Source organism: Lissotriton helveticus, chromosome 3_2, assembly GCF_964261635.1.
Source record: "Lissotriton helveticus chromosome 3_2, aLisHel1.1, whole genome shotgun sequence".
NCBI lineage: Eukaryota > Metazoa > Chordata > Amphibia > Caudata > Salamandridae > Lissotriton > Lissotriton helveticus.
Window position 1 is genome coordinate 242,917,615 of NC_136062.1, and position 144,179 is coordinate 243,061,793.

Here is a 144,179-nt window from a genome sequence, read left to right on the forward strand (position 1 = left end):
TCCTTTGTGCATTAAGTGTAATAACTTGACAAGTAGACCACCATATCTGTGATGGCTTTTTGATGCAGCCGTTTTCCTTAAAGGAAAAAGGGATGCATTTCGAAAAGAAAAATGAAAAGTTTTCTTTTCATTTTTTATGGAGTAGGCAGTGGTCCGTGGTACCACTGCCTGCTCGTAAAAAATGTTGTAACACATACTCACCGAGGGGAAGGGGTCCCAGGGGACCCCGTCCCACTTGCGAATGGGTTACAACCTACTTGAAGTAGGCAGTAAAATGCAAATGTTTTGCACCTGTATTTCGGTCGCAAAACATTCACACATTGTACTGTGATTCGATATTAGGAATGAACACCATAAACAAGCCCCTGTCTAATAGCAAATCGCGAACCCAATTTGCAGTTCAGTAATAGGTTACCAAATCATAAATAGAGATTTGTACATTTCAAAAAGCCTTTTTGCATTCGCACACTAGCCGACTACTAACTTGTCTGGAAATCAGATAACTCACCCTTTCTGTTTATCATTTTGATATGGCTCATGGTCGATTTCACTCACCCAATACATGATATTCCTAGCGCCATGATACCATTCACTGACAGCTTGACTTTATTAGTAAATAGATACATACATATTCCTAGTAATAAGGTTTTGCCATTCAATAGTCTCCTGTTTGATGCCAAAGAACACATTACATAATGATGCATATGGTAATGACCAACAGAAACAATGATTCCATTGGTTCTTCCCCAAAATACCAAGCCATAGCTATACAAAAGGGAGGTTAAGTGGTAAACAATTTTGTATCTATTCCTTTAACTTTTGGAGCCATTTTTTCTGTTGTCTGGTGATAAAGTAAATTGTTATAATTCATGACCAAGGTATTACATTGCAATGCACAGAGTATTCAAAATGGGTGCCATTTTGAAATCTGCACCCTCGTTCTAAATGTAAATGTAAATGTTGGATACTTGTAAAGCGCACTGTTACTCTACCCGAGTGTCCTGGCGCTGTAGACCGCTGGAGAACCCGTCCTGGTTTTCCCTGTGAGATGGTCCCTTCTGGGTATCTCCAGGGTGAAACCAGGCATCCCCGGCATCTGTGGGGGGCCGTTGTAGAGATGAGGCAAGCTTAATGCCCAGAGTTACCGAGTGTGTTCCCTGGTTGGAGTAGGCACTGAGGCGAGAATTATCGAGTCCGTTGACCCTGGTCCAAGACCCTGCCGCGTCGGGAATTGAACCCTGGTCCCGGGCCGTTCTCTGCTTCCAGGTCTGCCGCCTCTAACCAGTGAGCCACACCTCTCCACATGTGCCTCTCTCTAAGGGCCCCATTACGATGGCGGGCGGACTTTGTCCACCCGCCACAGTAACGGTAAATGGGACCGTCCCACTATGCCGATTAGGATGCTACCGCCACCCTGGCAGTCGCATCCTACATGTTTTACATTGCGGCGGGCTGTGCTGTTAGCAGCACCTGCCGCAATGCAAAATATACATGTTGTGCATTTGCATGCACAACGTGACAGGCACCGCGTGGTGCCTGCCACCTTGTGCATGCCAATGAAGGGGGGTACTCCCCAAGTGCAGGCATCTACCCCATCACCCCCCAAGGGCCCGCGATGGGCCCCCAAAGGCATTCTCTGCATGCCTTTCCATCCTAATATGGATGCACCGCCACCATATTGTGGGCCTTTTCCGCCCTGCAGGCAATCGCGACAATTGCCTGCCAGCGGAAAAGCGGTGGAAAAGTGGTGGACATCTTTCCATCCGCTGCGGGACCCCCTGCCATGCTAATGTGGCGGGGGTAAATGGCCGTTGGGCAGGGAGTTATGGCCGGCGGATCGCCACCGGTGATGATCCACCCGCGATCATAATAGGCCCCTTAGTATTTGATCTCCAGCTCTTCTACATGCCACATGTGCATCTGGATTTCTTACTGGTAGCCACCCATGCCTGTCTCTACAGTATAGCTTGCATAGGAACGAAAAATTATGGAATTGAATAATGTTTTCAGTAGTGTTGTTCAAGCACCAAGGAGCAGCAAAGAGTTTTTTAATTTTTATTGTAGCATGTGTATCAAAAACCTGAAGTTCTGCACATCGTGGGGTATGATGAGTAGGCTATAATCAAAACCGTATTGGAAAAAACCAGGATGCAATGGGGAAGGGATGGGAACACATAGATAATTAGATAATTGTTATTGCACAATTAATTCAAATCATTGCAATTTAACTTGGTTAAGTTCAGGGCAAATGCATAAATTCCCATAATAAAAATGGAATGTGACAGTATGGCATCTGATTAATCTAAGAATTTTAACATTTGAACATCACAATGTCGGCAATAGAAGCACAAAGGTTAAAACAATTAACACAGCGTTGAACGTTATGGTTCTATAGGATTATCAGAGTTCGGCGTAAGTTTTACGGCCGTCAGGAATGTCATGAAGTGTGCCGCCGGCTGAGCAGAGTCCCCTTTCATGCACTCTACCATGGCAGCCTGACATGTACGAATGTTTAAAATATGCCAGATGGGGCAAAGCCAATAAATTCTCAAGGGGTGTAATTTCTCACAGATACACAATATGTGAGTTAACGATTCCTGTTCTCCTCAAAATGCTTGGCACTGTGTAACTACAATTTCTTTGTACTCTTGGCCGTACTTATATGCCAATAGTGGAACCAAGCCAAACCGTAGCCTCATTATTTGATGCTTCATTATTGGTTTTAAGGGAGAGGACAAGTAATGTGGCAGGCCCCCCTGTTATATATATTTGATGCCCACCTTCCGTGCTTTCGTTTTTCCAAGGTTGTTGCATCACTATCTGCCAAAATTATTTTTGCTCGTTTTGTTAAGAATTTTGCTGACGCCGTTATGGATATAGGGGCAGACCATATTTCTCGAGCTTCCAGTATTTCAACAGAGTATTTAAAAAAGTCATACCAGGTTGACCCAGGGTTGTTTATCATTAACCAGATGTACTTCTTTACCACATTTTCCTGTGCTTGTTTGACTTTTAGGCAGTATGCTATAAGCCTGGCTTTCAGTAGCCACTTTTGAGATGTCAAATTGAATTCCAAGCAAATCTGCACATGGGGAGTAGAGGTAGGTAAGAAAAAAGCTTTACGAAAGCAGGCTGACTGAGCTCTGACCAGCCACAGTGACATCTTATCTTTGAAGGCTATTGCACCATGGGCCACTGATGGTAGAAATGTTGCCTCTATTCTTGAATTAGGGGGGTAAGTTCAGGTGAGCTCATGGCTTTCCTTGCTCTACAGAAGGCCTCCTCCAACGATTGTGCCAAACCTTACATTGCGGTGATGTGAGTGGACTGCCTTCCTTTATGATCGATCCATACTTCTAGGTACTTGTATCCTTTGACTATCTCGATGGGCTTATCGTCAACATACCATGAGCCTCTCCTCTTCATTTGTCCAGAGATTATCATCACCTTTGTTTTTGCTGTGTTTATTTTTAGGTTATTTGATTTACAATAGGATGACAATGCAGTTAAGAGCCGCAACAGCACGATCAGAGTTTGGTCGAGCAGTATGATATCATCTGGGTATTGCAGCAATTGAATTTTGGTTCCAGGGAATGTGGGAAGGAAAACTCAGATGTCAGCCAGATAATCGGGTAAATCCGCCAAGGATCTGTTAAATATCATTGGGGCCAGTATGTATCCTTGCTCTAGTCCTTTGTTGGTTTTTATTTTTTTGGTCATGAACCAGTCAGTGGACACTCTGATCTTGACTCAGGTTTCTGACTATAGGGCTACCAATGCATTTAGTAGCATGTTGTTGATGCCCCAATTTGTTAGTTTCGTCCACCATCTCGGGCGGGCCACGCTACCAAAGGCTGTTTGGAAATTGGTTAATGCAAGATACAAAGCCCTTCCTTTTCTTGCAAGTGTTGTTTCAATCAGATAGGACATACAGACCAAGTTGTCTTTAATGTTTGATCCCTTTTGGGAGCTTGTTTGTGTATACGGGATCAGATTGCAGCCATCAGTTCTTGTAGTAGTATGCTGGCATAGCACTTCCCATCTACGTCTAAGAGAGTGATCATTTGGTAGTTTTCTGAGTTGGACCGCAAGCCTTTTTTATGCATTGGGACTAAGAGGGAGCCCCTCCATGACTCAGGGATGTTTCTTCCCGACCTGTACTCCCAAAATAATCGTGCCATGATTGTGGCCCGTTTGTGAGCCGTCCCTTTGTACACCATAAGAGGAATACCATTTGGGCCATAGGCACCTTCGGATTGCATTTTATTGATGAAGTGGATAACCACATCAGGTGTTATTTCTTTTTGGTCATGTGGTCAGGATTGTAACTCCATGCACCAAGATACATTGTTGATGGCCCTCATTTCAGGGTTTATGCTATTATCACTCGGTGACTCCACATAGAGAGCTTCTATGTGAGTTTTCCATGCTGTGGGTGAGATATTTGTGGTTGTGGGTCGCTGATTTGATTTAAGGCAATAAGTCATCCACTTCCAGAATCGCTTCTAATTTCATGACCTTATTATTTCATGTGCTTTATTTCAGTGGTTTTATTCAATCATTCTTCGGTAGGAGAATCTAGCTTTCCTGTAGTTCTGGCAAATTATTGCAACCTTTGCCTGGACTAATCTGTGCTCAGTGTTGTCATTGGTGGTTTTTTCGCATAGTTTTTATTAATTTGCGTTTTATTACCACTAATAATTGTTTTTGTTTTAGGAGGCGATCATCTTTTGAGGGTGATTTATTAGACATTGGCTTCATCTCGATGGTTAATTTATCCCTTATCTCTTCCAAACGGTGTTCCCAAGATTTTGTCAGGATTAAATCGCTATTATCCTGGTTTGCTTGATCAAGGATGATTCCACTTCTTCGTTGATTTTATCGCTGTGTTCTATTGACCACTTTATTTATTTTGTTATTGGCTCCAGATTTTCCTCCTCACTTATCAGTTTGATTTTTGGCCGATGACATTGCGGTGATAGTATGTCACAGGCGATAATTGTTTGGTTGCTTGCCACTGAGGGAATTACAACAAAATCTTGTATTGCATGAAAATGGGCGATCGAAATCCAAATGTAGTCCAGTGTGGCCAATCTGGAGTGAAAGAAATGGTGAATCAGTGGCTGATCGTCCATTTATAATTCAAAGGCCCAGGTGGTTAAGATAGGCTGACAGTTTAAGTCCATGATTTTCTTTTCGTTGGTACTGACTGACTGCTTATTTCTGTAGTAGACCAAGTGAGGTCACCATCCAAGGCTACCAGGGAGGAGTTTAGGTCTGCTTCCATTAGGTTAGCATTAAAATCTCCCATTATAATCCATAGGTCATCTGGACCTTCAGAGTGAAGATCACTAATTACTGTAAACATTCTTCTTAACTTTGTTTCTCTTTTAGGCTTAGATGGGTGAAGATAGATGCAGCCAAGGATCACGGAGTGCTGATCCTGGCTGGGTATGCCAGTTTTTAAGAGCCTTGCCTTAAGAAATATGTAATCACTGTTTCCCTCACATAGTAGGGATGCCTGGACAGTCAAGTTGTTTTTGATGTAGATTGCCACTCCTCCTGAGGCCTGGCCCCCTGCTTGCTAGGGTGTTGCGGAGGATTCATAGCGGTATAATCCAGCCATGGGGTTGAACGCAGAGCCCAGGTTTCCTGTCCTGCTATGATGTTGTAGCCCTTCACAAATTGTAATGCATCCCTTTTCTCTTCATCATTAGTCACGCCCCGAATATTCCAAGAGAAGATTTTTAGCTTAGAGACAGGATTTTTCTTGTTGGAAGTGGGCCCCAGGTTGTTAGGGACAGGAATTTAGGGCACGGGGTACCCAGGACCAGTCTTTGGTGTTCTTCCTTTTAGCCTCGCATGTGCGTTTTCCCCCTTCTGGGTCCATTGTGATTTGTATTACACCTTCACTCCACAGTCTACTTCTTGGTCCAACTTTGGTGCCATACAAAATGGAGCCAGTTCCAGGATTTGTCACGTTCTTACTATTCTCCCTGCCTTGTAATATTCTTTCTTTTTTTTGGAGTGCACTGTAGTGGCTCCTTTTTTCAGGATCGCCGGATATTTCATTATTACTGGGTTTCTAACCTGAATCCCCCAGTTTTCCAAACAATTTTTGTTTTCCCTTAGGGCTCTTGCCGTGGCTTGGTTAGAGAAAATTACTTCTGTTACCTCATTTGTGTTGCCGGGGTCTGGGGCAAGGAATGCCTGTAGTTGTTATATTCTCTAAACCCGGCATGTTTGAACAGAGTCTCAGGATGTTTCCTCTATTTAGAATGTCACACTTTCCTTGCGTAGTGTAATCAGGGTATCACCTCAACTTTAGATTTTGTGGGTTTTTGAATTAATCCGAGATGGATGTTTTTTGCGAGCGGCTTACAACTGAATAATCCGGATCCTCCGTTGCATTTAGAGTTGGGCTCCTCCTGATGTTCACTTCTTCCAGAGAGTGAATTTTCTCTACTACCTGTTCTTGTTCATCATTCCTTTTTCTATTGTGTGGTGTTAGGGTCATCACAATTTATTCTACGGGCATTTGTTTCCCTGTCATCTATGTTTGTGGCCATCAGGGCTCTTTGATTTACTTGAGCTGAAGTGCCTTTGGTGTTTAATTTTGATTTATAGTTGTATCTTTTTATAGAGCTCAATGTGGATTTTCCTTGATATACAATGAAGCCATAGTTGCTGCTTTTTAAACATTTCTTTTATGCAACTAACATCCATTGACAAAGCCAATAGTCATGCCTTGTTGTAGGTCTAATATTACTGGATGCAATGATAGAAACATCAAAATACCAGTCGGGCTGCACATTATGCTCAGCACATATTTTTAGCTTAGATGCTCAGACACGTCCCTTGGAGAGACCCCCAGTTTTTTCATCTCACTGTAAGCCCTGGAAACAACACGATGTCACAGTCACCTCATGTCCTGGCACTGTGCATCATGCATGACTCATGACCTCCAAGTTTTCAGATTGCCTATGTGCAGGGGCATAGTGAACCCTCCATCACCCCAACCCCTACTCCTTGCTTTAGGAACTACAACAAGGGTGAGGTTCTTTAAGGGCCTTTTCTGTCTGCAACTCAATAGACAAAGTCTCAGCTTGCCTATGTGTTACTATTCTGTATTTGCTGTGTGCTGATGTGTAGGATCTATACATATGCATATGACATGTTGAGTGACACCAAACTGCTACTTGAATGTTACACTAGTAATTGTAAATGTTTGCATGTTTTGTTTTAGGTGTAAAGTTTTAGGGAGACCCTCATAGTGCCATGAGCTGTACTCGAGATGCATATTGTGTTTGTAGCAATAGGCAAGGCGTCAAAAAGAAACTATGTAATAGTGTATCGACAGTGCCTTCTTTAAGAGAGCTGCAGGGAAAAGCACCTTTATGACTTCCGTCAGCTAGTGCAACTCTCTGCGAAGGCCCCGTAAGCAAAGTCAGAATCCATATTTTAAGTTCCACTTGCTAAAACACCCATAATGCGTTCCCTATAGTGGGTTCATTACAGCAACCCTCCATTTAGTTTACCTATGCGTGCCGCTTTACATCTCACAATGGCACTCAGATATCAGATGCTAGTAACAAAGTCTATCCAAGCAGATCTTCCTGACCACTTCTCTCACCAAACATGCCTGCTCAGGACCATGAGTTGTAAACAAAATATCAGACTGGACAACCCAGTGCAGTAACCATATTAGATTATTATTGTATGAAATACCACAAAAAAGACCTGCACAGTTGCTCAAAGCTGCGGGCATACCAAGAAAACATGAAGTGCACGATTGTCTCAACCTAATATAAACTTATTTTGACTTGTACTTAAGTGGTTGTCTATTTATTTGCTTTTATACTATCATGCAATTTCCTCTGATGTGTCTGTAAAACTTACCTTTTGTCCCGAAGTTTTGTCCTGAATTTTGACCTTCTGTCCTGAATTTTTGTCCTGAATTTTGACCCTTTGTCCTGAATTTTTACACTTACCGTCGTGAATTTGCACCCATGCCAGTTAGTCACCCTAGTTATCGTCCAGCTCGTGCCATTGGCTTGGTCTCATCCGTTATGACGGTTGGAGCTCGGCCGATGAGAGAGACCCAGGCCGGCATAGGGGTAGATTGCTTTCGTGCCGCTCTCCCTGAGGCTAATTTAAGAAATAAACTTTTTACCTTTACCTCGTTCGTTCTGTTTTTCATTGCGGCAGTACGCAATTAAAATTTATTATGAAATCAACATTAACTATTTACATTAGATCTGTCATACTCAAAAACAGAACAGAATGGCATTGATTTTGTGCCTACCCGTTAAATCCCTGTCAGCTCCAGGCAGGGAAGGTGTATCTACCCGCTATTACATGCAGTCCGGAGAGAAGAAGGATATTATGTCGGATAACTCCACCAACCCCCACCCCCACCCCACCCATCCCCCCATATTGTCCCAGAAGACGAGCCAACATTGGGATGGAAAATCAACCTGGTAAGAAAATAAATGAATGGTTATTGGTGTGCTCTCATCACCTTACCCCCATGTTGGCATACCCAAAAGATATCAGGACTTGTGTATTAGAGGCTTTCAACCCATGCCAACCTTGTGCAGAATCTTTGCAGTAGAACAGTAGCAATTACCGCAAATATATTGGCATTAGCACACATAAAAATAGTATAAAGAATGAAAATAACAAGCTTTATGTAGGCATAGATGTATTCCCTACACGACGAAGCCCAAATGATTGGAAGCAAGTAACTCGGATGTTAGGGCAGATGACACACAGCAATCACACACTGATGCCAAGGCTAAGCATATATATCCCATGCTGACACAACCCATAGATCATTAGAAAGACATGTCTAGGGATAGTACCATATGTCCTTGGAAATGTTCCTTCCACTGGTAAATCAGAGCTCTCTGGCCCAAAACAGAGCATGGTGCCCTATTTGTATCGATTCACACAAGGATTTCTGAGAGGGTTTTCCCATGATGATGGCATGGGTTAAGAGTCACGTTAGGGGCACTTTGACTTTCTATATACCTAATAGATAACTGCATACAGAGAAGGGCACACTATCTTAGTATTTATTATTGGCTGAGAATAATTTGAGCATTCTACTCATCACTTTTGTGTACACATCATTGCAACACCCTAAATGAAATGGGTATACCCAGTTGTGGATACTATTCTCACTGTGCCACTGGAACCAAGCTACACCTGACTGGAGAGCCCCACTTAGGACGAAACCGGTTTTGGGTTGCTTGTGTTCCAGATCAGAGAAGACCTGGCCTGGAAGTTCAGGCTGGATGTTACTAATGGAGCAGGGTCAAGACTGATTTGCAGAAGGCAGAGTGTAGTGTTGTGCTTAGAAACGGCGGGCCCGATTCACAGAACTAACAAGACAAAATCCTAAACTTACTACTTTTGGTATTCACAGAAGTCATTTAGTAGCAGTAAAGTTAGGATTTTGTCCTAAGTCTGTCTTAAGTCTGTCTTAAGTCCATCCTAAGTTTGTCTTAAGTTTGTCTTAAGTCTGTCTTAGGTCTGTCTTAAGTTTGTCTTAGGTTTGTCTTAAGTCTGTCTTAAGTCTGTCTTAAGTCTGTCCTAAGTTTGTCTTAAGTCTGTCTTAACTCTGTCTTAAGTCTGTCTTAAGACTGTCTTAAGTCTGTCCTACTACTTTTGGTATTCACAGAAGGCATTTAGTAGTAGTAAAGTTAGGATTTTGTCTTAAGTTTGACTTAAGACAGACTTAAGACAGTTCTAAGACAAACTTAAGACAAACAAGACAAACTTAGGACAGACTTAAGACAGACATAAAACAGATTGAAGAGAGACTTAAGACAAACTTAGGACAGACTTATACCAAAAGTAGTAAGTTTAGGATTTTGTCTTAAGTCAGTTCTGTGAATCGGGCCCTATATATATTAGTGGAATGAGTGAAAAGTGTGGATGTTGTAGTTGTGAACGTTAGGGGTGGACAGTTGGAAGGCGGAGAGCAGATTGGCTGTGTCTCACAGGTGCTCTGCCTAGTCGTAAATAAAGTCACTTATACTTTATTTAAAGTGTAGCGTACTTACCGCACTGTGTTGGTGACGATCGTGAAAAGGCATTCAGAGTCTTCCAGTGTGGTTTCTCATTGGAGGTTGTGAATGGTGGCGATGTGTCAGGAAATCCCTGCACCATCGGGGAAAAGTCATCCGCGACTTCAACGGACTACAACTCCCAGAAGGCAAAGCGGGAGGAGCGTTATGCAACTCTGAGTAGTGGTTGCATAACGCAATTACAAAACGCCTATATAGGCGGTACTTGGTGAAGGAACGGTGTCGGATATTCTAGTATCCACACGACCTTCCACCAAGCTGTTCCTGAGCACACGCAGAGAGAAGACTTCCCAGCAGGATTCAAAGACAAAGACGGAGGTTGGTCGAGAGATTCTCCCCAGGCCGTTCTTTGTTAGTCCGCCCTGTTTCTTCTAAGTGAGCCGCCAGGAACGCTTCCTTGCCGCTTCTGACTCGGACGAGTCGGGAAGCCTGCCAGTGACATCGGACGCGGAAAACATTGCCGCCGCTGACTCAGAGGAGTCAGGAATCCAACACCTGGGCAGACGCTGGTTTGAGCGGAGTGTGGTTCTGAAATTCTGGACCCTGCTGTTATCCCGGTATCGAGATCCAATACCCGTGCCACAAAATATCAACATACCAGGACGAATTTGGTGTCGACGGACCGATAATGATTAGGACATCATCCCTATGCATTTGCGTCATGATTGGGGGATGCCAACACCCCTAAACCATAGTTTCCGTTCCGACCCCTTAGACTCCATTTTGTAAAACGGCATCCATCTTGCGTCTTGCCCTCATGATAAGTCAATTGAGTAAGGTCGAGCTTGATCTAAAAGGACACGTCCACCTTCTCTGACTCCCCCCTGACCTGTCCCAACTGACTCCATTGCCTCCAGCCAAACCTGTTTGGGCAGCTCCTCACCCAGTGGCCGAATAAGATAGCATCAATACATAACATGCCACAAACCATTCACTACGTACAGCACATGTTTTCATCACACACACACCTGTCCATGTTCCTTGTTTATGGCCAGTTTTATGACTAGGAGGTGCCCTGCTTTATTGAGGTTTCATCGATATCTGATGGGAGTTCCGGGCCTGGCCGGGTAATCTATCACGAACTGGACGTCTAAAATATGGGTTGGCCTACATGACTTCGCTCTTTGTATTATTGTAGAAATATGTGTATAACCATATCGTAAACTTAAGAATTCATGCCTGCAGCTATTATTTCTGTATATAAGGAGAAAGCTGGTTCTGTAAAAACGAACAGTCTCCTGAGAAATACACGCCCCGGGTTGTCGTGTTTCTAGGACACATGTTACTTGGTAGCTGCCAATAAAACTCGATCTCTGACTTCAACTAGAAGACTCCGTGTTTCTGTGGTCCGGAACATTGAGAACTCAGAGGTCTTCGGGTGTTATCCCCTGGCACCACCGGGTTCCTAAAAACCCGTTACCTCAGTTGGCGCCCAACTCGGGGCGGTATCAAGCGGCGACGGTCCAAGCCAGATGTTCGTGAGGAGCTTTGTGTGAAAATTCCAGAGGACGGCCAGCCACTTCAGCGACCCCTGTATGTCGACGTGGTTCCGAAGGTCTTTGCTGCGAGGTTCCCCGCGTCCCGACGGCTACGAGGGACTGCTGCCCTGACTATCGCCCTGTTTTGGACCCAGTGATCCTTGGTAGAGCGAAACGATAGACGAGTCTTCTAGTGACGTCATCGATCTTCAAATACTTCAGTTAAGTATAAGTGGAGCGTCTCCAAGTCCTTAGTTTGATCCTTAGTTTTTGGTATCCTTGAGATACGTTTTGATTTGGTACTTGCAAGCCCCAAAGCCGAAGGACTCGTGTATTCACGAGAAATATCGTAATTGATAATCCTTTGAAGTTTGAAGCTAAACTAGTGAGCAAAGATGCCTTGTTTTAGCAGATTTGGAAACTTGTTTTGTCTTGGTTGTAGTGAGGACTCCCGATTAGAGGATTCTTGTCCGGTTCCTCCGATCGGAACTCCAACATATGAGTTATATATAAAACACGGCGTAGGTCCTATAACATACAATGAAGTGTGGATAAAATACATCCGCAAGGATGGTGTTTTAAAATGGCCCCAATATGGTAGTTTTGACTCAGAAATATTAGATAACCTCGAGGTCAAATTGTTCAAGAAAAAAGCCCGGCCGGCGATGTTTGACTCTTTTCGCTTGTGGCGCAAAGAAGCCAAACAGAAAGAAATAAAATTAGCAAAAAGGAATAAAAGAGGTATGTCGATGGTGCAAGCTGCCGTCGCATACAGGGATAACGAGGAAGAGCAAGAGAGCGAACAAATGCTTAGGAGCAAGAAACTAGCAGTAGATAAATGCTACCCAATGTTACCACATAAGGGACAAGGTCAAGAGGAAACATCCGAGAAAGATCCATTAATGTCCCACTTATTAAGCTCACCGCCACCGTATGCGTTAGACGCTACCGCAACCCCAAAGCGTTTTATTATACCGCGCCCCGGCGCACGAAACACGGCTCTTGCACAAACGCCAGCTACTCTTCAGCTGGTTCCTACTTCTCCGGCGCAGCCTTCTCAAGGGCCGCCACCTCTGCTACATACTCCATCTACTTCTACGACTTTGCCTACCGCTCCAACTGTTCCCTATGATACTACATCTGCCACTGCTTCAACTTCCTCTGCTATTGCTTCGACTTCTTCTTTGCATCAGCCTGTCTTTTCTGACGCATCTGCACCCCCGCAAGCTTCTCCTTCGATTAGTCAGAGAATGGCAAGTACTGTCACTGGTCTGTTTTCAACTTTCTTTGGGTCGCCTAGAACGACCGCTAAAACGGAACGTAGACAGTTACGTAGTCAGCTGCCTGATTACGAGGAAAGAGAAGTGCTAAATGAGCTAGCACGCCAATGGATTACGGACACTGTTAGATATGATGTTCAGTCTGTTATGGAAGTTTTCCGTCAATGGGATGCACCCACTCAGAGATATGTATTCGAAGAGATGTGTGTATATCTGTGTGAAGATTTGGAGACAAATGATCCCAAACGCAAAATGAACGAACTATGGCGTACGCGTTTTAAGTTCCTTGAAGGTATGATTATAGGCGCCGATGTTGAGAAAGCGATAGATTTATTGTTTTCTTATAGGAGTAAGGGAAATACTTCTAGATCATTGTACGAAGACGACGTATCAGGTAGGAAAAAAGCAAGACAGTACCCCATGAGAGAGGTTCCTCCGGTTTGGAGGGAAGGTGATGCGAATGTAAATCCACCAATTCTGCCACATTTCCAGCGTGTGTGGGTACATGTCCCCTGGAAAAGATCCGAAGTTTTAGCACTCAAGCAGACATTACCCGATCCCCGTAAAAACCCGACTGGGTATTATAAGGAGTTATCGCAGACTGCCAGCTCATGTATAATGAATTTAGCGGATGTAGACATGTTGTTTGGGAATGTTGTTCCACATCCTTTATGGAGTAAAATTCGTCATACGGATCATGATCAAGAACTAGGTGACTCATGGGCTAATATTGCAGGTATAGATGCTAGACAAATCGGTGGTTCTAAACCTGAGCCGTTGATAGCCGAACTTCCTGGTAGGATTATCGCGTACATGAAAACATTAATGCCTGAATTACGCGTAAATTGGGACAAGCTGTCTGCATGCAAGCAGAAGAAAGATGAGAATGTGTCTGACTTTTTCACGAGATTTGAGGAGACTTTCACAGATCATAGTGGTCAGGATATGGCTACCGAGGGTGGTCAAAGACTGTTTGTAGACAAATTTGTACATAATCTGCTTCCTGAACTGTGTAATAAGCTGAAAGATTCAGAGAGTGCTTGGGCTGTCTCCACGTCAGCACAGATTTTAGCTACAGCCCAGTACTATGAAAATAGGCGCAAAGACGAGCTAGATAAAATAGACAAAAAAACGAAAGATTTAAAAACTAAAGTTCTTCTCCAGCAGGCCTATCCGCCTCATACGGCTAGTCAGCCTAATTATCAACAACCACAGCAGTATTCGAGAAACGCGCAAGGAAACGAGTTTTCCCATCAGCGTATTCCGTATGGCCCGAATCAATGCGCATATTGCAAGGAAGAGGGTCACTTTAAAGGTAATTGTCCGGCTCTTGCGCGACGTTTAAACGGTGTTTCAGATATAAGGGGTAGAGGTGTTCAACATGCTCCTAGGGGTAGGGGCCGTGGAAATGTCCCCCGGAATCCAACTTCTTTTCCGCCTCAGAATTCCTTGAACAGTTTTGACCAACAGAATAATGCATCGTCCAGGTCAGCCCAGTACTATGCTGACGACTATTGCGTGATGCATTGTGCTCGGCTCCTGTGTTGGGATACCCCAACTACAGTAAGCCTTTTACATTATATGTCCATGAGAAGGAAGGTTGTGCATTATCAGTCCTAACACAATACTTTGGGGATAAACAGCGCCCATGCGCGTATTTTTCGGCAACTCTAGATCCCGTGGCTAAGGCACTACCAAGTTGTCTGAGGGCCACCGCCGCAGCGGCTGTCTGCATTCGACAGTCCGCTGGGCTAGTCATGAATAATACTCTGATCGTTATGGTCCCACATGCAGTAGACATTTTGCTAAATAGGACGAAGACACAACATCTTACTAGCGCTCGACTATCCAGTTACGAACTAACACTGTTAGCGAGTCACATTCACATAAAGAGGTGTGATGCAAAAGGAAAGCGAGTGAATGTGTACACTGACAGCCAATACGCCTCTGGCGTGGCTCACAGTTTTGGGAGATTGTGGCGTGAACGTGGGTTCCTGACGTCGCATGGTGCAAAGATACAACATGGTCAGCTAGTTAATGAGCTCCTCGAGTCACTGACGTTGCCACTACAAGTTGCAATCGTAAAATGCAGTGCACACAGAAAAATTCAAGACGATGTTGGCCACGGGAATGCATTTGCAGACGAGGTTGTGAAAGAGACTGCAAGGAACACAATGAGTCGGATGTATGTTGTAGGTCCCGCTAGATGGATTACTGATGTGGGGATGTGTGAGGACACCATTGAAAGCGTGAAAACTATACAAGCTGAGGCCACTGAGAAAGAGGTGAATGAATGGAGAGAAAACAAGGGTAGATTAGATGCGAATGGTTGTTGGGTCGAATTGTCAGAACACCAGCGATGGCTATTACCTAACGCATATGTACTTGCAGTAGTAACAATGGCCCATGGAATTGCACACATCAGTGCGAAAGGAATCTGTAAACTATTGGCCCCAGTATGGCAGAACAGTAATATCCCAAAATATGCAGAGAATGTGGTCAGAAACTGTATGGTATGTTTGAAGCACAATCCCGGTAGGGGAACCCCAACTCCAGCTGGTCATTTTGCGCCTCCAAAGTATCCGTTCGAGGTTTTGCAGCTCGATTTCATCCACATGGAGAGGTGCAACAATCTGAAGTATGTGCTCGTTGTTGTTTGCGCTTTCTCCAGGTGGGTGGAAGCGTACCCCCTTAAGGACAACACCGCCTTGTCAACTGCCAAAGCCCTTGTCAAGGAATTTTTCCCTAGATTCGGTATGCCTAGAATCGTTTGGAGTGATAATGGAAGTGAATTCGTGGGACGTGTGATGAGGGGAGTGTGTGAGTGTCTAGGCATACACCAGAAATTCCACGCTGCAAATCACCCCCAATCAGCTGGATTAGTGGAGTGCTACAATGGCACGTTAAAACTCAAATTAGCCAAGATCCAAGCCAGTACAGGTCTTAAATGGCCTGACGCCTTGCCTCTAGCACTCCTGTCGACCAGAATGACCGTCCATTCCAGATTAGGACTTAGCCCTCATGAAATAGTGTTTGGCCGCCCAGCCAACGTCTGGGGCGTGCCCAGGCCAAAGAAACTCAGCGAAATAGAGTACCCCGTACTGCTTGATTATTTGTGCGAATTAACAACTAAATTGCGTGTTTTACACCAACAGGTTCACAGTTCCTCTCCGCCAGCCTCTGATGATCCAGGTCACTCCATCGAACCCGGCACCTGGGTGCTGGTGCGGAATTTTCAGCGCACGAACAATGAACAGCCCAGGTGGACCGGACCATACCTTGTTCTTCTGTCCACGAGATCAGCCGTTCGGGTGGAAGGAAAGAAGAACTGGATCCACGGGACCCATTGTAAACGGGTCCCTCTGCCCCTTCCCTACGACCGGTGGGTCAAGGAAGGAATTGCCGACTCCGAGACAGAGTCCATACCTCGCTTCATCCCTTTCAGTGATGCACGTTTGAAAGGAACTGGTACCGAAAAGGAGAGTGATTATATTTTACAAGGACTTGTGTCACCGTCAATGCAGTTGGACACTACGGAACCTGAGACATTGTTTGAAGACCACACCGTACCTGGGAAACAACGATATAATCTAAGGTCGAGACAAAGAGACTAATAAAAAAAAAAGAGGCAAATTAATGTGATTTTCCTTTCCCCCAAGAACTATTTTTGATTTTTCAGCTCTCTCGCCCAGGGAACTTGCTCATTTTTGATTTTCGAACCGCCATCCGGTTCTGCTGCTAGGGTCGCGGTTGAAGTCTGGGGAGTGCAGCTGGGGACGTTTAGGTCTACGGTTCTGGTTGGTCCAAGGGAGTTACCCCGGACTGAACAGAGCGCATTCCCTGGCAGAATCAATCTACCACCGCGGGCAGCAACTAGAGGATGGGGTTTCCGAGGGTTGAGAGACCTGCCAGATTCACAAACTTTGAAAGACAATTATGCACAGTGCTGGCCAGAAAAAGGTTTTTGATAATATGTATTTTAATGTTGTGCAGCATAACGATGTTCTTGATTGGCTATACTCTATTCACATTTCAAGTCACCTTTGCAAATGACACTCTGCCAACACCTCCTCCTACTATCTCTCCACACTCCTTTCACCCTCTATCTGAACACGAGTCTGCCAGAAGACTCGTATTTATAAATAACTCATTCGTCCAACTCCTACACCAACACCAGTCCATAATGAACACATCGAACTGTTGGATATGCGGACTCATGCCGCACACAACTGATAAGGGTATCCCATACTTCATCCTGCCATTCAGTTATTATGGTTCTCTGTGGGCTTTTCAGACGATGTTCGCCCTGGAACCATACCCGCCCCGTTCCACTGAGAGCGATTCCAGCAACAAAGCACTAGTGGCAGGGATAAGAAATATGAGTAGGGATATTGACACATATCGAGCGATTCCCAAAGATGAACTCACTCCATACAGTCGCTGGAACGTAACCAAATATGGAGTTTCCTTGAGTAAGGGCCAGACAGCAAAGAAATCCCGCCCAGTTTGGATAGTGCCACACCGAGGTCACTTATGTCTGCAAGGTATCGGCAGGGATCCCAAAGCACAATTGGGAAAGAGCATATGCACGGAAACATATGTATTCGCTTCCCGAACTTCCCCTCTATTCTTGGCAGCTAAAGGTACATATTTCGTCTGCCATGACCAAGCCTATACATGGTTGCCCCCTGACTTCTCGGGCACGTGTTTTATCTCATTTCTGCTGCCACCCACCTATACGGCCAGGGCAGATTACCATCGGACCAGAACAGCTAGGGGTGTCGTGAGTAAAGACGACACTGCGGGTCAGGAATTTGCCGACTTCGCAAAGGGTTTTCTGCCATTTTGGGGGCCTATGGTGAACAGCAGGAACATTCGCCAGTTATCGAGGATAGTTGAATCCGCCGTGACGGAAACGGCCGGAGCCCTTGGCAACTTAACATCTGAGCTTCAGTCGGATCGACTTATGACCCATCAGAACCGGGTTGCCCTAGATATCATACTTGCAGACCGTGGTGGTGTATGTAGAGTGATCCAATCCAGTTGCTGCATTTTCATCCCTGATAATGCACCGACAGTGTACCAGGCCATCTCTAAGCTACACGAAATATCTGGTTCCCTTCACGTAGAAAAAGGGGATTGGTCCCTGCTAGGGTGGTTCTGGGAACTAATCACTGCCTGGGGATGGAAAACACTGATCTTCGTTGGAATGATCTTGGCGCTTCTGTTTATGTTCTGCCTGTGTGTACAGTGTGCTCCTGCACTATGTGGCCTCTGCGCTACATCATGTGTAAGGAAGCCTGTGTCCAGGGACGAACTGAGCAACAGAATGATGCTACAGAAGCATCTCCACGAATACCTTCATACCGATTTGGATTCAGATTAACATGAATTATTGCCTTATATGAGGGCAAAAGGAGGGTCTGTGGTTCTGAAATTCTGGACCCTGCTGTTATCCCGGTATCGAGATCCAATACCCGTGCCACAAAATATCAACATACCAGGACGAATTTGGTGTCGACGGACCGATAATGATTAGGACATCATCCCTATGCATTTGCGTCATGATTGAGGGATGCCAACACCCCTAAACCATAGTTTCCGTTCCGACCCCTTAGACTCCATTTTGTAAAACGGCATCCATCTTGCGTCTTGCCCTCATGATAAGTCAATTGAGTAAGGTCGAGCTTGATCTAAAAGGACACGTCCACCTTCTCTGACTCCCCCCTGACCTGTCCCAACTGACTCCATTGCCTCCAGCCAAACCTGTTTGGGCTGCTCCTCACCCAGTGGCCGAATAAGATAGCATCAATACATAACATGCCACAAACCATTCACTACGTACAGAACATGTTTTCATCACACACACTCCTGTCCATGTTCCTTGTTTATGGCCAGTTTTATGACTAGGAGGTGCCCTGCTTTATTGGGGTTTCATCGATATCTGATGAGAGTTCCGGGCCTGGCCGGGTAATCTATCACGAACTGGACGTCTAAAATATGGGTTGGCCTACATGACTTCGCTCTTTGTATTATTGTAGAAATATGTGTATAACCATATCGTAAACTTAAGAATTCATGCCTGCAGCTATTATTTCTGTATATAAGGAGAAAGCTGGTTCTGTAAAAACGAACAGTCTCCTGAGAAATACACGCCCCGGGTTGTCGTGTTTCTAGGACACATGTTACTTGGTAGCTGCCAATAAAACTCGATCTCTGACTTCAACTAGAAGACTCCGTGTTTCTGTGGTCCGGAACAGGGAGAACTCAGAGGTCTTCGGGTGTTATCCCCTGGCACCACCGGGTTCCTAAAAACCCGTTACCTCAGGAGGCTCCCAGCAGCCAAGTTTGTTTCATTGAAACTGTGAGGCAAATTCACCACGCAGCTGCACAAGTTAGCGAGACTTTGTTTTGCCTATACGAGGACTGGTTGGTGTGAGCCGAAGCTCCCAGCCTGTCCCCTATCTACGGGAAACTCCAGCGGTGACGCACACCAGGAGGTGTTTGCAGCGTACCGGCTGTAGAGTGTTTCCGAGGACGATAGAGCGGCTGCTCTCGTCACCGGCATCTGGCATTGTTTGGACAACTGTGACGCATCACCAGGAGGTGAAGCAGCGTCCCGTTGTAAAAGAGGAAGAGGTCGAGCGGCTGCTCCCTACAGGTCGAGACCCCGGCTGGGTGTCTCCCTGACTCCTCTGTGAGAAGCTGCTGTTTCCACGTACCCCTCGAGACACATCGAGTGGCATTGCCGGCTACTGTGTTTCTGCCCTCTGTTGGCATACGTCGGGACCGGCGTATTTGCAGAGGACAGGGTAACGTATACCGGCTGGAGGTTACCAGTAACTATTTACATTATTGTTTCCTGTATATTGTATTTACTACAATAAATAACCAAACCTAGAGCCTTGTCGTGTCCTGCTTTGCTGTGTCTGTGTCGACCCCGAGACCCCCAGGTGTTACATGATGTACTTTTTACCATGTATTGAAGTCCTTAGGACTGTGTCAGCTGCAGGTTTGACTGCCCTGGGCCCCTCCTGGCCCCAATCGAACCCGGGGAGGCAATCTGTTTGGCCATAAGTGGACTCCTGATTTGTGGTAAATGTGGTGGCAATGGGAGAGGGAGCACGCTCTTCATCTTCGTCGTTGAGCGAGTGTGCATCAGTATCCGCCACTGTCTCTGACCCTTGTATGCTGCTCTCTGGCACAAGCAGGACTCTGCGCACCCGAAAAAACATGCCGGCCAGCGCATAGAAGTGTACTGCTTATTGTCAATACTTTTTAATGAGGCGGAGTTTTTTTGCCTTGCAGGTTTCTTACTGCTGCTCTTCCTGATTGTTTGCAAGCTACAATTGATTAAGACTGTGTTATGTCTTAACCATCTTTAATCATCTTTACCAAGGGCAGGGGGCTCATGGTCAACAAGCTCTTGGTGCTCTCATCTGTGGGCAGGTGGATCTGTGGGCACGAGGTGAGGGAAGATTCTACTGGACTGAGCAGGATGGTTGGTGCCTGTAAGCCAGAAGACTTTTGAGGTGCCTCTGGGTGGCTGCCCGTAATCTTATACTTAGTAAAATACACTTGAACCTACTTCAAGAAGCGCATGTGCATGATCCTACTTTATCGATGCAACACTGGCGACGATTGGTAAATCCATGTCTGCAGCGTCATTGACTAGAGCAGATAGGATGAACGGCAGGAGGCAATCCAGTCAACGAGGATTGATGGCGGGAGGCAGTCCAATCAAGTCCAGTCAACTGTGTTTTACAAGGTTAGAAGTGCAAGTGGAACCTTGTTACGGGCAGCTGTGCACTGTGGGCGTCCATACTGCTATGCTTTACAAACTATAGCAAACATAGTATCAAGGAGCACACTTATATCTAAAGCAATTCAAATGTCAAGTACAATATAATCTTTAAAAATCATGGCATTAATGAAACATATGTAGACAGGAGTCTTGACAGTTCTTGAATTCAGATATGTTGCTTTTACTGTCACAATTAGAAGAATGAATACATGCATCGGCCCAGCCAACACGTTTCGTCCGTAAAAGGATTTCATCAGGGTTAAAATATGACGTGGTAGAAATACCAATGGAGCAGGCCTTCTGATGGAGAATAGATTTATTTTGTGTTGTGAATCCCCCGTAGCGTGCTCTCAATCACCCAAATTAAAGCCTCGGTTCTTCGGTTGAGATAAGAATTTCCAAGAATGGAGTGATTCTCTATTAATAAATAGATGCAGTTGAATCTTATCTGAAAAAATCCTTCTTGATTAATATATAATCACTGGGATTCCCCATAGCGTAAAGAAGGTAAGGTCCCCAGAGTAAATATCCTCTGTCTTCTTGCCAGTCGTCTATCTGTGAATCTTTACAAACTATGATCAGTTACTGCGCGTGTGCGCAACATTCATTTTCTTTCTGTGCCAGGAGATCTATGTCAAGATCAGGCACGTACTACAAGCCCCACTGCCTCTAGAAATAGAATGCTTTGCTACAGCAGGCATTTTCAGCATTTCCGTCCCGTTTTATTTTACGGCTAAACTCAAGTGATTCCTAGTAACACAAAAATTTGACAGGCACACCATTTTATTCAGGTTGCCATTGATATTGTACCTTGTATCACCTCAAATTATGCCACAAGTTCTACAGTAACCAGTGAAGATGTTTTAAAGTAACAAGTATACCACACCATATTATTCAGCCTGTTATTGATATGAGCAAAGCTTCTGCTTATGTTACGGTAATAGGCACACCTACATCAGTTTTCTCGGATAGTCTCAAACATTTGGGTATTTTTCAGTGACTGTGTATTTAATTTGCATACACCATGCAGTCTTTTAATCCTCTTCCACCCTTTCTACAGTCACCTGGAGAACCCACTGTGCCTTGAAACGAATGGTTTCAAATGTTCAATGAATGTCTCTGGGCAATTGATGGGTTCAGGTTTAAACCTGAGATGAGGTTAGAATGCTCACTAGGTATGGACGGTCAGGAAATATTCACACATTTGCCAGTCTACACACCTCTGGATGTTGAAGAATTGGATGAATATGGAGAAGCTGTTAAGACATTGGAGAAGGTTTTCAAAACCTCTAAACTTATTAGTAAGAAGGCACACATTTTTTTCCTGCGAACAGACGGCCACTGAATCTGTTGATACGTATGTTGCCTCTTTACGTGAACTAGCAGCCAAATGTGAGCTTGCTAATTTCACAGATCAATTAATCAGAGACCAACTAGTTACTAGGGGCTTTAATAAAAAGATCCAAGAGAGACTGCTTACATGCAAGAATCCACCCATAGATGAGGCTGTTGAAATTGCCAATGATATCCAAGAGTCGAAGCATTCGGTTAAAGAACTTAATAAAGTTGATGATACAGTACTTGATACAGTACATGTAGTAAAGGGCATCAAGTCTTTAGCAAACAAGACAGTTGACAAACCTAAAACAATGGAATGGAAAAGGCCACCAACCAGTGGCAGTGTTTGTTATGTTGTGGATCCAAATTTCCCTTAGCTTCCTATAAACAATGTCCATCTATTTCTAGAGAATGCAACAAGTGTGGTATTACGGGTCACTTTGGAAAAATGTGCAGAGCTAGAAGAGGAAAAGTGAATGTAGTCATGGAAGAGTGTGACCAAAGCATAACCAATGATATGAATAATGTATTAATAGATGTGTCAGTGTATGTTCAAGTTGAGTGTAATAATACCAGTACTACAGCTTCAGCTTATGAACCTGGGGGCAGCAACGATACCTGTTATGATAGGATTCAGTTTGTTAGAATTAATAACAAAATAATTTTCCTTTGTCCAAAGATCCTATTGAGATATTTTAGGTGGGAAGCTTGATGTTGGACCCGGTCCTTTGGGCAGGTCTACCCCGTGACTTTTTGCTTTTTCCTAGCCTGTTTTTGGAACCTGGATTGGTGATTGTAGGCCTCTGCGCACTTTTTCACTGTGGTACAGTGTAAAGTGCGTGTGCTTTCTGTGTATGGATGGTGAGTGACCTGCCCTCCCATAGGAATGACTGGGAATATGTATGCCCATGGTAGATTCCTGATGCATGGGGAGTGCAGGGTCGAGTTTGATATGTGTGAACTCGTGAGAATGAATGCTGCAAAATGATGTATGCAGCATGACTGTGTCTAGTCTAGAAGTACCACTTTTGGAAGTTGGCATAATTGTGTAAGTTGGTGCTAGCGTGTGATTGGCTGGTGAGTCTGCCCAGGCATGCCTGGGCCTGTTGGTAGATGGACTGTCTGGTTTGAGTAGAACAGGGTCTGCAGGGTCCGCAAGGCCCCGGAGGAGGGGGTAGATGAAAGGCCCCTCTGCTGTCAGGGATGGGAGGAAAGAGCATCTGGTGGTGCCGGGCTGTGCCTGTCGCCCACCCTGCTGGCTCTCCATCCGGGCGGCCTACTGTCACCTCTGGCCCTGAAGCTGTCAGGGAGACGTAAACCAGAAACATTCCAGTACTCAGGGCCCCTTGCACGAAAGCTTCAAAGTACTTCAAAGGCATTTCTGTGTATAAGAAGGGACGGTGTCTCCTTCCAAAATGTTCTTGTGCTAGCTCTTGTGGCTGACGTGGATCTACCAGGGGTGGGCGCTGCCCAGCCCCTGGGTGCCTGGATTCCTGGACTCCTGGGGGACCCTTCTGCCCTGCCTGGGCTGAAGGGGGGACTTTGCTTAGCCCCCTGGGACTCTCTGGGACCTTTGTGCAGCATGGTGGAGCTGCATTGCTGAAGGACTTGGCTGGACTTGTCCCGGTAGCGCTGAGGGAGCGCTTCATCTGCATCTAGCGCTGAGAGAGCGCTTTATTGCCTTCCAGCGCTGGGAGCGCTGGACTTGTCCTTCATAGCGCTGAGAGCGCTTTATTTCCTGCCCATGGCGCTTTGGTTGCACTTCTAGTGCTGGAGCGCTTTGTGTGCCTCTATAGCGCTTGGAAGCGCGTTGCTGCTGGAGGCCGGCGGCGGATCGGCGCGGGAGCCCACTCCGCTTATTTTTCCGACTTGGATTTGCCCAGGTTTATGTGAGTTACGAGTGCCCACCTCGCGATTGCTGCCCGCCTGCCTGCCTAGCGAGGGCCGCCGCGCTGCCCGCGGCGACCCGGAAGTACCTGGCCGGCCGGCCAATCCCTGCGCGGCCGGCCGAAAGTCCCGCCCCGCAGCCTGTGAGGCGGGAGGAAGAGGAGGAAGGCGCGAGGGAGATGGCGGCCGATGCCGAGAGGGGAGAGCCTGGGGGCCCGAGGCGCATTGTCGGCGCCTGCCCCAGGAAGACGGAGGAGCCGCCCCGTGAGCCCCGGTGAGTCTGGGCTGAGGGCGGGCCGAGTGGGAGGTCCCCCTTCGTCAGAGCGGCCCCGTATGGCAGCGGGCCGCTCCAACGGTGTGTAGAGCCTGGGAAGGCTCGAGGGGCCAGTCTTGGTGTTGAGCTCTGCAAGGCTCCAACGCGGGGGGCAGAAGAGAGGAGGGGCGCCGGGACACGTTGTCGGTGTCCGCCCCCCCCGCAGTGGCGCGAGCTCGCGCCTAGTGCCAGTAGGAAGCCGTGAAGGCTTCCTGGGCGGCCCCGGTTGGCAGTGGGTCGCCCCAACGTGCACAGAGCCCGGAGGGGCTCTGGGGGCATTTTTAGAAGTTAGAGTTCCCCGTGGGGGACTCCACCGCGACGAGGGCTTCAAGGGCGGCCCCAGTTGGCAGTGGGTCGCCCCAACGCGCCTGAGCCTAGAGAGGCTCAGAGGGGCCGCATTATGTTTACGAGCCCGTTTGGCTCCCGAGAGGGCCATATTCGAGAGGGGGGCTTCGGGGCATATTTTCGGTGCTCGTCCCCTCCTGCCCCTGAGTGTGAGGGCTAGAGTCCGGTGAGGCTCATGGGGGCATCTGTGTTTTAAGAGCCTGTGTGGCTCCAACGGTTGGCATCATTGCTTTAGAGCCTTTGAGAATCCAACATCTGGGGCATGTGTGTTATGCCCAGAGCCTGTGTGGCTCCAGCAGTGGCGCAGTTGGCGCCGAAGGGCCAGTGAGGGCCCTGGCTCAGTTCTGTTGTTCTCCAGGTGCCCAGCACTTAGTGGGCACCTGCTACGTTTAGGCTTTTTGGTACTTTGAGACTGGCGCTGCATGGCAGCGCACCCTGACACTGAGACTCAGGGCGTCTGAGCCCCAACAAGGCCATTGGCCTAGGGACTGCCACAGGTGGTGGCTTATGTGAGTTTGTGCGCAATCATATGGTTATTGCACCTCTGAATGTGATTTCTTGCATCATGTGTTATTCCTGCACCTCTGAAGGTTTTTAGGCCTCATGTGATTTTTGCGCTATTGTATTACTTTGACACCCCTGAATGTTTCATGCATTATGTGTCTTTCTCTTCTTGCGCTACACCTCTGAATGTTTAGTCATCATGTGTCTTCTTGCGCTGCACCCCTGACTGTATTTTAATTGCATCATGTGCTCTGTCCTGAACACCGCTGAATGTGTAGGTCTATACATCATGTGTTTTCTTTCTTTACTACTCCTCTGAATGTATATTCATGCATCATGGGTAGTGTGTTTTGAGCTATACCCCTAAGTGGATTTCATCCTTAGGTGGTTGTTCTTTCTAGTACAGGTGGTCCTAGTGAGGTCCTGGGTACCTGCGTGACATGCTCCTAAGGTGTTTAGGGTTGCGTAGTATGTACTTACCTGTTCCCAGTAGTTACTGGGTGTGATCTATAACTGTTACTTTGTGTTACAGTGAAGCTTATATACTTTTATTCTAATTTCTGACAAGTATTTCTATATCTGCAAAGTGTTGATTCAGACAGTGGCCCCTGTGGCCCTGTCTTGTAAATAATCCCTTGTGAATATTGCCGTGCCAGTTGGCACAATGTACATGTGTGATTTCTATCTGATATGTTTTGACAATACAAAAGTTATTTTAATATAACCTTGTGTGGAGTCTCTTTTGTGGTGTACCTAGTATGTTGTTGCTGTTGTGCGCTGACGCAAATGCTTTACACATCGCCTCCGAGTTTAGCCTAGACTGCCCGCGCCATGCTACCTAGAGGGCGAGCAGGGGTTATCTTGGCGTGTGACTTCCTTGCCCTGACTGGAATGATGGTTTCTGCCTGGCTTTGGCATAAGCCTTAGCCTACCAGAAATAGCCGGTTTCCAACATTGGTGTTTCAGCGGTGCGGATTTGGACTTGCATTTGCCCAGTGCCATAGCGACAACTGGCTACATTACAAAAACTCTGCGTTTTTCAGATAGTCACGTATTTGGGATTATTGTTTTTGATTTTATTTTTCCTCAAAAGTGTCATTTTCAGATGGTGTTCCTGCGCTTTATGTTTAGTGGCAGATGAGAGAAAATGACAGGGCGGGACGCCAGTAGATAGGGGAGGTTCCCATAGGTTAGGAATCCCTTGCTGGGTCCAGTGTCCAATTCCCGTTCCTGTCCCTGTGCGGGTAGATGGAAGAGAGGGAGGGTGGAGGAGAAATTGCTTGCTCAGGAGGGTGGTTATTCCCTGAGTGTAGTGTGTGTGTCTGGATTCCCCAGTATGGTAGGATCCAGTGGTGGCAGCTTAAATGTGTCCAGTGCATGAAGTCCCATTCCCAGTTCCCAGAGTATGGTGCCTGGTGCTCAGTAAGAGAGTGACAGGTTGAGAGTCAGAGGCAGTGAGGAACTGTCTCACCAGTCTGGAGGGGGAGTGTGTGGATGAGTGGTGTCTTGAACTGGAGGAGTTTGTGTGAGGTTTTTTTAAGGAGCTTGCACGTGAGGTGTACCTCTGGTGGTGTGCAGGACGTCCTGCAGAGGCATTGGACAAGAAGGTGGATGTCTGGCGGTGTGCTGGATGTCGTGCAGAGACATTAGAAAGTGATTCTAAAAGTAGTGGCTTGTGTATCTGATGATCCTGTGTAGGTGAAGAGGTTCATGTGTAGCCCAGCTATGTCCCATTAGGATGATAGGGGTGTAGGGGCTCACGTCCTGTCTCAGTGGAGGCGGAGTGAGTGTGGGACGGTGTGTCCCACGTTAGCCCGAAACCTTGTCTCAGGGCCTGGAGGGTTCCCTAAGGGAGCGCCAGGTCAGGGGGCCTAGGCTGTACTTACAAGTCATTTGAAGAGGATCTTCATGTGTCAAGAGGACGGGGAGTTTCTGTAACCAGAACTCCGGCGGTCCTAGTGTTGGGCAGTACCGCTCCTAAGTGGAGGGTGCAGAAGTCCTGGCTCGCTGAGCATTTGACCGTCTAGAGTGCTTGACCATTTGTGGGGCCTCTGGAGGTTATTCCCCGAGGAGGGGGGAGGCCAGGTTCAGGTTCAGCCTGACCTGGAAGGAAGGGCATCTGTAGTCAGTGTCCTGACCGGTTGTTGGCTTCCAGGGGTACCGCTCCCAGGTGGGAGGGTGCAGAACTCTGGAGGGGGGTGCAGAGGGACGGTGTCCTTACTTCTGACCCCGGTGGGAGGAAAGTGTGTTGCTGATACGCCGCTGGCGTGTGCTCTGTCTAGCCTGGAACATACTGAGAATCACTCTGTGATAGGGAGTACTGGAGGAAAGTGTGTTGCTGATACGCTGCTGGCGTGTGCTCTGTCTAGCCTGGAACATACTGAGAGTCACCCTGTGATAGGGAGTACTGGAGGAGAGTGTGTCGCTGCTACGCCGCTGGCGTGTGCTCTGTCTAGCCTGAGACATACTGTGCCTGTGATAGTGGAACTGGAAGGGGGTGCAGAAGGACGGTGTACTTCTGACCCCGGTGCAACTTAAGGGTGTAAATCCTAGGTTGGGAGATTAGGAAACTTCTAGGTCAAGAGGAGTCTCTACTAAGGTGGATCAACTGAAGAGACTGAGGAGGCGGCCCTTGCTGTGTGTTCTGGGGCCCACCTGCAGTTTGTTGTTTCCACTAAGGTAGAGGAAAGGGGGCTTTGCTGTGTGCTGTGCCCCCACCTGCTTGAAGAGGGACTGTGCTGTGTGCTTTGTACCTCAGAAGTGGAATCGTTTCCAGGTGATAGACCCGTGACGGAGTGAGGTCCTGATCTGGTAGGAGAGTTGTGTTCTGGTGAGTGCTTCGCTGTGAGGGCTATTCCTTCACCCTGACTGGAAGCAAGGGTCCCTACTTGGTTTAAGGTACTTACCTCTGCCAACTAGAGACCCCCAGTTCTAACATTGATGGAGTAGAGGTAGGGTGGGGCATGCTTGCCCGTGACCTCTAGTCAGCCTGGGGTGTGGTCCCTAGGTTGTAGGATCAGTGGTGGTGTAGCTACCCTGAGAGAGAGAGAGTGGAGATTGGCTATTGTGTGCCAGGGGCTTCTGCCCCCACTCTGTGGATTGGTTAGGACCTGTGATCTTTGGATGGCCTAGGGCCTGGTCCTGGCTGTGGATGACTAGTGTGTACCAGTGGGGTATCCTAGTTGTGTCAGAGAGTTTTTTTTTTGAGGGAAATCCCTGTGGGTTCCGAGTGGCGAAAAACTGTAAGGTGGCCCTGCCCTGCAGGCCCGTCTCCGTGGTTTTGTCGCCCAAAGCATTGAAGACCATCAGTGTATTGATTGGTCTACCCTGCGTTTTGGCTGGAAGGGGGATGTGTTGGACCCGGTCCTTTGGGCAGGTCTACCCCGTGACTTTTTGCTTTTTCCTAGCCTGTTTTTGGAACCTGGATTGGTGATTGTAGGCCTCTGCGCACTTTTTCACTGTGGTACAGTGTAAAGTGCGTGTGCTTTCTGTGTATGGATGGTGAGTGACCTGCCCTCCCATAGGAATGACTGGGAATATGTATGCCCATGGTAGATTCCTGATGCATGGGGAGTGCAGGGTCGAGTTTGATATGTGTGAACTCGTGAGAATGAATGCTGCAAAATGATGTATGCAGCATGACTGTGTCTAGTCTAGAAGTACCACTTTTGGAAGTTGGCATAATTGTGTAAGTTGGTGCTAGCGTGTGATTGGCTGGTGAGTCTGCCCAGGCATGCCTGGGCCTGTTGGTAGATGGACTGTCTGGTTTGAGTAGAACAGGGTCTGCAGGGTCCGCAAGGCCCCGGAGGAGGGGGTAGATGAAAGGCCCCTCTGCTGTCAGGGATGGGAGGAAAGAGCATCTGGTGGTGCCGGGCTGTGCCTGTCGCCCACCCTGCCGGCTCTCCATCCGGGCGGCCTACTGTCACCTCTGGCCCTGAAGCTGTCAGGGAGACGTAAACCAGAAACATTCCAGTACTCAGGGCCCCTTGCACGAAAGCTTCAAAGTACTTCAAAGGCATTTCTGTGTATAAGAAGGGACGGTGTCTCCTTCCAAAATGTTCTTGTGCTAGCTCTTGTGGCTGACGTGGATCTACCAGGGGTGGGCGCTGCCCAGCCCCTGGGTGCCTGGATTCCTGGACTCCTGGGGGACCCTTCTGCCCTGCCTGGGCTGAAGGGGGGACTTTGCTTAGCCCCCTGGGACTCTCTGGGACCTTTGTGCAGCATGGTGGAGCTGCATTGCTGAAGGACTTGGCTGGACTTGTCCCGGTAGCGCTGAGGGAGCGCTTCATCTGCATCTAGCGCTGAGAGAGCGCTTTATTGCCTTCCAGCGCTGGGAGCGCTGGACTTGTCCTTCATAGCGCTGAGAGCGCTTTATTTCCTGCCCATGGCGCTTTGGTTGCACTTCTAGTGCTGGAGCGCTTTGTGTGCCTCTATAGCGCTTGGAAGCGCGTTGCTGCTGGAGGCCGGCGGCGGATCGGCGCGGGAGCCCACTCCGCTTATTTTTCCGACTTGGATTTGCCCAGGTTTATGTGAGTTACGAGTGCCCACCTCGCGATTGCTGCCCGCCTGCCTGCCTAGCGAGGGCCGCCGCGCTGCCCGCGGCGACCCGGAAGTACCTGGCCGGCCGGCCAATCCCTGCGCGGCCGGCCGGAAGTCCCGCCCCGCAGCCTGTGAGGCGGGAGGAAGAGGAGGAAGGCGCGAGGGAGATGGCGGCCGATGCCGAGAGGGGAGAGCCTGGGGGCCCGAGGCGCATTGTCGGCGCCTGCCCCAGGAAGACGGAGGAGCCGCCCCGTGAGCCCCGGTGAGTCTGGGCTGAGGGCGGGCCGAGTGGGAGGTCCCCCTTCGTCAGAGCGGCCCCGTATGGCAGCGGGCCGCTCCAACGGTGTGTAGAGCCTGGGAAGGCTCGAGGGGCCAGTCTTGGTGTTGAGCTCTGCAAGGCTCCAACGCGGGGGGCAGAAGAGAGGAGGGGCGCCGGGACACGTTGTCGGTGTCCGCCCCCCCCGCAGTGGCGCGAGCTCGCGCCTAGTGCCAGTAGGAAGCCGTGAAGGCTTCCTGGGCGGCCCCGGTTGGCAGTGGGTCGCCCCAACGTGCACAGAGCCCGGAGGGGCTCTGGGGGCATTTTTAGAAGTTAGAGTTCCCCGTGGGGGACTCCACCGCGACGAGGGCTTCAAGGGCGGCCCCAGTTGGCAGTGGGTCGCCCCAACGCGCCTGAGCCTAGAGAGGCTCAGAGGGGCCGCATTATGTTTACGAGCCCGTTTGGCTCCCGAGAGGGCCATATTCGAGAGGGGGGCTTCGGGGCATATTTTCGGTGCTCGTCCCCTCCTGCCCCTGAGTGTGAGGGCTAGAGTCCGGTGAGGCTCATGGGGGCATCTGTGTTTTAAGAGCCTGTGTGGCTCCAACGGTTGGCATCATTGCTTTAGAGCCTTTGAGAATCCAACGTCTGGGGCATGTGTGTTATGCCCAGAGCCTGTGTGGCTCCAGCAGTGGCGCAGTTGGCGCCGAAGGGCCAGTGAGGGCCCTGGCTCAGTTCTGTTGTTCTCCAGGTGCCCAGCACTTAGTGGGCACCTGCTACGTTTAGGCTTTTTGGTACTTTGAGACTGGCGCTGCATGGCAGCGCACCCTGACACTGAGACTCAGGGCGTCTGAGCCCCAACAAGGCCATTGGCCTAGGGACTGCCACAGGTGGTGGCTTATGTGAGTTTGTGCGCAATCATATGGTTATTGCACCTCTGAATGTGATTTCTTGCATCATGTGTTATTCCTGCACCTCTGAAGGTTTTTAGGCCTCATGTGATTTTTGCGCTATTGTATTACTTTGACACCCCTGAATGTTTCATGCATTATGTGTCTTTCTCTTCTTGCGCTACACCTCTGAATGTTTAGTCATCATGTGTCTTCTTGCGCTGCACCCCTGACTGTATTTTAATTGCATCATGTGCTCTGTCCTGAACACCGCTGAATGTGTAGGTCTATACATCATGTGTTTTCTTTCTTTACTACTCCTCTGAATGTATATTCATGCATCATGGGTAGTGTGTTTTGAGCTATACCCCTAAGTGGATTTCATCCTTAGGTGGTTGTTCTTTCTAGTACAGGTGGTCCTAGTGAGGTCCTGGGTACCTGCGTGACATGCTCCTAAGGTGTTTAGGGTTGCGTAGTATGTACTTACCTGTTCCCAGTAGTTACTGGGTGTGATCTATAACTGTTACTTTGTGTTACAGTGAAGCTTATATACTTTTATTCTAATTTCTGACAAGTATTTCTATATCTGCAAAGTGTTGATTCAGACAGTGGCCCCTGTGGCCCTGTCTTGTAAATAATCCCTTGTGAATATTGCCGTGCCAGTTGGCACAATGTACATGTGTGATTTCTATCTGATATATTTTGACAATACAAAAGTTATTTTAATATAACCTTGTGTGGAGTCTCTTTTGTGGTGTACCTAGTATGTTGTTGCTGTTGTGCGCTGACGCAAATGCTTTACACATCGCCTCCGAGTTTAGCCTAGACTGCCCGCGCCATGCTACCTAGAGGGCGAGCAGGGGTTATCTTGGCGTGTGACTTCCTTGCCCTGACTGGAATGATGGTTTCTGCCTGGCTTTGGCATAAGCCTTAGCCTACCAGAAATAGCCGGTTTCCAACACTTGATGATACCTTTGCTTACTGATTCAGATTCTAAGATCACTATTATATCCAAAGACACTGTCACTAAATATAATGTGGAGGAAACATTATTGCCACCTGATGTGTTTCCTCCTGGGTATGATGGCACCAGGATTGACCTTCTGGGGTTTTCTGAAACAGTCAGTCGTTTAGAGGGTCACGAGGGTCAGGGGAGGTCTATATGTCATGCACTGGATCAGTTATTCTTGGGTGGCATCACAAAGCCTAACTGGGTATTGTTCTAAAGCCGGGTGGTGTGCATCAAGTTTTTTCGATTGTTGATGATGAATCAAATGGACATGGAGACAACATACATGCTTTGCTAGAGAGTCATAGCAACATATTTAGTGTACAATTGGGTATGGTGAAACGGTTTGAGCATGTCATCAAGGTATGGGAGGGGTGTATTCCTGTTAAGCACAAACTGAGAGGTGTGCCCTTGAGTGTAAGGGATAATTTGAAGAGTATGCTTGACAATTTACATAGGGAAGGCATCTTTGAACCAATTGAGTCTTCCTTATGGCTTTTGCCCATTATGGTAGCGAGGAAGAAGAAGAATGAGATCAGAAAGTCTATTGATTTGAGGAGCGTGAATCAAGCAATCTGGGTGGATGGTTATCCTCCACCCAAAATTTAAGAAATTATGTGCATATTATCAGGAGCCAATGTATTTTCTAAGCTTGACCTACGTTCTGCCTATCATCAGGTTGTTCCGCCTGAACAGTCAAGACATCTCACCAGTGGCGTCACTAGGGGTGTGCGGGGGGTGCGGACGGCACCGGGTGACACTATCACATGGGGTGACACCAAAATGCAATACTGTCTGTCGATGAGATGTTTCAAAGAAGGGTGTGGTATTTTACTTGTAGAAAGTGAGACCTTAGGGCAGCCAGTTGTTATTTGTTTCCCCGGCTATTCAACAATTCGTCATAGCGCGGCTATTAATACACGCCTCAAGCAACACGCATTGCGGAGTTTTCAAACACCGAAACTGGAAGGGAAGTCCCGCTCGTTCTTAAATTTGGTCTCGGAAACTGGCCTCTAGAGGGCGCTATTGGCCTAACCAGTGCAGATCAGCCGTTCAGGGTTGGAAGCTTCCCTCTGCATTACCATCAAGCCTGGCTTCCTGACCAGCGAAACTATTTATTATGTACCCAGCCACAAAATAATCTTCTGGGGTTGGAATGGAGTTTAGCAGTTCAAAGGCATTTACAGGCACATGCATCAACGATAATTGCATTCGCAAACGGTGCGAATCGCATTTTTCGGCCGTTTGCGAATGCAATTATCAAAATTGGGATGCATCATGTATTTTGCAATTTTAGGAATCGCAATCATGTTGCGATTTCTAAAATTGCAATTGCATTTAAGAAATCGCAATTTCAGATTCCTTAAATGCAATGCATGATTATTTTTAATTTGCGAATTGTCAATTTGGAAGTGGTAAATTAGCACGAGGTTGAACCTCATGCTAATTTACCGAAAACCTTCAAACATGCACAAAAATGCATTTTTGAAAGTTGCATTTTACACACACACATGTCCCTGGGACATGTGTGTGTGTAAATTGCACTTAAGTTTAATTTCAGGGGTGCAGGGAGGGGTTCTTTGGCCCCCCCCCTGCACCCTTGAAATTGCATTTTCAATTTGCGATTCGCAAATTGAAAATCGCAAATTGTAAATGCCTTCCTATTGATTCCTATGGGCCTCTTGGCCCATAGGAATCAATGGGAAGGGTTTTCCTTAATTGCGATTCGCAATTTGTGAATCGCAATTAAGGAAAAATAGGAAATCGCTAAAATAAATGCGATTTTTTAATGCATACCAATTTGCGATTTCTTAATTGCGATACCTTAATTTTCGCAATTAAGAAATCGCAAATGGGCACTTTGATGCATGTGGCCGATAGTCTGTTTTGGCATCTAGCTGGCAATAAGAAAATTGAAATGTTAACAGGACTCAAAAAAGTTACTTTCTAAGCTATAGTTTGAAAACACAATCTACAAAGGACCTTCGGAGCGTACATTTGCATCAAACATTTGCTGAAAAAACCACAATTGCTGCGAACAACAGCTGCTTGTGCTCTGGTTCGCCACTGTATCGATAGGAAAGGGGAGCCAATGCCTAAGAAAAGAACTTACCTTCCATAGGTACAGTCGTGAGGGGGTGACACCATGAGTTTTACCCGCACTGGGTGACACCAACCCTAGTGACGCCACTGTATCTCACTGCCTTAATAACACCTCATGGTACGTACCAATTCTGAAGGATGCCTTTCGGTCTCGCTTCCGCTGCTGCGGTTTTTCAAAGGGTCTTCACTGAAGTTGTGAAGGGTTTGGATGGTGTTTTAGCATTTCAGGACAGTGTTTTCGTTTTTGGCAAAGATGATCTTGAACACCTCAAGAGGCTGAATGCAGTTTTGAACGCTATGAATATGATAGGTCTTAAACTCAGGAAGGATAAGTGTGAGTTTGGTGTGAGTCAGGTTGAATATTTGGGTCATGTGATATTGGGCAAAGGTTTTGGTCCCAGGCCAGGATTATTAGAAGCCATTGAAAAAGTACCTGTTCCCACAGATAAAGAACAGTTGAGAGCATGTTTAGGAAGTTGCATGTACTATTCACAGTTTGTTCAAAAATGTTCACCCATTGTTGAACCTCTGTTGGCCATGCTAAAGAAAAATGTCAAGTTTGTGTGGCGTGAGATACAAATGTTTGCCTTTAACAAGGTCAAAGAAAGTTTAGCCAAGGCTCCCTTGTTGAGTCCATTTAGTCCTGGTGAAATGCTAACTATAACTGTGGATGCAAGTTCAGTTGGCCTCAGGCTGTGCTGTCTCAGGGTATGGGTGATTGTGCCTACACTGTGGCTTTGCCTCTCGCACACTTGAGCCTACAGTACCCTGTCATTGACCGTGAGATGCTTGCTTGTATCTGGGCAGTTGAGCATTTTAAAGCCTACATTTGGGGCACTAGATTTAAATTAATATCACATCACAAACCATTGATTCCTATTTTAAATTGTACAAATGTTCCCTCTTCGAAGGCTACTCCTAGATTGGTACGGTTGAACGTCAAGCTGTTGAAATATAATTTTTTGGTAGAATACATTGCGGGAGTTAAGAATAAGAGAGCAAATTGCTTATCTAGACTGCATATCGCAGGTGAGAAAGAAGTGCTGGAAGATCAAGAGGATGCTGAGTGTTTAGTGGCCATAGTTCTTTCTTTGCAGGTCAAGCGTATTAGTGAGAGAGAGTGGAGATCTGCCGTGGGTCAAGACTTGGTATTGGGGCAAGTTCTGGAGTACACTACAAATGGGTGGCCAAGGGAAGGTTGCCTGACTATTGATCTCCAACCTTTTATAAGATCCAATCTGAACTTTCTTTGGAAGATGGATTGCTGTTTAGAATGGACACATTGCTACCCCTATGTGTTGTCAGGGAACAGCTTATTAACCTCAGCCACGAAGGTCATCTGGTATGACAATGACGAAGGAGAGGTTGAGAGAAACATTCTGGTGGTCCAGGATAAATCAAAAGGTGGAAGAAAAAGTTGGAAAATGTCCTAATTGTGTGAAAAATGACAAAGGACTAAGGTGTGTCACTCTGCCTATGAGAATTCCTGAGTTTCCTCGGAAGGTGTGGGAGAGAGTGAGCATTGATTTTCTTGGACTGTTTCAAATTCTTCCACCAGCTCAAAGGTTTGCCATAGAATTAGTTGATCATTTGTCTAAATGGCTTGAAGTAAAGTTTATTGGTGAGCCTAATACTAAGAATGTTATCAGTTTTCTCACTGATGTTTTTGCAAGGGAGGGGTTTCCGTCTTGTTGTCTGACAATGGGGTACAATTTGTTTCTTCAGACATGGAGGAGTTTTTGGAAGGGGCAGGAATCGAACACAAAAGTTTTAGTCTTTACCATCCCCAGGGGAATATTCAAGTTGAGAGAGCTTATAGAAAGATTTTAGATTGTTTGAGAGGGGCTGCACTTGAAGGTGTCAAAGTGGGTGATGCCTGTGCGTGCCATGCTTTGGTCATATCGTAGTACCCCCCATAGTGTGACTGGGATTCCACCTTTTACCGGGTTGAGGGGCAGGGGCTCTCAGGATTTGTTAAGGCCTGCCTGGTTGAACAACCTACCTAAAGTAAAATCTGCAGGACATGAGATTGAGTTCACAAGGAACAGAATCAAGAGTAGTCAGATCAAGGAACAATACAATGTCATGAAAGGGACAAAAAGGGTGTTTTTGGAGAAGGGTGATTCTGTGCGAATGAAACTACCCGAAGGAAGGGTGTTCAAAGGGAAATTGGGATATGGTCCTGCATATTGTGTAGAACAAGTGAGCTAGGACGGGTGTGTTGTGAAGCTGCAAAATGGCCAGTGGTGGAATTGTGCCAGAGTTGCCAAAGTAAAGGGGTTTGAGACGGTGTGTAGAGAACCGGTGGGAAGTGAAGTTATCAATCACCCCATTCCGTCTTATGTTAAATAGATGGGTGTGCAAAGTTCCTGGTAGATTCAAGGATTATCTAATGTTGTAACATTACTTGTTTCCTTTTGACCGTGTATTGTTTTAAAATGCTCTGTTTTTTTTGTTTTTCAGGTGTTATCATTATAATATTTTTGAAAGGGGGGATAATTGTTATTGTTATGGTTATTGTTTCCTTTTTGTATATTGTAAAAGGGGGAGGTGTGTTATGTCTTAACCATCTTTAACCATCTTTACCAAGGGCAGGGGGCTCGTGGTCAACCGGTCATGGTGCTCTCATCTGTGGGCACGCTGATCTGTTAGCACGATGTGAGGGAAGGTTCTTTGGACTGAGGATGACGGTTGGTGCCTGCGAGCCGGAACACTTTTGTAGTGCCTCTGGGTGGCTGCCCGTAATCTTGTACTTAGTAAAATAAACCTCCTTCAAGATGCGCGTGTGCATTATCCTCCTTTATCGATGCAACATACTGCCACCTTGCATTGCTGCGTCTTGATCATCCTACCAGCCATACTTACCATCCTACTGGTCATACTTACAATGCTGCGTCCTGCTCACTCCTCATTCTCAGTCTTTTGTTGGCTGATGTGTTTTTTCGGTCCTTTCTATACCTTCAAGTATTACTCCACTGCGTTAACGTTTGGTGGAATCCTTAAAGCTGCTACGTGTTCTACGTGTTTGTTGCAGTCACAGTGAATTCCACTTTTATAACTAAATATATCTTCTGAGTGATGAAGAGTTGACTATTTATTTATTTATTTATGTGTTTTTATATAGCACAAACTTTACCCAAAGGTGTCAGAGCCCTTCAGAATAGAATCAGTTACATTACACAAGGACTTCAGAGTACATGAATTACAAAAAAGATATGAAACAGATAAACTCTGAACTCACAAAAAATGATAGTAAGTACATATGTCTACTACAGTTACTCGTGGTTAGAGTTACATATATACAAGTTGCAAATTCACTCAAGATTACATTTTAAGAAAATTTGAAGTAATTATGGTTGGACAAATATATATTACATATTTACAGAGCATGATCTTCTCGCCATTGCTGGGGTTCTTGCGGTGCTCGTCTAGCCAGGCCTTTAGGATGTTGTTGCACCAACAGGCGATGATCTTCGGCCTGGAGGGATCCCCGAGCTGGTGATGGCCAGTTGTCCTCCACATTTGTTGTCCCGGTTGCCTCAACATCTCCAGGGCAACAGCAGAGATCCGTGGGGGCCTGCTGGGTTTCGATGGGGGTACCGGAGTTCGCCTGTGTGTTGCTCAACCCAGCACATGGACCGGGGATCGAGATGGTGGTCGGGGGCGGCAGAGTGGGACAATCTGAGGAAATGTCCAAGTCAGAGGGGGACTCAAACTCACCTTTGGCACTGAGTTGGTGCCTCCATGTTGGCTGCCCTAGTCTCCCTGCTACCAGATCACTGGGCACATTGGGGTACCAGCAGTGGACCAGGGGCCACACAGCAGAAGATTAGCGCCAGTCTCCCAAACACCAGATGGCTGTGCACAGCTGAGCAGCACTAGCTGCGAACCTAGCACCAACACGTCGGATGAGAGGGGGTTGGATTGTAGAGCGACATCGCCCTCACCCCAGAGCTCGCCTCGTTGCCAAAAAAGCGCTCTCCGGGAATAAACCCACAACCCCCAGGCAACCTGGCCATCCATCTGGACAGCCCACGACAGATGGGGCTGATGGAGCGAGATACAAAATATTTTATGTGTACCTCATTCAGATCAATCATCTCCAGAATAAAGTGATTGCTGTGTATTAACCAAAACACACACATTACATGTGGGAAATGCTTTGCCCTAACAGGTTTAAATAACATATTAATTGGTGATGTAAAACGCATGTTTAATCTATTTTGTGCATTTAAGTGGTGTAATAATGCATGTTTGTGTCATAATGTGCATTGCGCATTGTATGTTGCTTTCTGCTTTATTTTAATGGCTTGAAGTGTGGTGCTTTTCTGCTAGGTAACAGTTTTAAAGGGTAAATATTAGCACAGGTGGTTGGGGGGACAGAAAACACATATATTCTGTGTATTTATTTATTTATTTATTTATTTCAAGGGTTTTATATAGCGCTGCTGGACCCTGGAGTATCAGAGCGCTTTGCAACAGAGGTAGAACAACAAAATATAGGATAACAATAGGTGCAAAATTAGCAACGTGATACAGTATTGCAATACGTCTTTTAAAAGGGGGGAATAAAAGGAAGGTAAACTTACAAAAAGGCGAAAACAGTTAAAAGGGATATAAAGTTGCATTCAGAATGGAAGAGGGGGTAAGAGAGGAGAGAAGAGTGGACAAGCTCAGTGACAGTATTGTTATATTCACATTATTGTATTCACATTTTCTTTTTCTGTTTATCGTAGTTTTGGTGGGTTGCCAATTCCAAAATGGCTTCGCTTTTCCCGGTTCTGCGCAGTAGAAAGGCTTAAAATCATTTTGCTGAAAGAAACTCGTCCATGCTCTGTGCTACACTGACAACTTCGCAACCTCAGCTAACTATGATTCGAGGCCACTTGATAATGAATGCTTGTGAAGTGGCTGCAGGCCAAAGTGATAAACACGAGAACAGTTGAATGTCTGCCAAGGACAAAAGCAGAGTGTCTTTCAAAAATGACCACATGGAAACAGCTGAATCACTGATAATGAACATTTAAAAAGGCCTGACGAGGAACAGGAACTGTGGAACGTGTATTTAACAGTTTGCAAACAAAGTAGGTCACGGACATCCTGGAAGTTAAGAAAAGCATTGACGAATTTGTATCTGTCAGCTTTTAATCAGCAAGTTATTCATGGACATCCTGAAAATTAACAAATACATTGTCGATTAACGAACATCCTGAAAGCTAATAATTGCAATGTCATGACCAATCAGAGAAAGGAAACCGGAAAGTGTTGAAACATTTGAGGGTAGAGAACCAGAAAATTCAGTATAAATGTCAGAGCAAAATTGGGGTTTGATGTCATTGGAGCTGATCGCAGAGGGAGATGCTCTTTGCACTGCAGCTGTTTGCAGAGATGCTGGGAGCCTGAAACTATGCCAGACTGCTCACTGATAAACCCCTGTAGGTTGGAGATTCGTGGCTGGATACGAAACCTGGGTGAGAGACTGCGTCCGAGGAGACTTGGATTAGTGAATATAGTTTTGGGGTTTAGTGCCAGGTAGGCAGGTTTTAGTGTAGAAATCTTTAGAATTAAATGCATGTTTAACTATGGTTTCTCTGATCTTTTCATGCAGAATTTCACTTTCAGTTGCATTGACCAAGGTTTGATGTTTTATTTTAGAGAATAATGGAATTAATGTGAACCTGAATTTTCTCTTCATGATTTTTACTAAACAGTTTTCTTGATTTATTTCCTGAATAAATAGCAATGCTCAGTGAGAATTAATAATGACAGAATAAATGCTAATTCTCTTTTATGCAAATTAATTACATAAAATCTTTTAAATGATTTCAGGTGTTTGTGATTCTTTAGAGTCAATTATTTATGCAAATCAATGTATTGTTGTAGTGAGGTTAAGCTGGTCTTGACAATCACCATCAACTTACTCAACTAATTGGTCCATCGACCTAATTGGCGGGGTACATTGATGCATAGATTAGTTTAGTGGGATTATTGATGAAAACAAATGTTGGTGTTAAAAATCTGTGCTTAGAGGTATCCTGTCATAGAAAAGAATACACTCAACCCATATTGTGTATACATATTTGCAAGGGTCTGGGGTAAAGTGTGTGTGTGAGACTAGGTGTGTTGTACTTCGGTGTTATGGGCCCCACCGGAGTGACCTGGACCCTGGGTTGGTGATATTTCTGGGTGAGCGCTGCACCAGATTACTTGGTAGCAGAGTAAAGATTATTATTGACTAGTGTGGTGATTAGTAATGGTTATTATTACTAGCTTTGTGTATATAGAAGAATTTGATGTACAGAATTATGACTAACATCTCTTGAGTTTGTATTACATTATATGTAGTCCTGAAAAGGCTTCTAAGTGTTGCGTGAAGCCAGTGCCTCTGTCTGCAGGCGGAGGAAGTGTGGCAAGGTAAAGTCGCACAGTGCATTAGTCTGTTTCAAAAAAGGAGTATTGCCGAATACTGCGTGGTATTGTCGCATATCACTGTTTAGGGACAATAGGTGTGAAAGGATAAATGTATAGTGAGGACAGTCTATGAAATTTCAGCCTTCAAGCACAGGGATCATTGCGTATCCTGATTAAAACTTACTGCTGGGAGACTAATAGGTCTCAAACCGAGCTTGGAAGAAGGGTAAAGGAGCGGCGTCTACTTTACTAACGATAGAGGAATTCTGTGGTGGGTTAGATGGATGCGCTGCCTACTAGTGATACAGAGGTCATGTGTATATGAATGGGGTTTTCTGTATGAACGTGTGTAAATGAAATTGCAATACGCGTTCTGGTGAAACTCTGGGATTGTCTCTAAAGAGGTGGAAAAGATCTCTGTATGTGCTTTCCTGGAGAAACGAGTTTGTTATTGCCTGATAGAAGGGTAAGGCCAGTAGTGTTGCTTTATCAACGAGTCTAAAAATTCTGAGGAGATAAGCGTAGTCTACTCCGGTTACAGAACACTTGTGCGATTGAAAATTCTATCGCTTTATTAGCGAAACAGATTAGTGGAATTGTTTTGTGTAAGTTACTTACTGATTTTGTAAAATATCTTGTAAATACGGCTTCTTGAAAAAACCCTGTAAAAGAGGGGTCAGTTGGCGCTGCAGAAGCCGGAGCGCTGGTGACGTCAAAAGTGTCGCGAAGGGATTGGTCCTCGTGACCAAGGCAGAGTAAGGGCTGATTGGTGCATCAGTAAAGCAGCAAAAACTATTGGTTAAGCACTAAGGAGACGTATCTTGTTCTAATTGGTACGCTAGTGTAAACCGTGCTGTGATAGGCTGGTGTTACGGAGTAGCAACAGAAGAGTGCGCAATCTTTTGAAAGACAGGAAATTATCGGAAAAATGTATTATATTGGTAAAGAGAGGAAAGTTTCACTGTTTGCAAAGGTAAAAACATTGTTTGTGAAAGACAAGCCTGCAGAAAAACCGCAATTTAGATTAAAGTTTTCCCTGGGAACGCCTGTATCTCACATGCTAGGAAAGTATGGCCTTCACACTTGTGTGTGGTTCGAGAATTGGGTGCAATATACAAAAGGTGATGGTGAGCTTGCATTTCCTCAAGAAGGTTCCTTTAACATAGAGGTTTTGCGAAATTTGAGAGAAACAATGATCAAACTTAGGCCTACACCTAGACCTACACAATTTGAAGCATTAATGGATTGGGAAGATGAGGCATTTCAGAAAGAAAAACACAAATCAGAAAAAGGTTATGATTTTGGTTTGAATAAATATCAGAATAAGAATATTGAGAATAACATATGTAGATGGGAACAGGTAGATGTACCAAATGATTTGTTTCCTGTCAGGAGTATGGGAGGATCTACAGGAGATAAAAAGAAAGAGGAAGAGAAGCATGTTCAAATTTTAGACTGTAGATACAGTGGCACAAAAGATGAATTGCTAGATGACATTCTGGATAACAGATCACCTCCATATCTAGGGGAGTCTGCAACAGTGGTGCCAAAGGGACCGCCAGCAGAAACTACAGAAGTTTTCCAAACTATTCCAGTCCCCATAGAGAGTAATGCAATAAATAGACAGGAACCTGTTCAAATTAATAGTACAGTAACAAAGTCAGAACTCCTTCCAATGAGTAGTTGGCAAGAAATACAAGTGATAAATAGGTCAAATAATAAAGAAGAAGAAAATGAATTAGCAGTCAAAACACGAGAATTGTCTGGAAGTTTAAAAGAACTACCTATGAATGTGGAAGCTTTAACAGTCCCAATGAATATAGATTCTGAAATTTCTGTTTGCAAAAGTGAGGTAGAGGAAGAACATTCACTGGCCATACCGTTAAATGAGGTAAAACCAGATCTTAAAAGAGAGTTATTATCTGAAAGTGTCAGGAATAAACTGCCTAGTGTGTACGAATTAGATACAATGACAGATCTGACAAAAGCTCTGACTTACGCGAATGGAACTGAGATACTAGCTGAAAAACAGACTGGATGGTTGCAGGAAGCGAAACCTAGAGAAAGAGTAAATGAAGCCTCTTTGGGTCTGACGAATGAGGAGTTGGGAGAGTGGGTACAAAGTGCCTATAGAAAAGATGCAGAATGCCAACAGATAAATATTGCTGAATTAAAGGTAGACATGGAGGAATTACATTCTGGAATGGTAAGTATGAACAGATTAAAATGTTACCAGGATGAAGAGATACTCTTTATGAGTAAAAACATTACCTGGAAAAATAAAAATTTGCAGGGAAATCTTGAAGAAACTACCAGCGAGACAGGAGAAGATATTTCCAAATGTAGGGATTTGCAAAAACCATATAGATCAAACTTCACAGAGAAGGGCATAGTAAATGTAAACAAAGCTGGAAGAAAAGCTAAAATTAAAGAATTGCTGAGAAAAAGAAAGAAAGTTGAAAAATGGAGAAGCAGGTGGAGAAAGAAGAAAAAACGAATAGCTGATAGGGGATTATTAGCAGTTCCTGCTACTCACAAATGTGAAACTGACTACATTACCGGAGGGAATTGGTTTGCAGATGAATTGGCAAAATATTGCACAAAACAAGATTGTTCTTTGAATCAGACATGGGTGAAGAAAGACACTTTTTCCCAATATCACATGCTTACTAACACAGTAGAAACATGGGAAGAAGTGAGGAAAGTGCAGGATCAGGCAAGTGATGAGGAAAAGGTAACATGGGTGAGAGAAGGTTGTACAGAAAAAGAAGAGAATGATGTTTGGGCCTATCAAAATGAAAGAGCTGTTATGCCCAATAGTATGTTTGCCCATTTTGCACACATGTATTATGGACAGGCACACACAGATAGGGAAACTGATCTTGCCAACAAAGTTATCAGTCTGATTTGTGAAATACTGAGCACTAAAAAGAAACTGCTTTGTGCCTATTGTCCAGAAGCTTCTAGAATTGGTGAACAGGTGAATGGCACAATGAAAAACAAATTAGCAAAAACGTGTGATTCCACTGTTTTGAACTGGCTAGATGTTTTGCCCCTAGTTCTAGTGACCATGAGAAATACAAATGATAGAAGGATAGATTTAAATCTGTACAAGGTACTAATGGGACAGGGAATGAGAAAAGCACATATACCTGATCAGCAAGACAGGTCACTGAGAAATAGACTGCAGATTTTGGATACATGTTCAGAATCAGGTGCTAAGCAACCAGAAGCTGGTAACACAAGTGAAACAGACTGTAAAACTGGTGATTAAAGACCAACAGACTGTGAGAGTGTACAGCATGGTGTAAGACTTAATGATTTTTCACCTGACAATTATTTAGAAAGTACTACAGAACTAAGACAACAGACACAGAGACCAAATCTGAAGTACAAGTCACTGAAATGGACATATATGGCACTTCCTGATATACAAGAGGAAGCGGATAGCCTGGAAAGTCTGAGAGTGACTGTACGAGAGGTGGTCAAGGAAGAACAAAATTCAGAAATACTGAGAGTTATCTTATCTGACACTAGAGGAGGCAAGGATGATCAGGAAAATCCAAACAAAGACTGTGAACCTATAGATAGGGATGATTTACACATGAATTCAGGGATTACTTGAAGTGACCATAGCAGTATTACAGAAACATTTCTGGGTTTTAGCACACAAGGCAAAGACGATTTTCGATGAACAATTTCTAAGTAGTTAAAAAAAAAAAGAAGGGGCAAAGGACTGAAAGTCATTCAAGTGTGGAAACACATTTTGTACAGACAGTACATATTTAGTAGATTAGATTTATAGGATAACTTAGATACCATAGTAAATATAATATGTTTTGCTGTAGGTATAAGATGTTTTTATGCTGTATCATTTTTTTTCCTCTAATGAGACTGTTAACAATGTACCAATAGTTGCCACCAGTAGATAGAATTGCACTTCATAAGGATAAGTACATTTCAGATTTAGAACTAAAGATAAATTTTTTTGTAAAGAACAAGGAAAATGAGAAAGAATTTGCTGAATTAACAAAAAATGATTGAGAAGAAGTGTCTGATTGAATAAAATTTAGTGGAAAATATGGGTGGTTTTGGGTTTTTGGTGATGATTTACAAATCGTTCAAGATATTCAGGATTTGTAATCATCAAAGGAAGGAATTGATGGAGCGAGATACAGAAGATTTTATGTGTACCACTTTCAGATCAATCATCTCCATAATAAAGTAATTTATTAGTTTTGATTGCTGTGTATTAACCAAAACGCACACATTACATGTGGGAAATGCTTTGCACTAATAGTTTTAAATAACATATTAATTGGTGATGTAAAACGCATGTTTAATCTATTTTGTTCATTTAAGTGGTGTAATAATGCATTTCTGTGTCATAATGTGCATTGTGCATTTGTATGTTGCTTTCTGCTTTATTTTAATGGCTTGCAGTGTGATGCTTTTCTGCTAGGTAACAGTTTTAAAGTGTAAATATTAGCACAGGTGGTTGGGGGGACAGAAAACACACATATTCTGTGTATTCACATTTTCTTTTTCTGTTTATTGTAGTTTTGGTGGGTTGCCAATTCCAAAATGACTTCGCTTTTCCAGGTTTTGCACAGTAGAAAGGCTTATAATCATTTTGCTGAAAGAAAATCGTCCATGCTCTGTGCTACACTGACAACTCCGCAACCTCAGCTAACTATGATTCGAGGCCACTTGATAATGAATGCTGGTGAAGTAGCTGCAGGCCAAAGTGATAAACACGAGAACAGTTGAATGTCTGCCAAGGACAAAAGCAGAGTGTCTTTCAAAAATGACCACATGGAAACAGCTGAATCACTGAAAATGAACATTTAAAAAGGCCTGACGAGGAACAGGAACTGTGGAACGTGTATTTATCAGTTTGCAAACAAAGTAGTTCACGGACATCCTGGAAGTTAAGAAATGCATGGACGAATTTGTATCTGTCAGCTTTTAATCAGCAAGTTATTCATTGACATCCTGAAAATGAACAAATACATTGTCGATTAACGAACATCCTGAAAGCTAATAATTGCAATGTCATGACCAATCAGAGAAAGGAAACCGGAAAGTGTTGAAACATTTGAGGGTAGAGAGACAGAAAATTCAGTATAAATATCGGAGCAAAATTGGGGTTTGATGTCATTGGAGCCGATCAAAGAGGGAGATGCTCTTTGCACTGCAGCTGTTTGCAGAGATGCTGGGAGCCTGAAACTATGCCAGCCTGCTCACTGATAAACCCCTGTAGGTTGGAGATTCGTGGCGGGATACGAAGCCTGGGTGAGAGACTGCGTCCGAGGAGACTTGGATTAGTGAGTATAGTTTTGGGGTTTAGTGCTGGGTAGGCAGGTTTTAGTGTAGAAATCTTTAGAATTAAATGCATGTTTAACTATGGTTTCTCTGGTCTTTTCATGCAGAATTTCACTTTCAGTTGCATTGACCAAGGTTTGATGTTTTATTTTAGAGAATAATGGAATTAATGTGAACCTGAATTTTCTCTTCATGATTTTTATTAAACAGTTTTCTTGATTTATTTCCTGAATAAATAGCAATGCTCAGTGAGAATTAATAATGACAGAATAAATGCTAATTCTCTTTTATGCAAATTAATTACATAAAATCTTTTAAATGATTCCAGGTGTTTGTGATTCTTTAGAGTCAATTATTTATGCAAATCAATGTATTGTTGTAGTGAGGTTAAGCTGGTCTTGACAATCACGATCAACTTACTCAACTAATTGGTCCATCGACCTAATTGGCGGGGTACATTGATGCATAGATTAGTTTAGTAGGATTATTGATGAAAACAAATGTTGGTGTTAAAAATCTGTGCTTAGAGGTATCCTGTCATAGGAAAGAATACACTCAACCCATTTTGTGTATATATATTTGCAAGGGTCTGGGGTAAAGTGTGTGTGTGAGACTAGGTGTGTTGTACTTCGGTGTTATGGGCCCCACCGGAGTGACCTGGACCCTGGGTTGGTAATATGTCTGAGTGAGCGCTGCACTAGGGCATGGCATTCTCCTGACCACAGGCCACAGGGCATGGCAGAGCACATCTGTGGGCCCATGAACACACGTCGGGCATGCCTGGGCGGGGCACACTACTGGAGTGAGCCTCACCACCAAGATGGTGGTCCCTCTTATTTCCCTTCTTTGTTGTTGCTGTGCGGTCCGCCGTGTGTCGCCTTGCTAAGGTCTTCCTTGGAACTAATCCACTTCAAGATGGCTACAATTGCTCCCAATATCACAGTGAATCCACCTAAGGAGTTTTTGTGTGTGCCACAACCACCAGCACCATGGTTACAATGGAAATAATATATTTTGAAATTTTATTCCCACCATTGACCATGATGTCAAATTATCGGCACCAAGGAGGAAGGGGTTGTTATTATGCTCTTTAAGTCTGGAGGGACAGGGTATTTATAATCAGTTGTCTAAAGGTAAAAATGTGGAAGATGAAATGCATTTAATGAAGTTATTGCACAGTTGGATTTATATTTCTCTCTGAAGGTGTGCATACGTATAATTTGTTACACATTTTTCCATAGAAAACAGGAAAAAAGTGAATCAATAGATCAATATGTAACAGCTTTGAAAAAGCTAGCATTGGATTGTAGGTTTGGGGGTTACAAGACGAGTTGATAAGAGATCATGTTGTGATCCATGCTCAAGACCCAGCCATCCAAGAAAGACTATGGATTAATGGTGATGCTAACTTGAAAGATGTAATGGCAATTGCAAGAAAAGTGGAATTATCAGGAAGGTGTGCCAAAAAACGTAAAAATAGTTGAAGTTGAACGGGAGGCTGTAGCTAAGCTTATGGTGAACAAATCCAATGTGAAGGTGTTTAATTCCAGTGAAAAAAGTCAAGGTAAAGAGGTCAGAAAGATGATTCAGAGTAAAGATGTTAAATGTTATAGGTGTGATAATAAAAGTTACTTAGCTAATAATAAGAACTGTCCTGCCATAAAATAAAAATGTAGATCTTGTGGTAAGGTAGGACAATTCACGCAAATGTGTGTAAGATGAAGATGGGTAAGAATGACAGGGTTAAGTGCTTTGCGCAAGGAGAGAAGGACAGTTCTAGTGAAGAAGAGGAAAGTGATAATGACTACTTTGATGAATTGCACATGAAGGAGAAAGTAGTGTTAAACATTGATTGCATGAATGAAAAAAATAAGCCAATAAGTTTTATGAAAATTGGGAGTGTAGCGATTCACATAGCAACAGATTCTGGATCTCCATTCACCATTCTAAATGAAAGTATGTGGAAGGAAAAGTTTGGGAAAAAAGGGTGCTGCACTAAGTGAGGCAGACATTTCTCAGGAACGTTATACTGGAGAAATCATCAACATGCTTGGATATAGGAGCCTTGTATTTAGAATCTAAGAATAGGAATTTCCCTGGGCAAATTGTATATTGCGAAAAAAGGACCTTCTATATTAGAATGTAAGAATTAAAGAAGTTAGAAAATTGTGTTAGTTCATAATAGTGAGGAGCACGTTTTGGTGGCTGCTACTGTAATCTGCTAACTGTTTTTTGTTTTTTCTTCCCCTCTGTTCTGCTGTGTACTCTATTTTTGTTGTTCTCTTTTGTGGCTGTACTGTATTTTGTGGCGCTCCTTTTGCGCCCCGGCCCTCTGTGACCCCCCCGCTCCCCGCTTCCCGCCACTGCTCCCCCGCGGCCCCGCCCCCTTTTTCCTTTTGTTCCCCCTGCCCTCGCCCATTGGCCGCCCCGCTCCCGCCTCCCAGCTGCTCCTCCCTCCCACTTGGCCTCTTATGGAGGCCGCGTGGCCTGGTGAGTGTGACCTGACCCCAGGTCACTCCCCACGCCGCATGGCTCCTGCTGATCACCGAGTCTCTGCCCCTCTGCTCCGCCGCTGCTGAGGGTTCGCCCCGGTGGCTGCTACTGTAATCTTCTAACTGTTTTTTGTTTTTTCTTCCCCTCTGTTCTGCTGTGTACTCTATTTTTGTTTTTCTCTTTTGTGGCTGTACTGTATTTTGTGGCGCTCCTTTTGCGCCCCGGCCCTCTGTGACCCCCCCGCTCCCCGCTTCCCACCGCTGCTCCCCCGCGGCCCTGCCCCCTTTTCCCTTTTGTTCCCCCTGCCCTCGCCCATTGGCCGCCCCGCTCCCGCCTCCCAGCTGCTCCTCCTTCCCACTTCGCCTCTTATGGTGGACGCGCGGCAGCCTCGCGCAGCGGGCGTGCCGAAGGCGCGCCAAAGACAAGCCCGTCTTAGCCCGTCCGCGCCTGGACCGTGCCCAGCGCCACAATCCCTGGCCCCCGTCGTCTCCAGGGAACCCGACTGAGGTATGACACCGCCACCCTCATCGCACTCTACACAGGACGACCTGCCGCCTGCCACCGAGCCACCCCGAAGCGCAGCCATGGACCCTTCACCTGCCAAGCATGCAAATTCTCCTGCCTCCAGACCCGCACCCCGCCCACCGAACACAGCAACGACAACAACAACCACCTCAAGTGCATCCTCCTCAACACCCACTCCGTCCAAAAACACGCCGTCGAACTCCTTGATACAACAGCACCAGATGTCACCTTCCTCACGGAAACCTGGATGAACACCTCCTCGGCCCCTGACATCGCCATAGCCATCCCGGACGGCTACAAAATCACCCGGAAGGACCGCGTCAACAAAACTGGAGGAGGACTCGCCATCATCTACAGGAACACCATCAGCGTCATGACCAACGCCGAAGACACACTCACCGCCGCCGAATACCTACACTTCCAGATCCACAACGACCCCCAGACCAGCCTCAGAGGAACGCTCATCTACAGACCCCCGGGCCCACTGACACAATTCAGCAAAACCATCGCCGACTTCATCAGCCCGCACACCCTAGCCTCACCAGAGTACATCCTCCTACGGGACCTTAACTTCCACCTGGAGAAAAACTACGACTACATCACCACCACCCTGCTCGAAACCTCACCAACCTCGGACTCAAGCAACTGGTGAACACCCCCACCCACTACGCCGGCCACACGCTCGACCCCATCTTCTCTGACAGCAGCCACGTTGCCTTCAGCCACTCCACCGGACTACACTGGACCGACCACAGCTGCATCCACGTCAACTTCAAGAAGACCACATCCCACCACCACACACTACAGACCCCCCGCAGATGCTGGAGCAAAGTCACCACAGACCAGCTGACCACATCGCTGAGCCAGAACCCACCTGCCAACACCCCTGACACCAACGACGCAGCAGACAATCTCGCACAGTGGATCACCAACTGCGCCGACGACCTCGCTCCACTGAAGAAACCTCCAGGCAAGACTAGCAACAGAAAAACCTCTTGGTTCACAGACACCCTCAAAATCGCAAAGAAAGCATGCCTCGAAAAAGCTTGGCACCACAAGCGGACATCAGAAAACATGACAGCCCTCAAGAGCGCCACCTGCGAATACCACCAGATGATCCGCACCACCAAACGGACATTGTTCAAAGAACGGCTGGACAACTCCCACAACAGCAAGGAATTCTTCAGCATCGTCAAAGAGCTCTCCAACCCCAGCACCAGCAACAACGACATCACACCGTCACAAGACCTCTGCAACTCCCTCGCCACATACTTCCACCGCAAGATCGCAGACATACACGACAGCTTCGGACCCCAGACCCCGCCTCCAGTCACCGAACCAACGACCCCCACCACCACCCTCAGCACCTGGACCGCCATCAACACGGAAGACACCACCCACGTCATGAAAACCATCCACTCCGGCACCCCCTCCGACCCATGCCCCCCTCATATCTTCAAAGCCGACACCATCATCGCACCCCACCTACGGAACATCATTAACAGTTCCTTCATTATTTATTTGAAACATTTGTAAAGCGCGAACGAAGGCCCGAGGGCATCTCGGCGCTAAAGTCAGCCACCTTCCCTGGAAGCTGGAAACACGCAGAAATCAACGCCCTTCTGAAGAAACCAACAGCGCACCCCAAAGACCTCAAGAACTTTTGCCCCTTCTCTCTTCTCCCCTTCCTGGCTAAAGTCATCGAGACGAGCGTCAACAAACAGCTGACTGCATTCCTCGAAGAAAACAACTCGCTCGACCCATCCCAGTCCGGATTCCGAGCCAACCACAGCACCGAGACCGCCCTCATCGCAGCCACCGATGACATCAGGACCCTGATGGACAACGGAGAGACAGCTACTCTCATCCTCCTGGACCTCTCGGCAGCCTTTGACACCGTCTGCCACCGCGCTTTAATAACCTGCCTCTACAACTCTGGGATCCAAGGAACAGCCCTGGACTGGATCACTTCGTTCCTCTCCGACAGAACCCAGAGAGTCCGCCTCCCTCCCTTCCGCTCCGAGGCCACCAAGATCATCTGCGGCGTACCCCAGGGCTCCTCATTCAGCCCAACCCTCTTCAATATCTACATGAGCCCCCTCGCCGCCATCGCATGCAAACACAACATCAACATCATCTCCTACGCCGACGACACCCAACTGATACTCCCCCTCACCAAAGACCCTCGCACCGCCAAAGTCAACTTCCAGGACGGAATGAAAGATGTCACAGAATGGATGAAGCACAGCCGTCTGAAGCTCAACTCGGACAAGACGGACATCCTCGGACAATCCCCATCTGCCTGGGACGACTCCTGGTGGCCCACGACACTGGGCACCGCACCGACACTCACGGACCACGCTCGCAACCGGGATTCATCCTGGACTCCTCCCTCATGATGACCAAGCAAGTCAACGCAGTCTCGTCCTCATGCTTCAACACCCTGCGCATGCTCCGAAAGATATTCCGGTGGATCCCCACCGAAACCAGAAAGACGGTCACCCAAGCCCCCGTCACCAGCCGACTGGTCTACGGGAACGCCCTCTACGCAGGAACCACAGCCAAACTTCCGAAACGGCTTCAGCGCATACAGAACGCCTCCGCATGACTCATCCTCGACATCCCTCGCCACAACCACATATCCACCCACCTGAGAAACCTGCACTGGCTCCCCGTCAGCAAGAGGATCACGTTCAGGCTGCTCACCCACGCACACAAAGCACTCCACAACATGGATCCCGAATACCTCAACAACCGCCTCTCGTTCTACACCCCCACCCGCCAGCTCCGCTCCACCAGCCTCGTCCTCGCCACCGTCCCACAGATTCACAGAGCCACCACCGGAGGAAGATCATTCTCCTACCTGGCAGCCAAGACATGGAACTCCCTCCCCGCACACCTACGACTGACCCAGGACCATCTCACCTTCAGGAGACACCTCAAGACCTGGTTATTCGAGCAGTAATGGCTCCCCCCTCCCTTCAGCGCCTTGATACCCTCGCGGGTGAGTAGCGCGCTTTACAAATGTATTGATTGATTGATTGATAGATTGATTCTTGATGATGGAGAAGTAGTGGTCAAAATAATGTGGATGAGTTCCCCAAAGTATTTGGTGGGGGGATTGGATAATTTGATGGATTTGAACGTAAGATTGTACTTGGCTATACCCATGGTGCATAAGCTGAGGAAGGTACCTTTGTCAGTAAGGGAGGAAGTTGAGGCAGAACTAGAACATCTGGTTAACGATGACATCATAGCACCCATAGAATCTTCGGAGTGGTTGGGTCGGTTAGTAGTGGCTAGGAAGGCTAGTGGAAACATCATGTTGTGTGTAAGCATGGGCGTAAAATCCGTTACGCTCGCGGATTTTTCGTATTTTCGGGGAATCCGCAATCCGCGAACTCTCGCGGATGCGGCGAGAATACGCTAAATCCGCGCGAAGCGGATTTTTTGTTTGTGTTCGCACTGCTCGCGCTGCTCGCGGTCCGCGGCGCGGGCAGGAACAATCTCGCACTAGCGAAAGTACAAAAATTACTTAGTAAAGGAAGTGGCCCAGTCTCCAACTTCCTGTTCCTGTCCAGCAAGCTCCTCCCATAGGGGTGGGGTGAAGGAAGTGCCCCAGTCTCCAACTTCCTGTTCCTGTCCAGCAAGCTCCTCCATTTCCTGGCCACTTTTCGATCATTCTTGACTGGGAAGGATTACTTTTTGTGGTTGCTGCTGGATATTTGGATTTGAGGCTTTTTGGATTAATTTTGGATTCGAATTTTGATTTCACAAAGAAGTAAGTTGATGTTGTTTGTTTGTGGTGATTTTTGTGTGTGTTTTTTTTTTCGACTTTTTGGGGGGAAAATCTGCAAGTTCGCGAGCTGAGGATGTTTTTGCTTGTGTTCGCACTGCTCGTGTCCCGCGCAGCAACAATCTCGCACTCGCGAAATTGTAAAAATTACAATTCTGCTGCACATGAATTGAAAACCACCAGGCTTATTTATGGGTGCATGGATGATACAACTGTTTTGTTAAAATTATTTTTGTTAACATGATTCTGTGCTCTGATGTCATCCATTATGCCCAGGGGGGCCCAGAATCGGTCTGTTCGCGGATTTTGTGGGTTTTTGCCACGTTCGCGCCGTGAAGCAACAATCTCGCACTCGCGAAATTGTAAAAAATGCAATTTTGCACCGGAAAACCACCAGCAGGCAGCATAAGCCTTCTGAAAATGGATGGATGGCATTGGATTGTGGTGATTTGATTTGTGTTGTGTGTTTTCACTTTTTGGAGTAGGGGTTGGGTGCTGGCTATGTTGGTGGTGGCCATTTTGAGGCATGGTCCTGGCCATGTGGATGGGGGGGTCAAGCGGCCATTTTGAAGGCAGGCAGTGAGCTATGAGACATAGGCCTACACCCATTGTGCCTTGCTTTCACCATGGTGCCCAGGCGGAGTCAGGGGTACATGAAAGCACAACCCTCTGTGTGTGTGCTCTCTTGGATCATTGTTAAATTCCTGTTTCCCAAAAATGTAGCAAATCCTAATTATGAAAATTCCATATTGTGTGGTGTGCACGTGTGTATTCATAAATGCCTACTTGCTAACTGTTTATTCAAGCGCTAGATATGCAACATTTATATTTACTGATGTTCCTCTGTCTTCATTTGCGTTTAGGTGCACAAAACTACGCATCATCGTTGAGCATCAGTGCCAGGAAGAAGTGCTGCTGCGGCCTGTTGTTAAGACATCTGAAGAAGATGGCTCCAAAAAGAGGTGCCCGTAGGTCCTCTTCCAAGAAAGATGTCTCTACTAAGGAGAAGAAGAAGCAAGTGGCACCACTTACCAAGGCGACTGGTTGCTCAACCAAGACATTTTTTGGGCAACAACAACCAAAAAAACAAAGGCCCACCATGAGTGCTGCACAGGTAGCCTGTTTAGTTGTTGAATCACCAACGACCAGTGATGTTGGATCATCGCAAGAAAGTAGCAGCACGCCATCAACACAGGTTTTAACTCATCTCACAAGTACTATTCAACAACCAAAGCCGCAACAACAACTGCATGGGCTACTAGTACAAGCAGAAGTACATGCGCAAGGAGCTGTCCGAGAAGGAGCTGTCCGAGAAGGAGCTGTCCGAGAAGGAGAAGGCCGAGAAGGAGAAGGCCGAGAAGGAGAAGGCCGAGAAGGAGAAGGCCGAGAAGGAGAAGGCCGAGAAGGAGAAGGCCGAGAAGGAGAAGGCCGAGAAAGAGAAGACCGAGAAGGAGAAGGCCGAGAAGGAGAAGGCCGAGAAGGAGAAGGCCGAGAAGGAGAAGGCCGAGAAGGAGAAGGCCGAGAAGGAGAAGGCCGAGAAGGAGAAGGCCGAGAAGGAGAAGGCCGAGAAGGAGAAGGCCGAGAAGGAGAAGGCCGAGAAGGAGAGGTCCATGGAGACTTGCAAGTAGAGGTCAGTGAAGATGGCCATGGAGCGGTGCAAGTTCCCACAATGGTTGTTCTTCCAGAAGTAGGGGCACAGGAGGAAATTGACTTTGGAGCCGGGGTATCATGTCAGGAAGACGAAGCCACTCCTCCTGATGATTCATTTTCTCCCAGCTCCCCAGCAAGGAAAAGATCAAGGAGGATGTGTAGAAGTTCCTCTTCAAGCCCCGCTCCATCAGACGATGATCTGGATCTGGATTGGCAACCATCTCCGATGTCTGAGAGGGAGGCACACCATGAGCTGCGAAAGGTATCAAATGTTAAAAGGAAGGGCCCCGGAAAGCTTATACTTATGGATCCGAACGTCGGACTTGATGAAGTGGTGCATTCTGATGTTGTTGAAGAGGATGACAGCAATGACCTAGTCATCACACATGTCAGTCCAGCCACACCGGCCATGCAGCAGACAGACATTTACACCCTATCCCGACGTCATGCTGAGCGTGACCCTGGCGACGTGCCACTGGTAGCACCACCAACGCAGTCAAGTAGTACCACAAGTTCAACAAAACCTACAGCTCCCATATTTTCTCCCCGGAGGGGGACTCCATCCCGCTCGACTCCCTCAAGTAAGGTTGCTGCAATAATTGCACAACCCAGTAGATGTCTGCAAGGCTCATCCACCACTGCTTCATCTGGCATTGGCACCAGTATCACCTCGTGCGGCAAAACCAGAAGTTTCCAGTCCCCAGTTTGGAACTTTTTTAGTGTCCATGAAAAATATGATAACATAGCCGTTTGTTGCATTTGTAAGACTAGAGTTAGCCGTGGTAAGACTGGTACCAACTATGGAACCGGAGGCCAGATAGGTCATCTTGAAAGAAAGCACGCTGTCGAATGGTTTCCGCACCTAGCAAAAGTCAAGGGAAAGCGATCCCAAAGGGCAAGTGGCCAAAATATACCCATAGTAGGTGTTTCATCTGAAGATGATGGGGAGGTAGAAGAAGCGTCAGACATGTGTCCGGTTGCACCCAGTACCCCTTGCAGCATCACACCCTCCGTAACACATAGCAGGCACACTGAGAGTCTGGGAGACACACCAATGCGGAAAATGTCAACACTGATCAGAAGTGGGTCGAAGAAGGCATCCGCATCATCCCGTAAATTTGTCCAGCGCACCATTTCAGGCATGTTCTCCTCAGATGCGCAATTTCAACGCAACCACCCAACTGTACGCCTCTATAACACTAAGCTGGCAAAAATGCTAGCGGTGGACCTTCTCCCTTTTTCGTTTGTCGAATGTGTGGGTTTCCTTGAACTCGTGGCAACATTGGCCCCTAAATGGAAGGTTCCTAGCCGGTACTATTTTGCCAGGGTTGCTGTTCCAGCACTACACAAAGAGGTGCTTGAGTTGGTGGGGGCAGCTTTGCAGAAGAGTGCTGTTCACACTATACACCTGACAACAGACATGTGGACCAGTTGCCAAGCCCTTGATTACATGTGCATCACTGCACACTGGGTCTCTTTTTCAGGGGTTATTAAACAGATAAATGCAGGTGGTGATTTGGTCGAGATTTTTAAGGGTGCTCGTAAACATGCAACATTAGCCATGTTTGGCATGGAGAAAAGTCATACTGCAGTCAACATTTTGGCTGACTTTAACAAAAAGGTCTTGAAATGGCTGCGCCCAAGAAATTGCAAGGTTGGTTATGTTTCTACAGATAATGGCAGGAATGTAGTTAAGGCCATGGAGGACGGTTTCTATATCAGAGTGCCGTGTTTGGCGCACTGTATCAACCTTGTTGTGCAAAATTTTTTGAAAAAAGAACTTGCAGTCGACAAAACACTGACCATCTGCAGAAGAATATGCACACATTTCAACCATTCTTTTAAGGCCCGGAAGGAGCTGAGGCGCAAGCAAAATGAACGTAGAATGCCAGTGAAAGCACTTATCCAGGAGGTAGCAACACGTTGGAACTCAACCTTCTACATGCTTGAGCGTCTGCATGAGCTGTTTCCAGTAGTCAATGAGTATTTCTACAACCTGGGTGGTGATACGACAGGAATGATGCTAGCGGTGGAGCAATGGCAGCTAGTTAAAAGCCTGACAGACATGCTTCGGCCTTTTGAGGTCTTCACGCGTGACGTGAGCAGGGAGGACTGTTCTTTGAGCAAAGCTATCCCACTGTTGCTGAAGCTCGAGCACCAAGTCAAGGTGGTGTCTTCACAATTAAAGGACGTTGGAAAGAACGAAGCACATGAGTTGGCGCAGAGATTATTACAACGCCTAGTTAGCAATGAACGGCTTGTAAATATCAAGAAACAACAGCACTACATTTGTGCTACTATTCTGGATCCACGTTACAAAAAGCCATTGTTTGGCAAAGTAATAATTCCTTTTGAAACATCGGATGTTACAGAGTACAAAGGTTGGCTAGCTCAGTCAGCCATTCGTTTTGAAATAGAACGGAAGGAAACTGTAGGAGAAGACAGTACTACTAGTCAATCAGCAGGCGATCAGGCGTCCCAAAAAAGCACTTCACCATCTGTGCCTGTGGCAGAAGTGAGTGACTTTCCCTCTGAGCCGTTAACCACACCAGCAACCGTATCATCTGCACCAGGCACATGCGATATGTCTGAAGCGAGTTGGCTAACTCAGCTAGGGTTTCCTGGTCCTAGAAAGGACACAGAAGTGCAAAGTACAGGAATCCGGGAGGACATTCTTTCAATGGTGCAGGCCTATCTGGATGACTCAACAGAGGTCAATATTACTGAGGACCCATTGGCGTATTGGCATGGGAAAAGAAAAATATGGCGAGAGCTCACCAACCTGGCTATCAATTACTTGTCTTGCCCACTCGCAAGCGTGTCTTCAGAACGTGTTTTTAGTTCTGCTGGTGGCATTGTGACTTCCAAAAGGTCCCGCCTCTTGCCCGCAAATGTGGAGCGGCTCACCTTGATAAAGATGAACCAGCACTTCATACCACCAGATTACAGAGTACGAGAATGCACGCAGGAAGAAGAGGACACCGCCCTACCCGAGGAAAGTTCTCCTCAGTTACCAGAAGTAACCCCGACTGATGATTTAGCAGAGTATGAGGACGAGTTCTGCTTCCCTGACAGCGAGTTCTGAAAATGACTCAATCAATCATTCATTAATTGTAAATAGTCCTCCTTATTCACTTTTATTCCTGTATGTCTGTCTTTCTTTAGCAAGTGCTTCATCACATTCCCAACAAAACTGTAATCACCCAATCAAACAACAAGCACATCAGCAGAACTGTCTTGATTTTGATGCAGCAGCATTCCACCGGTTCACAACAGTTAGTTGACAAGAACTCAGTCCTGGTCGTCTATCCTGAGTCCTCCTCCTCCAGACTCACCCTATCCATTACCCATAATGCTGATGCCTGGATTCTGCACAATGAAGAAATGAAGAAATGAAGGAGCCAGCCCTCAAACACAAATTACAGGTAAGATAAGCTTTTGGATGGGAGGTAGTATAAAGGAGTATTCGGAGAGGCGAGAGAGTGACAGTGGTACTAGCAGCAAAGTCCTAGGGCTCTTGAATTAACAAAGTCTGTGACAGGCATTTACTTAGGAAAAAATGTGGCCTATTGCACGTGAACGTGTAGGCGTTCTATTGCTCGCTTGCCTGTCTCAGGGGTGCTGTCTCTGGGGTTTCTAGGTTTTAGGGTTGTGTCAGCACCGCTACCACATTTCTAATGTTGATTGCTTTTGATTTGCAGAAAATCCACGCCGGGAAACTCCAGTTGTGGCCCTGCTGCAGAACGCGTTAGGACTCTGTGAATTCCAGGTGGAGCCAGCCCTCAAACACAAATTACAGGTAAGATAAGCTTTTGGATGGGAGGTAGTATAATGGAGTATTCGGAGAGGCGAGAGAGTGACAGTGGTACTAGCAGCAAAGTCCTAGGGCTCTTGAATTAACAAAGTCTGTGACAGGCATTTACTTAGGAAAAAATGTGGCCTATTGCACGTGAACGTGTAGGCGTTCTATTGCTCGCTTGCCTGTCTCAGGGGTGCTGTCTCTGGGGTTTCTAGGTTTTAGGGTTGTGTCAGCACCGCTACCACATTTCTAATGTTGATTGCTTTTGATTTGCAGAAAATCCACGCCGGGAAACTCCAGTTGTGGCCCTGCTGCAGAACGCGTTAGGACTCTGTGAATTCCAGGTGGAGCCAGCCCTCAAACACAAATTACAGGTAAGATAAGCTTTTGGATGGGAGGTAGTATAATGGAGTATTCGGAGAGGCGAGAGAGTGACAGTGGTACTAGCAGCAAAGTCCTAGGGCTCTTGAATTGACAAAGTCTGTGACAGGCATTTACTTAGGAAAACATTTGGCCTATTGCACGTGAACCAACACGATGACAGTGTTCTGTTAAATGAAATTACTGCAAAACCACCACCCACCCAGCTCAAAAGTAGTAAAAAAACAGGTATGCTCAGATAAAGTTTGAAAAAGTATATTTATATCCCTAACAAAATAATCTCCCGCAAGACCCTCCCTAACCCCAACAAATAGTCCTCAAAAGTCCCCAAAAAACCCAACTCCCAATTCCCACCCCCCAACAGTCTCAAAAAAAGGGGCAAGGGACACTCTATGGATGCAAGCTGGTAAGTTTGGCCTCCAGGGCATCATGCTTTAGGGCCAGGGCATCATATTTTTCTTGGAGGATGGCTTGCTCTAGGCGGAGGCCCTCCACCACATTTTGAAATTTGTGCCATTTCTGGACCTCCGCCTCTAGGTCTGACACTCTGCGGAGTGCACGGCGCAAGCGACCTTTAACAGTGCTGCGAGGTGCAGCTTTTGCTGCTCTGCGGTGGCGTCTTCCGGCACGGCTCCGGTTCGCTGGAGCACTGTGCTTACCGGCAGAACGTGGGGTAACAGAGGAGGATGACGATGTTAAGTTGGATGCACTGGAGTGCGTGTCATCCCCCTCGAGGTCCACCAGTCGCCGATATTCCGCAACAGTTGCTTCCAGCCTCCGTTGCCGGGCCAGTACAGCCAGCATACTCCTCGTTGGTTTGGAGGTTTTAGTATTGCCAACTATATGAAGAAAGAAAGACATAATCTGTAAGCAATGCTCTTTAGGAATATGATTAACACAAAATGATTCAGCAGGAAGTTGTGTCACAGTACAACTAGCAACTAGCCAGGGCAGTACAAAACTATTCAGGCCAGTATCATGGGCGTCCGCAGGGAGGGGCGCTTGAATCACCATTTCCCTTCCCACAACTCTCTTGTATCCTTGGTTTGGTGCTCTTTCATATGAAAGAGATCTGGCAGAAGTGAGTGATTTTTCCTCTGAGCCGTTAACCACACCAGCAACCGTATCATCTGCACCAGGCCCAGGCGATATGTCTGTTTCCCTCCCTCTCTCTCTCTCTCTCTCTCTCTCTCTCTGTCTCACTCTTTCTGTCTCCCTTTGTCTCCCTCTACCTCGCTGTCTCTCTCTCTCTGTCTCCCTCCCTCACCCTCCCTCTGGCTCCCTCCCTCTCTATCTCTCCTTCTGTCTTCCTCTCTCTCTGTCTCTGCCTCTATCTGTCTTTCGGTCCCAGCCTGCTGTAATTACCATATTGTAATTTGTCACTGGGCCACCACTGGATACACATCATATCCTATCTAAGAGTCAGATAGTACCATGATCCAGCTTACCTGTACTCGCCACCGCCACTGTCTCCTGCCTCACAGTCTGTACTTGTTCTTGGTCCGACTCCTCCCCAGATTGACCCTCGGACTCCGAGTCAATGATGACCACATCCGAGCTGGCCCCGCCACCAGATGTTCCACCTACAAAATAGATTTAAGAATGTTAGATTACACCACTCCACTAGTATTTGGACTATGAATGAAAAAATGTGAAAACAACTGAAAAAGTAATTGACTGTCTACTGTAGTCTAAAGTAAATGTCCCTCCTTCCAGGGAAAGCTGTTGTCTTGCTTAATTTTTTTGTCACAATTGTTGAATGCTTGCTTAATTTTTTAACACACATTATTTTTCTCTGAACAGACAGAAACTGGACTTCTAATGACAAGAGAGGAACATCAACTTGAAACCAGGTGAAAGCTCGGCTCGACCACAAGAAATGTGTACCATTCCAGAACTCATCAAATCAGCACCAAGCACTTTTCCATTTCCAACTAACTTTATTTTAATATATGTGTTTACTTAAACTTTTAATAAAGCTTTCAAACTTGAATTGACTCTGTAGTTTTTCCTCTAGAGAGTCCGGACTAGAGTGACTGAGCGAAAAGTTTTGCAATTTTTGGAAGGAGAAATCTGTGCTGCTGACACTACCAGGTTTATTTATACAGTGTGCCAAACACGCCCCTCTGAAATATTATTACTCTGGTCTTTGGTGTCCATAGTTCGGTTTGTGGAGAATTGTCCCTGCAACAGTAGGATTATTGATTTTGCTCCTATCTAAACACTATTTCAAAACAATTAAATTAGGAATGCTTGGACAACAATAGGTCCTCTATATTTAAAAGAAAACTTACTGGGGCCAGCAAAGGAGCACTCGCCGCCCTGGCCTGCATCCTCCTCCTTTGGAGCCACTGCTGCAGCAGATTTGCCCCTGGGCGGACCTAACGTACAACATGAAAGAAATAACAGAAAACATTGATGATTGCTGCTTGCCGATGTCCTTGTCAACCAAATCAAACATTTAGAAAGAACAAGAACCTACTATTTCATCCAAAAAGAGGGCTACAAAGGAAGGACTGCACCTGAGCCTCTACTCTAGGGGCAGATTTACAAGCCCCTTGCAGCTCTTCTGCTCCATTCTTGCGTCAATTTTGTGACGCAGCGCCACAAGAGAGGCGCCATGGTGTGGCGTATATTAACACCCACCCCCCACTCCCCCCCTGCGTGGGAACGCACCCATTGAGGCGCAGGCCCAGGCATTCACGTGGCGCATCTCCTTAGATGCATCACGTTGTGCATGACTCGCAGGGATGCGCCACGTTTACGTCGCTGTGCATCAGGTAAGGCAGTGTAAACGTGGAACAAGGGGCTTGTAAATCTGCCCCTTTGTGTCTAGCATTACGCAGTTCTGTAACATACACTCATACTCAGCCCAATTAAATGAACACAAAATAGATAACAAATAAGCAGTGGCACCGGCACAGAGAAGGAGAACAGTGCACATGAAATGCACAGAAGATTTTGAAATATTAATGAAAAAATTGCTACTACTACTCACCAAGACCGGGGACCTCCACTCCCAGCACGTCTAGCAGGTCACGCTCTCGGTCAAGGATGTCGGTCCAGCGGTGGGTGACCTGATTGTAGGTGCGCTGGACCCCCGTGATCTTAAAAAGGGCCCGGCACACCTGCGCCCACCGCTTCCGTCGCTCCTGGCTGTTGGTGTAACCAGCAGCAATCCTGCCGCCTGCCGCGATGGTCCTGGGGAGACGGCGCTGCACGTAAAAAACAAGTGCGCCCACCTCCTCAGGGCTGAAAATCTCCCGAGGCACCACCATTTCCGCCCTCAATCGACCACACGGGAGCCGGGCACGGGCTGCGGTGCCCGTCTTGGGCAGCTTCACAGCTGTCTTGACCATGTTCTTGTTCTGGGCAGGTGTGAGCAGTAAAGAAGAGACAAAATGAAAAAAAATAAGAGTAGGGAAGAAGGAAAGTAAAAGTTTAAAAAAGTAGTTCAAAAGTAAACAAAAATAGCCTAAAACACAAAAATATAGATCTAGAAAAATACAGGGATAGAAAATAAGTTAAATAGATCAAAAAAATAGTAAAACAAGCAAAGGATGGCAGAGATATAGAGAGGATAGAAACACCATACCCAGACACATAGGAATGAATGAAAAACAAGATGGCGGCCCGATCACGCGCGAGTAAGTAAGTTCGCACGCGATTTCTCTCGCGAACTCGTGCGAACTTGTATTCGCAAGGCGCGAGTCGGGCGAGATTACACTTAGCGGGCGGAAACGGAAATACGTCACGCAAACAAAATGGCGGCGCCCATACTCAACCTTGAGGTAACTCGCACGAGTTCGCGGCTTCCACGGGCGAGTTCGCACTACGACGCGCCCCGCGAATAGGGCGAAATTACCGAAAAACGAGTTTTGCAAAAGCAAAACGAACGAGCAGGTGCAAAAGTTCGAGCTATTCATTTGTAACCATTTACCTGTAGTGCTTCCTGAAGGGGCCCTCCAGAATCCGGTTGCCTACTTGCAACTATTGTGTGACCCTGCTCTATCAGTCACAGAATAGTTACAAGTATGCCATTGCATCCTGTTAAAAAAAATTATTTACTTTGCATTTGCAACAAAAAGGAAAGGGAGCAGACAAGCAGGTGCCAGCCTTCATTAATGTCAGTTGGGGCAGGGCAGGTGTTGTTGTTTGCAAAACTTAAGGCACTTAGCAGGTGTTTGTTCACTCAGTGGTCAATCAGAGGGTGTTGTGATGACACTGAGGGTGGCATGGGTGTGCCAGCCAGAGGGTGGCATGGGTGAACCAGAGTGCCAGTGTTGACAGAGGATGGCAGTGCTTTGCTTTGCCCCAATAATGTACACTGGTGAACTAGAGGGTGATGTGATGACACAGAGGGTGACATGGGTGAGCCAGAGGGTGGCATGGGTGACCAAAGAGAGTGCCAGTGGTGACAGAGAGTGGCAGTGATGAAGAAAGCTTAGCAAACAGACTGGGCACGTACAAACAACAAGTTCGCTAAACTGGCGACCCGACAAGTAAGTTCGCAATTTGCGAAATAGTACAAAACCCTCGCGAACTTGCAGAAACCCGTGCGAACACACACACCCCCAAAAAATCCGCTAATCCGCGAGAATTCGCGGATTTCGCGTATTTTCGCAATCCGCGAATACGCAAATCCGCAAATTCGCGGATCGCGAATCCGCAAAATCCGCCCATGCTTAGTTGTGTGTTAACCTGCATCATCTTAATGGACATATTTTAATAGACCAGTTTCCTTTACAAAGAATTAACAAAATGTTGACCAAAACTAGGAGCATGCGGTTTTTAGGTCTCGCGCCTGCGATGCATATGGCGAAGCCATATGCCATCGCGCAGGCGCGATACTATTGTTGCCTGGTCTGCTTCCCAGGAGACAGGAGACTGTCACGCACACGCTCAGAAAAGCGATCGGAGCCGGCCGCGCGCGCGCGTTCCCAATCTCCTGTCTCTCTGGGAAGCACACAAGCAAGCTGTCCCGGGGTGGCTGAGGATTCGAGGGGTTGGCTGCCCTCCTCAGGGGGAACCTGCTCTGTGGCGGAAGGAGAGGCGGAGACCCGAAATAAGGTTCTTAAAGAAGGCTTTATTTTAGTATAAGTCTTTCTGTTCCTGCTGGTGATGCGCTCTCTGGCGAACGCTGCCGGGTCGTAAGTAGGCTGGCGAAGCGGGTCCAGGATGGCTCTTGCTTCCGTTCTCCCCGTCGACCCCTCGGGCTCCGCATAGGAGGAAAGAAGACAGGAAAAGTATCAGGGCTGTATTCCCCTTTGATATCAAAGGGACCGGGTGTGAGGGAAACCACTGACAGGTGAAATTAACACACTCTTTAGAAGGGGGGAAGTGCTCGTGAGAGGGAGGGGTCGGGGTGGCTTCTACACTCGTGGCACTTCACTCGGTGCTTGTAGGGACGTGACCGCCCATCCACCCTGCCATACGCCCCCGTACCTGCTGTAGCCATGTTCCTCCCATGGGACCGTGGTGGGGCGGGTCGCCTAACCGTTCGCCTCCTGGCTTCTTCGGCACCTCTGTTCTCCTGGGCTGCTCGTCCTCTTCTTCCTCCGTACTGCTCCTGGTTCTCCTCTTCTCTCCTGGGCTTGCCGCTAGGGAAACGCCGTCCGTCGCTTCCTTGATCCGGGGTTCTTTTGACCTCGACGCGTCACACCCTGGGGGCGTGGTCTCGCTTCCCTGGTCCGTATCCTTAATGGGGTAGATGTCCTCTTCGTCCGTGGTCGGCCACCAATAGTCCGGGTCGCCTCCTCGCCAGTCGGCTTCTGCTTCTGGGTCCATGGGCTGAGGAGAAGAAACGGAGGTATGTGAAAATGCGGGGCCGGACCACCAGTCGGTGGCCGGGCCCCCACCCATGGTCCCCCGGGAACCCGCCCCGTCACACTTCTCCACCCCTGGACTCTCCCGATTGGGGAGAGGAAAGACCCGGGAAAGGAAGTCCGCGTTCCCGTTCTCTTTTCCTTTCTTGTGCACCACTGTAAAAGAAAAGGGCTGCAGAGAAAGGAACCATCGGAGTACTCTGGGATTGTGTCCACTGTTCTGGTGCATCCACCTCAATGGGGCGTGGTCGGTATGGAGAATGAATGGCTGTCCCTCCAGGTAATAACGCAGCCTTTCTACTGCCCACTTGATGGCCAAGCCCTCCCGTTCTATGGTGGAATATCGGGCCTCTCTCGGAAAGAGTTTCCGACTTATGTATAACAGGGGATGTTCTACTCCGTCTGGGCCTGTTTGTGATAGGACCGCCCCCACCCCCAGGTTGGAAGCGTCAGTGGCCAGTATGAAAGGTTTGGAGAAGTTAGGGGACGCCAGCACAGGGGCCGTGGTCATCGAGACCTTCAGGTGGTTGAAGGCCTCGAGGGCATCCTGAGAGGGGTGTTGCAATTCCCGTGGCCTCACGTCATTCCTCAACAGATCTGTAAGGGGAGAGGCAACTGCTGCAAAGTTAGGGATAAATCGCCTGTAGTACCCAATTAACCCTAAAAAGGCCCTTAGTTCTTTTTTTGTGGAGGGAAAAGGCACTGCAGCAATGGCTCTCACCTTCTCGGTTTGTGGGGCTATGTGTCCCTCCCCCAGCACGTACCCCAGGTAGTTCACTTTCGAAAACGCAGCCCGTGACTTCTTGGCGTTGATGTGCAGGCCCGCCCGCCGGAGAGCGTTCAGGATGGTCCTTATGTGTATTAGGTGTTCGGCCCAACTCCCACTGAAGATGACGATGTCGTCTAGATATGCCGAACTAAAGGAGAGAAAAGGTCATAATACGTGGTTCATGAGGCGTTGGAAGGTGGCCGGAGCCCCATGAAGTCCAAAAGGAAGGACGGTGAACTCGTAGAGGCCTTCATCCGTCACGAAGGCTGTTTTCTTTCGGTCTTCCTCACGAAGAGGCACCTGCCAATACCCCTTTGTGAGGTCAAGGGTGGTGATGTACTGCGCCTCGCCGATCTTTTCTATCAGTTCGTCCACCCTGGGTTTCGGGAATGTGTCAAGGGTGGAAACAGCGTTCAGTGCGCGGTAGTCCATACAGAACCTTTTGGACCCGTCGGGTTTCGGGATCAGCACGATCGGGGACGACCATTCGCTGTTCGAGGGTCTGATTACCCCCAGGTCTAACATCTCCCTGACCTCCTTCTGCACGACAGCCCGACGAGCCGCAGGGATCCGGTATGGCCTCTGTTTCACCACTTTACCCTCAGGAGTGTTGATGCGATGTTCCACTAGACGAGTGTGTCCGGGTAGATCGGAGAAGATGGAGGCATACGGTTGCAAGACACCTCGCAGGGCCTCCACCTCAATAGGGGACAGGTCGGGGCTCACCACGAGCTTACTTACGGTGGAAGGGGCTTCTGGTCTCGGGGAGGCACTGTTGACGCTGCGAGGGGAGGGGCCCAACCATTCCTTCAAAAGGTTGATGTGGTAACTTTGGGTTTTACGGGCTGACATGCGTAACCGGTAGGTGGTGTCCCCAATTGTATCCACGACTTGATATGGCCCCTGCCATTCATTCTTGTTTTTGCCACCTACTGAAGGGAGTAGTACCAGGGCCCACTTCCCTATGGAGAGGCGCCGCAGCCGCTTTCCTTGGTCATAACGTTTCTTCTGTGCCGCCTGTTTCCCATCCAAGTTGGAGTAGGCCAGGTTCCTCAACTTGCCCAGCTTCCCTTTTAATTGTTTGGTATAGTCCAACACTGTTTTCTGGTCGTATATCTCCTCGTTTTCCCGTAGGTCTTTTGTGATGTCTAACAGTGAGCGTGGCATGCGTCCGTACAAGAGCTCGAAAGACGAGCACCCCAGGCTGCTTTGTTTTTGCGCTCGCAGTACGTACAGGGCCAAGGGCAACAATCGATCCCATTCCGGGCCTTCGGATGTCAGCATCTTCTTGAGGACCGCCTTCAGAGACTGGTTGTACCTCTCCACCAAGCCGTCGGTCTGGGGATGGTATACCGAGGTTCTCAAGTGTTTGATGTTCAATGTCTTGCAGATTTCTTTCATCAGTCTGGACGTAAATGGTGTCCCTTGGTCCGTCAACACCTCCTTAGGGAACCCGACTCTAGCAAACAGCTCCACAAACCGGTCGGAGATGGCCGCGGTGGTAGGGGCCCTCAAAGGAAATGCCTCAATGAACCGGGTGGCGTAGTCCACTAAAACCAGCACATATACATGTCCCTTGGCGGTTCTGGGCAAGGGGCCGATCAGATCCATCCCCACTCGCTCAAAAGGGACACCTATGATGGGTAAGGGGTATAAAGGAGCTGCACTCGGGCGATGCGTGTTCCTTCGTTGGCAGACTTCACACCGGGCGCAGTACTCCTGTACCTCTTTATAAATGCCCGGCCAGAAGAAACTCCTCAGGATGACATCCGTGGTTTTTTCTTTTCCTGCGTGGCCGGCGGTGAGGTGGGTATGCGCATAGAACAGAACCTGCTCCCTAAAGGCCTTTGGCACCACCAGTTGAAGCGGGCTGTCTTTCGAGGCTAGCCGGTATAAGAGCCCGTTCTTAATGTGAAACGTCGGGTAAACCATGGTTTGCGCTCCCTGTTGGGCGTGTGCTGTTTCCCAGGCGTTGAACAGGGTTCTGTCCTCTGTCTGTGCGAACCTGAAGCTCTGGTCCGTAACCCACGGCTCCGGTGTGATATAAGCAGGCCGTGGTCGGTTACTGTTCTGGGAGGGTTTATGCAGCATGTCCCTAAACAGGGTAAGGAATTCGGGATTATCTACACCCAAAATGACGTCTTCGGGTAAGGTGTCCACCACCCCAACCCGAACGGTACACGGCCCTCTAGATTTGTGCTTCAGTGTGACTGAGGCCAACGGGTAGGACTTCACGTCCCCATGGACGCATCTGATGTGTACTAAGGTCCTAGGCACGTACTGGGTCGGGAACACATAGCGTTTCTGCACTACTGACTGGCGACAGCCTGAATCAAGGAGTACCCTAACTTGATAGCCATTCATCCCCATACTTACATAAAAGGATGCTCCCATTTCCGCGGAATATAGGACAGTCCGGGGCAGATACCCGACTTCCATAGGTTCTTCGGGGGGGGGTCGTTTCCTCGGACACATCCGCGCGATGTGCCCCCAGTCCCCACACTCGTAGCATTGAGGTCCTCGCCCCATGGGTGATACCATTCCCGGTGGTTTGGGGCGGGGTGGTTCCAGGAGGGGTTTGGGTTTTCGTTCCGACTTGAGGGGTATGGGATGCTTCGAGGTCTTCTCACAGTCCCTGGGGAGGGCCTTCGGTTGCGCTCTCGCAAAATTTGCCGCCATCTCGATAGCCTGCTCAATCCCTAATCCTGAATGCTGTCTTAACCACCGTTGACTGGCATAGGGGAGGGCTTCCATGAACTGTTCCAAATAGACCTTTTTAAGTATCTCCTCTTTGGAGCAGGATTCTGGGGTCAGCCATTTGTCAGCCATCATTTTGAGTCTGAAAAATAACGTTTTCGGGTTCTCTCCAGGGATGCCTCTCTCCTTCCGGAACCTGACTCAGTAGGCTTCTTGATCTAGGCCCAAGTGATCCAAGATCACTCCCTTAATGGTGGCATAAGGAGTGTTGCCCAAGGGGTTGGCCGCTTGATAGGCCGATTGGGCCTCTCCGGTGAGCAACGGGGCGAGGAAGAAAGGCCACTTCTCTTCGGGCCATCCTAGGGCTCTGGCGGCTCTCTCGAAGTTCATCAGGAAGGCGTCAGGGTCTTCCCCGGGGAGGTATTTCTGGAGGGCAATGCCTGATGGATTAGGGGTATGCACACGAAGGTCCCCTAGGGGGGTTGCTGCAGCGGACGGCATCATCTTCAAGCTTTCAATTTGGGCGGTGAAGGTGGCTTTAAAGAGCTCCCGGTCTGCCTGTGCCGACGTGAGTTGCCGTTCCACGGCCCACTCCAGGTTCTCCTGCCCTTTGATCATGTGCTGGATCAGGGCGTCCATCTCGGGGTTACAGATGGACTGATCTTCTGATCCCACTTCTGACACCAGTTGTCCCGGGGTGGCTGGGGATTCGAGGGGTTGGCTGCCCTCCTCAAGGGGAACCTGCTCTGTGGCGGAAGGAGAGGCGGAGACCCGAAATAAGGTTCTTAAAGAAGGCTTTATTTTAGTATAAGTCTTTCTGTTCCTGCTGGTGATGCGCTCTCTGGCGAACGCTGCCGGGTCGTAAGTAGGCTGGCGAAGCGGGTCCAGGATGGCTCTTGCTTCCGTTCTCCCCGTCGACCCCTCGGGCTCCGCATACGAGGAAAGAAGACAGGAAAAGTATCAGGGCTGTATTCCCCTTTGATATCAAAGGGACCGGGTGTGAGGGAAACCACTGACAGGTGAAAGTAACACACTCTTTAGAAGGGGGGAAGTGCTCGTGAGAGGGAGGGGTCGGGGTGGCTTCTACACTCGTGGCACTTCACTCGGTGCTTGTAGGGACGTGACCGCCCATCCACCCTGCCATACGCCCCGTACCTGCTGTAGCCACGTTCCTCCCGTGGGACCGTGGCGGGGCGGGTCGCCTAACCGTTGGCCTCCTGGCTTCTTCGGCACCTCTGTTCTCCTGGGCTGCTCGTCCTCTTCTTCCTCCATACTGCTCCTGGTTCTCCTCTCCTCTCCTGGGCTTGCCGCTAGGGAAACGCCGTCCGTCGCTTCCTTGATCCGGGGTTCTTTTGACCTCGACGCGTCACACCCTGGGGGCGTGGTCTCGTTTCCCTGGTCCGTATCCTTAAAGGGGTAGATGTCCTCTTCGTCCGTGGTCGGCCACCAATAGTCCGGGTCGCCTCCTCGCCAGTCGGCTTCTGCTTCTGGGTCCATGGGCTGAGGAGAAGAAACGGAGGTATGTGAAAATGCGGGGCCGGACCACCAGTCGGTGGCCGGGCCCCCACCCATGGTCCCCCGGGAACCCGCCCCGTCACAAAAGCCCAGCAAGCCCCGCCAAGGCATCACGAGCACGTCCCACGTGGGCGCCTACCACGAGGACAACCGCAGCAGCAGGGCAGCCCCGCCGGAGAGCGCGCGGCCCCGTGCAGCCCGCAAACTGCAAGCGGAAGCCGGGACAATTATTTGAGGCGTTTCTGGCGAGAATGTGGAAGAAGGGCCTGCATCATCTATGTTACAAGGTACAAAATAGCGTCCTTGCAAAACCGCGTTTCCTCCACACCTGCTGCGTGCGTGAGGGGTCATTCAGTCGTTCAATGTGGCCCTGGCTGTTGCGGCATGTTGGCGCACATACTGCCATACTGTGAATGCTTTTGCTGGGTGTGGCTTACACTCCGAACCGAGACTTCCGTCTCTGGGGACCTGGTGACTCTTTACTATGCTGTGTTAAAAAAATAGTGCAAGTGCAAAACTCCCTGCAATCCTAATTTGGAGGATTAGCTGTTTGTAGACAACCCCTTTGTGTGAGGTTTGAGATTAACAATACGACTCCTAGAAATCTGTGAAAGTCATAGAAAGTCAAAGGGTCCATGACGTATGCCTGGACCCTTTGTGATCAGGGGTACATAGTGTGGAATCCCAGCAGGAGTAGGCGTAAGCACACTTCTGGGATTTAAGACTGCTTTGTGAATCAAGTCCTTTGTTAACAGAATACCTGGCATTTAGATGATATGGAAAAACCCACACATGTATCCAATCCTGAAGTGCTTATAGCAGCCTACTCAGAACTAAGATTCCCTAATTTGGACTGAACAGTATCCAATTTACATTTCTGTGATCTAACTCTGAGGGGTCTCTGAAAAGAAGAATTGGCAGCTCAGCAGCGCAATTTGATCAGCAAGAGAATACATTGTGTATAACAGGGATGCCTTTAGTTCAAACATAACTTCTGATTATTTGCTGATTGTATCATGTATGTTAGCATAGAAGGTAGAATCCAGGATATCTGGTAGCATCATGGAAAGTGCGGGGGGCTATAGTCTGCTGTTTTTCCAAGTTATCTCTTCATGTCTAACAATTGATGGTAGTGCTACCTGCACTGGGAATTGTGGTATGTGGTCTTTATATATGCCTACCAGGTGAGCAGAAGTTCTGGCAAACGTCTGCCGATTTATATTTGATATAACGCCTTCTGTGTGCTTCATATGGATTGATACCGAAATCCGTTGCTTAATGCAGAAGGTTTATACAAGAAGGGTTGCATAATTTCTAGTTAGGGCTCGCTGTGAAAAGCACGCGAAAGCGCGCTCTCGCAGAGAGCACTATAGCTGTCGGGTCAGCCGACAAACGAGGGGGGACAAGAGCAGGCCACATGCACATTGAGATGCATGGCGTCGGAATCAGACTCTGCCATGCGCCTTGGAAACCGAACCCTAAGAGCCGCGCGACGTGAGCTGTCTCCGGTAGAAGCTCACGCGCGCGGCTCTTAGGTTTCGTTTTGACTTGTGTTACACTTGCATGCGAGTTTTACGGAGGCTCTGCGGTTAGATCTTGGTTAAGCATCGTGCTGGAGCAGTGCATTCTGAAGTTGGTGCATTAACTTACTCAATTAAGAACCTCGTACAGTCCCACTTATTTGGACTCTGGTTCCGAATACGCCGCCCTGTATTTTTCGCTAAGTTTATATTTGCCATGTAGAACACTTTGGACTTTTGTGGAAACGGAATGTCTACCGGTCCAAGCTGCTGAAGTGTATGTAATGCATGGGGATCTACAGAATTCGAAATATAAATGATTGTTGCTATGTTGAAGGTTAGAAGTGTGTAATAACTTTTTTTTGTTGTTACTTATGTGCCAACAGAAACGAAACTGTAGACTATTATCTGTTATGTTAAGCTGGAAGGTAAATTCATATTGGAATATTACTAAAGCAGGTTTATATGCTGTAATATTTAACTATATTTTTACATTTTTTGCTGTATACATACATATATAAGCAGTTAACAAAATATTTTGACTTCTGCGGACTAAATGCCCCGCCCCACTCCGTTTCACTCCTTGGTAAAAGGGGCCCTGGTTTAAGTACTTTCTTTGGTTTGATCCTCAAAACAATACAGAGAAAACAGCCAAACAAGAACACATCAAACAAAATCTTTTAAATACATTAATGAAGGAAAGGCAAACCAATAGCACAGGTGGGGGGGAGTAGAGGGAGTCGAAGATTGAGAGAGAATGTGGAATGAGAGGGCTAGAGGAGAGGCCGAAGTCTAGAAATCAGTGCATCGGAACGCGGGGAATAAATTGACGCGGCAGCTGAGTGGTTTATCAGCGCATGGTCCTCTGGGACCTGAGTCCCCTACTAAGGGCCCAGTTGACGCTTTCCGCACCGGGCAGCATTGTTGGGCTCGCGCCGCTGACAGGTTGCTGGTCACGCGCTGCAGCCGTTGGACAGCTGCGGAGGGAGGACGCGCGCCCCGCAGAGGTGGCAATAGGTTTGTGCCCAGGCCCTGTGGAAGGAGGCGGGCGGCGACTGGAGTGGTTTGTGCATCTCTGACGTCGGTGGTGGAAAGGCTGCACCTGCTGGACCAGACGGGTGAGTGTCTGACGGGATCTGTGCTAGTATACAAAAAGAAGGGTCCCAGTGTACCGTTATAAATTAATCACATTTAATCACAATAAACATTAGATACATATACTCATCAGAGCGCATTGCTAATCAATCACAATGAGCTGAATCCACAATACATTAGAAAACAATAATGGCGACATATTCATCATAGTGCCCCATGGAGAGGAAAAAAAGAGTAGCGTGAAAAAGGGAAAGGGAATGTGCAAAAAAATAATAATTAATGTGACCACAAGTTATTTCAAAATTGACATACAAAATAAATTGGCTTCAGAGCCCTGAGCCAAGAATTGGGATAACTAATTTCCAAAAGTTCATCAGAAATCATGTATGTGATGCTGGTAATCAATATCCAACATAGGGGTGGCGTCAACTGATGTATGAGAAGGTAGCCGTAGCAATAGGTCACGCATTTGCGAGAGATTAAGCTATTGGCATTGTAAATGACAATGCCATTTATTTATCTGTTTTCAAAACTAATACATAAATAAAAAATGTGTCATTTACAATGCCCATAGCTCTAACTTTTGCAAAGGCGAGACGGTTGCATTGTAAATGCTTGTTTTCGACAGTTGACGTGGGAACAAAGAAGTGATGAGCAAGGAACTGACGGAGATACGTTGTCTTACGAAGGATAGAAGAATGTGGATCCAGGAAAGGATGCAGAAAAAACAGTTTCAAGCAAAGCTGTGGAGGAAAGACCAAACAGAATTACAGAACATCCTAAAGCGTTAAATGACTATCTGTGTATATAGATTTTGTTGTCACGCTACATTGATATTGTGCTTTGCTGTAGTAACTATTTAGAAAGTTTATGTTTTTTATTAAAAAGTGTGTGTAAGGGGGAGGTGTGTAGTGTTGTGCTTTGTTGTATGGATGCCATAGTTATGAACGTTAGAGGTGCACCGTTGGAAGAGGGAGAGCAGATCGGCTGTGTCTCATATGTGCTCTGCCTAGTTGTAAATAAAGTTACTTCTACTTTATTTAAAGTGTAGAGTACTTGCTACACTGGGTCTAATCTGAGGTGGCATAGTGTGCAAAATATTGATGAACTGGGATGCAGCCCGAGTAATTACCAGTGGCTGAGATTAATGCAAGCATTCCACCCATCACTTTTTTGTATACTTAAATAATAAAATAAAGGCATATTTCATAGATTAATAAGTACAAAACAAGGGTAAAACATCTCCGATTGTAGTCAGAGGCCATACATCAGAGGGCACAAAATTTAAAATATGTGTTCAAGTAACACTGTCTTGAGGCCCCTTGTTTTTCTTCCGGGAAACTGTCAGTTGAAGGTACATTCACCTCTCATTTTTTGTCTAAGGCACATTGGTATTTCAATGCCACCTGAAACTTTCATGGTCCATGTTTCATCTTCAGTTCTTGAACATTATTTGGGGTAGTAAGGTGCACACCAGCGTACTTCCAATCTTGTTGTATATTCTTGCCAACTTCAGAACTGTAAAGGCGTGCATGCTAGATTCGCGCTTCGCCCAATTGCGCAACAATTTAAGCGAACATGAAGGAGCCTATTAACGTTCCAATTCCAGCTGCACAGCCATGTTGCTGAATGAATCAAATGAATCAAATTCATATCTCTTATTTTTCAGCTTATCCATGTTTTACTTTATTCCTTTTTCACCCTTTTTTTTCAATTCCTTCAATTCGTCTTACTCATTCAATGTGAAGATATTCACACAAGCACAGGAGAAGATATAGTTTCCACATGTCATGACTTTATTGAAAGTTACCCAATGCATTTCGGGATTGTTCCCTTCTTCAGAGGTATCTACAAAACAAAAAAATTCCATACATGTCACCATCAACATTGTTGTTATTCTCACTCATTAAACTTCCTCAAATCTATTGTGTTCAGTATTTATATTATTTGTAAACTGCACGTAAACCACTGTATATTTATTGCCAACTGCTTATGAATTGCTTAAATCATTCACTGAACTAAAACAAGAGCTAACTCAACTATTTATCACCCCTCCCCAACTGCCCACAGGTGATGTACAACATCTAAGGGATTTGACATAAGGCATTCTGGGAAATGTAGTATGCACCCATGGATGGCGGGATTGAAGGTGACACGCTACATTTGAAGTTTGCTGGTAGTAGTTTTCTTAGCTTTCTCGCATATATATACATGATACATCACCTGTGGGCTGTTGGGGAGGGGTGATAAATAGTTGAGTTAGCTCTTAGCAGTTAATCCAGTTCAGACTGAGAGGGATATGTGTGCCTCGGCACTCCATTAAACACTGAGATGACGATTCGGAATTCAAGATGTTCGTTTTAAAAGGAGTTTGCATTTAGCGAGCTTGGACTTGTTATGGCAGTAATCCAAACCATGTCACGGTAAGCTCTTTAAAAACCAGCGTTGTTTAAAAGATTCAAGAAGCGGTCGCTCCCCACGCTCCCTGCCTGGATATCGTAGCGCTTTGCTTGCACTGCCTGCTAAGAAATGGTGCCTGGGTATCGTAGCGCTTTGTTCGCTTTACTTGTCAAGAATTGCTGCCTGCTATTGCTCACTGCTGCTGCTCGCATTTTAATCTGTGCAAATTCATTTATTATTGGAGCGCTCGCATTGCCTGATTTTCAAATGACCAATTATTGCCTGATTGTGCCGGTGCCACTGCCCATAGCGACATCCAACTTTCTGCCCCCAATCTCGTCCTGTTTCGGTTTTGCTTTCGCTGCCATCTTGTTGTTGTGCCTCGTAGCCAGCCTCTCCACCCCGCTCCCGCCTCCCAGCTGCTCCTCCCTCCCACTGACTGATAAGGCTTGTCCCGTGGCAGTAGCGCTGTGACCGCTCTGTCTCTCTGAGAAGCGGTCGCTCCCCACGCTCCCTGCCTGGATATCGAAGCGCTTTTCTTGCACTGCCTGCTAAGAATTGGTGCCTGGGTATCGTAGCGCTTTGTTCGCTTTACTTGTCAAGAATTGCTGCCTGCTATTGTTCACTGCTGCTGGTCGCATTTTAATATGTGCAAATTCCTTTATTATTGGAGCGCTCGCATTGCCTGATTTTCAAATTACCAATTATTGCCTGATTGTGCCGGTGCCACTGCGCATAGCGACATCCAACTTTCTGCCCCCAATCTCGTCCTGTTTCGGTTTTGCTTTCGCTGCCATCTTGTTGTTGTGCCTCGTAGCCAGCCTCTCCACCCCGCTCTCGCCTCCCAGCTGCTCCTCCTTCCCACTGACTGATAAGGCTCGTCCCGGTGGCAGTAGCGCTGTGACCGCTCTGTCTCTCTGAGAAGCGGTCGCTCCCCACGCTCCCTGCCTGGATATCGAAGCGCTTTGCTTGCACTGCCTGCTAAGAATTGGTGCTTGGGTATCGTAGCGCTTTGTTCGCTTTACTTGTCAAGAATTGCTGCCTGCTATTGCTCACTGCTGCTGCTCGCATTTTAATCTGTGCAAATTCATTTATTATTGGAGCGCTCGCATTGCCTGATTTTCAAATGACCAATTATTGCCTGATTGTGCCGGTGCCACTGCCCATAGCGACATCCAACTTTCTGCCCCCAATCTCGTCCTGTTTCGGTTTTGCTTTCGCTGCCATCTTGTTGGTGTGCCTCGTAGCCAGCCTCTCCACCCCGCTCCCGCCTCCCAGCTGCTCCTCCCTCCCACTGACTGATAAGGCTCGTCCCGGTGGCAGTAGCGCTGTGACCGCTCTGTCTCCCTGAGAAGCGGTCGCTCCCCACGCTCCCTGCCTGGATATCGAAGCGCTTTGCTTGCACTGCTTGCTAAGAATTGGTGCCTGGGTATCGTAGCGCTTTGTTCGCTTTACTTGTCAAGCATTGCTGCCTGCTATTGCTCACTGCTGCTGCTTGCATTTTAATCTGTGCAAATTCATTTATTATTGGAGCGCTCGCATTGCCTGATTTTCAAATGACCAATTATTGCCTGATTGTGCCGGTGCCACTGCCCATAGCGACATCCAACTTTCTGCCCCCAATCTCGTTCTGTTTCGGTTTTGCTTTCGCTGCCATCTTGTTGTTGTGCCTCGTAGCCAGCCTCTCCACCCCGCTCCCACCTCCCAGCTGCTCCTCCCTCGCTCCGCCCCCTCCACTATCTACATATGTCAATGCAACAGACGCGCAGCGGACGCGCCCCATGTGCGCCGAAGGCGCGCCAAAGGTAAGCCCGTCTACGCCCGTCCATGCCTGGACCGCGCCCAGCACCAGACCCCCTGGTCCCCGCAAAATCCACTCCACCCGCATTACGTACGACGCTGCAACCCTCTCAGCCCTCAACCCCGGTTGACCACCAAACTGCCACCAAGCCGCCCCAGGACACACCCATGGACCCTTCACCTGCCACTCCTGCAAGTTCGACTGCTTCAAGACCAACGCTAAATCCACAAACTCCAAACAGAGCTACGACACTAACCACCTGAAGTGCATCCTGCTCAACACTCGCTCGGTCCACAGACACGCCATTGAACTCTGGAACCTACTCGACACCACATTACCGGACGTCGCCTTCCTTACAGAAACCTGTATGAACGCCTCATCAGCACCCGACATCGCCATAGCCATCCCGGACGGCTACAAGATAATCCGAAAGGACCGCACCAACCAAACAGGAGGAGGCATCGCCATCGTCCATAAGAACACCATCCGCATCACGACCAGTTCCGACGATAACCTCGCTACCGCCGAACACATTCACTTCCAGATCCACACCGACCCCAAGACCACACTCAGAGGCACCCTCATCTACAGGCCACCAGGACCCCGCACACAATTCAGCGAAGACATCACTGACTTCATCAGCCCACACGCCCTCCCCTCCGAGGACTACATTCTACTGGGAGACCTCAACTTCCACCTGGAAAAAAACAACGACAGCAACACCACCACCCTTCTCGACAACCTCGCCAATCTCGGACTCAAACAACTTGTTAACACCCCCACCCAATATGCCGGACACGCGCTCGACCCAATCTTCACCTCCAGCAAGCACATCTCCTTCAATCCCACCACAGCTCTCCTTTGGACGGACCACAGTTGCGTTCACTTCAACTACAAAAAGACTATGACCCACAACCACCCACTACGAATTACCCGCCGAAACTGGAACAAAATTACCACCGACCAACTCCTCACATCGCTTCACCATAGCCCTCCTGCACTATCATGGGACCCAAACCTTGCAGCCACCAACCTCACACAATGGATCTCCCACAGCGCTGATGAATTAGCACCCTTGAAAAAACATCAAATCAAGCAAGTTAGCAAAAAAGCCCCCTGGTTTAACGAGGACCTTCAGAAATCCAAGAAGTTCTGTCGCACCCTCGAGAAAGCCTGGAGAAAAAACCCAACCACTGACAACCTGGTCACCTTCAAGAACGCCATCCGCAAACACCACCAACTGATCCGATCCACCAAGAAATCAGCATTCAAGGATCGACTTGATAACAACGCCCACAACAGCAAGGAACTATTCAACATCGTCAAAGAATTTACCAACCCCACCGCCGGCACCAATGACATCACTCCCTCCCAAGACCTCTGCGACTCCCTAGCCTCATTCTTCCACAACAAAATCGCTGACATACATACCAGCTTTGAAAACCAGTCCGGAGACCAGTCCACTCCACCCACCTCCGAAATAAAAGCCCCTTCTCAAAACCTTTGCGCCTGGAACCCAATCACCACTGAAGACACCATCCGCCTGATGAACTCCATCCACTCAGGATCGCCAACCGACCCATGTCCCCACCACATTTTCAACAAAGCAGACTCAATTATCGCTCCCCATCTCCGAGACGTCATCAACTGCTCCCTCAACTCCGCTACCTTCCCGGAAAGCTGGAAACATGCCGAACTCAGCGCCCTGCTGAAGAAACCCACAGCAGACCCCACTGAACTTAAGAACTACCGCCCCATCTCGCTCCTCCTATTCCCTGCCAAAGTCATTGAGAAAGCCATCAACAATCAGCTCGCCGCCTTCCTCGAATCCAACAAATCTCTCAACCCCTCACAGTCCGGCTTTCGAGCCAAACACAACACCGAGACCGCCCTCATCGCAGCAACAGACGACATTCAAACACTACTGGACAACGGAGAAACAGTTGCCCTCATCCTACTTGACCTCTCCGCAGCCTTCGACACAGTCTGTCATAGCACCCTTATACAATGCCTCAGCAACGTCGGAATACAAGGAAAAGCATTGGACTGGATCATCTCGTTCCTCGCCGGAAGAACCCAAAGAGTCCGCCTCCCCCCTTTTAGATCAGAGGCCACCGAAGTCATCTGCGGCGTACCACAAGGATCATCACTCAGTCCCACCCTCTTCAATGTATACATGAGACCCCACGCATCCATCGCGCGCCAACACAACCTCAACATCATCTCCTACGCAGACGACACCCACCTGATCCTCTCCCTCACCAAAGACCCAAACACCGCCAAAACCAACTTACACGAAGGAATGAAAGAAGTAGCCGAGTGGATGAAGAACAGCCGTTTAAAACTGAACTCGGACAAAACGGAAGTCCTCATCTTAGGTTCATCCCCCTCTGCCTGGGACGACTCATGGTGGCCACCGGCCCTGGGAACTGCACCCATACCTACGGACCACGCACGTAACCTGGGCTTCATCCTGGACTCCTCCCTCTCGATGACCAGACAAGTCAACGCCGTCTCATCATCATGCTTCAACATCCTGCGCATGCTCAAAAAAATCTTCCGTTGGATCCCCACCGAAACAAGAAAGACGGTCACCCACGCACCTGTCACAAGCCGACTGGACTACGGAAACACCCTTCACGCCGGAACCACAGCCAAGCTACAGAAAAAACTCCAACGCATCCAAAACGCCTCAGCCAGACTCATACTAGACATCCCCCGCCAAGCTCACATTTCCGGTCACCTGAAAGACCTCCACTGGCTCCCCGTCAACAAGAGAATAATGTTCCGTCTCCTCACCCACGCACACAAAGCCCTCGACGACCTAGGACCCGAATGCCTCAACACGCGCCTGTCCTTTTACACCCCCACCCGCCAACTACGATCATCCAATCAAGCCCTCGCCGCAATTCCGCGCATCCATAGATCCACCATGGGGGAAGATCCTTCTCCTACTTCGCGGCCAAGACCTGGAATTCTCTCCCCACCCACCTCCGCCTTACACAGAACCACCTCTCCTTCAGAAAACAACTAAAAACTTGGATATTCGATAAGTAAAGTACCCCCCTCCCTCAAGCGCCTTGAGACCCTCTGGGTGAATAGTGCGCTATACAAATGATAAACTTGAAACTTGAACTTGAACATGAATGAATATGGGAGAGGTGTTAGTTTAACACGGGAGGTTTGACTCAAGAGATGTGGCATTTGATAACGTTGCAGGTGCTTGAAAGGGGATTGTTGTTTTAGTTCAGTGAATGATTAAAGCAATTCATAAGCAGTTGGCAATAAATATACAGTGTTGTACTTGCAGTTTACAAATAGTATAAATCCTGAACACAATAGATTTGAGGAAGTTTGTTATCGAGTGAGAACAAGAACAATGTTGATCGTGATGTGTAATGATTTTGTTTGTATTGTAGATACCCCTAAAGAAGGGAACAATCCCGAAATACATTGGGTAACTTTCAATAAAGTCGTGACATGTGGAAACTATATCTTCTCCTGTGCTTGTGTGAATATCTTTGCATTGAATGAGTAAGACAAATTGAAAAAAGGGTGAAAAAGGAACAGAGTAAAACATGGATAAACTGAAAAATAAAGATATGAATTTGATTCATTTGATTCATTCAGCACCGTTTCTGTGCCGCTGGAATTGGAACCTTAATAGGCCCCTCCGTGTTCGTTCGTCTTCAATTCTCCCATGCTGCAGACCTTGTGCTTGCAGTATGTTGACTTCAGTGGATCTACTTTCCCAGATCATAATGTTGGCTGAGATGGTCCTTCACTTTCAAGTTTGCTTACCAGGTGACATTTGTGACTAGAAATGGCATTCGGGCATTGTAAAACTCATCCATTTTTTGCTTTAACTCCATTAATCTGTCCCTCTCCTGTTTTAGGATATACACTTGGTCTTCCTGTGGGGTTGTTCATATACCTCACATCACATTGACATCCTCTTACTGTATCTAGTCTCAATGAGAAGGCATTTCTCTTACACACATCCTTTCACCAAGTCCTTATAACATACTTTGATTCCTCCCAACATACACTGATCCTGTCATTGGCACAGTGAGGTTCTGAAAAATTGCAACTCTGAGCAACTAGTTCCTGCTAAATTCTTAGTCTCCTGGCTTCTTGTGTCAAGCAGATCTCTGTAGGAATAAAATGAGAACCTTCTCTGTGGCGTTAATTCCTACAGAAGATGCATCTCACAAACATGAGAATGCTTTACCAAGTGCAGCTGCTTTTGAGACCTTCAGTGGTCTCTGAACCTACACTGCGTTTGGCAATAGGGTACTCTGTAACCTTCCACTGTGCACTCCCTTTACCTTAATCCACTGATCCACCGGCCTCCCTGCCATCAGCCACCAATCAGCAAAGGGGGGGTCCCTTGAGATCGTGCCAGCTATTACGATCCTGTTGGTCCACCCAGAGGCCTATGCTTCTAGGATCCACTTTTCACAAACATTAATTCACTACCGCCAGGGTTTGCTCTAACAGCTGAAGCCTGATACCAGGAGTCTGGGACTGCTCATATAAAAAAGGGCGTCCTGGTAGTGCTTTATGGCAAGAGCTACTCTCAGCTTTGTTCTTAAAGGAAGGTCTTTTCGAGCATTTTTGACAGGCCAATCAGTCCTATTACCCTACTTCGTTCCCTTGCTTAATCCAGTTTACCTCTCCTCAGTAATTACCAGCTCACTCCATCTGTCAGCTAGGCTGCATGATCAGTTACTGTACCGAAGCACTGTGGGGCATATTAGCAAGAAATAGCGATATTTGATACTTGAGGTTTGACTCAAGAGATGTGGCATTTGATAACGTTGCAGGTGCTTGACTAGCCTATCGCTGGATATGTTTGCGGGGAAAACCTGCTCTTAGCAATGTTTTTCTCCATTGTGCTAAAATATCCAGCGATAGTGGCGAAATGCTTGAATATCGCTGGAAATCCAGCGATATTCACGCATTAACGCCAATGGGGACTTAACCTGAAAATCCACCTCCCATTGGATAAACAGGTAAGTCATGTTTTTAGCAGGCGTTAGATTATAGCGAAAATCACAATTTTTATCGCTATGCCTGCCTTGCTAATAGGCGATAGCTGTGTTAGCGACTGCTTTCAGTCGCTAACAATTTGGGTACGCCCACTTTGCATGTCATTAGCGATAAATATCGCTGACATGCAAAGCGGGCCCCAAACCGGTCGCTTTCGCCCAAAAGCTGTCGCTAACTGCTGTTAGCGACAGCTTGCTAATAGGGCGATAAAAATATCGCCACTTTAGCAGCAAAAAGTGCCACTAAATCGGCGATATGGCCCTTGCTAATATGCCCCTGTATGTCTGACCACTCACCAACAGGTGTACATCCATCCAAATGAAAATATAAAATAGCCTCTAGTCCCAGAACAGATGTACTATCATACTGGTTGTTAGATAAGTGCCATACAAAGCACTTACATCTTACTATAGTGAGAAGAAGCAGTTTACCGAAGTCAGGACAGGATGTTTAACTTCATTGGTTTGAGTTCTTTACAGCTGGGCAGTGTGAGATGTCTTACTAAGGCTGGATTAGTATACAGTGCACACTTATTTAAGTGAAGCACCTTGCACTAATCCAGACAACCCTTATGGTGATTTTAGTGGTCTTAGACAACCTTATAAAGCTCTCTAAGTGGTAGCTGGGGAGAGCAGCTTTCAGGCTTATCCAGAAGGAGTGTTAAGCAGCTTGTTTTCCCAGATCTAATCATGTAGTGAAGGTTAAACAAAAAAGAACTCACAGTGTATATATAAAAATATGTCTATTTATTACACAACACTCACTAACACATTGGTATATCTCCTACCCAGAGATATACCAATGTACAAATACACACAATACTTCAATTGCAAATGGGTAAGTAAGAACAATACACAGTAGTCTACAGAGGGAGACCAAACCATATACTAATAATGCGGAATGCGAACTGCGACCAAAGTCGGGACTTGGACCAGGAGACTCAGAAGAGCTGGGGATACAGGAAACCAGCCAAGGTTAGTACCCATGAATCCTACGGAGGTTGTGTGCAGAGTGGAAACACAGCTGCGTTCTCAAAGTAGTCGACAGGAAAGTCACGGTTGCAGTTTTGAAGAAGAAGAACCCTTCCCAGTGGACCCTGATGAAACCTAGTGGAAGATAGAAGGTTGGAGAGTCACCCTGCCCTTGGATACCTCTACACCAGGGAAGCTGGGTGCATAGGTGCGAAGTGACGTCGGGAACCACCGTAGACCACAATAGAGGACTTCAGTAAAGATGCCGCTGCTGAAGACTGTGCAGGAGTCCGGTGAAATCCATGTGTATTCTTAAAGAGAAGAATCTGCAAGCAGAGGAGAAATAGTCTCTGTCTCTCGGAGGTGACCAGGAGGCACGGAAGAGCAATGCCCACCAATGTCGCACAATGCAGAAGTGATGACGGTGATCTTGTCACTGCAGCTGTGAGGACAGGCGATGCTGAGAAAGATCAAGTTCTGTGCATGTGCTGTTCCACGTCAGAAGTCGAGAACCAGGTGGTTGATGTCTGGCGGGATCACAAACAAGCCTTGGCAGCTGAAACAGCCAAGGAAAGAGAAGAAAGAGCAACGTTGGGACCAGCAAGGTCCACGGGGCTCACCACATACAGGAGAGTCAGAGCCAGCCCAAGCAAGCAGAGGAGCCCACGGAAGTAGCAGAAGAACCTCGAGAGGATCCACAAGCCATAGGCACAGGAGTCACAAGAGGAACTCGAGCAGTTCACCATAGAGTAAGGCCCATGGTACAGAGGATGTGGTGAGGATACTGATCTTGGCAGGAAGTGATGCTTGAGGCTGGAGCTTCTTGTAGACTGAAGATCTCTGGAGTGCAGAGCCAACAAGCCCTGGCAACGGTAAGTCGACACGGTGCACAGGGATTTGGTCTCAGCGGTTCAGGCGAGGGACACTGGCCTCAAAATTACAGAGAGGACAGGTCAGGCCTCGAGGGAGTTGCAGAACCATGACCTATGTTGCTGAGCCTTTCAAAGTCCTTGGGACATCAGGGGCAGCAGACCGGTTAGCTTTATTGTGGTGCCTGCAGATGTAGGGGAGTGATTCCTTCACTCCAAGGGAGATCACTTTGAGTGTCCTTAATTCCCACAGGTCTGTTGAAGACCCTGGAAGAAGCACAGACACAGGCAATGAAGCAGACTTGCAAAACAGCGAAACCAGGAGCAGCAGGAGTCTTCTGTGATGCAGTTTCTGTTCCAGGCGAAGTCCAAGTGTCCAGACGGTCAAAGAGTGACGTGTTTTCAGGCTGGAGTCTTGTCCCGTGACAAATTTGAGGACCCAACCACAGGTAGCCCTTTAATACCCTAGAAAATGGTTAGGACGACTCAGGGGTCCCTCCCAGAGGAGCTGCTGCACAGAGGGGCGGATACTCTCATGCTCTTTGTGCAGTTTTGCACCAGAGCTGGAGCCAAGGGCTCCCAGAACTGGTTCCAACTGGAGCATACAAGGAGGGCACCAAATCTGCCTTTCATAGCAGTCTAGTGGTGCTGGCAAGCGCCCCCAGCCCAGCTCAATACACTAGGTCCTGTCTGGGAGGTGGTCACACCTCCCTGTGACAGGAAACCTATTGTTCTACGTTCCCCCACTCAAGCCCAGCTCAGCAGCAGGACGGTAGAATCGTGTCTGGGTCGGCAGCAGCACTAGCTTGCTGGCGGACCCTGGAAGGTTGTTACCGGGAGAAATGGGGCCTCCCAGAGGAGCCCCCCAGGGGATAGAATCATACCTCCAACACCAGTAATGGTGTTGGGGTATGACTCCAACATGTTTGATACCAAAATGCCCAGGTTCAGCACATCCACTATATTGTAAGCCATTGTATAATGACGTATGGCCACTATATGCATCACAATTATTTACCACATGTACAAAGCCTGGAGAATCAGCTCCAGGGTTTGTAGGGGTATCCTGCTCATGCACCGGCACCCTCACACTTATAACCCAAAACCCTGCCTTCAGGATAGAAAGCCAGCCTTAGGGGTGACTTATAGATTTTAAGTGTAGTAACTACAGATATAAGAAAATGTATATCTGTCATAAGTGGTGTTAGAACCAGCTTACACAGGTTGAAATAACAGGCCAGTAGTCACAATTTGAGCTGTCTCTCATGGGTGGCATAATACATGCTGCAGCCCATGGGAGACCCCAGTGTACCTTTGCCTTGGGTATCTCAGTTCTGTATACTAGGGAACTACAGTGGTACACTAGTAGCCAATTGTAGAGGTACAGAAGTACTTAGCATGTCAAGTTTAGAGAGGAAGCACTGTGACTGGGGTCCTGAGTAGCAGGATCCCAGTCAGATCTAGTCAAAAAAACATACTGACACCAGCAAAAAGTCAGGGTAACCATGAAAGCAGATCCTACTGTCCCACAAAACCCCCAACCAAATAAAAGGAGATTAGACTAACCTTGCCCAGTTAAGTCTTCATTTTCTAACTGGAAATAGCTAGAGAGTCCAACGGTATTGGCATGGTTACTCCCAGATCTATGTTCCACAGAAAAGTACATCCCCTGTAGGGAAATAGACCACCTCAAAAGTTTGGGATTTTCACCTTTCATTTGTTTTAGCAATAAGAGGGGCTTATGGTCTGTCTGAACAATGAAGTGAGTACCAAATTGGTATGGCCTCAACTTCTTCAAGGACCAGACCACATCAAAGTGCTCCCTCTCAATAACTGACCAATGCTTCTCCTTAGGGGTCAACCTTCTGCTTATAAAAGCTACTGGTTGGTCCTGGCCACCTCTGTTAAGTTGTGATAATACTGCACCTACCCGTATCTCAGATGTATCTTTCTGGACAATGAAAGTTTTGGAGTAATCAAGTCTTTGCAGGATGTGAGCAGAGCATATGGTCTGCTTTAGGTCATCAAATGCCTTCTGACAGCTAACAGTCCACTCAACTTTCTTTTTTTTTTTTTTTTTTTTTTTTTTTTTTTTTTTTTTTTTAAACCTTTATTTGAGCAAGCAGAAACGTACAAGGATGGGCCTACAACCACACGGGCCAGCCGCTAAAAAGGAGTAGACACATATCACATAAGCCCGCAGAGGTAACCGTCAATCAACAATGCAATATTCCACATTAAATACAGGACCAAAACAGGTTTTATATATATGAAAGAACAAACATACAAAAAGGCGAGAGTGTATCACTGAAGGTCAGCCCAAGGGACGCAAGGGGGGGACAGCAGCGGAGGTGCAGTAATAATATCCTAAGCACTAAGGAGTATGGAGCGGGGGGGGGGGGAGGGGGGCAGAGATCAGGAAGAAGAAGGGGGGGAAGAGCCGGTGACACCAGCTCAGTCCCTATATGAAGATTCCGGGAACGCTAGCCTAGGGAGATAGGGTAATCTCGATAGTGTCCACAAGGGGAGGAGTACAAATGTCGCCACGGTATTCGTTCCATTGACCCCACACCTTCACCCATGCCCTGGGTCTACCCCTGGCCACATAAACAGTTTTCTCACGGAACATGGACCAATCCATATTATCCTCCCATTGCGCGAGGGCAGGGGGCCTGGAGGCCCCCCAGAGTTGGGCAATATCTCGCTTCGCAATCATATAGCCCAGGGTGGCCCATCTAGTCTGTGCCACCGAATAGTCCGTGGGCTCCCAAACATTCAAAAGACAGCGACGAGGTTCCGGTCGCAAGGATATCCCCGTCACCTCAGTCATCAGATCAAGCACGGCCACCCAATAAGCAGCCACCATCGGGCACTCCCAAAGAATATGCAGGAAAGTAGCACGCAAACCACATCCACGCTTACACAGTCCATCAGAGGAAAAGCCCATCACCATCAGTCGCGGTCCCGTCACGTACACCCGATGAAGGATCTTCAATTGGACCAGACGGAGTCGAGCCGGTATAGCCACCTCCTTCGGAGAGGAGAGGGCCGATTGCCAATCCTCATCATCAAGTTCCAACCCATCTCCCATCCACTGTTCCCGAAGTCGGGCCAATAAGTCAGTCCGATTGTTGATCAACTTTTTATAGATCAGGGAGATAGTGCTATCAGGAAGATGTCCGTCAAGGATACGGTCTTCAAGTGGGGAAGAGTCAGGCGGAATCTCACCAGGAGCAAACACCGAAACCAAAGCGTGCCTGATCTGTAAATAACGAAAGAATTCCCGACTACTCAGGCCATAGTCAGCCTGGAGGGCCTGAAACGGGCGCACAGAACCCTTAGAATATACATCCCCCACTTTAGAGATCCCAATCAAGTCCCAACGGTCAAAACCCTTGGAAGACCAAAGACCGCCCAGACGTTCTGAAGCATAAAGAGGCGTCGCCAACGTCAAGCGATCCTCCCAGCCCAGGCTCACATTCGCAGCACGCCACACTGTCAAAGCAGTCAAAGTAGGTCCCACAAGATGGCGCCCAGCGGAGCGAGAATAGAGCACTCTATTAAAGTCACCTCCCGGAAGCTGAAGTTTATCCATCTCAAACGCCGGATTACGACCCGGAGAGAACATAGCGTGATTAATAGCGGACAGATGGGAAGCCCAGTAGTATCTCTTAATATCGGGGAGCGCCATGCCCCCATCGTACCACGGGATAGAAAGTTTCGCGAGAGCAATGCGCGGTCGCCCATCCCAAATAAGTTGCCTCTGAAGGCTCTCAATCTCCCGAAAATAGGTCTTGGGGATAGGATCATAATAATTCTGGAGAGCGTAGAGAAACCGCGGTAGTGACATCATCTTAAACAGGGCCGCCCGACCCAGTGGAGACAGGGGAAGTTTGCGCCAGCGGGCAACGTCCAAACGGAGCCTAAGCAACGGGGGAAGGAGATTACGATCAAAACGAAGGGACGGATCCAAGGTAACGAAAACCCCCAAGTATTTGAAACCATCCCGGACCACCTGAAGAGGAAGTCTACTCGGCAACGGAGGCAAGATACCAGATAAAACGTATACACAGGATTTAGACCAGTTGATGACGAGGCCTGAGTTAGCACCAAAGGACGCAAGAACGTCAAATAAAACAGATAAAGACTTGCGAGGGGAAGTAAGATACAAGAGGATGTCGAAGTCCGGGGCCCATCGAATACCTTTAAGGGACGGTTCCCAACGGAGCCAGGCCGCCAACGGTTCAAGAGCGAGCGCGAACAACAGAGGGGACAAGGGGCAACCCTGACGGGTACCCCTGCCCAAGGAGAAGGGGGTCGACACTCTACCGTTCACTACAACTTGCGCCAGAGGTTCCGCGTACAACAGTCTAACCCAGCTAATAAACTCGCACCCGAATCCAAATTTCTCAAGTGTCGCCCATAAATAGGGCCACTCCACAGTATCAAAGGCCATGGAGGCATCCAGGGACGCCAAAATGGCCGGTTCAGTCAAAAGCCCCGCCCTCGCCAGCGCGCCGTGGAGGCGACGTAAATTCAGAGCAGTGTTGCGATGCGGGATAAAGCCAGACTGATCCGGATGGACCAACTCCCCAAGAACCGAAAGGAGACGGGTCGCCAAAAGTTTAGCCAACACCTTAGGTTCAACATTTAATAGGGATATGGGCCTATACGAGGAACAGAGGTCACGCGGTTTACCCTCTTTGGGAATGACGACGATTGTCGCCAGACGCTGATCATAGGGAAGCATGTTCCGCTCACGAGATTCTAGAAACATGGCGCGGAGATACGGCGCCACCTTATCGGGGCATAATTTGTACAACTCAATAGGCAAACCGTTCGGGCCCAGTACTTTGCCCGAACGGAGCGATCGAACTGCATTGGCTATCTCATCATTCGTAAAAGGGGAGTCCAAAGCAATACGGTCCAAGTCGGTGACACAGGGCAAAGTGATATCACGCAGAAGAAGGCGGGAGTCGGCAACATCCCTCACAGACACGGGAGCATATACCACACGGAAATATTCTGCAAAACGATCAACAATGGCGGTCGGATCAATCACATTCTCACCACTCGCAGACTGAATCACGGGCACCACACGATTAACTCTTTCTTTCTTGTCCAACCACGCTAGGAGTTTGCCCGCCTTGTCACCCACATCGTACAATCTGCCCTGCTGCTCACGAAACATCACCTTTGCAGCGTCAGTGACCAGAGATTTATATGCAAACTGTTTTAGACCCAGGGCATGGAGTTTGTCAGGCGTGACACCAGATTCCAACTCGTCCTCCAAAGCAGAGATCTCCCCCTCAAGGTCCACCACCTCCTTCCTCCCTGCCCTCTTAGCTTCAACAATCAAGGAAAGGGCCTGTCCACGAATCACAGTTTTAAAAGCTTCCCACAGGGACACAGCCGAAGAGACCGACCCCTCATTTTCCAGGAAATATGCATCCATGGACTTGAGCAAGAGGGTACGAGTCTCAGGGGAGGAAAGATACCAAGGGTTAATGGGAGCCACTCGGCCCGCCGCCTCTACCCCAACCTCGAAACGAAGCCAGAGCGGCGAGTGATCAGAAATACCCCTCGGCAAGTGTAAAATCTCACGAACCGCCGATGATTGGGCTGCGGGCATCAGGAAATAATCCAGCCGGGACAGACTGCCATGGGCCCCAGAATGAAAGGTGTATTGGAGTTGAGTAGGATGCAACAGTCGCCAGCAGTCCACAAGGCCAAAGGTATCTAAAAACCCACCCAACCACTGCTGAGCCTGCGGGGTATCTCTAGGGGGATGGCGATCGTGAAGGCCGGAAAGCACCGAATTAAAATCACCGGCAAGAAAGAGAGTGCTATCAGGGAGATCCAACAGAACACGGCCCAAGTCAGTAAAAGTAGAGGCCTGCAAACCCGGGGGAACATAAACATTGAAGAGAGATAGGGTGCGGCCTTCATATCTACCCACCAGGACAGTATATCTCCCACGGTCATCATGAATCACCTCATCGATAGCCAGGGGGAGGGAGGTTCGAACAAGAATACCCACACCCCTAGATCCGGAGGTAAACCCTGAGTGCGCCACAAGGCGGTAGCCCCATCTATTCATCGCATAACAAACATTACCAATCAAATGGGTTTCTTGCATGAAAACAATGTCCGGTGACAAACGTCGTATACATTTTAAGACCACACTGCGCTTAATACGATCTCCCAGGCCATTAACGTTCCAGGAAAGAAATTTCAACCCTCTACCCCCCATCCCAACCACCCGAGCCAAGACCCCTCGTCCATGAGCTAGACATCAGAAACAGCAGCAAACACAGGAGCAACTCGCCTTGAAAACAACACACAGAAAAAAAAAAACTTCCCAACCCCCCTCCCCCAAACTGAAGAGAAACACCCCCCACCCTGCACCCCTGCAAAAAGCTAAAGAGCCACCCCAACCTGCAGTGTGCCTGTCGCCCAAGAACCCCTATTCTACACAAAGACCCCGGAGGAGGAAAGGTCTCCGTTCCATCCACCCCCCGACCTCAGCAAGAACAAAAATAACAAACGAAAAGACAGAATGATCACAATGTAGAGGGACGCCGGCCAACACTCCTGAGAATGTATTCAAAATAAGACATAAGAGCCGAACAGTTAGATCTCCACACCACCTTCGGCACCGCCAGGGTGAGCGGCGGAGTCTGTCTCAGGAGGACAGTCAGGCAATGAGTCCAGCCAGTCATTAACAGCATCTGGCCGATCAAAGAAAAGGGTACGTTCATTGTATTCAACCCGGAGTCTAGTGGGAAAGAGCATGGCGTAACGTAGGCCCCGATCCCGGAGACGTTTCTTGGCACCACGAAACTCCATACGTTGTCTCTGAACCTGTTGGGAAAAGTCCGGGTAAAAGTTCACCGTAGCATTCTCAAAGGCCACCGGGCCCTTCACCCGCGAGGCCTGCAGGATAGCGTCCCGGTCTCTATAATGAAAAAGCTTCGCTACAATGGGTCTCGGCGGGGCTCCCGGCTTGACTTTGCCCCCTGGAACACGATGTGCACGTTCCACCGTGAAAAATTTTGTGAGACCAGAAGGGGCCAAATGGTTCAAGACCAGATCCTCAACCAGGAGATCCACCGAGTGGGGTTCAGGGTTTTCCGGTACACCAACCAGGCGAACATTGCAGCGACGCGCCCTATTTTCAAAGTCCTCCAGGCGACGGGTCATGAAGTCGTTCCCCCGACGGAGATTTCCAATCTCTGTTTGGAGCTCCGAGACGTCATTCGTAAGGCTAGAGGATTTAATATCCAGTGATTGTACCCTCTCATTCGTCTTGCCGAGGTCAGCACGAATCAGATTCACCTCAATAGCCACGGTGTCAAGTTTGTGGGCCAAGGCCTCGTACTGTAGGCCGATGGATTCCCTCACACCCGAGATGGCGCCCATGATATCCTGTAAGGAGGGCTCCGCCGACTCTTCCAAAATTCGTTCAGACGCAATACTAGAACCAGGCAGGGCAGCTCCGGGGGACCCCTTAGAATGGGTATAACGGTCCATGACATTTGATTGAACTGGAGCTCCGCGCAGAGGTGTTTTCGTCTTGCGCGTCTCTCTGTCCCCTCTGCCCGCCATTTTGAAGATGCGTCACAGGACAAGCCACCAGGTCCGACGGGCCCGACACCCAAAGTACAGGATCAAAAGTACAGAAAAAGGGGGCACAACTCGGGTAGAGGTCGCCAAACCAGCAAATAGGTCACATGAAAGCCCAACAGCCGATCTGCCTCCAAGTCTCAGTCGCAACACGGCATCCACAGCCGTGGCCCAAGTCGGAACGGAATCGAAACCGAAACTTAGGAAGGGGGGACCCACAAGGCCAGATCTCCTGCCGTTGTTGTTCAATTGCAGGACGGCTACAGTACCGCACCCCGTCCCGGGCGCACCACAAGGGCGGAGCCCAAAAGTTCAGAGCACCATATCTCAGGAATACGAGATCCAAATCGATTTCTGAAAAGTGCTAGGGTAATCAGCCAAACGTCCCCTACACGAATTCTTGCAAGAAATCAGGATTCAGCCAGGATAAAATGTCGGGAGCGGCGAGGGTCCGGAGAGCGCTGTGCTCAAGCGGCCATCTCGGATGCCCGCCAAGCTCCTCCTCCCACTCAACTTTCTTAACCCGTTGCGTGCTCGTGACGGAACCGTTCCGTAACGAGCCTTGGGTGGGCTGTGCTGGTGATGAAATGGTTCCAACACGGCCTGCTCGCCGCGCCTGCGCGGCGCGAATTCCGCACCTGCGCTTAGCGTTCTAAAGAGCAGGTGGGGCCGTGACGGAACCGTTCCGTCACAAGCACAGCTCACCCGAGGGCCGTGAAGGAGCGGTCCCGTCATGAGTACGGGAGCGCCGCGCGGCCCCGCCTCCCCCTCAGCGCTGCGGCGGAATAGCCGCCACAGCTAAGGGATTATTTTCTAAAGCTAAGGAGTTAGGTCCTGAAACGTTGGGGTGGGCTGGACCATATATAATCAATGGAATACAACAACAGTGCCCACACCAACTAGAATCTCAAACAATTATTTTAAGGGTCAAACCAAAAAATTCATTTCAGTTTTGGCCGGGTACTTTTATATATACCCCTTCAATTTACACAATTCTTTTTATTAACTTTTTTATCTCATTTATGAATGAAAAAAGAAACATATAAACATTCAAAGCTATTTACACAAATATATACAACATATATACCAATTACATACCATTACTTAATACACAGAATAAATACAGTCCAAACATCCTACGTGCAATACAAACAAGGGGGCAGATTTATGTTAACTGGCGCATCCCCAGGGATGCGCCAGTTAACATGCGCCACAGTGCGCCACTGCTCCGCCACCCATGGTGCGCCGCATTTATGATGCGGCGCATCATGGTGTAAGGAAGTGAGGATGCGTGACGCATCTCTCGGCGTACGGGCGGCGCATTGCAGGAGTCATGTCGCAAGTGCGACATGACTCCTGCAATGCACAGGAGCCACCTATGCAATGCATTGTGCGTCACCCTTACGCCTGCTTCAAGCAGGCGTAAGGAATTGACGTAGAAAGTGGCTGAGTGAAATCTCATAGATTTCACTCAGCCACTTTTAGGAGGCGTTCCTGCGCAGGAACGCCCCCCCTGCGCAGGAACGCCCCCCCTGCGCAGGAACGCCTCCTTATGGCGCAGGGGTCTCCAACGTGACGCATCTCCTAGATGCGTCTCGTTGTAAATAGGGCGCATTGTTTGCGCCGCCGTTGCGTCACATTACGTGACGCAATTGCGGCGCAAGGAGGCGCAAGGGCATCATAAATCTGCCCCAATATATCTTAATACATTTATGTTCAAACAATCAATATTCAAAAATTAATGATAGACAAAAGTCAAAACAGGAGACAATATCACCAAACGGTGACCAATGTTTTAGAGCTAGCAGCCGCTAGTTCATCCAACCAATGATATTAATTGCTACTTAAGTTTTTGCCGATGCGTTTCGAATCCCAGTAAAATACTTCCTAGATTCTCATCAGGGCTTCGTCACTTATCTGCAATAGGTGTAAACAACAATAGGATTTTTATTTGTTGATTGCAAAATGCCTCTCTTGTACCCCCACACCTTTATACCCCAGAGTGGTTCTATATATCTACCTGCAGGGATTGGGCCAACTATCTCTTCTTGAGACTCGGATTTAGCTTTTACTGGCTACTCGGTTGTGTCAGGGATTCCTGTAAAAAAGGAGGAGTTTTTATAGCCAGGGGAGATTCTACTTGGGCTACGAAATCCATTTGAAGTGGCACCTGTAGTGGCAGGGGTGATCGTACCTTTATATTGTTGGAGGCTGGCTCAGGTTGTTCAAGACCCACAGGCCGGGGTCCCTTTCCACGCGTGATCTATGGAGATCTATGGAAATTAATGTCATACGATCACTTTTAATATCCCATTAGCAGCATATTGCATTTCTGTAGTTTTAAATGAGGTACGTACCTTCCTAACTTAAATGAAGGCCGTCTTTTTCATGCACCACTTCTTTGAATGTTTATTCTTTCTCTGGCTGGCGGGCAAAAATACGATGGAAACAGTCAGTCTATGCCCGACTTTGGAAATAGCCCGCCCCCGTAACCAGCGTATGTTAGTTCCAGTCTGCCTACCTGGTCCTAGCCATGGTGTAATTTTTAACGGTATGTCTGCAGCGGAAAGAAGCCACCTGTGTCTCACTCGATCCTAATGCATGAGGATACACGCGCATTAGTCAATATTCCGCTCACCCTCGCTAGCATGTAATTATTTTCTGGGTAAGAGGGAACGCGTTACCTTTCTTTCATGACACAGTCCCGTCTCAGATTCCACCACAACAGCGGCCATCTTGGAATCCTTCAATATACGTGTTCACTTAGACCACAAGGATCATGGTACTCGTAGTTTCTATCAAACAGGTATTTCGGTAGCAGTTCGTGTGGTATCCCAAAGCTCACATCCACTTATATAAATTATTGTATTATGTTTTTCCGTGCATAATATTAAACGGCGGTCCATCAAATGCGTCTTACCAATTTATAAGGGCATTGACAGAAAAACCGGAAAACGGGAGTTTCATAGTATCCCAGTGTTATTCCTCCAAGCAAATCAACTGCACGGCGCCGTCAGTGTCTTTACGTTAACATAACCTAGATATTTCAGAGAGACTATTGAGGCCAGTTTGTGTCGTATTGAATTTTAAAATTAAATAAGCCTCCTTCTGTAACAACACTCTCTCTACATCAGCAGGACATTTTGTATTGTTCATGCTGAATAAGACTGACCATTTGAAGTCATTTTCACCATGCCCCTTTTCCTCAAAATGTTCCACCATTGGGGCCGTCACTGCTTTCTTTTTTAGCCTCGACCTATGTTGGGTGATTCTCATGTTCACTTGCTGATTAGTTTTCCCAATATAGATCTTATTGCATGGACAACATAGACAACATTTCTCGTTTTTCAATTAGAGAAGGCAGAATGTTTCCATTTAACTCCCACATATTCAAATTCGCTTCCTTCGATGGTATTAGAACAAGCCACACAGTTCCCACATTTGTGGTGGCCCTCCACTGGTTTCATATTCCATTGGGATAACAGAGTGTTTTTAGATTTTGGTAGCGAGATATCTGCTCGCACAAGTTGTTGCCCTATACTCTGATTCTTCCTGTATGCAAATAAGGGGCGCGGAAATGGACATTCAAGTCCCTCAAGTAAATGCCAATTTTTAAGTATCATCTGTCTCATTTTATGGGTATCTGGCCCAAATGTGGTGACACAAACCAGTCTATCTAGCTTGCGCTTTTCTTTAACCTGGAGCAGGCATTCCCGGGGAGTAAATCTAGCCCTCTTAAATGAGTGTTTGAGCAGTTTTTTGGGGTACCCCCTTTGTACCATTTCCCCACAAAACGTCTGGGCATGTTGTTCGTAGTCAGATACTTCTGTGCAATTTCTCCTTATGCGTAACAATTGTCCATACGGCAAGTTAGATTTTAAATTTCTTGGATGTGCACTTCTATGGTTTAGAATGGTGTTTTTATCTGTGCTTTTCTTACACAGCGAGGCTTTAAGTTCTCCCTCAGCACATGTCAATTCTAAGTCCAAAAAGGTCATCCTTGTCTGGCTATATTCAATGGAGAATTTTATGTCCTGGTGTCTGGCATTCAGCCATTCATGGAATACTAATAGCTCCGCCTGGTTCCCCTGCCACAGGAGCCAGACGTCGTCAATATAACGGAACCATTGGCTAATTTGATTTTTAAATGGATTATTGGTTTCATATAGAGAACCGCCATTTCTGGTGCATGAGGACAGCCCATAGCCGTCCCCTTAATTTGCATAAAAAAATTCTCCATTGAAAGAAAAATAGTTTTTCTTAAGGGCAATTTCTACCAATTTCAAGATAAATGCTCTGGGCGCTCGATGTGGTCTAGCCCTGCTTTCCAAATAAATTTCCATTACCTCAAGCGCTTCATCCTGGGGAATCTGCGTGTAGAGGGATGTAACGTCCATTGTGACCATTATTTGGGTTGATGGATCAAAGGGTGTCCCCTCCACTTTTTTCAAGAAGTCAGTAGTATCTCTCAAGTACGATTTATTATTGTTTAGAAAAGGCTTGAGAAAAAAGTCAACATATTTCGAAATAGGCTCGAGGCAAGAATCACACCCCGAGACTATTGGGCGTCATGGGGGTTCACTAAGGTTTTTATGAATTTTAGGCAGTAGGTAAAAGACAGGGATTCTCTGGAATATTTTAGCCAAAAACTCACATTCTTTCGGACCTAAGAATCTCTCGTCCTTACCTAGTTGTAAAATCTCTACAATCATAGCCTGAATCTCTTTGGTTGGATCTTCCGATAGTTTCGGATACCACATATTATTGTTGACTTGTTTGAGACCCTATGATAAATACATCTTGCGGGCCAGATGACAACGGCTCCGCCCTTGTCGGCCTGTTTACCTCGGTGTGAGTAAAGCCTCGCTGTATAAGAAAAGCACAGATAAAAACACTATTCTACACCATAGAAGTGCACATCCAAGAAATTTAAAATATAACTTGCCTTATGGACAATTGTTACGCATAAGGAGAAATTGCACAGAAGTATCTGACTATGAACAACATGCCCAGACGTTTTGTGGGGAAATGGTACAAAGGGGGTACCCCAAAAAACTGCTCAAACACTCATTTAAGAGGGCTAGATTTACTCCCCGGGAATGCCTGCTCCAGGTTAAAGAAAAGCGCGAGCTAGATAGACTGGTTTGTGTCACCACATTTGGTCCAGATACCCATAAAATGAGACAGATGATACTTAAAAATTGGCATTTACTTGAGGGACTTGAATGTTCATTTCCGCTCCCCTTATTTGCATACAGAAAGAATCAGAGTATAGGGCAACAACTTGTGCGAGCAGATATCTTGCTACCAAAATCTAAAAACACTGTTTTCCCAATGGAATATGAAACCAGTGGAGGGCCACAACAAATGTGGGAACTGTGTGGCTTGTTCTAATACCATCGAAGGAAGCAAATTTGAACATGTGGGAGTTAAATGGAAACATTCTGCCTTCTCTAATTGCAAAACGAGAAATGTTGTCTATGTTGTAACTTGTCCATACAATAAGATCTATATTGGGAAAACTAATCAGCAAGTGAACATGAGAATCACCCAACATAGGTCGAGGCTAAAAAAGAAAGTAGTGACGGCCCCAATGGTGGAACATTTTGAGGAAAAGGAGCATGGTGAAAATGACTTCAAATGGTCAGTCTTATTCAGCATGAACAATACAAAACGCCCTGCTGATGTAGAGAGAGTGCTGTTACAGAAGGAGGCTTATTTAATTTTAAAATTCAATACGACACAAACTGGCCTCAAAAGTCTCTCTGAAATATCTAGGTTATGTTAGCGTAAAGACACTGACGGCGCCCTGCAGTTGATTTGCTTGGAGGAATAACACTGGGATACTATGAAACTCCCGTTTTTCGGTTTTTCTGTCAATGCCCTTATAAATTGGTAAGACGCATTTGATGGACCGCCGTTTAATATTATGCATGGAAAAACATAATACAATGATTTATATGAGCGGATGTGAGCTTTGGGATACCACACGAACTGCTACCGAAATACCTGTTTGATAGAAACTACGAGTACCATGATACTTGTGGTCTAAGCGAACACGTATATTGAAGGATTCCAAGATGGCCGCTGTTGCGGTGGAATCTGAGTCGGGACTGTGTCATGAAAGAAAGGTAACGCGTTCCCTCTTACCCAGAAAATAATTGCATGCTAGCGGCTTCTTTCCGCAGCGGAAATACGGTTGAAAACGACACCACGGCTAGGACCAGGTAGGCAGACTGGAACTAACATACGCTGATTACGGGGGCGGGCTTTTTCCAAAGTCGGGCATAGACTGACTGTTTCCATTGTATTTTTGCCCGCCAGCCAGAGAAAGAATAAACATTCAAAGAAGTGGTGCGTGAAAAAGACGGCCTTCATTTAAGTTAGGAAGGTACGTGCCTCATTTAAAACTACAGAAATGCAATATGCTGCTAATGGAATATTAAAAGTGATCGTATGGCATTAATTTCCATAGATCTCCATGGATCACGTGTGGAAAGGGACCCCGGCCTGTGGGTCTTGAACAACCTGAGCCAGCCTCCAGCAATATAATGGTATGATGATCCCTTCCACTACAGGTGCCACTTCAAATGGATTTCGTAGCCCAAGCAGAATCTCCCCTTGCTATTAAAACTCCTCCTTTTTTACAGGAATCACTGACACAACCGAGTAGCCAGTAAAAGCTAAATCAGAGTCTCAAGAAGAGATAGTTGGCCCAATCCCTGCAGGTAGATATATAGAACTACTCTGGGGTATAAAGGTGTGGGGGTACAAGAGAGGCATCTTGCAATCAACAAATAAAAATCCTATTGTTGTTTACACCTATTGCAGATAAGTGACAAAGTCCTGATGAGAATCCAGGAAGCATTTTACTTGGATTCGAAACGCGTCGGCAAAAACTTAAGGAGCAATTAATATCATTGGTCGGATGAACTAGCGGCTGCTAGCTCTAAAAAATTGGTCACCGTTTGGTGATATTGTCTCCTGTTTTGACTTTGTCTATAATTAATTTTTGAATATTGATTGTTTGAACATAAATGTATTAAGATGTATTGTTTGTATTGCACGTAGGATGTATGGACTGTATTTATTCTGTGTATTAAGTAATGGTATGTAGTTGGTATATGTGTTGTATATATTTGTGTAAATAGCTTTGAATGTTTATATGTTTCTTTTTTCATTCATAAATGAGATTAAAAAGTTTATAAAAAGAATTGTGTAAATCGGAGGGGTATAAATAAAAGTACCCGGCCAAAACTGAAATGAATTTTTTGGTTTGACCCTTAAAATAATTGTTTGAGATTCTAATTGGTGTGGGCACTGTTGTTGTATTCCGCAGCTAAGGGGTTAAGCATCCTTTTGGAGGTGAGATCAAAGGGGGTCACTATAGACCCATTCCCCTTAGCAAACCTCCTGTATTATCCAATCGGGCCCAAGAAAGGTCTGACCTGAGTCTGGGTAATGGGAGCAGCCCAGTCCATTATGGTCTGGAGTTTGCTATCCAGTGGCTGAACCTGGCCTCCAACTACAAGGTGGCTCAAGTACACAACCTTGATCTGCCCTATCTGGCACTTGGTGACCTTGATAGTGAGGCCAGTCTTTTGCAGGGCATCCAGAAAATTCCTGAGGTGGACCAGGTGATCCTACCAGGTGTAGCTAAAGACAGCAATACCATCTAGATATGCTGCACTAAAGGCTTCCAGGCCTGTGAGAATATTGTTCACCAATCTCTGAAATGTGGCAGGTGCATTCTTAAAACCAACAGGGATTACAACAAATTGATAAGGCCCACTAATGGTTGAAAATGCTGTCTTTGGCTTGGCATCCTCAGAGAGTCTGTTTTGCCAGTAGCCAGCAGTCAGGTCAAAAGTAGTGAGATGCTTGGCTGAGGCTAGAGGCTAGAGTATCAAACAACTCATCTGCCCTAGGAATTGGATGGTCATCAGTCCTAGTGGCTCCATTGAGACCTCTATAGTCTACACAAAATCTCACCTCTCTATTACCGTCTTGAATGTGAGGTTTTGGCACAAAGACTACAGGATTAGCCAAGGGCTATCCAAAGGTTCAACGACCACCAACTTCAGCATCTTTTGGACCTCAGTCTTGATCGAATCTCTGACAGGGTCAGGCTGTCAGTAGATTTTACTTTTAACAGGCAGACTGTCATCTGTGTCCACCTCATGGGTACACCAGGTGGTTTGACTTGGAGTTAGCGAGAACAAGTTTGGGAACTGATTGAGGACTTGTCTACAATCAGCGTGTTGCTGGTCAGTGAGACTTCCTGCCAAGGCTACTCCATCGATTGACCCATCAACAGGGTCCTGAGAAAGACGATCAGGGAGAGGATCGCTCTCTTCCTCTTGTCCCTCATCAGTGGCCATGAGCAAGCTCATGTCAGCCCTGTCAATAAAAGGCTTTAGGAGGTTCACATGAAGAACTCTGTGAGGACTTCTGCGAGTACCTGGGTACACCAGGTAGGTGACCTCACCTTGTTTCTCGAGGATAGTGTGGGTGCCACTCCACTTGTCTTGGAGAGCTGCTGGGGCACAGGCCACAACACCCACACTTTCTGTCCTGGCTGGTAACCAGTCAGCACAGCCTTTTGGTCATTCCAAGCTGTTTGAAGCTCCAGGGTGGTCTTAAGGTTTTTGCTGACCTTCTTCGTGTATTTAGCCATATGTGAACACAGGACAAGGACATAGTCCACAATATCCTGTTTAGGAGGTTTGACAGGCTGCTCCCTGCCCTCCTTAACCAGACACAATGGACCCCTTACTAGATGTTCATACAGAAGTTCAAATGGGCTGTAGGCCACCCACTTCTGAGGAACCTCTCTGTAGGCAAAGAGTTTTTCTGGAAGTCCCATGATCATACCCTTTAGGGTCTTGTTGAATCTTTAAACAAGGCCATTTCACTGTGAATGGTAGGGTGTGGTAAACTTGTAGCTTACACCACACTCCTTCCGCATTGCTGATATGTAGCTAGACATGAGGTTTGTACCTCTGCCTGACAAGACCTCCTTAGGAAACCTCACTCTGGAAAAGACTCACAGGAGGGCCCTAGCCACCACAGGAACTGTAGTGGTCCTAAGTCAAAAAGCCTCTGGAAACCCGATGGCATGGCCAACCACCACTAGGATGTAACTGTGCCCATATGCTGTTGCAGGGTTTAAGGGACCAACCATGTCTATCTCTACCCTCTCAAAGGGAACCCCAACCACTGGAGGTGGAATTAAGGGGGCGTTTGTAATGCAATCTGACTTACCACTGGCTTGGCAAGTGACACAGGAGCGACAAAACTCCTTGGTGTCTTCAGTCATGTGAGGTCAGTGAAAATGAGGGACAAGCCTGTCCCAAGTCTTGCTTTGCCCAAGATGTCCTGCAAGGAGAATGTCATGAGTCAGTGAAAGAAGAAAACCCCTGAACCTGAGGTATAACCAACATCCTGGTAGCACTAGGCTTGGGATCCCCACCCTCAAAACACAGAAGTGCATCTTCCCAATAGATCGTACGGGACCCACTGACATTCCCTGCCTCCTCAGCAGCAGCTTGCTATCTGAGCTGTTCAAGAGAGAGGCAGGATTTCTGCTCCAGACTCAAGTCTGCCCTGGAAGGTCCCCCTGCCCCCAAGAACTCTGCTGTGTCAGGTCCAAGTTCCTCTGGGACAGTTTCTTCACAGTGGCTAAGAAAATCTCCCTCAGGAGACTGATCCTCACTAGGAGTCTGGGAGGAGCTAGCTGGTCCATTTTCCAGGATTCAGAGCTTCCTCGGTGCCTAATTGTTTGGCCTGAGCCCCTAGTAATAGCAAATGCACTAGCAGAGATTTCCATCATCTCTGCATTTGTCCTGAACTTCAGACCTGGCTGAAGTTTCTACATCATTGCTCAACATGCAATCCACAAGTAGGCCTGGGGAAATCATAACTCTCTTAGGGCCAGTTACCACTCCTCAGCTGAGATTCACAACTGCCAAGGTATGATCAGTCTTGACATTGCTTGCATTGGTCACTTGGTAAAGTTGACAAGTATGATTTGGGCAGGAGACACACGTTTTTCTGTCACTATGGTGACACTAGCCCCTGTGTCTCTGTATGCCACAGCTTATTTATTTATTTATTTATTTATTTATTTATGATATTTGTAGAGCGCATACAATGGCCCAAGGGCGTCTCGGCGCTAAGTGTCTGAGTGTTTACCCTGGAAAATGAATGATTTATTGACTAAAGAGCCAGGTCTTAAGTTGTTTCCGAAAGAACCATAGAGATGAACTGGCTTTAATCGTTGGTGGCAGAGTGTTCCATAGCTTAGGGGCTGAAACCAAGAATCTTCTATCGCCCCATGAGACCGTTTTTGTCCGGGGTATAACAAGATCTCCTGAACAAGATGACCGTAATGTTTTGAGCGGGCGATAGAGGGTCAGATTACGGACAAGATGTGCTGGTCCTTGGTCGTGCAACGCCTTATACACAATACACAGGGTCTTGAACTTTATCCTATTTCTGATGGATAACCAATGCAGCTCTTTGATGGTCTTAGAGGCAGAGTGATGTTTAGGGATATTTCCCAAAAGCCTCGCTGCAGAGTTTTGTATGGATTGTAGTTTATTCAAGACTCCTTCCTGTGCACTGAGAAACAGAGCGTTGCAGTAGTCCAAGGTGGACAGCACAAGGGATGTGACAAGAGTTTTTCCGGCTTTATCAGGGAGAAAAGGGAGGATTTTTTTAATTAGCTTCAGCTTATAAAAAGCTGAGGAGGTAATCTGGTTGGCATGTGGATGGAACGTGAGTCGGTCATCAAAGATGACTCCCAGATTCCTTACTTTGCTAACAGGCTCAGGGGGGGGGCCTAAAGAAGAAGGCCACCAATTAGATGACCACTCTGGTGTTAATTGTCCAAAGATAACTACCTCTGTTTTTTCTGAGTTTAACTTTAAACAATTGGAGGCCATCCAATTTCCTATTGCCGTCATACCAGCCCTAAGGTCACCTGCTACTTTATGGCCATTGTTCTTAATGGCTAGAACCAGCTGGGTATCATCAGCATAGGACGTGAGGCTCATCCCATAAGCCCGAATGACATTGGCTAAGCCAGACACATAGATGTTAAAAAGTGTCGGGCTTAGGGATGAGCCTTGGGGTACTCCACATGGTAGTGACATAGTGGTCGATTGAAATGGTCCCGTTGTGACCACCTGAGTTCTGTCAGCTAGAAAGGAGGCCAGAAGTTTACTGGCCATCCCTTGTACACCCAGGCCCTCGACACGGTCAATCAGGGTGGTATGATCGACCGTGTCGAAGGCTGCTGACAGATCAAGTAATATCAGAACCGCTGTACCCCCAGTGTCACGGATGAGTCTGATGTCATCAGCTGCTTTAATTAGAGCTGTCTCAGTCCCATGACATTGGCGGAACCCAAACTGAGTTTCGTCAAGTAGCTGGTGTTGTTCTAGAAACGCAGATAGTTGTTTATTCATAGCTTTTTCAGCTATTTTGGCCAGGACCGGTAGGTTGGCTATAGGTCGGTAGCTTTTGGGTTCAGCCTTGTCCAGATATGATTTCTTTAGCAGAGGTTTTATGATGGTTCTTTTTAGACTTTTAGGGTAAATACCTGTTTTAAACATGGCGTTGCATATAGAGGTTATGGCTGGAGTAATTTCCTCTAAAACTGGCATTAGAACTTTAACAGGACAGGGATCAATGGCTTCCTGGCCATTAATGAGACGCTGGTGCCTGTACTTGCCCAAGTTAGTAGAACTTACAAGTAAAGTGGCAAGTTCCATGCCACTGTCACAGACAAGGATTGCCTGAGTGGGAGTTCTTTTTTTTTTTTTTTTGTTCAAAAACCTTTATTTGAGCAAGCATAGAAAAATATAGGAATGGGCCTACAACCACACGGGCTGGCCGCTAATAATAAGGCACAAGGAGGAAATCAGAAATATATTCCCGTGGACAAGTACAAATCAAGTATCCAGCATTACTCCCAACATATCACAGAGCCTATTGAATTTTGTTTTATACAAAAAGAAAAACAAACACTAAAAAGGCGAATGTACAGTAATCAAGGTCAGCCCAAAGAACGGAGGGGATAGTCGACAATCAGGATAACATTACAAGAGCCCTGAGGCTCAAACAAGGTCGGGGGTGGGGGGGGAGCAGCGGGGAGAATCAGAAATTCACAAAACAGTATGAAAAGGTTCCGGGAACGCTCGCCTAGGGAGACAGGACAACATCAGTAGTACCGACAAGGGGAGGGGCACAGATATCCCCACGATATTCATTCCACTGGCCCCAAATCTTCGTCCACGCCCTGGGTCTACCCCTGGCCACATATACAGTCTTCTCACGAAACATGGACCAGTCCATGTTGTCCTCCCATTTCGAGACCTCAGGGGGCTTGGATGCGCCCCAGAGTTGCGCAATATCCCGTTTCGCAATCATGTAACCCAAGGTAGCCCATCTGGTCTGGGCTACAGAGTAATCAGTGGGCTCCCATACATTCAACAGACACCGTCGCGGCTCCGGCCGCAGGGCAATACCAGTCACAGCGGTCAACACCTCAAGCACAGCCGTCCAATAGGCAGCCACAACTGGGCACTCCCAGAGAATGTGTAAAAAGGTAGCACTCGACCCACAACCACGCTTACATAACCCATCCAGGGAAAAGCCCATCATAACCAAACGTGGACCAGTGACATACACCCGATGAAGGATTTTAAGTTGAACCAAATGGAGACGGGCAGGGATGGCTACCTCCTTGGGAGAGGAGAGCGCCGACTGCCAATCCTCGTCGTCCAGTTCCAAGCCATCGCCGACCCAAACCTCCCGAAGTCGGACCAGTAAGTCCGCCCGATTATTAATCAGCTTCTTATAGATCAGAGAAATCGTACTATCAGGCAGGTGCCCATCAAGGACACGATCCTCGAGGGGGGAAGACTCAGGCAGGGCCTCATCAGGAGTCAAGACTGAGGCGAGGGCATGTCGGACCTGCAGATAACGAAAAAATTCCCTACCATTCAACCCGTATTCCGCCTGGAGGGCCTGGAATGACTTCACACTACCTTTCGAACAGACATCGCCCACCTTACAGATCCCAATCATATCCCAGCGGTCGAAGCCCTTAGTAGACCAGAGACACCCCAAACGTTCCGAGGCATAAAGCGGCGTCGCCAGTGTCATTCGATCCTCCCAACCCAAACTCACATTCGCGGCTCGCCACACAGTTACTGCAATCCTGGACGGGCCCACAAGATGGCGCCCGGCCGATCGAGAATAAAGCGCCTATTAAAGTCCCCACCCGGCAGCTGGAGTCTATCCATCTCAAATGCAGGATTTCGACCCGGTGAAAACATCACGTGATTAATAGCAGACAACTGGGAAGGCCAATAATATCGCTTGATGTCGGGGAGCGCCATGCCCCCGTCGTACCACGGGATGGTGAGTTTTGCGAGGGCAATACGGGGACGCCCGTCCCAAATCAATTGCCTCTGAAGACACTCGATCTCTCGGAAATAGGTCTTGGGGATGTCGTCATAGGAATTTTGGAGCGCATAGAGGAACCGCGGCAAGGACATCATTTTAAACAAAGCCGCCCTGCCCAGAGGGGACAAAGGAAGTTTACGCCAACGGGCCACGTCCAGTCGTAATCTAAGCAACGGGGGGAGGAGATTACGCTCAAATCGGAGTGAGGGGTCCAGCGTAATGAAAATCCCTAAATATTTAAAGCCAGACTGGACCACCTGGATAGGAAGTCTGCTCGGCAATGGGGATAAGACCCCCGAAAGAACATACACGCAGGACTTGGCCCAGTTAATAACGAGGCCTGAGTTGGCACCAAATGAAGTGAGAACATCAAATAAAACAGTCAGAGATTTACGCGGTGAGGTGAGATATAAAAGAATGTCGTCCGCGTAAAGCGAGACGCGGTCCTCAAAATCCGGTGACCAGCGGATCCCCTTGAGCGAAGGCTCCCACCGAAGCCATGCAGCTAATGGCTCCAAGGCGAGTGCAAAGAGCAACGGAGACAAGGGGCAGCCCTGACGGGTACCCCTGCCAAGGGTGAACGGGGCCGAAACTCTACCATTTACAACTACTTGCGCCAGAGGTTCCGCATATAATAACTGGATCCAACCAATAAACTCAGGCCCGAAACCAAATTTCTCAAGAGCCGCCCAAAGATAAGGCCATTCCACAGTATCAAAAGCCATCGAGGCATCCAATGAAGCCAAAATGGCCGGCTCCGTCAGATGCCCCGCCCTCGCAATCGCACCGTGGAGACGACGTAGGTTAAGAGCCGTGTTGCGATGCGGGATAAATCCGGATTGATCTGGATGGACCAAGTCACTAATGACCGTCAGGAGGCGGGACGCCAGGAGTTTCGCCAATACCTTGGGCTCAACATTCAGCAGGGATATGGGCCTATAGGATGAACAAAGGTCCCGGGGTTTACCATCTTTGGGGATAACAACTATCGTGGCCAGTCGCTGATCATATGGGAGAATACCCCGTTCTCGGGACTCCAAAAACATGGCGCGAAGATATGGCGCCATTTTGTCGGGTCGCAACTTGTACAGTTCAATTGGCAACCCGTTCGGGCCCAATGCTTTGCCCGAACGGAGTGAACGGATGGCAGTAGCTATCTCATCAACAGTAAAGGGGGAATCCAACGCTTCACGATCCAAATCGGAGACACTGGGCAGAGCTATATCACGCAATAGCAGGCGAGAGTCAGCCACATCCCTCACAGACACAGGGGTATACACCACACGGAAGTACTCAGCAAAACAGTCAACAATTCCAATCGGGTCCGTCACGCTCTCACCACTCGAAGACTGAATCACGGGCACCACACGATTAGCTCTCTCCTTCTTATCCAGCCACGCCAGCAATTTACCCGCTTTGTCCCCCACATCATACAAACGACCCTGTTGTTCCCGAAACATCATTTTAGCAGCATCCGTGACCATGGATTTATAGGCAAATTGTTTCAGACCCAGGGCATGGAGTTTCGCAGACGTGACACCCGATTGCAAAGCATCCTCCAATGCAGAGATCTCCCCCTCAAGGTCCACCACCTCCCTATTCCTCGCCCTCTTAGCTTCAACAATAAGGGAGAGGGCCTGCCCACGAATCACCGTCTTAAAGGCCTCCCATAGGGAAACCGCTGAGGAAACCGATCCCTCGTTATCCAGAAAATATGCGTCTAAGGACTTAATCAAAAGGCTGCGGGTCTCAGGGGAGGTAAGGTACCACGGGTTGATGGGAGCCACTCGGCCCACCGCCTCCACTCCAATCTCAAAACGGAGCCAGAGCGGAGAGTGGTCAGAAATGCCCCTGGGGAGGTGTATAATCTCACGCACCGCTGGCGACTGTGCCGCCGGCATCAGGAAATAATCCAGTCTAGACAGGCTCCCATGGGCCCCAGAGTGGAAGGTGTATTGAAGTTGAGTAGGATGCATAAGCCTCCAGCAATCCACCAGGCCAAACGTGTCCAAAAACCCACCCAACCACTGTTGGGCCACAGGAGTATCCCTAGGGGGGTGACGATCATGTAGACCCGAGAACACAGAATTAAAGTCACCAGCCATAAAGAGAGTACTATCAGGGAGGTCCAACAACACACGGCCTAAATCAGAAAAGGTTGAGGTCTGTAGGCCGGGGGGCACGTAAACAGTAAATAAGGAGAGGGCACGACCTTCATAGCGACCTACAAGGACAGCATAACGCCCCCGATCATCCAGAATCACATCATCAATAGCTAGGGGGAGGGAAGCCCGAACAAGGATGCCCACACCCCTAGAACCCGAGGTAAACCCCGAATGTGCTACGAGGCGATAGCCCCACCTATTCAACGCCTGACAAACATTGCCCACCAAATGAGTTTCCTGCAGAAAAACAATATCAGGAGATAAACGTCGTATACATTTCAACACCACACTCCGCTTGATACGATCCCCCAGACCATTAACGTTCCACGAAACAAATCTCAACCCGCTACCCCCCATCCCACCCAGCAAAGCCAACACCCCCCATCAATGAGCATGACACAAGATACATCATCAAATACCGGATAGAGTCGCCTTGAAAACAGAACACACAAACAACGTACTTCCCAACCACCCACCCCCCAAACAACACGAAAACACCCCCCACCCTGCACCCCTGCAAAAAGCTAAAAAGCCACCCCAACCTGCAGTGTGCCTGTCGCCCAAGAACCCCTATTCTACACAAAGACCCCGGAGGAGGAAAGGCTCCGTCCCACCCGCCACCCCGAGCAAGACCAGTAACGAGAAAAAGGAACGTACATCAAACCACATAAGCAATGGAGCAACGTAGGCATATACCCCTGGAAAGAGTCATTCAATACAAGGCACCAGGCAAAGACGAAATATTCAGCTCTCTACACCACCTGCAGCACCGCCCGGGTGGGCTTCGAACTCAGTCTCAGGAGGTCTGTCAGGCAAGGAGTCCAGCCAGTCATTCACGGCATCCGGCCGATCAAAGAAGAAAGTTCGGTCATTGTATTCAACCCGCAGCCTGGTCGGAAAAAGCATAGCATAGCGCATCCCCATGTCCCTAAGACGCTTCTTGGCACCACGAAATCCCATCCGCTGCTTCTGGACCTGTTGGGAAAAGTCCGGATAAAAGTTCACCGTGGCATTCTCAAAGGCCACCGGGCCCTTCACCCGCGATGCCTGCAGGATAGCGTCCCGATCCCTATAGTGGAACAGTTTTGCAACAATAGGTCTCGGCGGGGCGCCTGGCTTAACCTGGCCCCCCGGAACATGATGTGCACGCTCCTCTGTGAAAAATTTACTGAGGCCAGTCGGAGAAAGGTGGTTTTGGATCAGGTCTTCAACCAGGAGATCAACCGAGTGAGGTTCTGGATTCTCCGGTACACCAACCACGCGAACATTACAGCGACGTGCCCTGTTCTCAAAATCTTCCAAGCGCCGGGTCATGAAATCGTTCACCCTACGGAGATTGCCAATCTCCGTCTGTATCTCAGAGACGTCCGACGTGAGGCTGGATGCTTTGATGGCCAAGGACTTCACCTTTTCGTTCGTCTTTGAGAGATCAGCTCGAATTAAGTTCACGTCGATGGCCACGGTGTCAATTTTGTGGGCCAAGGTTTCATATTGTTGGCCTATCGACTCCCGCATGCCAGAAATGGCGCCCATGATGTCCTGCAAGGAAGGCTCCGTCGACGCATCAACGACATGGTCAGACGCACTGGAACCGGGCAGGGCAGCACCGGGGGACCCCTTAGAGTGGGTATAACGGTCCATGACATTAGATTGGACCGGACCCCCGCGCAGAGGTGTCTTCGTCTTCCGCGTCTCCCGGTCCCCTCTGCCCGCCATTTTGGAGATGCGTCACAGGGAGAATCACCAGGGTCGACGGACCGGGCACCCGAAGGGGAGGCCTCGGGACCAAAGGACCACAACCGGGGTGCCACTCGGATAGAGACGGCCAAATAGGAGAACAGTCCAGCCAAGGCCCGACAGCCGATTCGTGTCCTGGACCCAGCTCTGGTCCGACCCTCTCGCCGACGACCCAGTCAGAGGCAGAATCGAAACCGAAACTTAAGAAGGGGACCCACAAGTCCAATCCCCTTGCCGTTGTTGTTCAACTCCAAGACGGCCACTGAACCTCACCCAGTCCCGGGCGCACCTCAAGGGCGGAGCCCAAAAGTTCAAAGCACCGTAACTCAGGCACCCGGTGTCAAAAGAAATTTCTGAAAGGTCCAGGTAGTTCAGCCCAACGTCCTCTATACAGATCCTCGTGAGAAATCAGGATTCATTCAGGATATTATGCCGGGGGTGGCGGGGGTCCGGGGAGCGCTGTGCTCACGCGGCCATCTCGGATGCCCGCCAAGCTCCTCCTCTCCTGAGTGGGAGTTCTGAGTAGGCCAGAACCAACTTCAGACCTAAGTTTACCCTTACTAGTCCCTGTGGGCACTGCTACTGCGTGTACTGGTGCTACGGGTGCTAGTTGCCTTAGGGTCAGTAGTAGAAGGTTCTTTGGTGTCAGCTTTAGAGCAATTGGCATCTCTTGCTCTGCAGCTTTTCTCCTTATACTGGTAACACCAATTTCTCTTGCCAGAAGAAGAGGAGTTATGGCACCCCTCCCCTGAGGAAGATTTTTGGGGACCTGGTGAAGACTCCTTTTTGTCTTTACCTTTCTTCCCACCCTTCTCTTGGGTCTTGGAAGAATCTTGCCATTTCTAGTCACCTCCACCACCATTGTTTTTATACTTCACCCTGGTACAGCCCCATTTGTCACTTTATTTCCCAATTCTTTGGAAGGAGTCAGATCAGAATCCACCAGGTACTGGTTCAGCTGTTGTATTGGACAGTTATTAAGGATGTGCTCCCTCATCTATATTTTATACAATCCCTCATAGTCATGCACTGCACATTACTTCCATGAGGCCAGCCTTCCAGAGCCTTAATAGCACTGTCTACAAAGTTAACCCAGTCTTGGGTGTGTTCCTTCTGTGTGTCCCTAAATGAAACAGTGTATTGCTCAGTGCTTAAACCAAACCCATCTATGAGGACACGCATTATTCAAGATTGTACAGTTGTCAGCATCTTCCTCTTTGACAGTGAGAAGTTTGTCTCACCTTTTGCTAGGAAAGGAGATCCACATGATAGCTGCAGTTTTGAAGATGAAGGACCCTTCCTAGTGGATCCTGAAGAAACCCCATGAAAGACAGAAGGTTGGAGAGTCACTCCACCTGTGGTTGCCCCAGGAACCAGGATAACTACACCAGAGAAGTTGGTGCATAGGTGCGAATTAACGTCAGAAACCGCTGTAGATCACAATGGAGGACTTCAGGAAAGATGCAGCTGGCGAACACTATGCAAGAGTCTGGTGGAATCCAAGGGTGGGGTATTGAAGAGAAATATCCAAAGGGCAGAGGGGACAGAGTCAATGCCACTCAGAGGTGACCAGGAGGCACGGAAGAGCAATGCCCACCGATGTCGGATGACGCAGGAGTGATGACGGTGACCTTGTCGCTGCAGCTGTGAGAACCAGGCGGTGCACGAGCTGTCCCACATTGTAAGTGGAGAACATGGGGGTCGGTGTCTAGCATGAGCACCAACAAGCCTTGGCAGCTGCAACAGGCTTGGAAAGCATAGAAGGAGCAACGTTTGGACCAGTAAGGTCCAAGGGACTCACCGTGCGCAGGAGAGTCAAAGCAGGCCTCAAGCAAGCAGAGGACCCAATGAAGCAGGAGAAGACCCTTGAGAGGACCCACAGACTAAAGGCACAGGAGTCGCAAGAGGGCCTTGAGCAGCTCACCAAAGATGAAGGCCCACGTGCAGAGGCTGCGGTGAGGATGCTGATCTTGGCAGGAAGAGATGCTGGATGCTGGAGCTTCTTGTAGCCCGAAGATCTCTGGAGTGCAGAGCCAACAAGCCTTGACAACGGCAAGTTGACACGGTGCACAGAGACAAGCTCAGTTGTATAGAACATGGTCTCATGCTCAAAGGTCGATGACTAGTGGTGCCCAGTCGCCCTGGAGCTGCACCAATGAGCTGGAACTCCAGGGGCAATAAGGAGCAGTCTGGTTGTTCAGCATAGTCAAGGCGGTTAACAAAAGGAACCGAGTCTGTAGCATATGTCAAATCGCAGGAGGAGGAGGGGTGTGTCCAGTGGTGGTAATCACGGAGGACCCATGTCTGAGCCCGTGGACCTACAGAAGTGTTATGTTATGTTATGTTAAAAGGGTGCTTCTATAGCGCACGGCTACTCCGAGGAGTGTCCCGGCGCTGTTGGAGCCTCACAAGTCGAGGAAAAGAGCAGAAGAAAAACCAGGCAGTGTAGGTCCAGAGAAAAGACCAGAGATGAAAGAGATTTATTGCTGAAACAACCAGGTTTTCAAGTCCTTCCTGAATGTCAGGAGATGGGAGCAGGACCTGAGCGCAAGAGGAAGATCGTTCCACAGTTGGGGCGCCAGATGTTTAAAGGCGCGGCCGCCGATACGAGCTCGATGAATCCTAGGGGTGACTGCCCTAGCTTGAGACGACGAGCGAAGGGTTCTCGATGGAAGATAAAATGTGATCCACTTTCGAAGGTAGCGGGCGCCAAGACCATGCAGGGCTTTAAAGGCGATGGTCAGGGCCTTGAAAGCGATCCGCTTCTTAATAGGCAGCCAGTGGAGGGTTCTGAGGAGCTCCGTCGCTCTGGCCCTTCTGTTAAGGCCAAAGATGGCTCGGGCTGCCGAATTCTGTACTATCTGCAAACGCGATATAAGATAGTCCAGGAGGCCAAGGTACAGAATGTTGGCGTAGTCCAGGCGAGAGCCAATCAGGGCCTGCACAGTGGTCCTTCTGTGTTCGATGGATAGGAGGGGCAGAAACTTTCTCAGCATCTTTAAGATCGCGAAGCATCTACCGGCCAGGCCCGACACTTGTCCCTTAAGAGAGAGGCAGTTGTCGACCTGGATACCCAGATTCCTCGCCGACCCTGAGTCACTGTCAGGTGGAAACATAGCGACCGGCCACCACTCCTTCCACCTGGGATCGGCCGGGCAGCCGAAGAAGAGGACCTCCGACTTTTCGGAATTGCACTTGAGGCAGTGTCGGTTGAACCAGTCAAACACCGCCCCGAGGCAATCCCGTATGGAAGTTCCGTCAAAGTCGTGGTCCTTATCACAGGTGAACAGGAGCTGTGTATCGTCAGCGTACGATATGATCTGGGCCCCAAAACCCTCCGCGAGTGCCGCCAAAGGGGTCATGTAAATGTTAAAGAGCGAAGGGCTCAAGATTGAGCCCTGCGGAACTCCGACCTCCAGAGGTGGCATCGCTGCGGAAAAAGGTGGGGCCCAGATAGTTTGTTGACGGTTAGAGAGGAAAGAACGGAACCAGTTGAACACCGTACCCCTCAAACCCACCTCCCAGAGTCTTGCAAGGAGGAGGTTGTGGGGGACGGTGTCAAAGGCCGCAGAGAGATCGATCATCACCAACATGACTTTCCCTCCCTTTTCCAAGGTGGACTTAATCACTTCGGTGACCTCGAGCAGAGCAGTTTCAGTGCTCAGGTTAGAGCGAAAGCCTGACTGGGATGTGTGAAGAATATCATGGGCCTCAAGAAAGTGGGACAAAGCAGTGTGGACATGCTTTTCAACCACTTTCGCGAGGGCAGGCAAAAGGGAGATGGGTCGGTAATTGGCGTGCAAGTCCGGATTCAGATTGGATTTCTTTAATAGTGGTAGGATCAGCGCATGTTTCCAAGGCGCGGGACTTCCCCTCTGCTCAGTGAGAGGTTGAGGATCGGGTTGATGAGATGGTCGAGGGTGGGGGCTAGTTGTGCAGACTTCGAAAGCTACCCAGATGGTCAGCTGATCTTGGTGTTAGTTGACAGTTGCTCCAAATAGCCTGTCATCGAGGTAACTCTATTGATGTCGTTCAACAGCGTGGTGTCTATCCTCAAGAAGCTATTTGCCACCTTTGGCCTCCTGATGAAGGTAAAAAATGACAATGGGCCCCCTTTTCAGGGTTCGAGTTCAACGAATAACTTGAGGCGCTGGGCAAGCAACATCAGAAGGTTACCCTACAATGGCTGCAGCCAAATGGCAAAGTAGAACGGTCACAAGTACATTAAGCAATCAGTGTAGACCAAGATTACAACTTTGAGTGAGGACTGCATCAGTTTCTCAGGCACTATCGGCACATGCCCCACAGCATGTTGCTATGTGAGCCCATTGCTTTGATGTTCCAACGACCAGTCCGTGGCAGCACCCAGGCAGGGCGCACATGGCATCATGCTGCTCTGAACACTGACGAGGCATAGCAAAGAAGTCAGGCTAACAACAATCCTGCCAGTCAACTGAGAGGAGTGGAACCCCCATCACTCTGAGTTGAAGGCTATGCTATCATCAGGCACCGTCAGGAGGGCTGGAAATTCTAAACGCTGTTTGAGAGAGAACTGTGGTGAATACTGGAAGTGCAGGGCATCATGGTGACTGCTATTCGGGGAATGGAAAGGGTCATCAAGAACGCCTCCTGATTCAAGAAGGTAGAAGGACCAGTGGCACAGGGCGAGGAACATCATGGAGATCAGATGGAGAGCTGAGACATCGAAATTCAACCCCAGGACCAAACAGAGGCGGCCCAAGCACCAGTCACATCGCGCCTGGTGGGTGTAAGAGTTGAACAAGCCAGAACTTTGGCCGAAAACACCACCATCTCGGGAAGATGTGCCCGAATTGGTCAGGAAGGTCAAGTGGTGAGCATCCCAAGAAGCCATTAGTACAACCTAGGGCCCAATACGGCTACTAGTCAACCCCTCGGGGACTATGTATTTACGTTTGGACTGCTGCACAAAACCAGTGCAGAAGCAGGCCTGCCCGAGTGCCATCTAATGTAGGAAGGGATGCCGAGTGTCACCAGGACTCTACCATGCAGGAGCGGCTCCACCGTAATGGCAGAGGAGTACTGCCCCTCTGCTAAAAGAGAAAAAATAAAATGATAATTAAAACATTTTTTATCATTTTTTTTTGCCTAATAGCTGACAACGCGCGTCGTCGGGTAGGGGGTGTGGCCAGGCAATCCTGTTGGATAGGCAGGGCAGGGAGAGGAGTGATGGGCACTTTTAAGTGCGCATGTGTGTTTGGCCGGCCATCCTAAGCCGGCCAAATACACATGCACACTTAAAAGTTTCTCCAACCCGGCTGTGTTGCACAGCCGAGTTGGAAAAACACCCCAGGCTCCAATGTTCCGCTCAGACCTATTCCGGCGCTTCTCTCATGATAGTAATATTATTCCCAGCAAGAGAGAAGAGCTGCGATTTTGCATCTAGGAGCAGGGCTTTAAGTGGGCCGGGTCTCACTGGGTCTGAGCACCGGCAGTTTTTTTATGGAGACCTCGAAACGCTTCTCTAGCAGGCTCTGTTTTGGGCCCTGGCACAGGCCGTCCGTTTTTTTCCGAGCGTTATAGGGGAAGGTAAATACTTTAAAGAGAGTCATTTTCTCTCTGAATTTCTCTTATCTTTCGGAACTCAGGAGCAGCAACATTGTCGTGGTGTCACCAGGGCTTTATGTGGAAGATTTTTCGATATTATATACAAGCCACAGTTGCTACTTATTTTTCTTATGCAACTAACAACCATTGACAAAGCCAATAGTCCTGACTTGTTGTAGGTATGATGTTACTTGTTGTATCATATATCTGGATGCAATGACAGAAACAGCAAAATACCAGTCACGCGGCATACTATGCTAAGCACAAACTTACGTGTTTTAAGCCACGCCCTTAATTACAGTGACCACGCCCCCTTGAGAGACCCCCCAGTGTTTTCATCCCCCTTGAAGACCTGTCTAGGAGCCTGCACAGTCGGAGTCCAGGATCACAGGAGAGAAGCATGGCAGTGGCCATTGGAGCGGCAGGTAAGTATAATTTAAAAAAAAATGTTTGTGTCCCCCACACAACTCGCCACACCACTAAGCAAATATATCAGCCGCCACTGCTACCATCACAGATGTGGTGCACTATGCCTTCTGAGGCTTGGTCCAGCTGAGGAGATAAAGAAATGGGGTGTGGACCACTCATGCCACTGTTGTAACTATCATCCTATGTGCGAATGCAGCATGCCTGCCCCAAGTGTGGCCTAGTAGTGGGGGCCAAGTTACCAGACCTCCACATATAGGACAGTTTTCTCCATTGTGAAGGAATAATGGATATTTTAGCTGTGCAATTGCAATGTTTTGTAAAGAATATAGGGGTACGCAATTTCTTTGGCACAGCTCAGCAAGGGTCAATCAACTTTCCATGCTATTTTTTGTGCAGAACGTTGACATGACACAGCGCTAAATGGTTTTTGCATAGTGCCCAAAACTATATAAATCATGCAAATGGGGAGTAACGGAGTGGAACCAGCCACTAAAACCCTATGATTCCAGGCAATGTTCAATCAATTAAAGTAGCACAACCAGTGTTTGCGTGAAATTCTAGCACTAAAGGAAAACAGGTGCAAAAAGTGGCTGTACACATATTATGCAAATGACACTTGGGTGGTTGCTTTCATGTAGAAATGTGTGCTCAAGGGAGGTCCAGGAGTAAAAACGTTATGCAAGACACTGCTCACTCCTCTTCGCACTGCAGGGCACCGCTTAGCGCTGCGTGAAAGACACAGAATTAGTTGAACGAGCGCAGCCCATGACGTCATAAGCTTTCAACTCACAATAAATATGGCGCTGTGCTATTTGTAGCCGTACTCTACGGCAACTCAGTGCTGCGTGTTTGTAGCCGCGCTGCATTGCGCGAAGTTTGTCCATTTTGGCCTCAGGGTGTATGTATGTAGCTACATAGTGATTCCATAATTTGCAACTTGGCACAAATGTGATTTTGTCCAAAGAAACGCCGCCTTTCATTCCGGGCTACAGCACGTGGAAGTAGTAAGGGAAGTGAAGGCTGGAATGGGGCATTTTCAACAAAATGTTCTTTTCTGACAAGGCGGAAGCTGAGGCGGGGAAGCAGGGGGGATCTTTGCTGGTAGTGAAAAATCCCAATGAATAGGTAAGAGGATTAGCCTGCCGCATTCAAGGCGCAGAATGGAAGATGAAATGGATTCGGTGGGGGCCGGCGGGGGGCGGTTGTCTGGCAATCGGTTTTGCTAAACCGCCTGTGTCCTGAGCTCACGCGGCGCTGCTGTCAGACGCCTCGAGCCTGAGCATCTCAGGCGGGAGATCCCATTAGCAGATTGGCCCGGAACATGCTCTCTCGTTCTCCCTCTCGAGCAGCGGAAGGAGCACGGCGCTCCCTGCTGCGCGAGGCTGTTCAGCACGTGCTTCGAGAGGCGAGGGACGTGAAATGCGCCACAGAACTGCATGTCCCGAGAGTGGGTCTGGCCCAAAAGGCAATCTGGCAGTGCCAGAACAGATGGTTTAGCAGGCCAGTGTGTGCGCCGTTTCTTGACTGTTTGGTAGGGTGACCAGATCTTGAGAACCACAAACCGGGACATTTTGCTAAAATAGAAGAAGCACTAACATTTTACATCAATGGTGCTGCTCACAATGACAACTCTTATCAACATAGGTACACAGAAGAAGCACTGAGAAAATAAATAAAATGTAATTTTAAAAGCCAGCATCATACCTGTTAATTAAATTGCTTACTTGTAGCATCTGCTAACTAGCAGAACTTTAGAACACCCAATAAGTGCCTCCCACAGGTTTCTGTCGACCCCCTTCTAAAAACTGTGACATGAGCCAAAGCCGCTGAAATATGCCCGGACAGCTGGTGAAAACCCGGGAGTGTCTGGGCAAATCCGGGAGGTCTGGTCACCCTACTGTTTGGGGCCCCGTTTTTTGGTTTGGTGTACCGCTTTTTTTCCATTGATTGCTCTGATCTTACCCTAAACATTACCTGCAGCAATTATAAACAAAAATAAGAGAGGCACATGTACAGAGACAACAGGAGAACGGTCCTTGCATTTAGTCCACAACACATGAAAGAGTGACAACGACAGGGACAAGTTTTAACTTGATGTAATAGATCCTTTTATTCGTAATTTGTGCAACACAGCCAACGCGTTTCTCCCATACAGGCCTCTTCAGGGCGGCAAAAGATGATCCAACAAGCACTAATATTGCAAAGTATTCACACAGGTAGGTAGATGAAACTTATTGCGAGGTCCTAGTAAACAATCTAGAATATGTATACTATACTATCCACGCCAGCAGTCACAGCATAAGAGAATCGCAAATAACATTTCAGGTTCACGAATAGTAACATCAAGAACCAAAGCGCATCAGGTGTCAGAATACTCCATCCACGTCTATTTCCGAAAAACTGGGTTTTTTGGAAATAGACGCGGAAGGAGTATTCTCGTCAGCCGCATATAGCCCTGCGGCATAGCTTCGACACCAGATGCTCTTAGGTTCTCGATGTTACTATTCGTGGACCTTTAATGTTATTTGCGATTCTCTTATGCTGTGACTGCGGGCAAGGATAGTATAGTATACATATTCAAGATTTGTACTAGGACCTTGCAATAAGTTTCATCTACCTACCTGGGCGAATACCCCGCAATATTCGTGCATGTTGGATTATCTTTTGCCCTGAAGAAGCCCGTAAGGGATAAACGCGTTGGCTGTGTTGCACAAATTACGAATGAAAGGATTTATTACATCAAGTTAAAATTTGTCCCTGTCATCGTCACTCTTTCATGTGTTGTGGACTAAATCCAAGGACTGTTCTGCAGTTTTCTCTTTTCTCTTATTTTTCTTTATATGTGTTGTATTTCAGACCATTAACGATGGCTGGTCTTTAGAGGTGGGCAATTTGTTAGAGACTCCATAGAAAACCATACTGGGTTTCCCCATTAATATTTTTTGCATAATACCGGTAGTGATGCGGCATTGTACACCCTGCCACTTGGGCTCTGTGTGTTAGAATTACCTGCAGCAAGCATAAATGCATGTAGTCTCCATGCCTTGCAAAACACCTAAACAACTTGCCTTCACAAGGTCAAACCTGCCCAGATTTTCAAATGCGGGCCACTTTTTTTTAGCTGTGAGGGCTACTGTTATTTTGCTGCCTGGACCTGTTTTCTGTCCCAGCCCAACCCTATGCATGTCCTACTTTATCCATCTTGGGACACTATCCCAAAAGCTGTTCTTGGCTCACATTTACAAAAGTGGTTGTATGCTGTGTTGAGATTAGGGACACTGTTTCATATCCTTGGTACTCACTGCTTTAAATAGAAATATAGAAGTGCAGGTACTCGCTGGCAAAGTACCTGCTTCCTACTGAGAAGTGCTGTACTGTCCCACTAAAAGTATTGTACCAGTGCTGAGAAGTGGTTGTACTTCCCCTTTCAAAGGTAAGAAGCACTGGCACTAAAAACATGTCTGTACTTGTCTAATTAAAGCACTGTTGGTTGTAAGTTAAGGCAGGACTTGGTGTAAACACTCTTTACCAGAGCATTTTGAAATCAGGTTTCTTGAGGTGGTAATGGGTGACAAGCAGCCACGGATGGTCCATTTGGTTTGAGGGGCCACGCCTCTCCATCTTTTGCCCTTCACGAACAGTGTCTGTGAGGCTGAACAAAGGTCAGCCTGACAGACACTGTTCATTTAAGGTCAGGCATCCATAAGCCGCACATGCACTAAATGCGCAGGCTCCTGGCTGTCTGAGCTGAACTTTAGTGGGCTGAGGAAGTCCCCAGCTCCTGTGGGCATGACATCCTCAGCTCAGCAAAGGTCCCTGAGGCCCTCTCCTCAATGACGAGGGGTAGCGTCACTGATTGCCTCACACCTTGGCGCTTCAGTTTTAAGCCCTGAAGCGCCCAGGGTCGAGTGTCCATCAGTGACACTTCATCACAGAATGGGGTGGGGCCAGCAGTCTCATTGACCCCATCCCACTCTGTATTGACGTTGGGATTGCTGTCTTCCCTCACTGGCTGACCATAGGTCAGCCAGTGAGGTTAGACAGCAGTCCCAAGCCTCCAGGAACCTCCGAGGCAGAGCTGGCTCCAGGTAAGTGCGTTCTATTTTAAATTAATGTTTGTTGCGTGCATGCAAGTATGTAAGAATGTTTGGTAAAGAATGTTGTGGATGGATGTGTTTGTGTGTGTGTGAATGCATGGCTGTGAGTGCTATGTGTGCATGTGTGTGTCCCGTCCGCCTCCTCCCTCCAAAACTTACCGGCCGCCACTGGTGACAAGAATGCTTGTGCATGTTTGTTTGCATTTTATTGTGGTGGTGAGATGTTCTGTTTTTTTGTTAAGTGCCACTGTGTTTTTGTGCTGCATTATTGCAGTGTGATGTTGTTGTGTTGTATTTTGGTTGTTGTGTTAGGTCTGTTTTGAACCCATGGGTTGTGTCCATTTGTTATGTTGTTTTGACCGTTATGGTTGTGAGAAATTGGGTTGGTGAAATCCTACTCAAGCAACAGCCACAATCTTTGTCAGGGAGAACCACAAAAAGTCACTGGATGAACTTGTTCTTAACCCTTTGGCAGCTTGGCACAAAATCAGTCAGGCTTATCTTAGAGGCAATGTGTAGAGTATTTATGCAGCACTTAAACAACAATAAAGTGAAAACACAACACAAGAAAAATCCCATACTAATTAAAAAAGATAGAGTACATTATAATACATTATTTGACACCAAAACAACAAAAAATCCAATCAGTACAACCAGAGATATGAATGAAAAACTTTAAAGTGTAAAATAGCACCTAAATGATCAAAGTGCCAACTGCGGACAACTAGATGTGCAAGACCAATCAATCAATCAATCAATTGTTTGTAAAGCGCACTACATACCCGCAAGGGTCTAAAGGCGCTGGGGGGAGGGGGGGGGCGCTACTAATCAAACAGCCAGGTCTTGAGTATCCTCCTGAAGAGCAGAAGGTCTTGGGTCTGTCGTAGGCTCAGTGGGAGGGTGTTCCATGTCTTGGCGGTGAGGTGGGAGAAGGATCTCCCACCGGTGGTTGTTCTTCGGATGCGCGTGATGGTGGCAAGTGAGAGGACGGCGGAGCGTAGCTGGCGGTTGGGGATGTAGAAGGAGAGCCGTCTGTTGAGGTAGGCTGGGCCGGTCTTGTGGAGTGCCTTGTGTGGGTGGGTGTGGAGCTTGAAGGCTATCCTCTTGTTGATGGGGAGCCAGTGCAGGTTTCTCAGGTGGGGGTGATGTGGCCGTGGCATGGTACGTCGAGGATCAGTCGTGCCGAGGTATTTTGGATGCGCTGTAGCCGTTTGATGAGCTTGGTCGGGGCTCCCGCGTAGAGGGCTTTTCCATAGTAGAGTCTGCTGCCGACGAGGGCCTGGGTGACTGTCTTTCTTGTATCTGTCGGGATCCATCTGTAGATCTTGCGGAGCATGCGAGGTTGTTGAAGTAGGAGGAGGAGATGGCGTTGACTTGCTTGGTCATTGAGAGCGTTGAGTCGAGGATGATTCCCAGGTTGCGTGCGTGGTCGGTGGGTGTTGGGGCTACCCCCAGTGCCGTCGGCCACCAGGAGTCGTCCCAGGCTGAAGGATTGGAGCTGAGGATGAGGACCTCCGTCTTGTCCGAGTTCAGCTACAGACGGCTGGTCTTCATCCAGTCGGCGATGGCCTTCATTCCTTCGTGGAGGTTGGCTTTGGCGGTGATGGAGTCCTTGGTGAGGGAGAGGATCAGCTGAGTGTCGTTGGCGTAGGAGATTATGTTGAGGTCGTGCTGTCGGGCTACGTGTGCAAGCGGGCCATGTAAATGTTGAACAGATCAGTCTGAGGGAGGATCCCTGGGGTACGCCGCAGATGATCTCGGAGGCTTTGGAACGGAATGGGGGGAGGTGGACACTCTGGGTTCTGCCGGAGAGGAAGGAGGTGGTCCAATCCAGAGTTTTGTCTTGGATCCCTGCGGCGTGGAGGCGTGCGCATAGTGTTCGGTGGCAGACAGCGTAGAAGGCGGCAGAGAGGTCTAGGAGGATGTGTGCTGCAGTCTCGCCGTTGTCCAGCAGGGTCCTGATGTCATCGGTGGCGGCGATGAGGGCCGTCTCGGTGCTGTGGTTACTGCGGAACCCTGACTGGGAAGGGTCCAGGATTTTGTTTTCTTCGAGGTATCGGGTTAGCTGTCTGTTGATGGTTTTCTCGATGACCTTGGCCGGAAAGGGGAACAGAGAGATGGGCCAGAAGTTCTTGAGATCTCTTGCGTCTGCCTTAGGTTTTTTGAGTAGGGTGTTGATCTTGGCGGGTTTCCAGATCTCTGGGAAGGTCGGGGTCTCGAGGGAGACATTGATGATGTTGTGCAGGTGGGGTGCGATGGAGCTGCTTGCTCTATTGAAGACGTGGTGCGGGAATGGGTCTGACGGAGAGCCGGAGTGAATTGTGCGCATGGTCTTGATGGTGTCATCGATGCTCACGCTGGCCCAGGCTAGCAGGGGGTCATGGTCGATGGTGTGCAGAGGGTCTGTTGTGTTGCTGTGTGTTGGGGCTGTCTGGGTGTTGAAGCTGTCATGGATGTCTGCTATCTTGTGGTGGAAGAAGGTGGCGAGGGAGTCGCACAGAGCTTGCGATGACGGGATGCCGTTGGTGATGGAGATGGGGTTGGAGAGTTCCTTTACGATTTTGAAGAGCTCCTTGCTATTGTGTGCATTGTTGCCGAGGCGGTCTTTGAAGGAGGTCCTCTTGGCCGCCCTGATGAGGTGGTGGTGGTTGCGGATGGCGTCCTTGTGTGCTGCGTGGCTGTCCGGAGTTTGTTCACTGTGTCATTTCTTCTCTAGTTTCTGGCAGACTTGCTGTGAAGCAAGGAGTTCTGGGGTGAACCAGCTGGCCCTCTTGCTGGTGTCTCTGTAGGGGGTGTTTCTTCAGCGGGGCAATGGTGTTGGTGAAGTCCTCGATCCAGTGTATGAGGCTTTGGGCAGCATCGTCGATGTTGGAGGGTTCGTTGGGGGGGCTGAGAGCGAGGTTTGCGTATAGTTGGTCTTCGATGATTTTGCTCCAGCAGCGGCTGGGGATCTGTTGGGTGCGGTGGTGTGTAGTGGATTTCTGGAAGGAAAAGTGGATGCAGCGGTGGTCGGTCCAGAGGAGTTCGGTGGTGTGGATGACGGAGACGTGCAGGCTTGAGTAGAAGACGGAGTCGAGCGTGTGGCCGGCGTTGTGGGTGGGCGTTGTGTCGAGTTGCTTCAGTCCGAGGTTGGCTAGGGCTAGGTTGTAAGTTATGGCCTACTGCGATGGATCATGGGCTGGATACACAAAGTGAATTGGACCTGATCACCGCTTGCCTTCAGACTTGGAATAAATTGTAAAGAAAATTGTCCCGGAAGCTAAAGTTCAGTGGGACAAGGCGGTGGCCGTGCCCACGCAGGTATTGTTGTCAGGGAACCGCTGAATGAAGTTGCGGTGACGATTTCTATGTTCGGGCATAGTCTCTTTTGATGGAAGTTGAAAATCTCCAGTGGGATGATGCTGCAGGCTGTAGCAGATGAGGGATCAATGAGGCCAGGTGCCCTTTGTGCTAGGAGACCCTAAACAGGATTTGCTGCTGTGGAGCCGAACACAGCGGGAGCTCCCACAAAGTCAGGCCAACCGGCGATGCACTTCGGGTAGGTCGATGAGGAGGTCCCAGTCTCCTCTTGGGTCTCAGAGCACTTTGTGGCAGAAATTTGTTTAGGTCCCAAGTTTTGGATTTTGGCTGTCTGTGCACCTTTATCACTACTTCCAATGGACCAGGACTAAAGGAGCAGCACTTGGAGGGTCAAGACTCACTCAAGCGAGGTCCATATGTGTGTTTAAGATATTTAGAGCCTTTTCCCTGTCCCTGAGGCTCTGATCCAGAGGCTAGAAATCTAGTGCTTGTAGCCACTCTGTAAGTTTTGTTTTCAAGTCGAGAAGCAGGTCTCAAGCAGCAGGGCAGTCATCTGAGGGCACAGAGCAGACAGCAGGGCAGTTCTCGGAGCACTTTTTGAAAGAAAATTTTCTAAGCCCCATGTTTTGAATTTGGGCAATCTGGACACCTTTAACACCACTTCAGAGGGCCCAGAACTGGAGAGGCCCTACTTTGAGAGTCAGGACTCATTGAAGTTAAGTCCAGGTGCAGTTCCTTTTCTGTCCTTCAGGCTCTGTTCAGGGGCCAGTCAACTAGCCCTTGGAGTCCTTATGAAAGTCTTATGTTCAAGCAGGAACCCAGGACTCAAGCAGCAGAGCAGTCCTATGGAGGTACAGAACAAGCTTCAGGCAGCAGCCAGTCCTCTTTGTACAGCAGGGCAATCCTCTGAAGTACACAGCAGGCAAAAGGCAGACAAACAGTCCTCTGGGAGTTTTAAGCTGGTCCAGAAGGTTATTGAAAAGTGGGTCTGAGAGCCCCATTTTTTTTCACACCCTGTGCCCATTTTGAAGTGGGAGAAATGTCTAGAATTTTTCCCAGACTGAAGTGTATGGAATTTCGTGTCTCCCTGCCCTGGTCCCAGTCTGTCTGCAGGCACAATAGACTTGTGGGATGTTCTGCGTATGTGAGCTTAAGCTAACGAAAGATCACCCAACCATTCCAACAATATGGAGAAGTGTGGCTCAGGGGTTAGAGTGGAGAAGTGTGGCTCAGGGGTTAGAGTGGAGAAGTGTGGCTCAGGGGTTAGAGGCGGCAGACCCAGAAGCTGAGATCGGTCCTGGACCAGGGTTCAATTCCCCGCCTCGGCGGGTCTTGGACTAAAAATTCCATGGACTCGATAATTCTCGCCCCGGTGCCTTCTCGACTCACGGGTTCACACTCTGCGACTCTGGGCAGTAGCTTGCTTAATCTCCACAACGGCCCCTCGCGGCGGGATGCTTGACTTTCACCTTGTGGCTAACCTGCTATCTCACAGGGGAATATCAGGACGGGTTCCCTAAGCAAGCGCCGGGAAACCCACTGCGGGTAGCTGTGCGCTATATAAGCTCAACATTAATATATTTTCTACCTAAAATCCATAAAACTCTCCATGGTGCTCCAGGGAGACCCATTGTCTTCTCTTATGATTCTTGTATGAAAATGTGTCCATATATCTGGATCACTATTTAGCACCAATTGTTCACATTCTAACGTCATACAAAAGAGACACAGGCAACCTTTTACGAATACTAGCAGAAAACAGTAGGAATGAATAATTACTTGATGGAAGCAAGAGATGTAGTATCACTGTATACTTTAATAAGATATGAAATAGGATTGCAGGCCTGCACCTACTTTTTGAAACAAAGACAAATCACAGAACTACAACCTTCTAAGATGGTTTTAACAATGATTGAAATGTGTCTGACAAATAATGTTTTCTAGTACAACCACGAGTGGTTTCATCAACAATGTCGCACTGCCTTGGGCATTTCCTTCTCACTGAATAATGCGAACGTTGTAATGGGCTAGTGGGAAAAAGAAGTAGAGTGGGGAACAGAAAATCAAGAGGAACTTGAAAACATAATACTATAGGTTAGATATATGCACAATTTATTTGTAATATGGAACAGCAACAACAATGATTTCATGACGTATTTTGATAAGTTGAACCAAAACAACATAGGGTTATCATTTACATGTACAACCAGCAAAACAAACATGTTCTAGATACCCAAATCTATATAGACCAAGGTGAAATTCATTCTACCCTGTTCAGAAAAGAGACATCGACAAACAGCATACTTCATGGAGCTAGTTTCCACCCAACACCACTAATCAAGAGCATCCCATATAGAGAACTTATTTGAATGTGACTAAATTGTTCAAAAAGATGTGGATGCAGAATTGAAATTTGGAGAAACAACATTAAGATTAAAAAACAGAGGATATAAAGAAAAAAGATCTAAAAAACTCTATAAGAAGAGTTAAGAATAAATCACGTGCAGATACATTAATCGCTTGAAAGGAAAACCAAGCAAAAATGACTGAGCAGCAACAAGATCAAGAGGCACCAAGACTTGTAATAACACACAGCAAAGAAAGTAAAAAGATCATCAACATAATTCAAAAACATTGGCACTTGATATCAAAGCACCCAGAGATTGGCACTCTTTTAGGGCCGCGGCCACAAGACACGTACAGAAAAAAACAAATCTTTGTTAGATCAATTGGTACGAAGTTATCTACAAGACAAACCAAAAAACAGCTGGTTAGAAGAACAACAGATGGCTTTACAAAATGTACCAAAAGTGCAAGGCATGTAAAATAGGAATCAACACAAAAGATTTAAGAGAAAAAGAAGCGAAAATCATCCATATTCAACATAAAATTATTTGCAATACCAATGATGTCATTTATGTAATATAATGCATATGTGTATTGCTATATATAGGAAGCACAATATGCATGTTGAAAAATAGAATAACATATAAGAGCAGTAAAAAACAAAGATCTAAATTATGCCACAGCAACATCAGGCTCAACGTCAAAACAGTGATTGGAAAGTAGTGTGATTCTTCGGAATAGCTATGATCCCACAAAATGAACGTGGGGGAGAGAACAAAAAAATGAAGACAACTCAAATCAATAAATCATGCGTTTGTTAAGCGCTACTACTCACTTGTAAGGATCTCAAGGCGCTGGGGGAGGAGGGTTTCGCAGGTTGCAGACCATCAAGGAGGGAGTCTGTCGAAGACCAGGTTTTGAGGTTTCTTGTGAAGATGGGGAGAGATGTTGTCTGTCTGAGGTGGAGCAGGAGGGCGTTCAATGTCCTGGCTGCGAGGAAGGAGAATTTTGCGGCCGCCTGATCTGTTCTTTCTGGTGTGGGGGACCACGGCATAGGAGAGCTGGGCTGATCATAGGATCCTTTGGGGTGCGTGGAATTTGAGTCGGCTCTTCAGGTATGCGGGTCCGGTGTCGTGGAGGGGCTTGTGAGCGTGGGTGAGCATCTTGAAGGTGACTCTAGCTTCGATGGGGAGCCAGTGGAGTGTGCGCAGGTGCTGGGAGATGTGGCAGTGTCTTGGCAGGTTGAGAACCAGTCTTGCGGCGGTGTTCTGGATGTTCTGTGGCTTGCGTGTGAGGTTTTTGTTTATTCCGGCGTAGAGTGTGTTGCCGTAGTCAAGTCTGCTGGTGACCAGGGCGTGACTGACGGTCTTTCTGTGTTCGAGGGGGATCCATTTGAAGGTCTTACGTAGGAGGCGGAGGGTGTGGAAGCAGGAGGACGAGACAGTGTTGATCTGACAGTCCATTTTGAGTTCGGAGTCCAGGATGATTCCCAAGTTGCGTGCGTGGTCCGTGGGGGTGGTTGGACTTCCGAGAGCCGGGACCACCATGTGTCGTTCTAGGCATCAGGGTGTGGGCCCATGATGAGTACTTCTGTTATGTTTGTGTTTAGTTACATCATCAGACTCAGGACACCTACAGGCCTGAAGAATGATGAAGAGTTATTGTTAGAACTTGGATTTCTGGCTAGCTGAGACTTGCGCCAAAGCGAGGCAGATACCACCACTCTAGTCAGGATAAGGGAGTTAAACTTCTAAAATAACCCCCGCTCACCCCCTTGGTAGCCTAGCACAAGCAGTCAGGCTTATCTTAGAGGCAGTGTGTAAAGCATTTGCTCATAAGCAACAGTAATACAGTGACGGCACTACAAAAGGACACCACACCAGTTTTGAAAAATATCAAATTTTTATATACTTAACCCGTTCCGCTTTGGCCGACAGGAGCAACCCCTCCCTGGTGCTGCGAACAACTGTTGGCCGTCGCAGCCCAGCTCACCCCTTAGAACGCCCACACCGCGGCAGAATTGCCCCCGCGGTTAAGGCGTTAAGACAAGACCAAATACGATAAAAATCCACAATACTATGCTTCAAATCTTCACTTGCTTTTAAAAATAGTTCCTCAATGTTGATAGCTCCATCGGGGGCTATCACGGCATCGTGAACAACAAATCCAAAAACAGTTCTGGCTAACCGCGGGGTCGCAGGCCAACTACGGTGTCGGGAAGGCCCGCAAACAGTACCTTTCAGAGATGCAGGGCGATGGGTCCCTTCAAGTCACTCGCATTGAAGGTTGAGCTCCTTTCTAATGGGTTTCGGAGCGCTGGCGCCAACAGGCGTCGGGTGCTGCGGTGTGAAACGCAGTGGTGTGGCGTGCAGTGTCACCAGGTCAGTGGCGGCGTCAGATGGCATTGTCGGTGAGACCAGGGTCGCGGTGCGAGATAGAGGAGGTACTCGTCACGGTGCTAGCAGGTCACGGTGCAAGCAGTGGTGTTGTTGTTGCGGAAGTGCTGTCATCGGCTGATGAGCTGGAGTCGATGGCGCTCAGGTCAGTAGGCCAAGTCTGCGGTGTGGGATGAGGGCGGTGCGTCGTGTAACTCACGAGCGGTGCCCCCGAACCACAGTGCAGGCAGCAGTGTCGATTTCGGCGGGAAGTGGCGGCGTCAGGAAGGCCATGGCATTGTCCTGTAGCAAGGAGGTGGAGAGTGCGGTGCCCACAGGTTGCGGTGCGAGCAGCTGCTCAGTGGCAGTATCAACAGGCGTCGTCGGTGAGACCAGGGTTGTTGTGCGGCATTGCGGTGGTGCCCTCTGTGGTGCCAAAGCTTCGGCATGAAGCAAGGCGGTGCGGAGTGTGGTGCCCACAGGTTGCGGTGTGAGCAGCGGCTCGGTGATGGCGTCAGCTTGTGTCATCGGTGAGACCAGGGTCGCGGTGCGGCATGTGGGCAGTGCCCTCTGCGGTGCCCTCTGCGGTGCCAAAGCTTCACTGTGAAGCAAGGCAGTGCGGAGTGCAGTGCCCACAGGTCGCGGTACGAGCAGCGGCTCAGTGGAGACATCAGCAGGCGTTGTCGGTGAGACCAGGGTCGCGTTGCGGCGGTGCCCTCTGTGGTGCCTTCAGGACATGGGTTTGGCAGGGTCGTCGAGGGGCGTTCTTCGGGTTGCAGCACAAAACACACAATCCCCAGTGCTGCGGGTTGAAGAACCGAAGTCTTTGCTGTTCCTGAGACTTCGTGAACAGGGGGCAAGCTCTACCTCAAGCCCTTCGAGAGTCTTACTAATTCGGTTGCAGAAAGTCCAGTCCAGGCCTTTCACTGCCCAAGACAGAAGCAGCCACTGCAGGTCAGCCCAGCAAAGCACCCAGCAAAGCAGTAGTTCCTTTTGCAGCTTCTCCGGCGCTTCTTCTTGGCAGTCTTCTTGATCCAGATGAGTTCTAAAATTCTGGGTCCCAGCATTTGTATCTAAAAATCCTTTGATCTTTCAGGCAGGGGGTGTCTGTGTCCGGTCAGAACCAGTTGGACCGTCTCTGGCGTGAATTCCTGGCAGGAGGTGGAGACACCTTTGTCGGCTTTTTCAGAGGCAGACCAGGCCCTTTGAGGTGCAAGGAGATTCCCTCCCTCTTCCCCCATCATAACCCAGGTCTGTTTAGCCCTTTCCTGACCTACCTAGACTGTCAGGAGCCACCCAGCTCCCCAGCCATCTGTTGTCCCAAAAACCAGACAGGCAATCCACATTTCAGCAGAGACACACGGGATGACGGAGCAAAATAATACCCACTTTCTAAAAGTGGCCTTTATGAACTCAGAATGAAAAGGGCACACTTGCTAAAGGCTGCATCTTTAGACGCTGAGTTCATACCAAACTTCATTCACGTATTTCTTTTTCGGGCTACGTACGTGTGTGGCACAATCCGTGTTGCAGGCCCACGAGCAGCGGTGGACTCGCAAGCCCCGGCACTTGCAGTGCCTTTACCAGGGGCTCACAAGTAAGTCGCACATCCAATCATAACACAATTTACTTCCGGAACACCAGCGCTTTACCACTGATCTGAAGTGCAAAAAGCGCACAGAAACGTTATACCAGCAAAAACAGAGTCAAAACCGGGAGGGCAGAAAGCAAAATCTCGGGGGAAACACGCCAAAAGATGCCAAGTCTAACAGTTATATGTACATTTATGAGAAATAATGTCCTCCAAAAAACTGCTAAAAATAGAACACTGTCTCGCTTTCAAATAACGTTTATATACTTTTTAGAAAAAGATTATTGGTATGAATATACTTAGTCAAATATGGATTCATGGGGGGCCAGAGGGGCCCCCCAGCCCCGAGGACCACCACCCCCCGGGGCTTTTCTGAAATTATGTGGGGAGGCTCTCAACACCCCCAGCCCCAGGGACCGCCACCCTCCGGGGCTACAAATTGAAATGGGTGGGGGGCTCAAAGGCCCCCCCAAGCCCCAGGGATCGCCACCACCCGGGGCTTTATTTACATATTTACAGGGGGCTCACACACCCCCGCAGCCACGGGGACCACCACCCCCCGGGGCTTGATTTTACTATTTAACTTTAAAAAAACATGTGTGGGGGGCTCAAGCCACCCTACACGCCCCGGGGCACTAAATAGTAAAATTGGGGGAAACTTGCTCTCACTTCAATGAAGCAAAGCAGATTGCTTTTCCACATGGGGAGCAGCATGTTAGGTGCTCCCCATGTGGAACAGCAATGCCGGCTCCCGCAAGAGGCGGGGAGCCGGCTGGGACCGTGGGGGCATTGGGGCTCCCCCCACGGTCCCCAACGACGTGGCCAGGCACCGGGGGATGGGGTCCCCGGGCCATAAGTGGCCCGGGAGCGGGACCATGCGGCACCCCTCCCCCATTAAAATTAAAAAAACAAATTACAAAAAAAATGCGAAGGCCGTCCCCGGGGGATGGGGTCCCCGGGGTCATAGATGGCCATAAAAATATTTTAAAAATTGGCCATGCCCCAGGGGATGGGGTCCTCGGGGCCCGGAATTGGCCACGGGAAGGGGGCCACGCGCCCCCTTCCCGTAAATAAATTATTTTTATATTAATAATGGGGTCAGGCCCTGGGATATGGGGTGCCTAGGGCAGCAAAAAAGTAAAAGGAAGGGATGGCCACACAGCCCCCCTTTCAAAAAATGTATTAAAAAAAAGACTGGCAATCGCCTCTAGGCCCGCCCCCTCACAAAAACACTTTGCAAACACGCCCTGTGGCGTGTTTTAAATTAGGGAATTAATTCCCCATCAATATGTGGGGGTACCTGGGGGCCAACTAGCCCACCAGGAACATCCAGTAAGCACCACAGGGCTGCGTTGCAGAGTGGTGGTCCAGGCCACACCCCTTTTTACATCTCTCTGCAACACAGCCTTGTGACGCTTACAGTAGGTACCTGGGGGTTTGGTGCACCCCAGGGACCCTCAGGATTCAAGGGGACTTATTTCCCCAACTGAAAATGCACCATGGGGTGCGTTTGCACAGTGATGAAGGCAGGGGGCGGGGCTTGAGGTGATGTGTGTTCCAACAAGCCCTGTGGCGCGTTTTAAGTTGGGGAATTAATTCCTCTTCAATCATGAGGTCCCCTGGAGGGCCAACTAGCCCACCAGGTATCTCCAGTAAGCGCCACAGAGCTGCGTTGCAGAGTGTTTTAAAAAGGGGAGTGGCCTCTGAACACCTCTCTGCAACACAGCTCCCTGGCGCATACTGAAGGTACCTGGTGGGCTAGTTGGCCCCCAGGGACCCTCAGGATTGAAGAGGAATTAATTCCCCAACTTAAAAGGCGCCAGAGGGCGTGTTTGCACACATGTCACCTCAGGCCCCACCCCCTTCCTTCACCATTGTGCAAACGCACCCCCTGGCGAGTTGTAAGTTGGGGAATTAATTCCCCTTCAATACTGAGTGTCCCAGAGGGCCAACTAGCCCACCAGGTATATCCCGTATGCGCCAGGGAGCTGCATTGCAGACAGGTGTTCAGAGACCACGCCCCTTTTTACAACTCTCTGCAATGCAGCTCTGTGGTGCTTACTGGAGGTCAGAGGCGTAGCTAGAGCTTGTGGCGCCCGGGGCTATCCCTCAGATTGCCGCCCCTGGGATGGGGGCAGATGGGGGTGCTGTTGAAAAAGGACGGCGAGCACTTGAAAGAGGTCCGAGAGGCACGTAGTATCGCCGCTAATCGTTACCTCGATCATGTAAGTTACATGCACATACAAAGCTACACAGTTGAATACACCGGTGACTGGCAGTACAAAAGAGAACACACAGACTGCATCATCTATCTGGTGACTCAAAAAACCCGCATTTGGTCAGTCAGCTCCACCTTGCCAACACAGAGCAGATACAAAGCCCACTCTGGTGGCCCAAAGGCTGGAAGTGCAGCCAATGGTGGGGAGCTGAGAGCCGCCTGTCCTGTGGGCTGAGCCTGTAACCTACCCCCAAGTCTACCCAGGGCACGGGAAGGGAGCCACTGCCGAGAGAGACACGGGCTGGGAGGCAGCGCCAGGGCAGGGCTTCCGAGCCTGTGAGTGACAGCCCTCCTCAGCGATGGAGCCAAGTCTTGCGGTTGCTTCCCTTACTCACGGGGTGCCCACTTCTGACGCCCCGCCCAAGGCCAGGTGTCTGGAAATTGTGGGTACAGAACCGTTGGAGTTCTCCTCCCATTCCACAACCTCCACCCAGGCCTTCAAAAACGACCTCAAAGTTCTCCTCCTCCAAAGACACCTCCAGAATTAATTCACGCCTTCTGTATCATCTGAAGGAAGACCTCCCCTTACTGAAAATTCTATTTTCCATGACTAAGGAAGTGCCTTCCCAGTGTGTTCTTGTGGTTGGACTGTTTGCCATTTATTGCAGTAGTATCCTTGTACCTGTGTTTGGTACTCTTTTGTAGCATGCACACGTGACTTTTCTCTTGTAACACACTGTTTGCTATCTCTCATATTTTGTTTGCTTTAGATACTTGCACAAGTGCCACCATTGCCTAAGTAACGTTTGTTCTTGTGTTTGAGTGGTCTCCATATATTATAGTATTATACCTCTAATTATACTTTGTTTTCTCTTGTAACCTGCACACATGTCACTTTTTCCTCCTGTAATGCACCGATTGCTACCTCATGTATTTTGTTTGCTCACAATTGTCACTCTTGCCTCATGTAACTTAACGTTTGCTTTTGTAATTTTGTTCAATTGTAATGTTCTTCTCATGTATCATTACTGTTCCTATTGTGAAGCGCTTTGACGCCTTCGGGTACAGTCCGCGCTATATAAAAACGCATAAATAAATAAAATAAACCTGCTGCTCCAGCTCTCCTCTTACCTCACTTGTCGCTCCGGGGTCTCTATGGCAGGAGGGGTGGGTGGATCAAACTTCGTTTAACTAATGACTTCTGTAGCAGCCAGACTCCTCACAAGAGCGTAGCTGTGAAGCGCGTGACGCGTCACTGCTATGTTCTCAATGGGAGGGCTGGCCAAAATGTCACCCCAGGGCCGCCATTGGTAGCGCTCGCGCGCTACAAGATTGACGGTCCAGGAGGCTGGTTCAGACCAACAACAGTCAAGCACACACAAACGCGATGAGCCACCAGTGCCGCAGCCGCCTCAAAAATCGTGCCGCCTGGGGCGGCCCGCCCCCTCCCCCGAACCCTCTTAGCTACGCCAGTGCTGGAGGTACCTAGTGGGCTAATTTGACCGTAGGGACCCTAAGGATTCAATTTGACCGTAGGGACCCTAAGGATTCAAGGGGACTTAATTTCCCAACTTTGAACGGACACAGGGCGCGTTTACACAGTGGTGAAGGGAGGGGACGGGGCCTGAGGTGACGTGTGCAAACACGCCCCGTGGCGTGTTTTAAGTTGGGGAATTAATTCCCCTTTAATCTTGAGAGCCCCAGGAGGCCAACTAGCCCACCAGGTGCTCCCAGTAAGTGCCACTGCACTGTGTTTCAGAGGTGGCCCAGGCCGTGCCCCTTTTTACACCTTTCTGCAACGCAGATCTGTGGCGCTTACTGGAGGTACCTAGTGGGATAGTTTGCTAGTTGGACCCTAGGGGGACCCTCAGGATTCAAGGGGACTTTATTTCCCAACTTAAAACGGCCACAGGGTGCGTTTACACAGTGTTGAAGGAAGGGGATGGGGCATGAGGTGACGTGTAAAAAACACGCCCTGTGGCGCGTTATTAGTTGGGGAAATAATTCCCCTTCAATCCTGAGGGCTCTTGGGAGCTAACTAGCCCACTAGGTGCTTCCAGTAAGTGCCACTGCACTGTGTTTCAGAGAGGTGGCCCAGGCCGTCCCCCTTTTTACACCTCTCTGTAACGCAGATCTGTGATGCTTACTGGAGGTACCTCGTGAGCTACCTGGACCCTAGGGACACTCAGGATTCAAGGGGACTTAATCTCCCAAATTAAAACTGACACAGGGCACTTTTACACAGTGGTGAAGGGAGGGGATGGGGCCTGAGGTGACGTGTGCAAACATGCCCTGTGATGGGTTTTAAGATGGGGAAATAATTCCCCTTCAATCCTGAGGGACCCTGGGAGCCAACTAGTCCACCAGGTGCTACCAGTAAGCGCCACTACGCTGTGTTTCAGAGAGGTGGTCCAGGACGTGCCCCTTTTTACACCTCTCTGTAACGCAGCTCTGTGGTGCTTACTGGAGGTACCTAATGGGCTACTTGGACCCTAGGGACCCCCAGGATTCAAGGGGACTTTATCCCCCAAATTAAAACGGCCAAAGAGCGTGTTTGCACACGTCAGCTCACCCCCCCACCCTTCAATAGTGTGCAAATGCGCCCTGTGGCATGTTTTAAGAGGTAGTTTTAATCCCCCTGCCCTATTATGTACTAGCGACTTACAGAGGAGGTCATTCTAATCACAGGATACCCCAACGCATAGTGTTCCCTAGTGTATGTAGATGTTTTAACTGTATTCTAAGTGTCTTTTAGCATAGCACTGACTCTAGGACTGGTTAGTCAGAGTCAGTTACCACCAGTACCCATCTGAAAAAATTGTAAAACCTGCACCAAAACCCAAACACTCATAAATTCACCCAGGCACTCTCATTGCAGTACTCTAACAATTCAGTCACTACCCAAGTACTCATGCACTGAGCCAGGTCTTAGCACATGGACTGCTTCAAACGCCTATCCACTATGCATGCAGTCCTCTAACCACCTACACACGTGTCTTTCATACCTTCAATTCCCCAGTCAGTATCCATACAATTCAGCAAACACCCTCTCACTCCCCTTGCACTCCTCCAGTGACCCATTCAGCACCATGTACTAATCCATTCACTGCGCTAAAACCTAAACACTTATAAATTCACCCAGGCACTCTCCTTGCAGTACTCTAATCATTCAGTCAGTACCTAAGTACTCATCCAGTGACCCAGGCCTTAGCACATGGACTGCTTCAAACCCCTATCCACTATGTATACAGTCTTCTAACCACCTACACACTTGTCTTTCACACTTTCAATTCTCCAGTCAGTATCCATACACTTCCAGAAAACACCCTGTCACTCCCCTTGCACTCCTCTAGTGACCCATTCAGCATCATGTACTAATCCATTCACTGCGCCAAAACCCAAACACTTATAAATTCACCCAAGCACTCTCCTTGCAGTACTCTAATCATTCAGTCAGTACCCAAGTATTCATGCAGTTAGCCAGGCCTTAGCACATGGACTGCTTCACACCCATATCCACTATGCATGGAGTCCTCTGCCCATCTACACACTTGTCTTTCACACCTTCAATTCCCCAGTCAGTATACATACACTTCCTGAAAACACCCTGTCACTCCCCTTGCACTCCTCTAGTGACCCATGCAGCATCATGTACTAATCTATTTACTGTGCCAAAACACAACCACTTATAAATTCACCCAGGCACTCTCCTTGCAGTACTCTAATCATTCAGTCAGTACGCAAGTACTCATGCACTGACCCAGGCCTTAGCACATGGACTGCTTCAAACCCCTATCCCCTATGCATGCAGTCCTCTAACCACCTACACACTTGTCTTTCACACCTTCAATTCCCCCGGTCAGTATCTATACATTCCAGCAAACACCCTATTACTCCCCTTGCACTCCTTCAGTGACCCATTCAGCACCATGTACTAATCCATTTACTGCGCCAAAACCCAACCACTTATAAATTCACCCAGGCACTCTCCTTGCAGAACTCTAATCTTTCCGTCAGTACCCATGCACTGAGCCAGGCCTTAGCACATGGACTGCTTCAAACGCCTATCCACTTTGCATGCAGTCCTCTAACCAACCACCCACACACTTGTCTTTCACACCTTCAATTCCCCAGTAAGTAGCCATACACTTCCTGGAAACACCCTGTCACTCCTCTTGTACTCCTCTAGTGACCCATTCAGCACCATGTGCTAATCCAGTCACTGCGCCAAACCCCAAACACTTATACATTTACCCAGGCACTCTCCTTGCAGTACTCTATTCATTCAGTCAATATCCAAGTACTCATGCACTGCGCCAGACCTTAGCACATGGACTGCTTCAAACCCCTATCCACTATGCATGCAGTCCTCTAACCACCAACACACTTGTCTTTCACACCTTCAATTCCCCAGTCGGTATCCACACACTTCCAGCAAACACCCTGTCACTCCTCTTGCATTCCTCTGGTGACCCATTCAGCACCATGTACTAATCCATTCACTGCGCCAAAACCCAAACACTTATACATTCACCCAGTCACTCTCCTTGCAGTACTTTAATATTTCAGTCAGTACCCAAGTACTCATCCAGTGACCCAGGCCTTAGCACATGGACTGCTTCAAACCCCAATCTACTATGCATGCAGTCTTCTAACCACCTACACACTTGTCTTCACACCTTCAATTCTCCAGTCAGTATCAATACACTTCCAGCAAACACCCTGTCACTCCCCTTGCAATCCTGTAGTGACCCATTCAGCACCATGTACTAATCCATTCACTGCGCCACAACCCAACCACTTATAAATTCACCCAGGTACTCTCCTTGCAGTACTCTAATCATTCAGTAACTACCCAAGTACTCACGCACTGAGCCAGGCCTTAGCACATGGACTGCTTCAAACACCTATCCACTATTCATGCGGTCCTCTAACCACCTACACACGTGCCTTTCACACCTTCAATTACCCAGTCAGTATCCATACACTTCCAGCAAACACCGTCACTCCCCTTGCACTCCTCTAGTGACCCATTCAGCACCTGTACTTATCCATTCACTACGCCAAAACACAAACACTTATACATTTACCCAGGCACTCTCCTTGCAGTACTCTAATCACTCAGTCAGTACCCATGTACTCATGCACTGAGCCAGGCCTTAGCACATGGACTGCTTCAAACGCCTATCCACTATGCATGCAGTCCTGTAACCACCTAAACACTTATCTTTCACACCTTTAATTCCCCAGTCAGTAGCCATACACTTCTAGGCAACCTTTCAAAAACCTTAGAAATTCACTGAAAAAACCATAGGTTTCAGGGCTGTTATAGTTAGCTGGACATTTCGGAAGGTTTTAGATCTCCTCCCTATTGGTGCCAGAAGGACCATCGTCCATGCCTTGGTGACCCCCCACCTTGACTATGGGAATGCCCTGCTAGTAGGCTTGACTGTGAAAGGCCTCCACCAACTTCAGTGTGTTCAGCACGCTGCTGCACGCCTTGTGCTTGGGCTTCCTCGTTGAGCCTCTGGGAAGACCGCGCTGGCCAAGCTTCATTGGCTCCCAGTCAGGGAACGGATTAAATTTAAAGTCCTCTGTTTTGCACATCGTATCGCACAAGGTAAAGGCCCAGATTATCTAAAGAACCTCCTTAGTATACATCGGCCCATCCGGAATTTAAGATCTTCCGGAACGATGTTGCTCAAACTTCCCCGAGTCAAGAGGGCCAGGATGGGTGGCCGCTCATTCAGGTATTTAGCCTCCAAACAGTGGAACGAACTCCCGCTCCATCTTCGAATGGAACCTTCGGAATCTAGATTCAGGGGTAAACTAAAGACATTCCTGTTCCCCACTATGTAACTTTTCCCTCCAATGGCTCTACTAACATCTGCCTCCTGAAATCCTAGCAGCAATTAGCACGGGGACACACTGTTCTCTGTGTAACCAGGCGCTTAACAAATGGCTTATTATTATTTTTTATTATTTCTGCCTATTTCAAGAGACCTGGGCATTAAAATCATCCTATAGAGTAGGCTTTATTGCATACTGTGAAGCGGCTGTACAGGGTCCATGGGGGAGACCATCGGGGGGTTATGTATTTGGGTTGGCACACATTTGGGTTGTACGGTTAAAAGGATAGAAAACCACTCCCCCGATATCTTATGTATTCTTCTTACCCTTTGAAACCTTCCAAAGCTGGCCATCATCAATGTCTACTCTCACCCAGTAAGGTATGGGCAGACTTCACAGACTTTAGACTGCTTGGCTGATTTCCTTTCCACGTTGCCTGGGAAAGCCCAAGTTATTATCGGCGGGGATTTTAATTGTTATTTTGAATCCCTCAATGGCCTTCCATCTTCTATTACCAGTGATGAGATTCAACTTGGGCAATTCCCGTGTGCAATACCTATCCGATAAGGGGGTGGATTCCATTAGTATTGCATTTGATCTCACTCATCCTCACCCATTCCCTGAGGGAATGCAATGGGCGGTTCCCTGCTGATAATCCAGGGAACATTACCTTTGATGGGAACGGCCAGGCATCTACAATTGTCTACATATTGGTAAATGTGGAAATTTGGCACAGGATCTTAAATTTTCTAGTCCATCCCGTGGTGAAAGCGACTAAAACCCGCTGGTTGTAACTCTAAATAGTTACCCACCAGAAGGAGTCCAGGGTTTGGTCAATCCGCCACTCTCCAATTTAATAGCGGTTGAAGGAGGTAGAAGAGTCCGCTGGGGTACAATTGTACAATCTCCAGAAGAGATGGCCACTATGTATAATTGTATCATCCCTTTTTAGGGCTCGCGCCCTGCGTTGCACTGCGTAAGCAGTGCTTCGCAGCGCGAGGCATTTTGTAATCGTAAAACGGGGTTTCAGCAGTCACTCTGGAAGCTCGTGCGTGTCATGCGTCTGCTTTTTTATTTGGTGTAACGATTGGTCTTGGCGTTCTGCCGATAACAAAAGACTTCCCACTATTGGCTTGTGTCGCGCGCATTGCTCCTCCCATGGCCTATTGGTGTCTATTACGCGCACCAAGCACGTAATAGACACCAATAAGCCGTTGGAGGAGCTATGATTGTGCCCACACAGGCGCGACGTGCGCGCCACTTGTTTAATGAAGGTGCCTTTTGTTCAGGGCTGGTTGTTGGCTGTGAAATCGAGCCAATGCATTTCTTAATGTCTGTGTCACTACATATCTACAGTCGTCATGGTGAAGTCTCGTTATTACCCGATGCCTTAGCTCATTTGTCGGCTAGCATTACTGTTGGACAGGCGTTGTGTGAATAGAGAGAATTTACCATTTCTGACTTGTACAGAGCTCATGGTTCAACGCATCCATGTTCAGCATTGTAAGCCACGCTAACTTCAGTCTAAAGATATCTGCCGTCATCCATACTATTTCCGATCCCAAGTAGACGTCATTCCATTTAATGCCGACATATTTTCAGTACATCACTTACTTTATGACTTGCTGACCCTTGAGGCTTGTGGGTTTCCTGCTTCTACCATAGCTGTCGGTAGTTCAGCGTTGGGAACAGTAAAATCTGAAAAAGATGTGGTCTGTCTTTACGACGAGGCACATTGTGGTTTGGAGGTAAATCGCATCTCATTTTCAGCCCTAAGAACATGGCCTTGTGGAGAGATAGTTTACTGCAGACGGTCTTAGCCAGCCAACGGTCTCCCGCACCACAATCAACCGAAGTAAATCCTTGCTAACCTTGGATTTATTACATGAAAACAACATTCTGTATGACTTACATGTGAATTATCGGTGTGCGCCGCACTGTTTGTTTGCTTCTGGCTATGTTATTATTGTTCTTGCCTAATATACAAATACCTATCGTACAGTGTGAATATACATGATGTTTACATTGGCTCCCTCCTCTCATCTGGATTGCACAGACTTCATTTGCAATTTGCACACAAATCAGCATTTGTTTTCATTTAGATGTCCAAGGAAACTGAGCTCTAAAGTTACCTTTGATTTTATCAAATGATGCTGCCTTGTACTTCTAGATCTTCATGTGTAGGACAGGTTTGAGCAACCCTTCACTGTAAACTTTAATAATGCGAGGCCTATTGCATTGGAAATGCTTGTTTAGAAAAGGCATGCCCCGCGTCTGAAAATAGCGGCACTTTAGAATCCCAAGAAGCGCTAGAAAAAATCCATCAGGACTTGGTAACATCCCTGGCAGAATTCTTCTATAGTCGTAAGACAACAAATGTATCCAACGTAGAGGAAAATAACCCTGGTACAACAGGGCATGTAGAGACGCAAAGAGTGCCCTGTTGTCAAGACTTAAGGAGGGGGATAGCAAATGTATAAGGGAAGCAAGGGCTTTTTCAAAAAAAATTCTTTTAGCAGCCAAATCAGAATGGGAGATTGACAGATGGCAGGCCATTAAGAAACTTTTAGACGATAAAGACACAAGAGGCTTCTGGAACCTGGTTAAGACTGGAAAAACTGAGGGTAGGTCTGCCATTGAGCCAAACTTCGGGGAGGAAATTTGGTGAGCCCATTTTAAAGCTCTATATTCTAGGCCACAAAATGGACTCAGCGAGATAAGGACATCGGTTAGTGCTCAAACTTTTGGCTCCTCTGGTGATATACCCCCTTGTACATTGGCCGAGGTATTAGCCGCCTTGGCCAAAGTACTACCAAATAAAGCACCTGGTCTAGACAGCATCCCTGGAGACCTGTATAGAAATGAACAGTTAGTGTTGGCTCCATATCTTCAGACCCTTGTTAATGCAATTCTTTATGGTATGGCACCCCCTCCAACTTGGGCAGGTGCTGAGATAATTCCTATTTATAAAAAAGGTTCCCCCTTAGAATCAGCAAATTATAGGCCCATTAGCCTCATTGACGTAACACAGAAGATTTTTGCCTGTGTTCTATTAGGAAGATTGCAGGCATGGATGGATGACCTTAATATTTTAACTCCCTTACAAGCAGGCTTTAGGCCTAAAACCTCAACCATAGACCAGTTATTTAGACTCCAACTGATCTATTGGAAAAACATAACACTGGAGGGTGGTAGTGTGTATCTTACATTCGTGGACCTCAAATCCGCGTTTGACATGATAGATTGTGATCAGTTGTGGGGCCTACTACTCGCCATGGGAGCCCCAGCCTATCTTTGCCATCATTTCAAACGCCCCCACGAAGGTACCTTTGCTAGGGTAAGATTTGGCAAGAACGGGGAATTAACAGCTCCTTTCCCCGTTGAGAAGAGGGTGAGACAGGGTTGTGTGCTTGCGCCAACCCTTTTCTCACTCTTCCTCAATGGGCTAATTAAGGATCTCCTTGCTATCAAGGATATTGACTCCCCAAGACTTGCTAACTGCAAAATACCGGCCTTAATGTTTGCGGACGACACGCTGCTCCTATCCAAAACCCCTTTGGGGATGCAGCTTGTCCTGGAGGAATTTACCTTGTTTTGTAAGAAGCAGAACTTGGAGGTAAACATAAAGAAATCAAAATACATGGTCTTTCATGCCGATTCAACTAACTATCCACACCCCAAAATGGACGATAGGTCCCTTGAGAGGTTGCCCATATTCGACTACTTGGGTCTCACCCTAAATGATAAAATGGGGTGGGGACCACAAATTAATAAAGCAAACCAAAGCTAATCCAGGCTACTCGGCGGATTTTAAAGGTGCATTGGAGTTGTGCAGTAAAGGTCATAAGTTGTCCTGTAAAATGAATGAGGTCCAAGCGAGGGGGGCATCAATGTACGGTGCTGAACTGTGGGGCACTGTTTAGCGAATGTCCTAACAGTGACAAAAAGTAATTTTATAAGACAACTTCTGGGCCTGCCGAAAAGTACCCCTCTAATACCCTTAAGGATGGATTTGGGTATTATTTCTATTGCAGACCTGATTGCTTCCAGCCCACTCCTCTACTGGTGACGGTTATGGAGTACGCCAGAGTAAGGAAATTATAGGGAGGAGCTAAAAGCTGTTATGTCTACTTTGGGGGCGAGAAATATCCTGTGGTTGTCCTTTATTCGGAACACATTTTGTGCAATAGGGAGTGATGACCTGTGGTCGGCACCAGAGAGACATGCTCAGTCATTTTAAAAAAATCACTAGCAACTGCTTTGAAAGAGTACAAATTGGCACGCATTTTGCAGACAGTAGACTCATCCAGCCTGACTTCCAGGTTTCTGGATGCAAAACAGCATTACAATTTGGAGTTGGTGTTGGACTCCATTCAACCCCTTGAAACAAAGAAACTGTTTCTACAATTCAGGCACAGGTTGTTCCCGCTCCATGCGTTTACTAATAATTGGGCAGGTGTTTCTAATCAACTTTGTCCCGGGTGTTTAATAGCGGAAGAAACAGAAATACATGTGTTTTTTTTGCTTAGCATATAAAAGGGCTAGATCTAAATGGGTCCTCCAACTCTGCAGAAATCTGGGTATAAGAAACCATAGAGAATTCTATAGGGTACTAAAACACGATACTTACCCAGTTTTTGTTGTTGCAATTTCCAAATTTCTATTTGCAATGTGGTGCAAACGCAGACGCCTATTGAAAGACTGAGCTGAGAACTTAGGCAATCGCGTTTCCTTATGATTACCCTTGTGATCCTAAACTTGTATAAATTTAGGCCATGAATTTATTTTAACATTTTTTGTTTAATTTATATTTTTAAAGGGGCTTTTTTTACTGACTATACTGATTTTATTGTTGAAAAAGATGTCCTTGTTCTATTATTTGCCCTTGTTTTCTGCCCAACCCGTGACAATTGATTCCAGGGGGTAGGACCCTCTATATGTTGATACTTTTTGACTCCCAAGGGGTCCTAACAAGAATTGTATTTTTTAATCTCTAATTAACATGTTATGTTATGAACTATGTTTCATGGATAATGTTATTTTATATGTGCTTTATGGCTGCAATAGCCGAAATAAAGCTTTCTGACTGACTGACTGACATTCAATAAAAAAAACAATATTTCAGTTTCAATATTTTAAAAAACATTTTTATTTCCATTTATATTAAAAATATATAATGTAATTTAAAAAATAAAATATGTAAAAATAAACAGTTAAAAAACTGTAGAAAATCAGTATAAAAAATAAATATAACTATTCAATTTAAAAATTATCATTTAAAAAGCCTTCGAAATTCACTGAAAAAACCATAGGTTTCAGACATGTTATGGTTAGGAATTAGCATTTAAAAAACCTTAGAAATTCACTGAAAAAACCATAGGTTTTAGGGCTGTTATAATTAGCTGGACATTTCACTCATACAAAACCATTGAAATTCCTCCGTTATAGTTAGTTCTGCTAACTATAACTCGCGCACCCACAATCCACTGCTGATGATGTCACATATTACATAATGTATGACATGCTCAGTGACATCACTGATGACATCACTGATGACATCTCAAATGACATAAATATATATGCAAATTCAATTGTCACCAATGTTCAAAAACAAACTGTATTGGAAAGACGAAGTAAACCCAAAGTAGTGGTGCAGTTCTGTTTATTGTGTGCCCAGCACCGCCATCGCCATAACGCGTTTCAGCCCACTTGGGGCATTGATCACATGACCACTATATATATTAACAAACTTCAACTCCCACAAAGCTTGATAATTAGCAAACTGTGGAAGTGGCATGAAAGTATTAAGAAAAAAGACTCATCTACACTGACAAAAAAGAACCTGTGAGGTCAAAACACGTAGGTGGGGAAGCAGTGTTCTGAATAAACAAGAATTACTGAAGATTTAGTGTGTATGTGATATATATATATATATATATATATATATATATTCAACGCCAAACCCCACAGTCCTCGGGATTCTTTTTCCAATAAAGAGCACTCAGAGCCAATGTAGCGTAGTTTCGCCGAGTAATTTATTTACAGAAACTTATCGCAGTTCAGTCAAGTTCACAAACGCGTTTCGGCGTTGCCGCCTTCGTCAGTGTAAACTGGCATTGGTTTGTTTGGTGAATAAAAATAAAACCATAGTGACACCCTGTCACGTGTTCTAAAAAATAAACATAAAAAACGGCACATAGGTAGTAATTTCATCATTACTCATGGCGGCCATCTTGTAATGGGTTATATACAATTTTCCGTTAATCATTAACATAACATCCAAAACCATCACATTATTCATACAATAAATTTGTTCACTGATATAATCATTGTAGTGTTTGTGATGATTAGTGATTTGTATTCACAATGTAGGGCGCCAATTCAGACAGTGCCATTATTTCATACAGCCCGCTATGATCCCATTTTGGGCTGGACAAATAGTTCACATATGTTCACAGTGTATGGAACAATTCTCTATCTTCGATTTTCAGTACAATCAGGCCCTGAATGGGAAATTTGATTTTGACCATGCTGTGTTGAGTTTGTTCCTATTTCTGTTTAGTTTTAAGGGATTGGGCAGACAACTATAATTTCTGTGTTTTCTTCTTCCAGGGTTCACATAGTCTCAGGGCAGGTTAGGATGATATTATTTCAGATGTGAGTCCACATCTCCTCTTCATTGTTCATCCCACCCGGGGTTTTGGTCTGAAGCTGGATAATGAATCTTGATTCTAAGGTTCTTAGCTTTTTTATCCAGTTTCCCCCTCTCTCTGTTTTGACCAGTTGGTCCAGTATAAAGTAAGTTAGTAGATTACTATTACTATTGTGTACTTGCTCAAAATGGCGAGCTACCGGATAGTTTGGATCCTTCGAGGTAATGGCCCTCATATGTTCTAGAACCCTGAGTTTAGTTGGTTTTACCGTGCTCCCTATATATCTCTTCCCACAAGGGCATATCAAGCAGTACACAGTGTAATCAGTGTTACAATTAAGAAGCTTTGATATTTTTGTTTTGTTCTTTTTCCCTGGAATTTGATATTCTTTGACTGTTTTTGAGTTTTTGCAGGCCTTGCATTTCATACATGGGTAGAAGCCTACAGCAGTCATTTTTTTCTTTTTTCTATTCTCATAGTGACTGTTAACCAAATGGTCCTTGAAGGAGTTTCCCTTTCTGTAAGAAATAAGAGGATAATCTGATAAGGATTTCCCTATTACAGAGTCCGTCTTTAAAATTTTCCAGTTTTTCCGCATAATATTGAAAACTTCTGGTGACTTCTCTGAATAGTCAGTGATCATTCTGATTTTGGATTCAGCAGGTTTCGGTCTGTCTATTAGTAGATCTTCCCTCCTCACTAAATTACTTCTGACCTCAGCTTGATCCAAGATCCCTTTCCCATATCCTCTTTGCAAAAATCTCTTTTTAGATTGTTCCTTTGCTTTGATAAACTCCTGTTTGGTCGAGAAGTTGCGTTTCATCCGCAAGAACTCTCCCAGGGGGATATTGTTGATTACACTGCGGGGGTGATAGCTGTGTGAGTGCAGAATTGTGTTACCTGCAGTCGGTTTTCTATAGACTGCAGTTTGAATTACATCATCCTCTATATAGACCCGAAGGTCCAAATAGAATACCTCACTCCTGCTGATATTACTGGTGAAGCTGAGGTTTAATTTATTTTTGTTCAATTCAGCAATGTATTTCTCAGCCTCTTCCTGTGAACCCCGCCACACCAAAAATAAATCATCGATGTAGCGGGTCCACAGGATGATATTATTCATCCACCGATCATTGTCCCCCGCCCAGGCCACGTGCTTCTCCCACCAGCCCACGAATAAATTCGCGTAGCTGGGGGCGAAGCACGTGCCCATCGCGGTCCCCTGGAGTTGTAAATACAGTTTACCTGCAAACAAGAAAATGTTATTTCTTAAACAGAAGTCTGTTAACTCCAACAGCATCGCATTATGACTTCAATATTTCAGCGATCTATTGTCTAGAAAACTTTTCATTGCCCGGAGGCCATCTTCATGTCTTATAGAAGTATACAAACTGGCAATGTCCAATGTTATTAGGATCATGTCCTCTTCCCACTTGACATCCTGTATAATCCTCAAAAAGTCCTTCGTATCCTTCAGGTACGAGCTAAGATCTTTCACAAATGGAGATATGAAGCTATCAATATAGCTTGAAGTTTTCTCGAGAAGACTGTCTTTTGCAGACACAATTGGTCTACCTGGAGGCCATATTTTGCTCTTATGTACCTTGGGTAGGTGATAGAACGTGGCAATTTGGGGGAACTCACACTTTAAATTGTTCCAGTCTTTAAGATCCAAAATCCCCGAATCCTTCCACTTCGTAATCAGGCTATTGAAAGCTCTAGTGCTTTCTAGATGTCTTTCCCTTTTCACTTCCATATAGTGTTCTTTGTTATTTAGTTGGGAAAGTGCCTCATCCTCATATTGGCTGCGTTTCAGGATGACAATATTCCCACCTTTATCACTTGGTTTGATGATAATGTTCTCATCCTCTTTTAAGTTTTTGATTACAGCCCATTCTTCCTTTTTTAGATTTTTTCTTTGCCAATTGAATTTATCTTGTAGTCCTTTTAGTTCTTCAATGACTACCTCCTGAAATGTGTCGATTCCATCATGTGGAGT